This window comes from Ammospiza caudacuta, chromosome 6 (assembly GCF_027887145.1).
Source record: "Ammospiza caudacuta isolate bAmmCau1 chromosome 6, bAmmCau1.pri, whole genome shotgun sequence".
Taxonomy (NCBI): domain Eukaryota; kingdom Metazoa; phylum Chordata; class Aves; order Passeriformes; family Passerellidae; genus Ammospiza; species Ammospiza caudacuta.
In genome coordinates this window covers 45828484-45972662 of record NC_080598.1, presented here as the reverse complement: position 1 = coordinate 45972662, position 144179 = coordinate 45828484, and the positions used below count along the sequence as shown (strand labels likewise).

Sequence of the window (144179 nt, the reverse complement as noted above, 5' to 3'; positions counted from 1 at the left end):
TCCAAATAAAGTGCTTTGTCTGTCAGAGCAATTTCAGCTGAAGTTTTAAGGATGGCTTTTCAGGTGCTGTGTTTAACAAAAGGACTGAGAGAGGCGCTGACAGATTACAATCATACACTCATCATTCTTTCTCTACAGGCACTGAGCACCTCACAGTGTGCAGTTATGCAGGGAGGAGGGGTGGGCTTTGGTTCTGTGTCTGACACAACAGCTGTCAGCCTGTGCAATAAGGAGGCAGATCTGCCTTACAGCTCCTCATCCTCAGGGATGACTCCTTGGAAGGCACTCAGAGTCAGTAGCTTCACAGCTGTACACTTATAAAAATACCACTGCCTGCTTACCTGAGGCTATCAGTGCAGATATACAAAATAAATTCACACTTCTCAAGAGGCAAGGCAGAGAGCACTGTTTGAATGTTCTGTCTATGCCCATATCAAGGTTTCCATAATGTGGAATAATGTCCCATCACATCACTTGGATGGAGAGAGAGAAATCTTCTTTAACTAAATTTGTCATTTTTTTCCAAAGTATCTGTCATCACAGTAAGAGTTGCTTGTTTATTACATACTGAGAAGAGAATCTCTGTGTCAGTAGTTGTTCACTGTAACTGCAAGATTTGAGGAGCATCAAGATCTTTCTTGGTTTAATAGCTAAATACAGATGTACCAATTTAGAAAATAGTTACTAAGCTGATATTAAATTAGAACAAGTCTCTACCTGTACACTTTTCCTTAGTTCAGGAAGACTTTATTACCATAACTTTCTTTTTTATTAATATTATTTCCTCACTAGAGCTGCCCATTGTTGCTAGCATTCAAGTGCTGATGTGGGCAAAGAGCATGCAATACAAACAGTACAGAATACAAACTCATAGCAGTGGATGTGTGTGATTGTGTTCCGAGCTCTGGGTGATGGTTAGGCAGGTCTGAACTGTTTGACATGCAAGTCTGGCAAATGAGAACAGGATTTTTGGTCTACACTGAGCAAAAATGTTATGTAGTATATTCAGACTGGGGCTCTACATTCTGCATGTTCACAAACAAAAGTTATTCCTCGTGCACATTAGTTTCAGGTCAATTTCAGGTAATTTTTATACTCCCCCTCCATGCAGAGCGTTCCTGAGATGATGACTGCATTTGAGTGGGTGTTACAGATAGGGAATGCTTAATTAAATTAAATAAAACCACTTAAAAAAAAACTGTGGTGCTGTAAAAACTCCACAGAGTTGCACAACAAACATATTCAGGTCTTGTCAGCAGTGTCAGAAACGTGAAATCTTGTTCTGAAAAGTCACAGCTTCTCCAGTACTTGAGCAACAGGAAAGCATATGGCTGCCTGCAGCATGGAATCTAAGGCAGACAGCTGAGTAGTGCTGGAGGTGACAGTGCCAGGCACTAGCTAAGTTGTTCTGCATTTGTTACAAAATAACTGTGTTGCTGTGCATGTTGGAATTTGTATTTACAGAGCCCCAGTACGCTGATATAGCATGCCTTTGGAATAGTTGTGATCTCTGGGTAGACTGCCCTGCATGTCTCTAACCAATACCTGTTTTTTGCGACCAGTGTCTGCTTCAAAAGCACCCAGCTGGACTTCTCCCTCTTCCAACTCTTCTGAGAGGCAGGCCCGTGCCTCAGAGAGCAGCTGGACAACCAACTCGGAGGACACCAGCAGCCCAAGCATTGCTCCCTCCTACACAGATCTGCAGTCGCTGAATACCGAGGACTTGACCAGTGGTAGAACATCTGCAGCAGATTCAGCTGGTAAGAGGGAAGCCTTCAAGCTTCCATCTCAATCTTTTTGATGCTGCTCAAACTCACTGTTCAGAATTTAGCCACAGGGAATGGATCCAAAGCAGAATAAACTCAAGGATTAGGCAGACTAGCATTTTGTTCTACTCTAATTCAAAAAAAATCACACTTGGACTTTACACAGCACTGACATGTGCAGGCTCCTGAAGTTAGAGCCAAATGCAACTGTGTACCTGTTGATAGACTTGGAGCATTTCTGCTTTTGACATGCCACATCAGCTTAAGCTGATCTAGGAACTAATATATTGTGGGAGAGGCTAGATGCCTTTCCTTAATTTTCATGCAGAAGTTTTCTCAGCAGTGTATTCAGCTGAGGCAGGCCCAGTTCTGCTTGCTCCTCTCTTCCAGTGAGTGCCAAGACACAGATCCAGTTTGCTGGAGGCATTCTTTGCATAGTGGTTTGCACTGTTACTGAACAGTAAATGCAGAGAGAGTGTAAAACATGACATAAGATGGTTCAGGAGCAGATTTTAACCATTTAAGGATCTTGCATCTGACCTTGTAGGGCTCTATTCAGAAACAATCCTGATTATGGAAAAATGTGCTACATGGCATTGTAGCTCTTTGCTCCTCAGTTGTACTCTGGGTAATCTGAAGTGAGAGAAATAGAGCAGAATAGTGCCAGTCATGTCATGGAGGATGGGAACTGCTGAATGACAAAGCTTTCACCGCACATAAAAAAGCTGACATGTCAGGACACAGAAAAAAATACACAGCTCCAGGAGGAAGCACCTGCACATTGTTGAAAGCTGTTCAACCCAAGCTGAGGAAGGTCAGTAGCTACACAGTTTGGTGATGAAAATCAATTCCCTGGTGTCATGATAGCTCAGACGTGGGAGATATTTAATGTGTTTTCTCTCAGGTGGTGAATGTAAAAATATGTGGGAAATAAGATCTGTTTTGTCAGAATGGGCTTCCCAAGCCTCACTGAGGTCATATATCCCTTCCATAAGAAACATATGCATACATCACTTACAAAGAGTATTATTTGGTGGTTCAGTGAAGCTGGGTTAGACTTCTAGCAGATTTATAAACAGCAGCATGGTAGGTCCTGGCTCAGCACTTTAGACAAAGGATTTGTGGAGTAGTAGTAGTTACTTTGGATAAGTAGAGCTGTTTCTTTTTTCAAATAATTGAGTTACCACAAATCTGTCTGACCATTTTTATTTCAGAATACTCTGCTTTCCTGTTTGGAAACCACTTTTTGGTAGAAAGGTAGAATAGGCAAGTTGGAGTATGTGCTGGATATCGCTATATTGTGATTTGGTATAGGCTGCTGTCACTGGGGCTGTCTCCATCTGAGCAAAGGGAATGAGAGATGCCCAGTGCATATATAACTTCACATTATATAGGCAAGTCATAAACAAAGGGCTGTTGTATATGCATGTCATACTCATGGGATTATATCCTACATATGGCCCAAAGTGAAGCTGATACTTCAGTAAAAGCTTTGTGTGCAACTTTCTTATCTCAGTCAGTCACAAACTGACATATTTATTAGCAAGATGAGTACAAAAGCTCACTTCAGTCACCTAAAAATTTTGCAAGTAAAAAAGGAGGTAATACAAGCAAAGCTGTGCTGTTAGTTAAAACATAAGGTACACTAATCATAAACATAAAATACATAAAACATAAGATACACTTACACTTCCAGTACCTTAGTGATACTGGAACTTGAAGTGTGAAATACAGGGAGCCTTTGTGTCACCAGGTGTAGAGTTTGCAAAAGAGCAGCATGAACAAAGTGATCTGTTTGTGCTGTTCCTGGGATGCCTCACAGTCCACTCCCTGAGGTGGCTGCTGGCATCAGGAAGGTTTGTGGAAGTGGAGAAGCTGAGGACCTAGTTGCCATGGAATTGTTGTACAGTTGTGGCTGCTCTTCTGTTGTTCAGCCCACTGTCATCCCATCATAACAGTGCATAAGTGGACAAAAAATGTATGATCATTTTCTTCTCTCCATCCTCTCTGCCCCTCTCCAGAAATTCAGTTCTTTAAACTGACTTGAATCATGCATTTGATTTGCATTTCTCCCCTCAAAGGACTGGCTGCCTCAGTCTGTAGTAAAGTTTGAAGGCTCCACCAAGACAATGAAATGGCATGTATTTTGCCGTGAAGGCAAAGAGAGGAATCCTCATGCTCTGTGTGATGATGAAGTTACGTTGACTGCTAACCAAGATGTTGATTCCAAGGTCAAGCTTGCTGGAGGGAAAAAAAAATCAGACTAATTTCACTGCTAAAAGCCTTGTGAAAATAATAAATCAATGTTTGATCTACTTAGTGATGGTAAAGAATCAGGTCTATGAAATAATCTGGGTTTAATACTATTTCAAGTGAGAAAAACCTGGTGATGAGAAAAGCATGAAAAATTCTACTCTGTGGTCAGATGCTAAGTAAAATAACTATTTTAGCCATGGTGAATTTTTATTGCCTGAACAGGATAAAAGGACACTCTATTCCATAATTTCACCACTTGTCTTGAATTAATCCTGCATGCAAAATGCTTAAACACCAGCTGCCTGTGGTAGTTCAGGGCACAGGGCTTTGTGTGGGAGCAGATGAAAGCCTGAGGTAGGTCTGACTGCAGGCATACACAGAGACAAGTCCCAGCCATAAAAATGTGCATCTTGGTGTCCAGGGCTGGTGGGCTCTAAGCAGGTAGAATTGGCTGGGAATTAACTTTCTCACAACTGACACAAAATGTGAGTGTAAAACTTAAGGGGTTGAGCTTATATAATGCATGTGTTTATGCAAGATATAGCCTAGGAAGATATCTGAAGGAGGAAGATGGTAGAGACCTGAGTGATGCAACCTGAAAATTCACCCTTGCTACAGGGGACAGCAGAAAACCTCCTGACTGATGGAGTTGGGATAAGCAGACTGATGTCCTGTAAAGGCAGCAGTGTTGCAGGAGCAGAGCTGAAAAATATGTGCTTTTCTATCAAAGTGCAGCTAAAAGATGCTGCACTTCATTGCCTATGCTTGTTTGAAATCTGGCACCAAGAAGCCTTTTATATTATCGTCAGCTTTGCCAGCACAAGGGACTCTTTAGCCTGCAGCAGCTAGCCAAGAAATGTGGGTCAGGTGATAGCAGACTGCCCATTTACCAGGGGCATGTTTATGTGGTTCTAACAGCAAGCACTTTGCAACAGCTGGGCTTTCACAGTGTGTGTGAAGCTGTGTTTGGTGCTGCTGAAGTGCCCTTGCCTCAGAGTTCTTACCATGCCTCGCCACATCGCCCAGCTTGGATCAATGAGCATGAAAAGAAGTAGGAACTTTTGGCCTTTGTGCTGTGCTCTGCAAGATAAGTAACACAGGACATCTCTGTTACTGATACAATACAAGTATTTGTTCCTTCTGTAGCAGATGCCTGTCTCAGCTTTCAAAAAAGGCCAAATATCTGCGAGACAGAGGAGCAACGGAGAGGACTTCTTGTAACTGTGGTTATGGATCTGTTCTGAGGTTGTGCCCAAATACCTCACAGCTTGATTTAGATTTCTGCATTTCACCATTCTTCTTTAAAATAATTTTATCTATATAAATTAAAATTATATTGTACACAAAATATAGTTATATATGGTCAGTATGCATGTAATAAAGAAGATATATATATATTTACATAGCTCATAAACTATATTCTATTATAAACTTCATAGACTATATAATAGAGTCTCTCTGTATCAGATAATAAAGCTGTGTATGTCTGTGTGTAGGCATAATTTTCTTCATAGCAATTTTAGGTGCCTTGTTGGTAGTTGTGTTGCTTCTGTTGTGATTTGTATCTTAGCAAAGCTGCAGCTATGCCATGTTTGATGTTAACGGTTCAATCTGCTGACCAGTTGTTCTCTTTGGCACTTTCTTGTATCTCTGGGACTACTGGGATACTGAGGAAATTGTTGTGTTATTATTTTCTGAGAACATCTGCATGTTTGGAGATAGAAGGTTGCATGTGCGACCCCTAACTTCCAAAAATCCAGACAGTTCATAAATAGCACAAGGAATTAACTCTGAGAATGTTGTTGTTTTCAACATCATTTAATGGGGCTCTGGTGCTTCTCTTCCAAAACTTGGAAATGGCAATTCTGACAAGCTCAGCTCCAGCTATCTCTTGACGGTAACAGAGGGCAAGTAATAACTTTTCAAACCTTTTCCTAATGCTTTTCTGCAGTGTTTCTGTTACACTTCTTCTGTAACTGTAGCCAGCTAGATACTGAATCCTGATACGATGACTGCAAGAATGGTGTTCAGTGAGTTTCAAACAAGCAGCTTTGAACAGATTATATGGCTGTGCATTGTGGTTGCACTGAATGCCATGAACAGGGTACAAGCTCTGAAATTATTCCATGTTAATTACCACGGCAAGAGGGAGAATAGTACATGCTGATGATTACCACCTTCCATCCAGAGCTGCATTTCAGTTGTGCTGTGTAACTATTAACTAGCTTGTGCTGGGTCCCAGTCCCAGACACATGAAAACTTGTGCATGAGAGCCTGCCAAAGCCAGCTGGAGAGGCTGCAGAGAGGAACAAGCAACCTTTGCTTCAAGGAGGAGGGGACTCCAGAATACCATGAACAAATAGCACCTAAAATATACTCCTAAACAACTCCAAACTGTAAGGGCTAGATTCAGCACCAGAGGCAGGGTTCTTTATTTTTCATGTCAATACCAACCACCAATTCAGGAGTTTTATATCCTTCTTGTCATCCCAGATTTTTCTCATGTATTTTTAGCTTCTTGGAGAGTAATGAATTAATGGGGCAGATCTGAGAAGCTAGGTCTAGATAATTCTTGGCAGTAGAAGTGCTGTGATCCCAAGATAGACCTGTGTACTGGAAATTAGCTCATCTTCAAGGCTTCCTGGCTGCAGTGTCCCAATGACCTCTGCAGCAGAGTTCAGTCCTCTTCCCTGTGTTGCAGTGAGGAAGCCTGCAGCTTGGTTGTGCAAACTGGACCTAGGTGAAGTAGAAATAGCTTTTGCCATATAGACTGACAACCTTGCTCTTTGATGAAGAGTGCAGGTAAAAGTAGTGGGCCAGAGTCACTGTCTCAGTCCTGCCTTGTGGCAGGAAGGAAGGCTCAGAAAATCTGCCAGGAGGATGGGGGAACTATTAGAATGAGGAAAGAATAGGCACAACAATAAACAAATGTTTATTTCCACTATTCAGTAGAGAGAAATAGAAAATAATCTTGGTGTGCAGGCATCTGGTTCATAGGCTTTAAGGCCAGAAAGGAGGGCTGTGTTGTCATTATTATTGTCCAGTCTGGCCTCCTGCATGTCTCAGGCCAAAGAACCTCACCTGGTCATTTCTGCACCAAACCCTTCAGTTTGAAATAACAGCACAGCTGCAGGCTGCACAGGGAATGCACTGGGAACAGCCCTGAGGAAAAAGGCGTGGGGCTGTTGGTGGACGAAAAGCTCAACATGAGCTGGCAATGTGGAAGAAACTCTTTACTGTGAGGTGGTGAGGCACTGGAAGAGATTGCCCAGAGAAGTTGTGGATGCCTCATCCCTAGAAGTGTTCAGTGCCAGGCTGGATGGGGCTTGGAGCAAGCTGGTCTAGTGGAAGGTGTCCCTGCTCAAGGCAGGGTGGTTGAAACAAGATGATTTTTAAGGTTGCTTCCAACCTAAGCCATTCTATAACACTACCATATCCTGAGCAAATATTTGCATAATATCTTTCTGATTAACATCAGCTGCAGCAAAGTTAGTCCCTGATCAGCCATTTCCATCCCTTCAAAACTTAATTTTTAAAAAGGACTGTCCTAGTGATAACATTTAAAGCAAGCTGAGATGTCAATGAGCTCAGCTCTGCCAGCTCTTGTGGGCCTAAATGTAGTCTGCTAACTTCCAAAGGTCCAATACCTGCCTCCCCTACACACCAGAAAATAACACTGGTTATTTATCTTCTCTGTTACCTTGCCTCACAAGGAAGAGTGGTTGCTGCTACTGTAGGACTATCAGATTCTTGCTTTTTCTTCAGGAACAATGAGAAATATCAGGGTGTAGGAGGACAAGATTTAACATTGCTCTTATAGTAAGAAAGGAGTTAGAAGAAAGCTCAGAAGTGTCTGCTCCTACTAATGCCTACAAGGCTGAGTCTTATGGTGCTTACTCCTGTGAATTAATTAGGATTTCCCTGCTCCTCCGCATTGTAAGAAAACCAAGTCTAAGACAAGGAGGAGGCAAAGTGAGTGAAGAGAAAGTGACAGCATTTCACTGAGTCTAATTTTCATTATTGCTCGGAAATGTATATATATATAAAATATATATATATATATATAAATAACTTTGTTGTAATTTAGAGGATTTTTGTCTGCTTGCTAGCATAGAATCAGTTCTGATCTTGTGCCGTGTCATTGGCCCTGTGCTGCAAACAGCTAAATGAGCATCTCCTAGTTCAGGTGCTGAGTTTTCTTCTCATGACTATTCAGAAGTGGAAGGTACAGTAACTGTGGATTTGTAGCTGAATTATCTTTATTATAGAAGAGCTAAATGCTGAGCCTACATGTATACTTGATGTAGTTCACTCTTTTCACACCTATTTACCAATGTTTTTACATAGATCAGCTCAAAGGACAGCAGAGAGAAGTCCAGGGCAAGTCACAGGACTGACCTTCTCATCTGCCTTTATATAGGCAATATCTCAAGAAAACAGATACGAGTAGGTGCTTTGTAGTTTGTCTCAGTGAGGCAGACTAGGTGGTATGAAGCCCTTTATTTCTGTTTGTAAGACTGTGATTCCTCAGCCACAGTGTTTATGTTGGCCCCAGTTGGTCCCTAATGCAGAACACCACATGCTGATATGATAAGCCTGAGGAGTTCAGCAGGAGATTTTGCAGCTGGACAGGACATTTCAGTGTAAAGCTTGATTGGAGATGGGATGCTTGAGTGCAGCAGCTGTCTGTGATTGCTGTGTTCACAGAGGAACAGCTTGGTTTATTTGGATCAATTCTGCAGGATGCTAAGCGGCTTCCAAGCTTAAAGCTGCTGGGAGAGAAGAACACCAAGATATCTCCCCTATCTCTTTCTAAGTAGAAAACATCGCTGGCAGTTTTCAGCGACATCATCTCGCCTGTTGCATTCAGTTCGTGGCAGCATGCTGCTGTAGTGCTGACAGGAGGCAGGAATGGCACTGTAGCCATGGAGTAGCTCTGGAGAAGCACTGTCCCAGCTTCATGCTGCTGCCCTACAGCACTGGCTGCTCCCCAGGGAACACAGTTCTGCCGCTCCAGAACCACAGCGGGATTCACCGCAGGAAGGAGTCACCCACCTGAGAAGTGGCATTTCCACCCCTGATTCTGTGTGGCAGAGAAGCAAGCAAGGCTTCACCAATTAACAAGAGTTGTAAATCATTGCATGTGCTCTTGATTAGAGATCCCAGTTCTGTGTGGAATTTCCTGTCTGATTATGAAGGGGCTGAATGAATGGAGCTGGCAGAGTAAAACAGCCAGTGAAAAAGCTGGCAGCAGCAGACAGCAAGTAAGAAGGAGAAATTTCACAATACCCAAATGCATGGATTTGCTTGTTTGTCTCTTGCTGTGACATCATCCAAAACCTAGAAAGGCAGACTACGCATCACAGGAATTGGAAAAGTGATGATGAACACCTATAGGGGATCAGTTATAGAGTCATCTCCTCAAAGAACAGTGTGGGATAAAATGGGAAGCGGATTTGTCAAAAACATGAATAGTGAACAGAATAATTTAAGCAAAACCTTCAGCTTCTATGTTCACAACTTATTTTCTTGTGCCCACTTAGAAACTTGTGATAAATGTCCATTTTTATCAGGACTTCTGCCTCCGTTTTTTCTTTTATTCCACCCCAGTGTTAGGGACAAAATGTAACACTTTCTGTTATTCCAAGGCAGAAATGAGCAGAGTTGGATGACAGTACCCTAGGGAAACTGCTGATTTATGGCTTTGCTTCGATATCTCTGGTTTTCACCTCATGTAGCCTTGATCAAACCATATAATACTGGAGCACAGATATGACATGAATCTTAATAACCATGTTCATCTGTTATTAGAAGCAATTTGGTCTTAATTGTCCTCATGTTTGACAGATGAAACCAAAATTGTCTGCCTATATAAACTAGTATTTGCATTGTGACTGTGAGTGTTACATGAGGGGAAGAGGAGACTTCATGCTATTTCTTCATTCTGATCTTGCTTAGCAAGAATGAGAATTGTGATTCTGGGTTTTGTCACATGGATGCCAGTCCAATTTACTTGTCAGTACCCTTGTGGTACTGCAGTATATTTCATGGACACTGATTTGAACTAATCACTTAGGACTCAGTTTTAAAAATTATTAAGAGTGCTCAGTACTTTTTGTGAAGAAGTCCAGATCTGGGTTTTGCATCTAAAACTTTCCAAGATTCTCCTGTCCCAGCTATTCTTGTTACAGTTGAACAAAATTTTCAGTGTGCTCCTCTCCACATCTAGCCATTTAATTTAGTGTCTAAAAGGAGATTAGAGATCCTGCCAACATATGTCCTGCAGCTCTGTGTTCTCAAGCCCATTACAGGCTTTGTAGAAATTATTTCATTTAAGTGGATACTTTAGTCAACAGTTTACTGAAGCTGCTGCATTTTCATGCGTAGACATTTTATTTAAACATGATTCACTTAAGATCATAGGAATGGAATCTGTTTCCCAGGACTCTGATGTAAATGTATTCATGACCATTTCCTATCCATGTGTTCCTGTGCCAATATTGTCTTTCAAATAGCTTTTTGCCCTCTCCAGTGTAAGCAGTTTAATATATTTATACAGGGTAATTATCTCTCTTTCTGTGTTCATTTGCTGAACTGAATGAGACAAGCTCTTTAGTATTCTGGTTCTCCATTCTCCTCTTCTTCCTAGAAAGCTTTTCTCAGCTCATGTCGCTGTTTGAATTAATCTTTCGGGTATGTGGTGTTCAAAACTGTGCAAGACTGAGGTCTCACCACAGCCTGATATCAAGATATTCATTTTCCCATCTTCAGGAATTGTCTCCTTGATACATCCCAGGATATTTCCTTTTGAGCCAGTGCATCAGGCAAGTACCCTTGCAGTATATTCAAACTGATAGTGTATATGTGCTTGCTGTGTCCTGCCTCTGCTACACGTGCACTTGTATGCTTGGTGGTGGGCATGAGTCTTCAGAGGGGCTGGGTGGAAAGGGAGCACATGGCACACAGAGGGAACAGAGAGGCACATGGTGCTCCTGGCAGAGCACACAACTGGAGGGTGTTAGTGCATTTGTCACACCAGCCACAGCACCAGTGTCATCTCTCCCCGTGCCTCGGGGCTGCACAGGGCTGCCTCCAGCACAGGCAGCTGGCTCCAGAGTGGGACACAATTCACTGCACTGCCTCTGCAGCAGGCCCTTCACCAGCCAGCCAACATTAGGATCTGGGTGGGAAAGTTTACATAAAAGGAGTTAGGGGGGCTTTCCTGGTGGCTTTGCTTTCATGAACCCACCACTCCTCCTCCCCTAGACTGATCTGTTTGTTCAGGCTTGGTTGCCTCCAGCAACACATTATTAGTGCAAACTATGGTGTATCCTGGGAGACCTGCAGGATTCCTCGCAAATCTTTTGAGTTTTTCGTCTCCAAGGAGGAAGAGACACAAAGGCATTTCACTCTGTTGATGCAGTTGCATGTGCATTGTTCCCCTTCTTTGAGTGTTGGTGTGTCTCTTGAGCAAATGCTGTAATTGGCCTGCTGCACAGTCTTCATCTTGCATCTTCGTCTCAGTGAGTAGATTATGCTTTTCTTGGTAAAGCCACCAAGCTGCACTGCTTTGAAGGCTGTATTTGAAAACATGCTTAGCTGAAGAGCAGAGTTGTGTGCTTACTGTTGCACACACAGATCTCTCCTTGCTGATGGTAGACATCAGGCTTTCAGGGTAAATCTGGCCTTAATATAAATACAGATTGTATTACACATGAGCAATTTTCCTTGATTTAGCCTGGCTGCAAAGGCAGTGAAGACACAGTGGCAATGGATTAACAACATGGGCATGTTCTCAGGGTGCTGCTAAGACCATACATCTCTGCTAAAATCAATGCCACTGCAAATTCTTTAGATATAGCAAGTGTAATGAGAGCTTCCCCACAATGTGATCAAACTCTGCAGGTATGCTTTTGATCTCTGCTTGGTTTGAAATTACAGGACTCAGCTTCAGCTCCTTTGGCTGTTCTGTGTCCCAGGCTTGCAGGAACCAGTCTGTGTGTCACAGCACAATTCAAACATCATGAAGAGCACTTGATTTCCTGATTAGTCACATATGTGTCCAGAGATGGACAGCATCAGATGAACTGATCTCCCATAAAGGTCAAGGCAGCTTAGCTAACAGAGGTCGGTGCTGCAGTAGAACAGATGGCATCTCAGTAACAGAGCAGTCTGAGGCAATGGACATGAGGGTTCTCATAAGGGTGATACTGTCAGTAATGGGGGCTATTAGAGGGCAAAGGAGTTAGGGAAATGCAGAGAAGGTGTTTTGAATGCAATCTGCTTTCATCAGGGGATTCAGTTGCCAAGAGACTTAGATGTTAAAAAGTCGTGACTGGAGCTTCAGCCCTGTCTTCTGTCCTTCTGCCAAGGTGATCCAGGTCTGCCAGAGGGTGGAGGACTGCTGGGGCAAAAGAGTGAGCTGTGCTCTGCTGAGATTGACAGTCCAGCTGCATCCACAGAATAAAACCAGTTTGTCTCACGCTTCTGAACAACCTAAACCTGAACTAATGGAACAAACTGGGGTGAAAGGAGAAGGGTTTTGCCAGACCCAGTAGCTCCTTGTCTACTGGATAAAATGAGAAACAGGTTCAGTAGAAATCAACTCATCCCTCACCATATGGCAGGGAGAAGAGTCACTCTTCAATGAGCAAAGGCATTTGAGAATAACCTGATAATTCCTGGATCATTCTCAAGGCAAACAGCATGGGACCAGGACCCAGGAGGCTTCTCCTGCTACACCTGGAAATCCAGCTCATGTGCCTCTTGATATCTTTCTCCAGGGAAAAAGTAAGGGGGAAGAAAATACAACAATGGATGACTAGGCTGTACTTTTTCTGCATTTCAGTTATTTCTCAGTGAACAGCTTTAAACAGCTTCAACCCATCTCCTGCTTTACAGAAAAGTTTCAAGGTGTCGCTTGAGCCATTGCTCTAAGAAATGCTCTTTAACCCACACGGTTCCTTTTCCCTTTCTTCACCATGGGATCTTCTCTCTTCCTGCCCAATTTTTCTCTTCTGGGTGCAGTTCTACTTCTATTTCTTTCCAATTCAAAATAACTTAAATGCTTAAAAGCTTTGATGCCAATGGCATCACCTTGTTTCTAGTGGGTGATCTGCTGCATCCTGCATTCCCTTCTGGCAGAGAAGAGAAAATGAGTAAAGGGACTGTCATTCCCCTTTACTTGGCAGAAGACCCTTCTGCATGCAAAAGAATTTCTTCATAATCTAGTTCCGAACATAAATTTCTCTTTGTTGACTGGATAATTGATGTAGCACTGTTGCAAAGTAGTGAAGTAATAATAGTCCTTGAGAAAATACATACCAATTCTAGCAGTAGCTAATGCTTTACTGGAGTGCCCTGAAGTGTCATTTAAATTCCATCAGTGACTATAATTTCTGCACCTTACAGGAATCTGAAGATGCAGTATTTCCCTAGACATCTTCTATTTTGTATGGTGCTGTAGGATTTCTTATACCTAGATTTCTACCATCAAATTAAAAACAAATGTATGTTATCTTTAAAACTCAATTTTATGGATGAAAATTTTGTGGATATTTTCATTTTTCTAACTTGATTCATTAAATCATTCTCCCACCTCTCAAAAAAAAGATTTATTTTCTATACTCAAACACTATGAGTAGTGTTTGAGTATAGAAGTCTTTGCTTAAATTAGCATAAATTGGGAAAATGCTGCTCAAGCTGATTAAGTTTTGGAGGCAAGTGGTCTCTATGCTTAACATCACAACCACACAGAGTCCCCATGCAGTAGTCTAGACAGACATGTAACACAGCCAAGTTGCTACAGTCACACCGAGCCTGTCGCCTACGTGAAATGAAAGTGTAAAATATGTTCTTGTGCTGTTTTTAATCTAATTGCCTAGTAATCATCGGGAGGTAGATATTCCTCACTATCTTTCCTGAAAAGTTTCACAACTTAACACTCCCTATATATTTATTTACTTTTTTTTGTTTCAAAGGCCTTCAATCCCAGTTCGCTTTGGCAAATGCAATGTTTTGTATTTTTTCCATGTAAGTGGAGCTGGCTTTGCAATGTATTTAATAAAGTTAGTTTCCACATTGACCATGTGCAACCAAAAGGGAAGATGTTTAAAAAGAGGAAAACACTATGATGAATATACAGTAATGGTCTCCAAATTGTATGCTGCATCTGCCAGTACAGTTTACTTTAAAAGTTACTTTAAAAATTTTAAAATTACTTTAAAGTAATTTTCAAGTCAACACTTGTAAAAACAGTGAACAAATGGTAAAAATGGTGAAAATACAACTTCTGTTAAAAAATAGCTGCTAGACTCACTAAGGCAATGAACTATGGCCATGGCATGTTTTTTGATATCTCTGTCTTCTGTTATGAATGGCAGGACTGTTGAGCACTATAAGCATAAAGTAATTTTTAATTCCTGTGATGAGGTAAGATAGTGGGAAGAGTGAAGATCCTCCAAGATAATTTTTTACTCTATGTTTTCTCCCACAGAAATTTGAATACAAAGGCTGCCTTTATCAACTGCATGGGGGTTTTTTCCCCTCAGTTTCTCATACTTTATAATTTGGCTATGAATTTTAAAGAATGGAGCAGAGATTAGAAATTAGCACCCTTTGTGTCCTTTTGAAGGCATATCAACCCCTCCTCCTTAGACACTGCAAAATTCCTTGCTAATAAGGCTGACTGAACAAGTCTTCATTAAACTGCATGTTGCTGGCCTGGAGAATTTGTCTCCATCAGCCATTCAGACCATGACCTGGACAAATCAACCGTGATGCCTCAGATGTGAAAAGCCTTTGTTTGGCTTCTCACATTCTGAACACAATTAGTAGCTCTGCAACTCATCCCCTTGGCCAAGGTAGAGTCACTCTGTCCCTTGCTGTAACTACTGGTCTTGAGGAAAGTCCTCTGAGCATTCCTCAAGTGATTCAGTAGAATGTGATTTTAACCATGTAACTCCCAGTCCATGGAAATGAGTGGCAGGTGAGAATAAAGCTGGTTACACCCAGTTAGCATAGTCATTCTGTACCGTCTGTGCTGGCAGTGTAATAGGAAATGCAATTGGACAAAATTTCCACTAAACTGAGGTAAAGAAACTGACTTATGCAATATATCTGTCGTTAAGGTGACTGAGGCTTCTCTCAGCTTCCAGACACTGTGGTCCAGATGTTTACCACCTCTTCTTTCAACCAGGAGTTAGTACAATAGATGTGACTTTTGTGTAACATGGCAGAATACACAAGTCTTTCATTAAAAAGCATCTTCCACTTGAAGATAAAGTTTTTATAAATTATACAAATAAAGGAGGCAGCTTTTTGTAATAGTCATTTAAAGGCTTAGGAGCTGTTTCACAAATATGTAATTCCTTGAGCATGTCAGAGTTTGCTTTGCTCCAGAAGAATGAAAGGCCAGAGTTTTAAGCTTTATTTCCTCCTCATAAATCCTGAGGATCGTGCATTTACTTTAGCACTGGTTTTGCTGCTTCTTCTGATTATGTCTCTGTTACCTTCAGTGTTACTGCACTGGAGAAGTGGTACACCTTCTACTCATTATGGTCAGGAGTTAAGATTTCAGATTTTTTTGCCTCAGGCAGTGTTTGAAGCCTTTCTCTGTTACGTGCCTGCATGTCACAAGGCAGCAGAAGCATGCAGCAGGTGAGCCAGGGTACTCTCTCTTTCTGTCTATGCATATAATTATCTGTATTTCTATATATGGGGGGGGTGCATGGACACATACTCTCATTTGTAAATTCTTGAAAGACTTCAAACGAAAATCTCATTTTTTGCATTTTTTGTTGGAAGGGATGGCTGAACATCAACCTAACCCAGTGGCTCTTCAATCAGACAGGTCTTAACAGTGCCTTGTGTTCCCCCTCGCTTCTCACCCACCCATCCCTCTCTATGCACACAGGTCCTGGTCTCCTCAGCCACAGCACAGACTGCTTCACAGCAGCAGGAGAAATGTTTTCTGTCAGCTGGAATCCAACCAGGATGTGAGGAAAATAGCATTCTCAGACACTTCTGAACCACCCTTGTCATTGGGGCAGAGAGCTCCTGCCTACAGCTCAGAGGCCAGGAAGGGCTTGGTCACTTGTGATAGGAGGTGCATCTGAAGGGATCCATTTCAAATGGATTTAAATGGCAGGCATGGTTAGGACACTCTTAGGGTTGAAGGAGGCATCTCTCAGGGTTCTCAGCATGAGAACTGGACCAGCTGGACAGTGATCTGTCACCTGTGAACTTCTCTACACACTTTTCTTCTCACAGACCTTAAACGCTTATTGGCAAAAGGCTGCTTCAGGCATGTGGATTTATGTAACAAGCAGAAGCTTGTCAGAGACTATGTCTCATAGATTTCCCACGTATCAGAGGGTTTGGGTATACATATTTTCAGTCATGACAAGTTGTATTTAGCTCTGACTAGAGCCTGGATTATGCCATGTGTTATATAGCTGAGGAGTATCTGGCTTTCAGTTAACCTTTTCTCCTAATGTATTTTGATGCCTTTCATTTTCTATGTTTGTTTCTCTTTTTTTTTTTTTTTTTTTTTTTGCTTTAATTGTATCCTGGCCTAAACCATCTTGTCCTGCTAGGATGATACTACAGAAACCCATTCTGTACTACTGAGCTTTAATTTTGCCAAATTTTCCTCCCAGGGAAAGGATCCTGGAAAAGCAACTGTTCAGAATTCAGTGGTTGCAAAATAATTGATAAACACAAGCCAAATGCTGCTGACTGAGGATTATGTTCAGCCTGGGCTTGGTTTATTCTCTCTTTCTCAACTGCTGCAGGATGAATACAGGCCAGCAGTGACAAGATACTACTCAACAGCAAGTCCTTATCTGTTATCTATGCTTCAAATGCCTCAGGCAACAGAGTTAAAAAAGACTTTCATACAGCTTTCATATTTTGTAAGGATGAATAGAAATAAAAAAATATGAATGTGAGGTGTGATGAAAATTACACCTTCTCAGGGGTAGCTGGGAGAATTTAGAGACTCAGTGATTTGCTCTGCAGTGAGATCCATTAGGCTGACAAGCAGGCCCCAGCAGTAGAAGCTTTATTGGTTTGCTATCTACAACACTACCTGCCAGAGAGGTGTCAAACATCCACAGGACAATCTTACAAGTGCTGAACTGGACACACTGTATTTATCAGCTGGCTTTAGTTTTCTGTAGGGGTTGTTGGAAAGGCATTGTGGCCACACTGGATTGTGACTGAGCTTCCATCAAAGTCCAAGGTGGGGTTTTGACTGACTGGACCCAAACTGGCAATATCAGGGTGGGGAGGATCCTTCTGTAGGATGAGAAACGTGAAGTTCAGGTTGAGCTCTTGTGTGAGGAAAAATAGAGTTGAATTTAGGTTTCCCACAGCCAAGCACAGGCTGAGTTACCAGCTTAACAGGCATTTTGGAGTGAAGTTATCCTTTACATTTTTTACAAAAGCTGTTGACAGTTTTTGAGACATTGTGGTTAGAGATAATAACAGCTCTATGATGCATGTATTTTTTGGAAGGCAGATTTTATTTCTTTCCCCACAAATCTGATTATGTCTGTAATCTGAGTTAATTAATGTGCACATTTTAAAAGTTTTTTTGTATTAGACAAAAGGTCAAGGGACTGCCACCTTGTGAGGAAAAAACCTGTTTCCTGAGAAACAAGCTTGCTTCAGTATGTCTGTGACATCCCAGCACCCCATGCAGTGCTCTGTCATGGTGGCCAGATTAATTATGGACCCTAATTGGGAACAAGAAACAAAAGAGGGAGTCTAGGGAAAGATGACTTCATCTCCGTGCTCATCTTACATTACTGTTCTGCACAAAAAGATTGAGGCAACAGACAGAACAGCAAACAAAACTATCTACATAGAGTTTTCCCTTGGCTGAGGAGAGAAAGGATAAAATGAGAAAAGGAACACTATTCACCTGGAAAGTCACAAGAGCAGGTCTGAGTTTTCATCTTTTCCAGCCAGAATGTTTGTTTAAGCCCACACCTTTAAAAGTACTTGTTCAAGCAGTTTGTCCTTGGGCTAATTTCTCCATCTCATTCTGCTTTAGCCTCAACTTGCTATAAGCCTGGGAATTTTTAGGCTCTGTGAAAGAAGCTTTTTCTTACACTGACAGAGAACGCCTTGTCTGCTACATGAAGTTGTTACAACAAGGTGTGGGAGGGAAGTGAGGCATGACGGTGTTGCATAAGGGACAGTTTCACGGTTGGCAGACCGGGGGATTACAAAACAAATGTTCCGCTTCTTCCATTAATTGTTTCATTTCAGTGGAGTAGTATAGGCTAAAATTGGCAATGGCCTAGACAGATGGGTTGCCACAAGTAAGGAAGCATGTGGCCATTCCTGATTTACTAGTTGTTTTGGGTTTTTTCTTGGGAAAGGCATCTAACCCCTGATTCTGACTCCTTGCCTATCAACACAAGCGTATCCCTCTAGTAAGGCAGCCCTGTCTCTTCTGCAGGCTGGCAGGCACCAGCTTTGCTGCATGCTGTACAGCACCTTTCCCACAGGAAAGACTCACACAGTTGTCCCTGCAGTCCCTGACCACACTCATTCCATCACCTACCCTCACCCCCTTTCATCATTTGGTTTACAATCACCATTGTACCAACACCCAGAAGTCATAGATTGGCCTCTTGTTTTTGGTTCTGCATGCTGCCACACTCCACCATTCAAACCATAAAGCCATTTACCTTCTGTGAGTAATTTCATGTACTTAAAATTATTTTCATACTGATATAATTTAATGAGTAAATGGCAAATGAAATCTTTTTCTGTATGCTAGGTACTTTTTGGCATTACTTCCCAAGTATCCAGACAACTTTGACTTCATACAATCTGTTTTCCCCAGTGTGTCAAAATATCACATATATTTTTTTTCTACAAAGTAATCAATATGGAGAAATGAGGAAAACCTGAATAACCCAAGGAATGTCACAGAGGAGCAAAAGGATGTTAGCTGTTTCTCAGAGGCACTGACAGATTGTTCCAGTGGTTTTCAGTCTTACACCTGAACTGCTTGTGGCAGAGGTAAGGGCAAGGAAAGAAAAAGTACAGACTAAAACCTGGGTATTTGGGAACATCTAGAAGTGTGTTTGGCAGGTGGAGCACTCTGTGTTGGTGGACCTGGCTGTTTGGTATGTAGGTTGGGTCTCCTTCGCCTTCCTTTTATGGCAAGAGCTGGCAAGAACTTCCTGGATCATTAAGTCTAATTCCTGCTATCAGAAATGGACATATCCTGTTATTGATGTCATAAATTTGTCTTGCTTGGTGTTTAAAAACAGGTGGTTCATTCCTTCCGTTTTCCATCTGTAAGATTGCACTGGAATCTCATATCCTTCCAATGATCAAAAACCACCCTCAAATTTCGGTCTCTTAGTTTGAGAGAGACTCATGTCTATGACTGAAAAACATAGGGAAATGTTTCCAAGGAGATTAGAAATGACTGGCTGACTGAGTTCTTTAAAATGTGATACGTGCTTTGCATTTGAAAGTTATCTCTATCTTTACCCAGCCTGGAGTAAATCCAAAACAGTTTCACCTGAGAGGACAAAAGGAAATCCCAGCTGGTGATGGAAGAGTTAACGGGACACAATGGTTCCGCTGCTGACACGGGGAGCAGCCTGCTGCATTTCTGCAAGGTGATGAGCTGAAATGTTTGGCAGTTTGGTTTAGTTTCGGAAAAAAAGAAAAAAAAAAAAAAAAAAGGCAACTTTATTACTGAAGCAAACCCAAAACTTCGGGGGTTTTGTTGGGCGGAGTTTAACGTGAAGTTTCGATCCCATTTTGCCGGTTGATCGGTTGATCCCCGTCCGTCTCCCACCTCCGGCTTTTCGGGGTGTGCCAGACCTGCCCCCAACCTGCACATTCCCCACCTCCCCGCCCTGCCCAGCGGGCGGACCGGCGCGGGGCGCGCTGAGCCGAGCCGAGCCGAGCCGAGCCGAGCCGAGCCGAGCCGAGCCGAGCCGAGCCGGGGCGGGCAGGGCGCGGGCGCCTTCCTCCGCTGCACGGCGGGTACCGCCAGCCTCCGAGCGACCCGAGCCCGCCGAGTGCAGCCACCAGCACCGAGCCCTTCTTCTCGGCCGCCTCGGGTTAGTGCTTTTGCTTCGGTGGGAGCAGGAGGAGGAGCGGCGCATAAACTTCTTTTAGAAGGAAGGTACTGCAGCGGCGCGGCCGGTGCGCGCCTGGGCAGGCGGAGGGATGGCTGATACTGCAGAGAAAAGAGATTGGGGAAACATCTCCAGCCCATGAAGTCCAAGGGAACCTCCAACACGGTGTTATTGACTTGGGAAAGTTTTATTTACAGGCAGAGTTTGGTGCTGTGAGCACTACTGATAGGATGAGGCAGAGAGTTGACGTTTCGTCCCTTATCAACGAGTGATTGAAGACAGAATTGTATGTTTTATGTATGCAGCTAAATCGGCATTTGATTTCCCCCCGTGCTGTATTCACAGCGCGCACTGCGCTGGTAGGAGCGCACCGTGTTGTAGAGCCGAGGAGGATGTGGGGGAGGAGGGTGTTTGGTTCGTGAACTTTCGTGGGATGTTATTTCTCTTCTGATCAGACGGAGGAAAAGTTGGCTGTTTCTCTGTAGTAGAAGATAAAATGAAACATACGAAAAGAGCTATATTTTCTCCAAATATTGTTGAAGTTATCATGGAAATTTGTGTCTGTGCCCACTGAGATGTTCCAGAAAGGGAAGGTTTGGAAGCAGGTTTTGCTGTGAGCTTAACAGCTCTGGGTTGTTCTGTATAGAATTTCAGTGGGTGAGTGAGCAATTCAGATTCGTCAAGGCTGCATTGTTAGGGGATTTCAGTGCCTCGGTATTTGTTGAAAGCACAAGCAGCGCATTGCCCTCATGCATGCAGGAGTAAGCAGCTGGATTTACACAAAAGTGTACATCAGGAACCGAGTTTTGAAGTGCAAAAAAGCAAATTTCAGCTAAGTTGTACTCTATAAGAAAGGACAGTCACATGTAAACCATTTTATTTCATCTGTTATTTTCAACATCATTTAGTACTACAGTATCATGTGTAGGATCATGTATGTCTTGAGCACTTTAGAAGCAGGTTGTGTCAGGACATCCTCACAGATGTTTCTATTTGGCCTTCTGAATATTGGTCTGGCTTTCTTTGTACTTGAATTTTTCACTCTTCACTGCCAGTTCCAAGCTCAATTTGACACCAGCTCTCCACATCTAATTTAGTTTTATTAATATTTTTCTGTGAGGAAGCAGCACTAAAATTCATTCAGCTGGTTTGAAATTGATCACACAACAGGGGAGTGAGATGGAGGTGCTTAAATAACCATTGCTATATTTTTTCCCATGCAGATTAAAAGGTCAAGAAGCTTTAAAGTGATCATCTAGCTGGAGCTTTTGCATATCAGAAACCATAGCACATCCCTGACTTAGTTCCTGTGAGAACTAGAATAATCTCACTTGCCTAAAGCACTCCTGTGACTTCACTGAAGAGGCTTTTTTGTAAATCAGTTCCGTGGTTAATTGCCTCTGCATGGTTTTTAATTTCAGTTTCTCCATGTTGCCTACCAACTACCACATATCACTTATTAGATCACAGCAGTTTTTCTTTTATCATTTTCTGTGTAGGTGCTTACAGACTGATTGTTCCTGAATCTCCTGTAGAGCCAATTAAATAGGTTGAGCTTTTGTCTTTTGGTGTGTGGTAGGGTTTTTATTCCTTTATATTGTTGTGAATCTTTTCTGAACAGTTCTCAATTTTTCTGTTTTTTGAATTCTAGACAAAAGATCAGGTTCCACCAGGAATCATACAAGTGAAATTATTTCCCATCCCCTTCATGTTTTTCTCTTCCTAAATCCTATTATATTGGTTCTTTTAGTCTCAAGATCACATCAGAGATGATAATCATCCACATCTTCTCCAGAATCACTGCTTCCAAAGGTGCCATCCATCCCATGATGTTGCCTACTTCTCTCTGACCCTCTTTACCTGAGGGAAACCCACGCACATTACCCCTAAGTACATACTACTGAACACACCATTTATGGTAAAACACCTTTACAGTCAGCATTAAATGAGGTGTACAAAATTACTTCCATCTAAAAGTGTCTCCTACTGGCTCAGTGTAGCAAGAAAGGCTCCCTTTTGCCATTTCAGCAGAATTGCTGCTTGCAGAATATAGGAGGTCTGCTTTACATATCTTTTATCTGCTGCATCGTGCAAGTGCAGACATCTGAGGAATATATTCACTCAGCAGTGTAATCTGTTGGCATCTGGCCATCCATGGGCAGACAGGGCAATACCCCTTTCCAGGTGGTCCCTTGTTAGGAAATGAATGAAGGAATGTAAATGAAAAGAACCAACCTGAACTTTCTCCTTCCCAAATTTAAGCTGAACTCCAGAGCTCTACTGAAGCTGGAAGCTGTTCAGTTGAGCTTATTGTCTGTCTTGCAGCTGCCTCAGCATGTACAGGTTCCAGCTGGGACCAAGAGAGAATCACTGAAATGCTGTCAGGAATGCTGATCCAGGAGACTCTGTCCTGACCTGAAGTGCATACACTCTTGTGAGAGCTCCTGTTCTCAAGAGATTTTCAGCCCGCTTTGCAGGTCAAAAAGACAATGAAGAAACACTCAGACTTTTGTGTACTTACATAAAACTTATAGTTTACCAACTGCTGGAGTGGATAGCTGCCGCAGGCAGGATCCTTGTTCTTCCAACCAAATCAAAAGTAAAGCTGGTCTTGGCTGAAAAGGGAATTGCGCTGTCTGCTTGACGTTGTTTCCTCAATGTCTGTACCCAAGCATGACAGTAAATAAGAAGGGAAATAAGAAGGTAAGAAAGGAAATAGGATAACAATAGATCTTTTTTTCTTTTTTATTTCCCCATCAAAGATCATTGAGAAAAGGGTCTTACCTATCACAAAAGCAACCAGAACTTTTCAGTTTGGACAGTGAGACTCAGGTGTGGATTATAAAAATCTGCGTACTCTAGAGCTACATGTACATACAGAGACTCAATGCTGAGAGCCAAAAGTTGGGGAAAGCATATAGAATTCCAGTAGCTGCTGTCTTGTTCAACTATACCCTACCTTTACAGAGGATAATGTGACCAATGCTATCTGTATTTATTCTTTGTGTTGGGAAAGTGTTGCCACTTCCATTTAATGACTTTCTAATGGTTCCCACTGTTGCCTGCTTTGCTGGAGAAGCAGATAAAATATGTAAAATTGGTTGAAATTGCAAACCGTCCACTCAACATCCTTGATCAGCCAGGGCTGATTTTGATCTAGTTCAAATTCTGTAATTAGCGCCCAGGCTTGTCTGTACAAGCCGGTCCTGTGGAGCAGCCTGTGGCGAAGACCAGCCCGCAGTGAGCGCCGCGCACCCCGGTACTGCCCAGCCCTGCCCTCTGCGGGACCCGGCAAGGACACCCAGCCCCGGCCTTGCCCTGCCCTCAGCGGGACCCGCACGGACACCCAGCCCCGGGCTCCAGCCCTGCGCTCCGCGGGCCCGGCACGAACACCCGGGCCCGGCACGAACACCCAGCCCCGGGCTCCAGCCCTGCCCTCCGTGGGCCCGGCACGAACACCCAGCCCCGGGCTCCCCGCAGGCCGGCGGGGAGGGCAGGCCGCTCGCCCCGCTGCTATGGCAACAGGCCGGGAATGCCTCTGGCTCAGGCGCCCCGCTCTCCGCTCCGAAGCGCCTGCTCTGCAGACAGCTCCATTGTCTGCCGGACAGTGGTCTTTCCATCGGCTTCCAGCGAAATAGCCTCTCCCCGAAGACAAAAGGCTCGGCACTAAGAGATTGAGCAGGGCTGAAAGTTTAAAGGGAAAAAAGAAAATCCCCTTAATTTGTGTTTTAACTGTAGGGGAGAGAGGAGAAAAATAATTCTGGCTTCTCTAAGTGATAGTTGGTGATGAAGGAAAGGGGTCATAAGTAGGTTTTGTTGGGATTTGGTAATTGCTTCCTGATGCATCCTGAAACTATTCACAAGGAGACTGGCTCACCCACGGGACTGTGGCATGGTTTTTACCCCTGCACAGTCAGGCTGCTGCCAGCTGACAACTGTTCACATCATCTAATGAGAGATCTGGGTTTCAGTTTGCTTTATGGGTGAACCACTTTTCATATCCAAAATTATGAGAGTTAATCCCAATAAATAGTTTTGTTTAGATCCAGCTCAGAGAACTCAAGTGCAGATTTGCCAAGTGTCAATAGATACCTTGTTTTCTAGAGTTTCCCCCTTATGTTGTGATGTGGTGTTGATGGAGAAATTTAGGGGGGAGGATACTGCTGAGTTAGTAAATACAGGATTTAATCTTGCAAGTTGTCAGCATTTCTAGAGCATTAAAATTGTGGTTCAAATAAACACACTCCCAGTACATTCTCTTTTCTTGTCTCAAGCAGAAACATGCTTTCCTGAAGCCAGTGGGAAGGCAGAATTCTCCTTCATGACTTCAAGTACTCATATGTGTGTTTCTGAACAAAGCTTACAAGAAATGCCATTCCATGTGAGAAGTTAAATTCAAACCTTTCCATGGGCTGCCTGTCCTTGTCCACATGACTGGCCTTTTTGTTTCTGCCATTTGACCTTGATGTGACCTAGATGAGTGGTACAAATCTGCAAACTGAAGAGATGCAGTGCAAAAGATCAGAATACATTACATTCCTAAATGAATTTAGATATTTCTTCCAGACTTGTTAACCTAGTGGAAGTCTGCTGGTGATACTTTCTCATCGGACAGCTATTTCTGACATTTTATAGAAGTCCTTTATCCAGATAGACCAGTGGATGAAAAAAATTTCTCTCACCCCCATTTTCATAACATACTGAAACAATTTTGCAGCATTATCTCATGACGAAAAAAAATCTCTTCTCCTACAACATGATTAGTTCTTGAAATGGTAGAATAGAATGCTCATCAGTGAACCGAGCAGTCATTCTTGTCCACAGCAATAATGTTCTTCTTAGATAGCTCCTGTCAATTTCCTCCATGAGTCAGTGCCACTGTGTAAGATACTGCTTTTGGGTATTTTGGTTACACATTAAGTGTTGCCCGTTTATTTCTTGAATGTTCATTTGATCTTTTTGTAGGAGTACATTAAAATACATGTTTTGTAACCTGAGTACCTTTTGTTTAAGCTAAGTGAAGTCCTCATCTTATTATCCCATGTTCCTCGTTTCTCTAATCCCTGTTGTTTCCTTTGGGCAGACCTCAGTTTTTTCAGGACTCTTCTGCAAAATCTCACATGGCCCTTCAGAAAGCTGAGCTTTGTTTACAGGGCACAGCAGCTGTGGGGGCCCTGTTGTTTTCCTTCACATTGGTCACATTCTGTGCTCAGCTCTTGTCTCTCCAGCGCTGCCACCAAACCAGCCACGCAGTTTGGTGATAGAGGCAGTGAGGCTTCCTGTCACACTGTCCGTACCTTTTTTTTTTCCCCTCCCTAATCTTGTCCTGTACCCTGTAGAGATCTGTTAGGTCCCTTCCACATTTCCAGAATGTAGAAGTCTATTTCCATTTAGCTTTCTGTGGTGTATTTTGTACAGGGATTGTCCTGACACCGAGAGCTCCACCCTATCCAGTCCTAGTACCCTGCCTAATTCCTGCTTCTGGTGCCTCAGGACAAAAATTTTCAGGATTCTCTGTTCCTTTCCTCCCCTCTCTGCATTCCCAACAAATGAATGGTGAGCATCATTTGGGGATGAAATAGGGCGCATAGCTAAGACTAGGTAGTGATGAGTGTTGCTAAAACTTAAAAATTATAAAATAAATCAGTTGTCTGAGAAGTTATGTGGGACTAGCATTTAGAAATTTGCACCTTGTGTTTTGCCTCCAGCCAGAATTATAGCTTGGATTGAAGATGCCTTTTAAAGATGGAAAGATGGGAATTTAAAATCAGCACAGAGGACTGAAATATAGGTTTCTTCTTCACTTCTCCCCACAGTGCTGTGATAACATAATGAGTTACATCTTTCCATTCTTCTTGTGTGGGTCATTTTTGCTCAAACTTTTACACTTAACAGAGTCCCATGCCTTTCTGTTCTCTGTAATCACACCAACATGGTCCAAGGGAGGGAGGAAGAAATTGCTTGTTGGATCATTTCTGTTTGGCTGCCTCTGTGGAGTGACCCTGAATAATCCTGTGTACCGTGGCAGCTACACACATACATACAAAAAGGAAAAACAAAACTCCAAATGACATAAGATAGGCAACAGCCCAGTATTTGGTTCTGTTGATTTCCTGCAATTGTGAATAGCTCCACAACAGCTGGGGTTTTATGGTGGGAGCCTGGACTGGTTGTGCTAAGGGAGTCTCAGGCCTGGAGCAGATGAGTGTAGGAAAGGGGGAATGGCCTCATCAATCACAGCAATATATCGTAAAACAAGCCAGTCTGTCATAGCAGCCTCCCAGGCTGGTGGACAGCTGCCTGAGGAGATGACATGCTGATAACACCAGAGCATGATAACAAGACTCTCAGACTTGGGTAGAGGGCTGTGTAGCAGGACAATTAATTAAAATGTATTTGGATGAACAAGCTAGAAAGTTTTCTGTCTTCTACCCTCTTTGGGAGTCCTTTTGTTATATGTATACAATGGGTGAGCTGGGTCAACTCTGTTATTTTCCAGAGTTGGCTGAAGTTGTTGTGCTCATCAGACTGGCAGGGCAAGCACAAACTGTGACAGCGCAGCTGTGCTTTTCATAACACTCTCCAAGACAACCCCTGCAGCATCACTTTTTTTTGAATGGGCAAAAACTGAAATCAGTGTCACTATAAAGGAGGCTGGAGTTAGGTTACCACCAGTGGGAATATTTCTTCCTACTGTGTTCTGTCTCTGAATTGTCGTGCTCAACATATATCCAAAACACATCTTTAAAAGGCCTCAAGAGGTGAAAACCGGCAGTGCAGCATCCTGACTCAACCCTGTAACCACCTTAGCAACAGCCCAGTATGAATTTTGAAGACAATAACAGAGCAATAACCAAATAAAGTAGTGCCTATCTCACTGTAAGAAGCATGTTTCACAATCTATTACTGCAAGCATTTTCTTTCCAAGGTCTTGATAACCCTTTTTCACTTGCCTCCAGTATTTTTTGGTAGAATCCTCCTTACCTCTTAATAGTGTGGACAGTACCTTGTTTCTTAGCCTGTGGGAGGGGCAAACAGGATGAAGCAAAAGCCCAGCTTTTCTCCTTGCAGTTCACAGCCAGTCCAGTATGTAAGCATTGAGCCTTAGCTGTTTACTCCAGTCTCTCCACCTTTCTCTTTGTTTTCATCCAGATACACTTGCTTGCAATGGCCAGTGCACAAAGAGCTTGAACACACATAACTTTTGCTCAGCCAAAGGCCACATCTTCTACTCTCTAAAATTGTTTTATTCCCTGCAGGAGCTTCCTTGCTTGTTCTCTTTATCCTTTATGGTTTCTAGAAAACCCACAGGCTTTCACATGACTTATGATAGCCTATTTATCAAACACACATGACAAAAACCATTAACACTTCCCGTTACATCAGTATTTTTGTTTTGCTACAGAGAGAAAACTTGTGGAGCAGAGGCTGTAAATTGCTAGCTGATGGTCACTTAGACAGTCACATGGTTCAGATTAGCACCTAAGACTTTTGCTGCCCATTCCCGTGTCATATTCTTTGTATCATCCTGCTTCTCAGGCACCTTTAATTACTGTTTTTTATTGAGGGTGTGGATGGGTGTTGAACTGGCAGGTTCATCTTCAGTGATATCTATGTGGGTCAGGCATTGCATGTAGATCATGTCCTTTTTGTTTTATCACACAATTTCTTGCCAGTTACCTTCAGTCCTTTGTGTTATGTGTCAAAAATCCCTCCAAAAAATAAAAAAAAACCCAACAAATTAAGACACACGTGGCTTTGTTACAGCTTTTCTCACCTTTTCACTGAGCACCTCACCTGTTAGCTCATAAAACTTCCCTGTAGCCTGGAGCTCACATCTGCCTTGAGGCAAGAAGAACTGGCCAAACTGTCTACTCTCATGCAGTTACATGGCCTTGTCTGCATTTTAAACAGAAAATGTTTGCATAACAAGCTACAGGCATGAAAAGTATTTGCATTAGGCAAAAGATGAGCACTGCTATCTTCTGTAATTTATAGCTATATGTCACCTGTGTTGTCTATGAAACACATTTTTCTCCACAGTTCACCAGGCAACTGAATTATTAAAATACCTGACTGAAATTGAAGTTTCCACAGAATCTTCCATTAGAAATTTCTAAATGGGTCTTTGGGTTTGTTTTAAATATCAGAAGTGACAAACTTGTAAATCATTTTGATAGTGCTCTGGGTGAAGGTAGTGTATAAATATGAGATTACCTCTTGACCACATGACCTGAGATATGCAGACAAATCTGGCAGACAGGATGTGAGCTGCTGACTTGATATGATATAAAACTTGATCCTGGGAAATGCCTTGGGCATAGGCATGAGGAAGTTATTGCTACTATTTTTAAATGTTGTGAGGAGCCAGTAGTGTTTGCAGTAGTGTTTTTGAAGATGTAAAATATCTTGTCTCTTTCTAAATGATGTGCAATGTTTATTTTTGTGAGCAGTGGTACAGGCTTATTCAACATCCCTGTGTATTGACTTGTCTTTTTATGCTAAAGAATCAGCACAAGACTGAGCAGATAGCTGGGGTGACACTGGTTTCAGCCATGCATGAAGTGTCCACCTAGGAATCAGAGAACCAGTTATTTTGCATTGACTACCAAGTTGTCATCAGCTGATGTTACCATTTGTGGTCACTGCCAGTACAGTTTCTGCACTGACGGACTGGCAATAGCAAACCCAGAGTGCTTCAGCCACTTAACACACACGATGGTCTCCTGCCTTGGATTTTCCTATAGCTATGGGAACATTTCTCACATTTATTCAGCAGGGCCAGACCCCACACCTGTGCAGTACTGCAGCAGCCATTTGAATCCATAACTCAAGGCACGAGGCCATAGTGTGTTGCTTTGCTGTCAAAGGTTATGCTGATCAGTGGGACCCCAGATTCTGAGGAGATGCAGTAGCTGGCACGTTTCCACCTGCAGTCTGGCACTGCAAATGAGAGACTTGTTCCCTGTGGTATTACCTCAGGTACCCAAGGCAAAACTAACAAGGTCTGCAAACCTTTGTATTTTGTTACTGGTTCACCATATATTGCTTGAAAAGTTATGGCATAATGAAGTAATGTTTTGTCTGTGTGTGAGAGGTTTAAGTGATTGCCTTTTGCAAAATAGAGCTTGTTCAATGGAGCTCTTCCAAGATGGAGTGGGATTATCTTTGCATCTATAGGGCTGGCTGCAGATTTATCCTTCTTGCCAGATACCAATTTCATGAAGCATCCTGGGATTGCAGACACATTTCTGTTTCCTTATTCACTCTAATTTCTTCATGAGGTCAATAGTCTCATCTCAGTGGCAGCTCCACTATTGAAGGATATGTTGTATGTACTGTGGATTAAAATCAGAGAGGGAGGCAGACATCTGTGGAGAGAAGCAAAGTCCAAAGTACATTGAGGAAAACTGCCTTCATTTGTCTTTGCCAAAGTACCTTTAAAGGAACCGCTTTTGAAAAATGTTGTGCATGTCTTCTTCTTCTTTGCTCCTTGAAAGATGAAGTAGTGTGATTCATTCTTCTGCAGAATTCTCTTATTGATCTCTCTGCTGAAACAGGTTCATTTGGTGTTTTCCAGCTCTGCTCTGCCCCTTCACACACAGGCTTTGCCTTGCCTACCCAGACTGGGAGTGTAAGTATTCCCGTGGCAGTAGCAATGACTAAGTCTAGGGTGTAGTCACTGTCTTGGTAATCTCTGGGCTGAGCACACCTTGCTGAGAGCTCAGTTAGATGACATAGTGGGAAAAATATGTCAGTCATATCTGTGCCATGTCTTCAGGGGTAGAAATGAAGGTGCTTTGTGATGAATCATGGAGGCATGCTTACTTGCTAAGACAATTACTTTATGAATATACCTGTTTGTTTAATAGAAATAAGTTCTCAGGTAGAAGGAGGTTTGATCTTTTCTCCACCACTTAGGTGAGATCTGTTCACAACTTGGATTTAATTATAAGCAAATAGTATGATGTCACATGGAGCGTGTGAATTCTTTGAACAGGAATAGTGTTGTCTAAATCTTGTAAAAATCTTGAACACTTCTTACAATTATATTAGTGTTAATGTACCACCTTCTGGCCAGCTAATGGAAACACATGAACTGATCTTCAGGAGCTTTCCTGATCTGTGGCTCTCAAATGGGCTAAATCAAACAACCTCTTTTTCTATAGTAGCTCTGGGACCCATTCACTACCATTGTGTTATATGAGAGAAGAAGTCCACTCTTTCAATATGTAAAGAGAACAAAAAGTGTTTACCTCAATTTCTTTTTAGAGTAGCCATACTTACTGGAAAAAAAAAACAACAAAGAAATCTATGTTTAAGTGATGAGCAGTGCTTTTACTTGGAGTATGAAATGTTTCTAGCTATGAGTAGGAGAATTTTATTCCCTTTAAAAGTAACTGCCTCTTACATGTAATTACTGCTTGATGTAAAGATGTAACAGTTTATTCAAGACACTAACAACGTTGTCCATTATTTTCATGAGCTGCTGGAGTACACTTACATGAATTTGGAGTCTACTGTTCAAATGATAAATTGGTATGAGTTGGAGACACAGGCACTTACATTTCAAAGCTGTATATCTCTCTTTGCTGGTGATTTTTGGATAGGCTGTGTGCTTGTTCTTGACTGTAATTCTGTCTAAGAATATTAGTACACTAACTTCTAAGTGTTTGCAGGCTAAAAAGCAAGCAGTGATCCATATTCAGAAAAGCATTTTCTGAATATGGATATTTTCTGCACAAATCTAATTTATCAGTTTTGTACACAATATGTTACAGATTCTTGGGGTTTTTTAAGACTAGCCAGACACATTCTGATTTCTTAGGGCACTGCATAATACACACTGCAGAACACATAAGGAACTTCTATAAAACTATAGTTGCAGCCAAGATCTGTACAAGAGAAAGGGGAGTTCACTGTACACAGACTATGAATTGTTGAAATATTTTTTCAGTTATTCTATACCATATCTGACGCACTGATGGTACTGAATTTTTTTTATGAACCAGAGTTCTAACTACTCAATAAACATAGCACAATAAAAATACTGAGTGTTTTAAATTAAATCACTCAAGAAAGTTCCTTACAAACTAATTTTGTTCTCTTGAACATTTTCTTTATTCAAGGAAGAGTGAAAAGGCTCTGATTTAATTAATTAGTTTCTCCAGTTGAATAAAGATAAACAGAGAAGACGAAAATGATTGATAGCTTCCTGCATAGTGCAGTGAGGCTCACAACTGCAACTACTGCTGTTCTGGTGCTATGAAACCAGTGTCTTAATGGTTAGTTCAGTCTTGTTTGTTGGGAAGATGCTCTTTTCCTTCTCCAAGCAGCAAGGGGTGGTGTGACTGGAGGGGACACCAGGTGAATAATTCTGGGCAGTGAAGCACTGTAAGCACAAACGCCTGAAATGCAGTAGTCCTTCTTTCCCATAAACACAGACTTCTGTGTAGAAAGATAATTGATAGAAAAAGTCAAAACATCAATGGAAAAAGTCAACAAAAGCTTCTAGGGTCCTTAAAGGTAGTATGTCGAAGACTGTCCTTTTCAACAGTTTTGCAATGCATGGGTAGTCTTTAAAAGCTGTCTGTTCTTGTTATTGCTTTGTATTGCTGTGGCTTGAAAAATAAATTGGTATCATTCACCTTCGTATATAATTTTCAATTGTAATAACCCTTAGAACTTGGTTGATGTGTTTTGTCCTTAGATCAGAAGGTTGGGTAAACTTACTGGAATGAGAGGACTAGAATATCAAGTTAGCCAAGAGATTATAATGAGCTCATGGCAGCACTTCAGCTAGCATGATTATTCCCTATTTCATATTCTAAATTGTAGCTGAAATAAAAATTCAGATTGTCTGTTATGGTTGAGGCAGAATGGAAATCAAGCTCACCTTTTTTGGGAACTGGTGGCAATTTAAATAATTACTTAAAATAGTTTGGTGGTGTTGTTGCTGTAAATTACACTCAAATCACAGGTGTACAGCTATACCACAGTGCTACATTTTGCATTTACTTCTTGCTTGTACTGAAGAACAGTGACTTGTGTAAAACATGGGATTTATGGGAAGCAAAAAGCACAAATGCCAGCACTGCTGTGTCATGTAGAACAAACATGGTGCAGTTACAGATTTAATTTCATGCTGGCAGCTCATTTTTTAGAGCATTCTGATTCATTAGCTCAGTAGGAAAAAAATGGGAAGAAGATCATTACATTTCTTAACACTGAGAATTTGTGCTCATTTTGGAAAACACCTTATTACCACTACAACAATCCTGGAAAGAGCTGGAATTGAAATAGCGCACTGTGGTACAGTTTTCTAGGAAGTGTATTGGCAGAGCCTGAGACTAAGAAAATAGCACTCAAAGGTGCCCTGTCCTGAGAGAGGATGAGGACAGCTTCCACAACACAAGTTAAAACCATGTTTTTCCTTATCCTAACATATATCCCTAGATCACAGCTTCACCAAGAGCTGTTTCAGAGGCATCCAAGGACTGTCAGAGTCTTGCACACTGGGTACAACAAAGAGTCTGTTTGCTGAACACATCCTGGGGAAAATCACACATGGGCACCTTTTGTAGTTCCATCACCATACCCCATGTGCTTTTGTGGTAATGGCAAATGCACAGACAAGTATGTGGGGACAGATTGCAGATGTGCTCTTCCTCAATGTTCATTCCTCTTCCTACTGGATTATTCTCTGGAGCAAAGGGTATGGGAGAGAAAAGGGAGTAAAATTGTAACAAGACTGAGGGAACATTCCAGGCAAATAACAGAAGATAACAGTAGAAAAGAAATTCATCCTGAAAGTTTAGAGAGGGAAGTTGTAAAAAATCACTGTGACATGTGGTTTCTCCTTTAGGTCATTATGTTGGGATGAGATCAGTCATTCCTTTAATATGTCTTTCTGGATTCCTTTTCTGTGTTCAACTGTGTATCTTTTAATTAATTCTTGTCAGACTCCTCAGCATTTTAGTCAAGTCTTTTGACTATCTTATTCTTGCCCAACATATGAATAGGCCTTCCTTGAGTGAGCAGACTCTGAGGGTTTTTTTGAGGATTGAACTAGGTAATTCCAGAATAATTAGCTGAAATTTCCTCCCCTCCCCTCTTTTTTTAAAGACAACTCCTCGTCTCTCCAGGAAGATGAAGAGATAGATATGGAGGCTGTCAACTGGCAGCTGAACAACACCTCCATGAATGGCCATTCATCTACCCCAACCACAGTTCGCTTTCCCAGCTGGGTGACTTTTGATGACAATGAAGTCAGTTTTGCACCACAGAGCCTTTCTCCCTTGAAAACAGATACCCCACCTGCAGAAACACAGGCTCCAGATGTTAACTTTAATCTCACTACGTCTTTAAAGAAAAGAGAGCGTCCTAAAAGTACATTGGGAGACCTCTCCAAAATTCAAAAACTAGATCTCTCTTCTTTAACCAAGTTGCCTTCTGTCGAAACACCACCATGGAGTGCTACTAATCCCTTTCTGGATGAATCTCTTCGAGATGTCCAACCCTCACCCATCAATCCATTCAGCTCATTCTTTGAGGAGCAAGAGAGGCGTTCCAAAAGCTCTTCTGTCTCCAGTGCTCCAGGCAAAAGCCAAAGAGACTCTCTCATTATTCTCCATCAACAGCCTGATACCGTCAGTTTCCATGAGGCAAACAAGACTGTATCGCACACAGATGCTGTAGAGCAGCTCAAACAGCTCCAGATTGGAGACCCAGATGGTGTGAGCAGTCCTACCTTGCCTGATGATGACCCCATGATGCCATATGATCTGGATGCAGCTTTATTTAACCTGGCACCAGCTCAGCCAAAGGATGGATGGCCAATGATGCTGAGGATCCCAGAGAAGAAGAACATTATGTCATCGAGGCACTGGGGACCCATATATGTCAAGCTGACTAACAGTGGATGTATACAGCTTTTTTATGAGAAGGGACTCGAGAAGCCTTTTCGGGAGCTCAAACTTGAAATCAATCATGAGATTTCAGAGCGCAAGCTGCAGAACTACGATGAGAATGGAAGGATACACAGCGTGCGGTTGGATCGCACAACATACAAGGAGAAAAAGAAGTATCAGCCTAAGCCAGCCATTGCACACACTGCAGAGAGAGAGCAAATTATCAAGCTTGGGACTACAGATTATGAAGACTTCCTTAGCTTCATCACTGCTGTGCAAGACACACTGATGAACTTGCCAGCTTCATCAACAGATCTGAGCACAGTGGGACTGAATTATCAAGAAGAAGAAATCACTGTGGATGTCAGGGATGAGTTTCATGGCATCTTGGCCAAGGGGGATAGTGTGATTCTCCAGCACAGTGTGCTGACTCATATCTATGTTCTCAGCTTCCTTTCTGGCCTGGCAGAATGCAGACTGGGCCTTAATGATATCCTGATCAAAGGGAATGAAATAGTTGCAAGGCAGGATATTATGCCCATTACTACCACTAAGTGGATTAAATTATACAGCTGCCGCTTCCATTCATGTGTGGATGAGGATGTGTTTAATAACTCCCGTACTATCCTGTTCAACCCCTTGGATGCCTGTCGGTTTGAACTGATGAGATTCAGGACTGTCTTTGCTGAGAAAACTTTGCCTTTTACTCTGAGGACAGCTGCCAGCATCAATGGTGCTGAGGTGGAGGTGCAGAGCTGGCTGATGATGTCCACGGGGTTCTCTTCCAACCATGACCCTTTAACTCAGGTCCCTTGTGAAAACGTGATGATCCGCTACCCCGTGCCAAGTGAGTGGGTGAAGAACTTCCGCAGGGAGAGTGTCCTGGGGGAGAAATCTTTGAAAGCCAAGGTGAACAAGGGAGCCACTTTTGGATCAACCAGTCTGTCTGGTTCTGAGCCAGTAATGAGAGTAACTTTGGGAACTGCCAAATACGAGCATGCCTTTAATTCCATCGTATGGAGGATAAACCGACTGCCTGACAAAAACTCAGGTGAGTGCCATATACCATCTCTGCAGGAATAAACTAAAACAAATTACGTATTTTGAAAGATAAGAAATACTGAGTTTAAATGGTGAGAGATATATCATCCTCTGTAGTGTACCAAAGGCATAAATTAGTTGCATGAAGTATTTGTCTGACCCTTCATTGTAATAGTTTTACGTATACTACAAATACAGCTAATGATAAAATCAGTTTTAGGTTTTCTAGATGCAAAAATATGTGTTCTGTCTCTTCTTGGAGGTATTTAAAAGAAGTAGTACTTAGGGAGATGGTTTAGTGGTAGACTAGATTTGTGCTAGGTTAATGGTTGGACTTGATAATCCGCAAGATATTTTCCAGTAAATGGTTCTATGATTCTCTGATTGTGAAACCTAGGCATCCAACATCTGTGTGCTCAGTACTATGATTGGAAGCAAGGCTTTTTCATGTAACTTGCAGAAGCAAGATTCTATACTGTGGGGCTGAATGACAGGATGAGATATATTGCTGTAGCTCCAGCACTATGTGTTATCTTTTCCAAGCATACTGGGACAGTGCTACGTATTTCAATGCATATGCCACAGTTAATGCCTCTGAATTGTCTGATGTGGGGACTGTAGGAGAACAGAAGACATTGCTCAGCCATTAAAAAAAAAAACCAAAAGCGTTTCCAAACACCATTTTGTGGCTATGTTTGTGTCATCAGTACAGACAGGGAATTACAGCTTAAACCTGAAGAGAGAATACCAGCATGAAACCCGTTTTGTATTTCTATCCCAAGTCTTTGTATTTCTAGTAGCATGGTCATAATTAAACATGAAAATGATGTAGGCAAGCTACTGTTCCCTTTGGCCATTTCTGGTAGTCGTTCTATTTGCTGTCTGGCATCCATAGTGCACAATAAAGCTGGACAAGTCAGGCTTATTCTTAGGTGTAGTGAATTCTACTTCTTGACCTATCTGATCTAGAATTTTACAAATGATACAGACTTTTCAGTATTAATGCTGTAGTAATGCATCTGAGTCACTGGGAGGGTTTCAGTGTTCCCTGAAGGAAAACTCATTGTTGTACCACATTTGGCACTCTCTATGTTTTTCCTGAGTTTGAGTTATAGTGTCAGCAAAACAGTGATCCAGATATCCTAGTCTTTTGGGTCACGTTTCAGCCCAAGGACACCAGTTTACACCACGTGTTACCAATTTGGAGGGGTATCACTGGCAAAAGGGAATGCTCCAGGTTTGCTGTAGACTGAGGTGGAGGAAGACAGAGCTTGGAAGCTTGAGAGAAATACAGCAATGAAAAATTCACCCCAGGCTGTTTATGAGCAATAACATGCTTATGAAGAAAATCTCAATATGCCATCTGCACAGGCTCTGGGAATGGTATGCTGTGAAATTGGGCCTTCTGTGGTATGTTCTCTGCAAAGATCTCAGTGTGCCATACAGACATCACAGCCGAGGAAATGAAAGCCCTCATACTGTAACACAATGACAGAATATGCCAGTAGCAAACCAGGAGAAGAGGCAAACCCCTGTCTCTGCTGCCTCCTGCAAGGTGATGCTGCCTTACTCATTGCTACTCTGAGGGAGATACTGATCTGTGCCTCTTGTTTCCTTCTCTCCCATCGTGACTCTTTATTGTATATACACTGTGACAGGGGGAAGGAAATACATTACAGAGTTGTTGCTGCTGTTGGACCCCTGCCACAGAGCATCTATCCATCAGTGTCATCATGCAAACGCAGGGCACTTGGTATTTGTTTACATCCTGAAAGGAAGAGAGTGTCCTCACCCCTCCGGTCAGATCAGATGTTATTTCAGGGAAAGGAAGAGCCTTGGAAGCACTGTCTTGGCCAAGACACATGAGGTATGTGAGAGGGAGGGAATCCCAAAGTGATGACAGGGCAGGCCAAGTAGTTTAAATCTGACCTTGCCCTTCAGGAACTATTTCTGTTTATTGGTGGTACTTCATCCCATGGTTCTCCTTTCTTAAAGCAAATGGCAAACAAAGGTATATTAAGTGGTACTCAGAGGGATTCATTCCCACTCCCTCTTAGATTTGCCTGATGGACAACATATGCTTTTGTCCAGGTGATAGTCATGTGGGATCTAACTACCAGCCTTGTGCACATTTGGCTGTATTCAGCCCCCTCCACAAGTCATGTAATAACTCCATGTATTTGCAAAGTTGTCATAAATGATGCAGTTCTCAAGCACTAAACACAAAACTATGAGTCCACTGACTCACACTTTATGCTGTCTTACTGTGATATCTGTTACTCACCCCTAAGAGCGCTCTGGGTCTTCCATAAATATCTGGCCTGGTAATGACCTGCTTTGATGCCTGGGACTCCAGAGCAGGGGAGGAGTTGTGGCATCACATTGGAACTGAGGGAAGTGCTGCAGGTGGTCACAGCCTGCAGCTCCACCTGCCTCCAGAGGCCACACAACAGGCCCACACCACTTGGGGCATATGCATTGCATGTGTGCTCCAGCACATGTGCCTGCCTGCCAGACTTGCTCACAGGAGTACGTATGTAGGCACATGTTTTGGGACTTCCTGTTCATCCACAGTGTGTGCTCTGACACACAGTCCCTTGCAAACACAATCCCAGAACTCCAGAGGTCTCCAGATAGCCAGCTGGGCCTCCTGTGCTTCACTCCATTCCCTGAATGTGGACTGGTGCAGTCTCTGTGTAGTGTGAGGAGCATGACCCCCAAACCTGCCATCCACAGGAGAGCGTGTCCTGCCATAACTCACTGCTTGTATGCAGGTTGTAGCATCCTAAGCTCCCAGATTGTTAAGAATTTATTTCAGCAGCTTTGCACTCTTACCTAAATTTTTTCTTTCTGTGCTTTCTAATGGGATGGGGCCCTTTGCACTCTCACTCTAGGAGACAGTGTTATCAGCACTGTCTGTATTATTTTGTAGCCAAAGTATCTGCTTATGACTGAACATTGAAAAGCATGTGACAAGTGAAGGACAGTGCATACTCTGACTGTGATTTGACCTAAAGAAAAAAATTGGGACTGGATTCTACTGAGCACATTGCTGAAATCCACATAGCAGATATTTGCCCATTTTTACAGTTTGGTAAACTTTATTGTGTGTGACATATTTAGAATTATTATGAACAAAAGAGCTGAGGAAGGATACCTATTTGCAGGCTATTTACAGATCCAGTTGCTGCTGGCTGGGCTTCACATGTTCTTTTTTTTTTTTTATAATCCACCAGTAGAATACTAGGGAAACATCCAAACAGTCTTTGATCATGGGAAAAGGCTCTTTCTGTGAAGCAGGGATGTAACATGTATGCAGAGCCTTGGATCTGGATTTGAACTTTCTCTAGTTTGGCTGTGGATCCCAGGCATGCTGCCTGAAATACTTTCTGAAGTAGATTATATCTTTTAATCCAAACATGTTGGGACATTTGGAGTGTCATGAGTCATTTGGAGCACATTCTCTCCAATCACAGTTACACTTGCATATATATTAATTATCAGATCCTTGATTGTCAGAACAAACTGGTAGTAGCTCAAGGAAACAAGAGGTGCAAAACAAAAGCAGTGTGTTGATTCCTACTGATTTTACTGAGAAGGGTACCTCTTTCTAGAGAAAGAGCTCTGAATGAGCCTGTTGAGCAGTCTATAGAGGTAGTGCCCTGTAAGTCTCATTCCCAGAACAGTAATGAACACTGATGGGCTAGGTAATTTTGCAGTAGATTCAGTGGATCAGTTGCTTTCTTAATCTGTTCACCTTGTTATCTACCACAACGAGCTGGTTTAAATTAATAACATTCATAATTTTTATGCAGTTGGTGGGGGGGGGGAGATGTTACCAAGTATCCAGTTGAAATTATGAAAATTATGAAGAGTTGAAAAGCTCAGCTCTCCAAAGCACCTGGCCTGCAGTGTGCTCAAGCCCAGTTGAACACTTCCCAGTGATACCTTCACACACATCCCCCCAAAAGCAGCTGAGCACGTGCCAGCTCAGGAATGTCACAACACAATCTGAATGTTCTGCAGCTGTGGATGTGGCCCGTACCAGGGAACAGAGCCACTCCTCCTGGGTTGCTGGCATTCTCCAGCTGGAGGAGGGAGCAACCCAGAGCAAACTAGAGAGGAAAAGCATATTAGAGCAGATGAGCAGGAAGAATTACAATGAGGAGTCTGCTGAAAGTGGTACAGTGTGAGGAAAGAGCCATGAAAGGATGGGGGAGCCTGAGACTGGGGGTTGGTTGCCAGTACTGGGTGCTGAACACAGATTTTTGGAGCCAGTTTTAGGCATCTTCATAATGCAGTACCAGAGAGCAGTGCTGTGTCACCCAGGGGCCCCGTGTCAGATCCTGAACTGCGTTGCCACCATGGCTGTGCTCACCACAGCCACGCTCAAGAACTGGCCAGGAGCAAAAGCACTGCAGTGCTGGAGGGCACAGTGACCTCCCTGAGAGCTCCTGAGAGCTCCTGGGGCTGCTGCTCTCCTGTGGTGGGCAGGACCAGCAGGAAGGCCTGCTGTGTACCACAACTCCTGATCCAGAAAAAGAATGTCCATCTATGAAAAGCCAGGCAGGGCTGTCAAACAGAGATCCTGGCTCGCTCTAGAACCAGGGCAAATGAGTCAGTACTCTGCTTGGGATAATTAATCCTGATAAAAGGCAGATGTATTTTTAATGCTTGCAAGAACTTGGGCTTCTATATCTGCTTGATAACTGCAACCATTCATTCATAACTTGTCTGCAGCTATGGTGCTGCATATCCTTGGTCTCTGCTGAACTGCACAGCCTCTCACTGCATTTGCTGCACACACATTATTTTACAAACCTTCCAGTAGTGCGGGAACTTTGGCTAGACCATTTTGAAATATGAGGCTGACTCTAGATGAAATTCTTACCCAGACTTACGCCGAGTAGAGTTTTTTTTCCCAGTTCTATTTCAGAAGTCAGGTGGGATGCTGCAATGCCTAAGCCCTCTAAAGACTGCCTAATTTCATCCTTTTGAGACAAGTCATACTTCAAAAATCCTACATCTTGCTTTTCAGGCTTCAGTTTAACAAGGCTGACTTTGGGCTAAGCAGGTGTATTCCAGCTTTTCCCAGTGGGAGCTTCTGGGCTTTCCCCACCCAGTTCTCTTTACTTTGCGTTCCTCCTTCCTTTTCTCTGTCCTGTACACCTTGCTGACCTGCATAGAGAAGAATTTTCCTAGTGAACAAGTGTTCAGGAATCCTAAAGCCTATAATAAAGGCAGGCAAAGATTCCATTCATTTACTTATACATTCATTTACACATACATAGATTATGGGATCCTTTCAATCAGAAAGCCCTGTGTTGCTGTGAAGGCTTTCATCCTCATTTTGCAAACAGAGAAACTGAGGCAGAGACATTAAATTACTTGCTCAAGAGCTTAAGTAGTTGGCAGCAGTCAGAGAAAAAGCAACTTAGTTTGACTAGAAGTCCCTGCTTTAATTTTTAAACATCACTGCTGTCCAGGAAAACAAAGAAGAAAGGTTATTTACATATGACAGAGCTAAACATTACCTCCTCTCCTTGCCATCCTTAATGACTAGCCACCTTGTCATGGGTTCCAGTGAGGAATAAATTGTTGTTTTGAAGCTTTGCAGAAATCTGCTTTTTGAACACAAGAAAGTTATTTAACCTTATCCAGTACATTTTCTTCTGTTAAAAAGGGGGAAAACAATTTCAAATAAACATCAAATATTTCCAAATTCTGTCTTTCCTTACTGTCGTTTCACAGCATTTCAGAAGGATGTGCCACAATGTACTTAGCATGTGACAGACACTGAGGGAATCAAGAGGACAAATACTTTCACCCTACTGTGCTTGATTTACTTCTTGTATTTTCACCCACTAAAAGCAAACTAGAGTGATTAGCAATCCTTTTGCATTTTGTTTAATTCCTTTGTTAACTTCAGCCACAGTGAAGCAGGTAAGACACTTGCTATGAACTAATTCACCTAGGGAGATTCTCGGTTTCCTGCAGCTTCATGATGCTGCTTTCTCCTGGGCATTGTGTTTTGATTCATCTGACACAACTCTCATGACTGTTTACTCTCTTTTTCCAGCTTCTGGCCATCCTCACTGCTTTTTCTGTCACCTAGAGCTTGGCTCTGACCGGGAAGTGCCTTCCAGTTTTGTCCGCTATGTAGATGTGGAGTTTGACATGCCCACCACTTCTGCGTCCAAAGCCGCTGTCCGCTCCATCTCTGTCGAGGACAAGACCGATGTCAGGAAGTGGGTCAACTATTCAGCACACTACAGCTACAAGGTAAAACTGAGCAGTGCTGATCACCATGGTTACTTTGCATGCTTCATTGTCTTGAAAGTATGGGCAGACAGGGAAAATACCATGGACAATAGAGGTGGGAATTTGGTTCATGCCAGGCTGTGTGCAGTAGCTACCCATGTGCAGCTATTGATTCATGACAAATAAGCAGTGGATTATCTCAGCAAAGATGGAATAAATTTGCTTGCAGTTGTCTGTGGAAGAGCGTGCACACAGCCAGCTCCTGGAGATTAGCTGATAGGGAGAGTTAGACAGGAGTTCTGCTGCTCTTCCCTAGTGGGAGTGCTACCGTGGGAGTCCTACTGCAGACAAAAGAATCACAGTATTTCTCTGCCTAAATACTTCTTTCTTCTGCCTGCCCTAAGGAGAGGAGCAGATAGGGAAGAGCACTATGTATGTACCTGCCAAAATATCTCAGTAAATTTGCATGTTAGCTGAATACTCAGCAGAGAATTTGGCATTCTACATTGCCTTCTTTGTGAGCAATGATAAAGAGATTCTGAAAAGATTCTCATGGCAAATATTTTTACTGGTAATTGTAATTATATTTTTAGTAGTTTCTCAAATTCACTGGAGATAATATTTCCTAAGTATCTCTTTTAAGAATTAAAACATTGGATTATTCCCAAGTTTTTGGAGATGTGGAAATTTAGAACCCAAACATAGATCCCCTTGGCCCTATCCCAATCCAAACTGGTATTTGTAGGCCAAAGCACCTCTGAGCCTGAGGACAGCAGGGAATGTGCTGAGATTTGGGGTAATGTTAGGTACTGCTTCAAGAAGCAGGGAGTTGATGATCCTTATGGGTCTCTTCAAACTCAAGATCATTTAAAAACTTTCTTTGCTTTATACATCAGCCTTCTCAGAATTTATAATTAAGGCTGATTTTCTGCTGTCACGTAGAAAGCCACCTATCGTCTGCAGATTTGGTTCTGAGCTTGAATTCAGAGTACAACTGGGAATGGTAATGAATATAAAGTCATGTGAGTTCTCTGCATGACATTTTCTCTTTTGGAAATTATTTCATGACACTGCTGAATTGTAGAACTGCTTAGATTAGGCTGAAAATCCTTATAGTAAATAAAATCCAATTTTCCCTGATCCTCAGTCTATTTTTCCTCGCAGCCCTCTCAGGTCACCAAGAGTTTCTTCGCCTGAGCACAAGAACACCACAGAGAAAGATTTGTGAACCTTTTGTTTTCCTTTCTCATTACAAATATTCTTCCTCTTTTTCTTCTACCAGGTCGAAATAGAGCAGAAAAAAAGCTTGAATGAGGATCTGAAGGGAGAAAGGACTGCAGATGTCAATGAATGTGCTACACAGTAAAGGAAGATCAGTCTGCAAGTCCCAAGAGGGTTGGTCAAATTAAAGACCTGGAAGAAAGGACTTGCAGGGCTTGGGTATTTTTCTTTTAAAAAATTAGGGACTACTACTTTTAAAATAATGCTCTGAAGAGTATAATTTTTTATAATTCCATACTTTGAGAAGAATGTGGTCAGGGTTTGTTTGGAGGGGATCCACGGGCTTTTGCTGGAACCAGTACAGTTGTACAGTCAAGCCTGCCTTTTCTGCCTTTTCACCATTTAGGTTCTGCACTCAAGTATGGTCTGGCAACCATCTCAGCCACACCAGAAAACAGCCTTTATCTCACAATCTTGCCCTCCCACATTAAGCATTTTGTTTCAATGCCTTTTGGTTTGGCCTTTGACTGAATTGCTTCCTTCTGAACTGCCAAATAAAATTCAGGGAGGATCGAGTGGAAAATTATATAAAATCTCCTTTCTGAAATGGTCCACAGAGTGAAAACCCTGAGCATCATTCTGAAGAATCAACATGCTCTGCATCTTAAACAAAGAGAATTGTCTCTGTGTTGAAGGAGATGAACTACGGACAGGACAGCTGATCACAGAGCTGTCCCTCTCTTCAGCCCTTCCTGTCATCCCTGGAGTGACATGTCACTGTGCACATTTTCACAGGGTTTGCACAAGTTGCAAGAAAGCCTCTGCGATTTCTTAAAATTTTTACTTTGTAGTCTGAGCTGTTCTGGTACCTTGACTGAGCATGGTCGTGGCTGCTAGTAATAGGGAATGTAGTGGAGGTACCAGAGGGACTTTGCTAAGATTAGATCATTCCTGCCTAGAAAGATATTTAAGGGAAAAACATGGGGGTTTAGTTTTGGGCTTGGGGGTTTTTTGTATGTTTTCTTGGATGGGTAAAATGGGTGGTTATTGAAAATGTCAGAACACAATTACTTTAACAGAAAATATTTGTTTTCCTGAAAATCCTTGGAAGTCTGTCCAGCACAATATTATTTTCATGTTCTATCTTGAACCAACAATATGAGTAACTTGTATCTTTATAATACTCCCATTAACTGGGCTCCAAAATCTCTTTCCAAAAATTAACAAGCTTCTGTCATGGAGATTTTTTATCCCCGCTTACCTGGAAGTAATAGCAAGTCTTAAAGCTTCTTTCTAAATAAAAATGCAGAAGATAAAAATCACTCATTCACACATCTTTTCAGAGAAAACAGTGTTAAAAGTACCCATTTTTAGTTGTTTCTATGGCTTGTGTAATATTTTGTCTCGTAATGTTAAATGTAAAGTAAGTAATTTATTAAATCATTTATCTTTTGAAAGGTTACTACTGACTATAAAATACACATTTGGAAAACTTTGGCAATGTAATTTAAAATCATAATGAATTAAAATGAAAGCTTTTTTATAAATTTATTTCATTTTACATTTAATATAAAAAAATTAATACACTCTTGATTTACCACTTTCACTGTGACTCCTATAAAAATTACTACAATGTTAAAATTGCAAATAAATAATGAAATTAATTTAATTGAGCCTGAAACTGGTAGTCGTAGAATTTAAAATAAATTGTAGGGAACTTTAAATGCCTTTTTTATATGCACCTACATTTCAAGCCTGCATCACCCTAGTGACACATACTTGGACAAGTACACCACTGTAAATGGTGTACATGTAAATGGTGTAAATATGTAAAGTCTCAATTCTTGTAGGACTTACTGACAAGCCTGTAATACTCCACTGCAGGTAGCCCCCTGGGCCCAGGATGTTCCTTGGAGCACACCAGGTAACACTAAGCATTTGCAACATCTCTCTGTAAATGTAAGAATGCTATTAACTTTTATTAAGGATTTTGAGATCAATGGATTAAAATTTCTGGTATTATTCATGATAACTTGTATAGGTTGTGAAATACTTGGGAGCACAGGGCTGAATTTGTGACTGATTCTCAGCTCTGGCACAGGCTGGCTGTGATAAGTTGCATGGCAACTCCTCTTCAAAATTCACTCCTGTTCAAAGGCAGTCGAAGAATTTCTGGGTGGTCTTCTTGCTTTTCACTGCAGCTCCTAATGTACAGTTTCTGAAATCTCACCATCAAGAAATAAAAAAATATTTAAAAAAACAAACAAAAACCAAGCTGAAGCAGTGCTGAGATGTTACTGAGGAAACATGAGAATGTTTTGTGAAAGAAATGGAGATATTTCTACTCTGACCTGCAGGCTCAGTGTCTGATTTTTTTGCCTATTGCCCCATAGCTCATGGAAACACAAATAAGTAAGACAAGTTAGCAAAGTTATGTTGTACACCTTAAGAAGGGAGAAAATAAAAGGAATATAATTTTCCATCACTGTTGAATTGTTAAACTACTCAGCCTCTGTCATACTTGTGCCACAGAATATTCTGTGTTCCAGTAACTGAAAGATAAAAATACCGGACCTTTATGGATTTACTTAATTTCTCCACCACTTCATCACTGGTTTTTTGTTTTTTTTAAATTCAGAATCAATGGATGAAAAACCTGACTCTCATCTTTCTTGTGTAGTTGTACACAGAAGTATTTCTTCCAGTCATCATGAATTTATGCAGGCAAAACTGGATAAGTGTTGTGATTTATATGAAAGTTATTTTAATCCATTCTTATCTCTGGAGAGATTTTTAGATGTACCTGCCACTGAGTTCTCAAGTGTTAAGGATGAATAACCCAGCCAGAATCTCAAAAGATCTTAATTTCCTTATTTCCTAAGGACTGGACTAAATAGTTTGATTTTTCAAAAGAGTGCTAATAACCAAAATTTTTAAGAAGTCTATTGTTGGTGTCACCAGGTGTCTCAACTGAATTATTTTTTGAGTCCAGCACCATTACAAGCATTGAGAATTTGAACACTGGGATCCTAAGTGCCCTTACTGAGGTCTCCACTGTTTTTCATTGATTAAACAGTGCCAATTTTTCACTGTTACATACTGTCATATATGTACTTTATGTACATATACTCTTCACCCATGGGAGTACAGTAGTAATTTGAACAGACTTGATTGGAGTGAAGGGAAAAGATCTGAGAAGAGTTTGAAAATAGCAGAAGTTCTTTAGATACAAGCAGTGCCTGTAGTGGGGGATTTTTATTTGTTTTTTAATCATGCAGAAAAATCTCTCTGACTAGTTTCATATTACTGCTTCTTTTGAGAAAGATGCAGTCACTGTCCTTTGGTATATTTGAAAGCTTTGTAGTACTCAAACACTCCATGCAGGAAATGTGCCTTCAAGGTAAGCATGCCTTTACTCCCTGAAGTGATTACCACTTTCAGTCCTCTTTCTATTTCTCATTAGGGTTTTAATATTTGTACTGTGGTAAGACGAGGTATTGTATGGAATTTTGCCTAGAAACATGAAGTGTCTTTGATCACAAGGGGTAAAGATGAACAATATCTCCAGGCAGCTGAGGTTATTTTAGTTAATATCTCTTTCATTTATTAACTATGGACACTCTGCTAGAAAAGGAAAATGGGTGAATTCATCTGAGAAATACTAAAACTGACTGATGTTATTTTGGTTCTTTTATTTAGATCTAAATTTAGTCATCCTATGAAGGAGTCAGATAGAGCAGTAACATTATAAACACTACAGAAATAATCTTCCTGCTCTGGTGGGTTGCTGCCTGACAGTTACTTGATAGGATGTCCAGCATCTGTCCACATTATTTGGTAGCTGCTAAAACTCCCTCTTGAACTGTCACCTCCCAGGATAGACAGCAATTGCACGAGAAAGGGCATGAAAGCAACTGGAAAAGGTGAATGAAGTTCAGCCTGGAGGTGCTTGCTCTTTTGCTTGCACAAAATTCTCAGTCATTTCTTTGGCCCTTCAGTGCACTGATCAAGTCCTTGATAGGTCACCTTTGTTCCAGTTGGTGAAAAATTTCTTTCAGTTACTCTTAGCAGCTCATGTGCATAGCTGTATTAATCTATAGAACTGACCAGCACAAGAATTTACAGCACACAGAGATCACCTAGTGGATGAAGTACTTACCCTCTTCTGCCACTAAAGTTAAATCTACATCATGACAAGTCTAAGATACAAAATTCTATGTGACAACCTGCATAGCTCTTCCTAATGTTCCTGTTTTGTTCAGTCAGCCAGCCACCCATCACACATTCAGCCATCCATCCTCCCATCCGTCCTACCCTCCTTCCCTGTCTCTCTCATACTTGCAATTTATTCTTTGCACTATTGACATTGATTGGTTTGATTGTTATTTTGTAACATGTTCCTACCTTCTTATTTTGTAAAATAAGTAAGTCTATACACTGGCTAACTTCATAGAAATGGTTTATTTTATTTCTTTATATCAGTTGAAACGGGATGTCATGTTTTTGTTTAAACTACAGGAAAATTTAAATAAATGTTAAGATGAAACAGCATATCCACACTTTCACTGTGAAATTGAAGTCGTATGTGCTGTATATTCTGACAAATCAGAGATCTTGAATTCAGAAGAGGAAAAGGAATATTTTGAATGGTATAAAGGACAACATAAATTAGAAGTTTAGGGACTACATACAGAAAAGAGAGAACATCATTTGATCCAGCAGTTTGAACAATAGACTGCAAGGGAAATGGAGCAGCCTAGAGCCTGAGCCACGTAACAGTTTGAAGTAGTACCAACATAATATGGAAGATGGTCCAGCATTTGGAAACAAAGTAATTGAGGATTATAGCCTCTGCTCAGTGGTCTCTTCTTTGACCACTAAAACCAGGAGTACATGAAAGAGTGAGCAGAACGTGTTTGCAAAACAAGTATCAGGTCTAAAGTCCGTAGAGTCCTCTGATATGATTCTCTGAGTTCTTTCAAAGTTCAGTAAGCCATGTGCCATTTCATACATCTTTCCACTTCACTCAGAGTCACTGAGACCCACTTCAGTCTATTGTTTTTCTCAAAAAGCATTCCTTGTATCAGACTGAAGAGCTGGGCGCTTCTCTTGGCCAAATAAAATCAGATACTCATCATAAGTGCTGTTCAGAGTATTGCTCTGAGCTCAGTACAACTGACAGTAAGTCAACCATTTTACAGTATCAGAAAATGGAGGTACACAAGGTACAATGCCTCATATTTGTTATTCAAGAGTAAATCAGGTCAGCCAGAAGAAACAAAGTTAGGATTCAGCAGCTGTTAGTGCTAAGAGTTTTTTACTACAATTCAGATACTCAGTGACATTTGGAAATGAACATATAAAATTGGGAGGGCAGGATTTTATTAACCCTGATAGCTTGCTAATATGCATAATGTTTTTAAAAAGAAAAACTTAGAGAAACCCAGGACATTTTAAAACCAAGGAGCTCCAAGTTCCTTGGCAACAGTGTAGTCTTTAGAGATAAGCCAAAATAACACCCTACAAGAGATGGGGAGGTCAGAGTGCCAGTGCAATGTGTACCCAAACAAAAGACATCACTAGAGGGAGATAGCACAATTTGGAGAGGAAAAAAACCCACAATTTTCTTTCAGTACTCTTAGTTGCCATGATTGCCCATCCTGACTAGTCCAGATATATTGTAAATGTTTAAGACAAAAAGTGCTGAAAGTCAGCTGGATATGAAGCAAAAGATGGAGGAGCAGCCCACTGTTTCAGCTTAGGTGCAGGTGTGGGTCACAGCAGATATGTCTGAAAAGTGAAGTGCACCAGTTCCAGAAAAAACTCTTGTCCTCTTGCTCACAGTATCAGAAGCCTAACAGCAACTGCTGTATATAAAATAGTAATTGGAATAGTATTTTATACACTAGCTATGAAAGGTGTCTTTCTCAGCTCTGAACAATGAGACAGCAAAGCCTGATGGACAGGGGTGACTGTAGTACTGCCTTCAGTAGCACTGGGGTAATTCAGCAAGTGCCAGACACATGCTGGGGTTCAGGAGGTCTGGGCAGACTGGTCCTTCCCCACTGGGGGCCTTCTGCAGCCTCCCAGTTGTTACTACCCCAGGGGCTGTAGATAAACTGGGAGCAGTCAGCTCAGCCTAAACAGCTTTTGAAGGAAAAGGTTAAATACAGGCTGAATACAGCTGAAAGTAACTTCTTAAATTGGGAGGCTCTTTTGTAAAGGTTTTCCTGATGCAGGACTGAAAAGGAGAGCTCACCTCTGTGGAAGCAAACAAATTTGTTAGGGCATGGTCAGTTCAGTAATTGTACTAATACAGAGAGTCCTCAGATTGAAAGGGAATGAAGTGGGAAAACCTCGTGTCAGTGCACAGATGCAGGCAGAACAGCAGAATTCTGACTTCAGGCTAGCCAAAACAAAAGCAAAACTGCAGACAGTTTTCAACTGAGATTAGGAGTTGAACTGCTACGGCATCTCCTGTGCCCATCTCCCTGTTATCCAAACCTTGTTTCTCACTGCAGCAGGCAGCAGGTTTGGTTGTTTTTTTTTCTCCATACTCTTATCAGGTATCCTTTGCTATGGCTCTCAGGAAGTGACGGTGCAAGGGGAACACCCAGGGAGAGCTGGTGGCAAAATGGGATTTGCTGAAGTTACAATCTCAGCAAAGAAAAATGTGTACTAATACCTCATGAAGTCCTGTGACAAGTCAGGAACTATGCAAAAAAAATGTGACTTGGGGAGTCCCAGTCTACAAATACTGATCTTGGGAAAAAAGGAAAAAATGCTGTAAAAAATAATATGAATATTGCAGAAGACTGGAAGGATTTTGAACAAATAGAATTAGATTTGGATATGAACCACATTGTCAAAATCAGCTCTCAAATTGTTCAGGGCCAGCAGACATAGCATGATGAAGCTGTGAGTTGACTGACAGTTCTGCTTGGTGAGTTGGGGTCCGTGGCATGGGTGTTCCCTGGAGAAGGGAAGCACAGATGGGAACAACAGGTACCTAGCTGCGTGCTCACACTCCATGGGCTCTCCGAAGGGAAGGGACTGTTGCTCTCTAGCGGTCACTGCCAGGTTCTTGCCTGGACTGCTGGCCTGCTGCACTCCAAGCAGCCTCAAGGAATCACAAGCCTCACCGGTTTGCAGGACTATGAACTCCATGCAGAATTTGGCCCGTTGTAAATCAGTTGGATCTCAAAACTGGGTGTAAGAGTTGACTACCTCAGCTGATTCCATGCTTAGCTGAGAAAAGGACAACAGACAAATTAATTTTTCAGTGATGTTGACTAGCCTTTTCATCCAAATATCCTTACCTGGCTGCACAGTCTTGCACATACCCAGTTTAAATTTACATCCATAAAGCACTTCAAATACCTCCAACAAAAAAATGCTGTAATAGGATAATGTTTAACTCTTTTCTATAAAAACCAAAAGCATTTGTGTGTGTTGTATAGGCATGCTAGGATATGTACAATTATGCATTGATGGAAAGAACAATTTGACAAAAAAGTTTGACCTTTTTATTTTCTGGACACTCTTAAAAGAGACAGCCACTCCCCACCACCCAAGGTAAGCTGCTGTGGCTCAGTCCAAGTCTGGGCAGCCAAGCCCACTAATCCTGTCTCATCCACCCCCATGCAGCTGCTGCCTCATTCTGGAAGTACATAATTCCCAGAAGCTCTCATAAATTTGCATGAAAGATGTCTGCAAACCCCAACTGTTCCTGTATGTGACCCAAACTACCACAGTTCTATACAGCCAAGTCCAGCTTGGGTTTTCAAGCAAGGTATTCACCTACTCTCCCTCTCTTGATTCCAACCTGCTGCTGTGCTCACAAGGAGCACTGTGTACTATAACGCTGTGCACTTGTCAGAACACTGCACTGCTGGGAAATGAAGGTGTTTGGGATCCCTTTCTTCTCCTTGTTTGAGGCTACCTAGAGGGTGAGTACAGAGGTGGAGACAATGAAAGACTGAAAAGAAGGACTGAAGACTTTGAGGGTTTAGAGTATTGACCAGGTTTGTCAATCCTTGAGTGCAGTTTATGAAATTCTGTTGAGTATATTATATCCTTGGAGCAGAAATTAGACACCAGACCTACCCTCTCCCTCCATCCAAATTGCTTTCTGTTGAGCTCACCGAATCTAGAAGGCCTGTTACCCAGTGAAAATACTTAATAGGATAAATAATAGCACCACTTGAGGCTAGTTCCTTATCTGTTTGCTGAGGTGCTATGGAAATGGAACTGTTTAAATACATCCTTACAATGTATTTGCTAAGAAGCAAATTGCTATAAAAAGTATTCTTCCAGAAACAAAATTATCTTTCTGTATTAGAGCCTGGCACACATACAGCTGTATGCCTTTGAATAATGGGGGCAGTCTTAGTTCCCATCTACAAAAAAGCACATGACAATCAGTTTCAATCTCTCCTGAAGTAGTTTCTGACTTAAATTTTAGGTTTAGGAAAATGATTTATTAGTTACTAATTTTCAGCTTACATTAACCATTTAGGATTTACCATGCATTGAGGCTACATTCATAGGAGTTACAGCCAACAATTATTGTTCTCAATGCAAGGGCTACTGCACAGTTTTAGCTCAAAGAAGGAAAATTTGAAAGTGTATTTCTGATTTGATTTTTGCTAGAGTTACTATACTGCCATAGGAGTTCTGCCTCCCTCTTGTGGCTACCTCTTTTGCTTTCAGCTTAGAAAAGAAACATTCACAGTGCAGCCATGATCAGAGTTTCTTACAGTTGCCTTCCTGATATCACTCTCCTCCTTAAGTTTAGTAGAAAAAGCCCCATTTTCCTATACAAAAAGAAAATAAAATTTTAAAAAATCTACCTAAGAGAAAGATTCTTTTTCACATTTATGTCACAACAACTGAACATCTTTGATAAAATCAGTGGTAATTCAGGCTGGTTATGTTTTCTAATTGGGTCTGAATATTTGGATTCAAGCCACATGTAGAAGCTCCACTTAGGAGCTACTAAGATATACTTCAGGGGACATGATATTTTCAAGTCATCCAAAAACCCATGGCCTATGTATTTTAGGATATTGCTTTGTTCTTTCCTATTAACTTCTATTTAAATTTTACACAGTCCTTTTAAAACACTAAGAAATCAAGCTATCTGAAGAGTTAAATAAAGAACTGTACCTCTAAGATGATAGGAAAACCAAGACAACATTAAATGGCTGCCTTGGAATGGTGGAGCCCCAGCTGAATGCAGATCTAATGTCCCTCCATTGCTTCCACAACCCAGAACACCTTCTCCCTTCAAAGTCCTTAGCAGACTTACAGCATTTGCAGGGTGACAGACCTTGAGTGTGCCTGCCCTGTGCCCTTCATTCTTTTGCAATTTACACTGATATCAATATAGCACTTTATATCCTGGCACACCATTCAGAAAGAGATGTGAATTTTATCTTGAAAGCCATAGCTAGAAAGTGGGCAGGAGGGACACGAACTTTTGCAGAAGTCTACAGTAATGGAAAGAGAATAAGCTGCACAGTTCAAACACTACTGCTGGTCATCTTGCTTTGTCAGGTCTAAAACAAAGTCTCTTGCTAGTTCTACACCACTTGGTTGCATCCTCCAGCTTCATCCCCAACTTCATCTGGCTTTGGCAGCAGGGCAAGGGACTTGCTTTGACCACTCATATATTTACATAACTGGTCAGGTGATGTGGATAGAGACCTTATCACTTTGGCTTTGAAGGTACTCTCATTTGCTTCACATTAGATGTTACCCATCAGCACCTCCTTGACAGCTGGCCAAGGAAAACATTCATGGGAGCTGAGCCCAGCTGAGCTCAAAGTACACACTACCAGGGGCTGGCTGCAGTGACAGCTAGAACTCCTTGGGAAAAATCATCCCTTGTGCCTACAGACCTCAGCCAATAAAGGCAGCATTGTGTCCTCACCTATAACTTTAAAACTTGTCTGCATCTGAACAGATGGGTCAGAGCATGGGTCAGTCTCTCCACCAAAAATCCAGCTGTGTAAAAACTCTATAAACTGGAAGTTCTCTTTTCTGTTCAGCAGGTGTTCTGCTCATACCATAAAATAGTGCAAGTATTGCAGATGTGATGGGATGCCTCACTAGAAATATTTTCTGTCAACAGAGACACAGCCACACTGATCACTAATTTGCCCAGAGTCTCAGTGGGAGAAATGAGATGGCTGATGTCAGTAGGCCATATTGCAAATCTAGGGGACCTGTAGTGGAAGATGATGTTTAAATGGAAGAACTCCCTTTCATCCAAAGCAGCAAGGCAGGGAGCAGGAAGCAGTTAAGCAAAAATTTGAGTTCCAGTCTATAAGTGCAGCTTCCCATTTTTTAACATGTTGGCAGCTGTCAAAATCTTGGTATGCCAAAGATTCCCAGGTTATATATCAATTGCCATGAAGACTGGAGCAGAGAGGAGCTCTAGAAATGGGTCACAGGTTAATTTCATTTATTATATAACCCATTTCATTTATTAATTAATAAATGCCTTGGGTCCTAAAGCTCCACTACAGAATGAACTGGGCTGGCTCATTCTTGCTGTTTTCCTTTCTCTTAAAGCCAGGTACTCCAGCTGCCCAGCAGTTCTCACACTAATGCAGCTTTGCAGTTAGATAATTTGCCTCAGAATGAGAACTCCACATTAACTACTCATAAGCTATAGGCTGGTTCCAGCTAGTTTATGTTCACTGTTTCACACTAGGAAAACTAAATTCAGCCAAAATTGAACTGCAGTTGTTTTCTGCAAATTTCACTCAGTCCTGTGAAAACCAACCACGGGACTCATTAAGGGAAGGGGACAAAAAAAAAAAAAATTCTGCTTGTCTGTCTGATGTCTCATGCTGGGTCCCAGAGAGGATGTGGGATCACCTCTGAACAGGCTGCAAAGTGTAGGGTACACCTATGGTTTTTCCATGAAAGCTGTCAATTCCTTGCCCTTAAATCAGCTCTATGAAATTCTCAGCAACCCAGAAGCTGGTGTGGATTGCAAGGCCTCTCCCCTGGGCACAAAGGAACAGAAGTATTAAGTGGGAGGCAGTGAGCATCTGAAGTGGAACAAACCTGCCTCACACAACAGCATTTTTAGCAGATGTGTGAACATGTGGCTGAAGGAAAAACCACAGAGTAGAATCCATCAGAGCACAGAGCACATCTCTGCTTGGTGGCAGCAGCCTGTGTGCTGTCTCCCACTCTGCAAGCTGTGCCAGGGAATCTGAGGCTACACAAACACACACACTCCCAAAGGAGTCACAGAGTTATCGCTCACACAGAGCAGCACCAGGCCACAGTTACACACTGCATATCTGCATTCTGGTGTACCCCAGGTGAATCACTCTATCTTAGGTCACCACATGGAGCCTGAGGTACATAAGGCTTCCAAAGGCACACTATATAGGTCACTCTGCAAATTTTTCTCTATGGATATTTCATCCTCTGATGCTTGTATACTCCAGGAATAACTTTGCTAAAGTTAATTCAGTTCTGCTGTGGACCTTTGCACATCATAGCTGCTGGATGGAATATATGGCAGTAATCAGTAAAAACATTTATCAGCATGCTATGTACAGCTCTGCTTTGGATGAGTAAAGTAGGACATTGTATATGAGAAGACTAATTGGTATTTTAAGTCTAGCTTTTTTTTATCTGACTTCCTTGTTATTTGGTTTCACAATCAGAGCCAGCAATATTTTGGCTGTTGCTGAAACATCATCACAGCTGAGTAGCTGTGATTCATAACAGTTACAGTCTGAGTGAACAGCGCTACTACTTCAGCAAGGTACTAATGCAGAATGTGGTACCCATAGGCACTTCTTCACCTCACACCCTTTCAGAGAAGCTCTAACCTTCAGAATTTTAGGGACTTTTTTTTTGCTATTTAAGCATTGGTACTCTGTATTCAAACTGTGAATCATTCAGTTTGTGGAGACTTCAGCGTTATGTCAAGCATGCACACGTGAAAAATGAAGGGGTGGTCTGTGCTCTAAGATCAGTAATCTTCCTGCTACAAGCATGAGAGTTTGATTACAGCAAGCAGGGTATGCATTTTAGTAATGGCCAATTCTTCTTCGATAAAAGGAAGCCTGGAGACTTTTCTACATGACAAAGCATTTGGCAACAATGTTGTTTTGAAGCACTTCCTCGTCACTTATTTCTACTCCTGTCAGCTCTTTTCAGTTGCATTAACACATCTTTTGTAAGGCTGCCCTATGAACCAGATCAGGAAACTGAACCAGGTTAAAAATTAGCCAACACAGGAGTGGTAAAAAAAAAAAAAAGCACAGCAAGGAACTGGCAAAAGCAGAACATGGTGGCACAGAGACAGAATGAGCACACAGTGGTATAGGAAGGAAGTACAAATGCCTGAAATTCTCATTATTTCTGAATACTTGGGGGTCATGAGAAAACTGAGTCAGTGTCTCAATTAAGTTTTGCCTTGACAAATTCAGTGTAGTTTTGTCAACCAGAAACATGAAAAAAAACCCTCAGTCTCTGGTCCACAAAATCCACGATGGCAAAAACCTCTGCTAAGGTGTAAAATAAATGCAGCATATGGCAAAAGCCTGGAAAACCTATTTATTTCCTCCAGCTACAGCTGATCATTTACTAGAAACAGATGTTATAAAGACCATGGTGCACAGGTGTGAAATGATTCCTCGAGGAAAGTCAATTTCCTAAGCAGAGGAGGCACGAGTGGTCCTAGGAAAGGAATGGTTTTGCAAAATCTGACATGGAGTTTGGGTATAAGTCAGGTAGGGAACTATGATTCTGCTAGAAGAGAAACCCTGGCATTGACAGGAGAGGGTTGAGTAGTTGTTAGTGGCAGCCTTAGAAGAAAATCTCTGATCGGCCCACTGGCTTTTGTGGCTGTTCTTCAGTCTTTGAAGAGGTGAGAGATTGTTGAAAACTGATGGGGACAGAAGGAGCTACAGTAATAAGTAGCACCTGGTCACCCGCTCATGTAAGTCTTCTGTGAAAGTTGCAATTTAGGTGTTTTGCCTGGGGCAGGGAAGATTGATTTCTTATGTTGGTAACTATTTGGCTCTGAGTGGATAATTAAGCACATAATTTTATTGTCCAGTTTAGACATGCCCTAATAAGAAAGGGGTATATATGAGTTGTTATCAAAAAACTATATGTATTCTGACAGTAAACAGACTATATTAAAGAAAAAATATTTGTATTTCCTACTTTGCTTCAGTAAGAGCAGAGCAGGCCTGAGACTCTACAAAACTAATATTGAAATAAAAGCTTAATTTGTAACTCAGAGGCACTCCTTTAACTCACAGCCTTTCAGAGAAGCTCTAACCTTCAGAATTTTAGGGACTTTTTTTCAACTTTCTTGAAGGCCTTGCCTGCTCTAGCACTTCAAAGATGAGACTTCACTGAAACATTGTCTGCCCTCCGCAAGATCATGATTCAAAATACATTCCTGTAGGATGAGAAGGTTTAGCTCTCGTGGGCTGTGAGGAGGGCTGTTGAATTGTACATATACTAGACCCTTAAAACTGGTGTTAGTTGCTTTGGTAAATTATATTGCTGTGCTTCAAATTCTAGACATGAGAGTAATCCAAGTAGAAGAACAGAGGTACCTTGCAACAAGGGTGATGTGAGCTATTTCATTCCATTTCTGCCTTGCTAAAAAAACCCTTCAGGAAAACCTGTTGCTGAAGACAAGAGGGACATGTTTATTGGTTTTAGCTTCCAGCTCCTAGATCAGGCTGAGCAGGCTGTTAGGAGAATGTAAATTAATATATGTATTTTATACCATTTAATTAGGGAATTTTTATTCAATAACTGAAAACTGTCTGAAAGACATATCATGTAAGTTTTGTTATGTGTCAGCCTTCCTTCTGACTCCTGAGGGCTTGTTGCACCCAGAAAAGATTCATTATGATGTGTCTGCCTTTAACTTCTGCCTGTGCCCAGCATTTTGGATTGTGGCTGGGGCACTTATTTTTTGATTTTAGCTCTGTATGGACACCTAAAAACTCAAAAGAATCAAAAAGAACAAAAAAATCCACCCCTCACAAACAAACAAAATTTCTAAAATTTCATTTAAAGTTGTATTCCCTGGTACAGTGAATGGAAGCAGTAAGAGAAACTTAGAGGAGAAAATAATATGTAATCTCACAATGTGTGAACATAACTTCTAAAGAAGCATTTTCCCTTAAGAACATTTTTTTAGACTGCCTTAGTTCTGTGTATGTTCCTGTTTTATCCTTCAACACATGCTTTTGCAATCTGAAGTTTAAATGTCTATCTCGTTCTTCTGGAAACATGCCATTTCAGAGACTGGGTGAGAAGGTTTACTTTTTGACTAATAGTACAATGTGTTGCCAAAGCCTTCTGAAAAGTGTTCAACGGCTTAGCTTGTTTTTAAGTTAAGAGTGTAATAAAGATACTGGGTGAAAATTTGATGCTGTCTTCATGCCTGAAGCAGGAGACTTCACCAGTACAAGAGCAGATTGGTAATGTGGACAAGACAATGATGACACCTCTAGAAGGCATGCTGAGGGTGAGCATCATTCTGTCATCCTGTAATATAGCTAAGACCAATTTTTTTTTTTTTGTTTCACCACCCCCCTCAGAGGGAAGGGGAACTAGTAGACATAATCACAAGTCATCAATAAAACAAGTTTTGTTTTGTTTCAAGAACTAGGAAATTAAAAACCAGTGTTGTCAGCAACACCTCATACTACATACTCTATTCTTCACTCTATGATCAAAAATTATTTCAATTATTTCAAAGAAAAATGAGATCAGGCATGGTCTACCCTTGGCAGAAAAATAGTTTCAGGTTTTAATTTTCTTTTACAATTTTCTGATGAACCACAAAAAACTCAATTAAAAAAACAACTAAACAACAGAGAAAAATAGAAATTAAGATTGCAGCTTACATTGAATATGCTTTAACTTAGCATCAAGATTTTGTGGTTCTTTCTTCCAGATCAGTTGCTAGCTGGTGGTTTTCTGTGGCAATTACAGACATTTTGCATCTTTGACTTTCTAGATTCAAGTGTGTCCCATCCCTCCCTCATTAGCAAATACTTATACATCAGTTATCCCTTTGCAAATGTCTTCTTGAAAGATATACTGTGTAGAAGAACCAATTAGTACTTGCCAAGAACCTTAAAATGGAAGGGTGGTCAACCCAAAAATCATACTGAAGAAAATTTATTTCTTCCTTCCCCACGCCTGCAGCTTCCTATTCCCAAGTTCAAAAATCTCTATTCTAAAAGAAGTAATTCCATGATGAACTACAAAGAAAATGAACTATAGATATCCCCCTGTCCTAGACCCTTTGTATTAATTTAGCTATTGTGGCAGTGGTAAGTAATTTGCCCTGCTGAGAAGCCAGGGATGCTTCTGAACAGGCCAGGAATCATTCAGGTACTCAATGTAGACTGTGTGTCTGAGAGCAAAATGTTTGCTGTAAAAGATGGTTTGTCTTTGTCTCAAACACTTGGTAGAGAAAGAGATACGATTGTGTCTAGGATTGAGTGGGAACTTTTCTATATTATTTCCTTCTCTAACACATCAAGGATCAGCTTTTGATCTTGTGCACAAATTGGGTTTTCCCAACACTATCCCATATTTGGAATGATTTTTGCATTGAAGGAGAAAGTTTACCCAAATGTCATCATTTTTGCTCTCGATGTAATGCCCATCTTCACTATGGGGCTCAAGTCTAGCCAGCCCAATAGCTACAACAGAAGTGCCTACCCAGCAGTAGAGCTGACATTATTGCTAAACCTGGTGAAGCCACCCTGAGTTGTCAGTGGCGGAAACCTCAGGGAGAAAGATGACAGGCAGGGTAACACACAAACTTAGGAAGATTCATGCTTGCCCAGCAAAAAAAGGAGAATGCTGATAAATACAGATAACTATAAAAGCAATGCTGTTTTGTAGCTTATGCCTTCTGATGCTTCCCAGACTATCAGCATTGCTCCTGCACTATACACAAGCATGTGTGTTATTCCAGTTGAACAAAATGCTAAATGAAGTAGAATCCCCTGACATCCACAGAGTAGGCAGCCAGGGTGAACAGACTTCAGGAAGTGGCCAACTCGCTTGGCTCCCCAAGCAGCAGCTGAATTGCTGGGAATTAAATGGACCATTAGTCTTACTCAATGGGGCATTTCTCATGAGAGCTTGATTTTGTTCACAGCAATATTCTTCAGAGGCACTCAAGGGTTTGCAGTGCTCTGCTACAACTGGGTATTAGTGCCTGAGAAACTGTGAGGGGGCTGTGCACACAAGTCTTATCTTCTGCAAAGGCAGTCTGATGAAATATGGAAAGGAGCATGACACCAGTCTGAGGCAGTACTGCTAACATGCCCAAATGATAATTTTTTAACTATTTAGTAAGCCACTCTGGAAAACTGGGAGGTGGTTCCAGGGTAGGAAACTGTAGCCATGCAATGCCTTGTTTTGAGGAGAAAAGGGGTATGAGTGATTCCTCCTGATTCTTCCCTGTTAACATGACAGTCATTTTGGCAGTTTTGTTTCACAGTGAAGTACAGACTTTTTGCAAGAGACTACGATATTCCTATCAGAGGTATCAGAAGTCAAGTAACACCAACATCTCAATCAGTCCCTGTAATTCATTCATCAGACCATGAATTAGGCCAGAGTGGGCAGATCCTCCTCAGTCCTGTTGGCTGTGCTATGCAGGTGGAAAACTCCAGCAAAAAGGTGAGGTTGGACAGGTGAGAATGGTAGAACTTTGTAAATTATGCTATTATTTTGGCCAGGGCTCCAGCAATGTGCACAGTGAATACTGACTTAATTAGTGGACCCACTCTAAACTAACCAGTCATGTCCCTATATAAAGTCTGCACTCCAGCAGGGAAGGTAGTGTGTGTTACTGCAGAAATGAAAGATTTTGAGGAACTGGAGAGGAAGGCCTCCTGTACCCACTATACCCACTAACAAACTCCTCCCCATCAAAAGATACCAGACAGGAGCTCTTGAACTTGTTACTAGGGCTAATGAATACAGAGGACTTCAGGCCGAAGGTTACATAACAAATGTAATTTACACCACCACAATTGTTGAAGAGATGTAACCTACTATGCCTTGTGTACACCAAGTCAGAATTCAACTTTATTTTTCATTTATGATTGAGTGGACTTCAGACAAGTGAGTTATTAGTGGAGATCTGAGTGGAGTTCAGAAGTTGTGCTAAGGACTGAGTGAAGGTGGGAGTGGTCAACATCGATGGAACAATACTCAGAATTGAGAAGATTTTCCCATATTACATGCCTCTCATAGGTTACCATAGAGAAAGAGGATAAAGAGGGAATGGAAGAAAAGACAATAAAGAATGGAAAATGGAAGTTAAGCCAGCTGGCAGAGCTCTGACAACCTTTTGCACAAATGGGAGATCCTGTTGCCACTGACTCAATGAAGAACTGTTAAAAGCAGCAACATTGCAGATCAGTAAGCACCTGTGGGCCTTGACAAGACCCTGAGGAAGGACAGCTGTAAATTCTTAGGTTGTGCTCTGTCCCTTTTCCCGGCCACCTCCAGCCTCAGCTACCAGCCCGGGTGGTGGCATACTGCCTACAACAGCAGCACCTGGGCCTGGGCAGCCTTTAACAACTGCTTGTGAGGGACAGCACCAGCACTCACAATGCCGAGCAGGGCTCAGAACCCCTTCCTTGTGGTCCCAGAAGAGCCATCTCTGCCTTGTAGTGATTACTTGTGGTTTTTAATTGCCTTGGAGCAACCTCCCAGGGACTGAGGTGTTCATTTTTGCAGCACCTGCCATGGTTGTGACCCTCAGCATGGACAGCAGGGCCTGAGCCACCTCCTCTGTGAGGGCTGCCAGCCCTTCTCCCAGCACCCTGCCCTGGCATGGCCACCACAGCCCAGCCCTGGTCAGCAGCAGCACAACGTGAGCTGGGATGTGCCCAGGTGGCCAAGAAGGCTGATGCCATCTTGGCCTGTATTAGCAGTAGTGTGGCCAGCAGGACCAGGGTGTTTATCTTCTCCCTCTGCTTGGCACTGGCAAGGCTGCACCTTGAATTCTGTGCTCAGTTCTGGACCTCTCACTTCAGGGACGACACTGAGGGGCTGGACCATGTCCAGAGAAGGGGAATGAAGCTGGGGAAGGGTCTGGAGCAGGAGTCTGATGAGGAGCAGCCGAGGGAGCTGGGGGTGTTGAGCCTGGAGAAAAGGAGGTTCAGGTTTTCGCTCTCTACCACCACCTGAAAGAAGGCTGCAGCCAAGTGGGGACTGGCCTCTTCTGACAGGCAACCAGTGACAGGGCAGGAGGACAGGGGAGGTTGAGGTTGGCCATCAGGGTGAATTTCTTCGCATAAAAGGTAATTAGAATTGGAATGGGCCGCCTAGAGAGGTGGTGGAATCATTATCCGTGGAGGTTTTAGGAGATGACACTCAGTGCCCTGGTCTAGCTGACAGGGTGGTGCTCCGTCATTGACGGGACTCTATGGTCTCACAGATCTTTTCCAAACCAAACGATTCCGTTTTCCCGTCCCGCGCGCGACTACGGAACGCCCCACCGCCGCCTGCCGCGCGCGCCCCGTGACATCACCCGCCGGGCGGGGACGGCGCTCCGGAGAGAGGCGAAGCCACTTCCGCCTCGATAGGGCCCGAACGCCCCGCTTCGCGCAGCCACTTCCGCCTCGGTAGATGTCATGGCGGCGGGGGCGGGGCGCCCCACGTGATGCCTCCGGTCCCGGCGCGGTCTCGCGACAACTCTCGCGGTGCCTCGCGCTCCCCCGCCCGCGTCCCCCGCTCGCCGGCCGCTCGCGCAGCGCTCGACTCGCGCTATATAAAGGGGCGAGGCGGCAGCGCGGCGGCTGCAGCCCCGGGGCCGCGAGCGAGCCCGGCACAGGCCGCGGGGCCGCCCGTCAGCCGGGGCGGAACGCGCGGGCGCTGGGGGGACGCAGCCGGGCAGGTTTATTGTTTTAGGGGCGACTCCCCCCCGCGGTTGGGGGCGTCCCGGGGGGCTCGGGACATGGCGAGCTCGACTAACACAAACCCCGTGGTAAGGACCGGGTCGGGGGGCGAGGGGGGCCCCGGGGGCAGCGCGGGCGGAGGTGGCCGGCGGGGCCCGCCGCCCCCTCCCCCGCACTCCCTTCCCTCCCGCCGCCCGCCTCGGGCGGTCCCGGCCCCCCGGCGGGCAGGGGCGGCGGGGGGCGCGGGGCAGCCTCGCCCCCGCGGCGGCAGCCAACTTTTGGCGCCCGGCGGCGGGGAGAGAGGCGGCGGGAGCGGAGCGGTGGGGGCGCGGGGCGGCGGCCCGGGGGCGGCCCCGCGGGGAGGCCGGGGGTCCGGCGGGGAAGGGAAGGAAGGGCCGTCGGGCGGGGGGCGCCGCCGCTGCCGCCCGCGGGAGGCGCCCGGGGAAGGGGCGAGAGCTGGAGGAGCGCGGGCGCTAACGCCCGCCCCGAGACGAGGGGAAGGGGCGCCCGAGCCAGGTTTCGGTTTTGCGGTGTCGGGGAAGCCCGCCTGGGCTCCGCTGGAGCCATTTTATGTTGCTTTGTAAGAAGGAGACGATGGTTGAAAAGCACTTATCCCACTCCGGCCGGATCGGCTAAGCCGAGTGAAAGCCTTCAACTCTGGCGAGCGAGGCAGTATTTATTTTAAAAACAGAGAACGAAAGAAAAAAAAAAAAAAAGAAAAAAAAAAAGAAAAAAATCCCCAAACCTCTCCCCCGTTCCCTTCTCGTGCTTTCTGCACCTTGGCGGGTGGCTCGCTGCTGCACTTGTACTCACAGAGGTTTGCAACAAGCAGTCACACAGATCTGCGCTGCCACCGAGCCCCCCCGGCCGCCGCTCCGCTCCCCGGCGCGCCCCCGACCGCGACCCCCGCCCCGAAGCGCTGGAGGAGACAAACCCGGCGTCCCGGCGGCGGGCTCGGCCCCCTTGTTTGTGGCTCTCAGATCCATCATGGCTTCCCCCTGCCTTTCTGCCTCCCTGCTCCTTGTGTTCCTCCTCCCTGTGGCTGCCCTGTTTATATAGCGCTATTGCCGCTCTCTAATATAGACTCTGCTCGGATGGGAAGGTGCTTTCCAGCCCCACGTCACCGCCTCTCCATTTAAACACCACATCAGCCTTTAAATAGGGAGCGAGCCGCGGAGCGCGGGCTGGGAGGTGCATGCGGCGGAGGCTGGGAGGCAGACGGGCGGCTGGTCCTGCATCCCGGCCGGCCTTGCCCACCGCTCGCTCTCGCCGCCGGGCTGCGGAGCGGCGGTGCTCTGCGGGTGCGAGGCTGTCTCCTAGCCCGTGCAAATGGGCTTTCTTCTGCTTCTACGCATTGCACAAAGACAGTTTTCATCTGCTCGTGTGTTTGAATTTGTTCTGCCCTTTTTACCTTTTTTTAAATTTTTTTTTTTTTTAATTTATTTTGCTTGGTTGGTTTTGGGTTTTGCTGTGGGATTTTTTGTTTGCTCAGGGTTTGGGGTTTTTGTCCTTGGCGTACAGCTCGCAACACGTTCCTGTGCTCCTGTAAAGTCTTCAAAGTAGCTTTTCTGCTGCGTGGGGAAAGCAGTGTTTAAACGGTTCTTAGCCAGTGTATCAAGGAGAGTTGTGGTATTTATTTTATGGCGCATTGCCAAGGTCTGACTACAGCTGTCTCCCCAAAAGTGAAGTTAATATTCAAGTTTTATTCGTGGGTCATGGGCTGCAGATGCTGCTCAATAATTTATGTGTGTTTCTGATGCCTAAAGCGTACAAATATTTTATTGCATTGCAGGCAGAAGCAGTGGTTTTGGCATATTCACTACTTAGTTTCATTACAGTGTTTGGTATACTATCAAATATACAATAGAAAACGCAAAGTGTCTTAGTTTTCTTTTCCTAATCTGAAAGCATAGAGACATGCTTGTGAGTTAGGTTTATGCAATTGCAAGGAAACATCTTTGATTTGATATTTTGTCAGCTTTTGTATCAGAAAACTAGGAAAGTAGTCAGCTGTTACACGGAGGGCAGTTACTCAGGAGGATGCATATTGAATGTGTGTGATTTGAATCTTCGTTGTCCTTCTGTTTATGAACTTACCGATTTGTGGTTTTATTGTAAGACAAGGTTTTATTTCTGTGTACTAAATTAGAGGTTTTTCTTCTCTTTCTTGACTGAGGTAGTACTGAATTGCAAAAAAAATACATATGTTGAATAATCTCCAGAGGACTTGTAAATATTTTTGACTCAACAATTTATTAAGACTTCTTTTCTTTCGCTGTAATTCTGTACTGGAAGTTCTTTTGAAAGGTGTCAATGTTTGGAATAGTAAAAGCCAAGCTTAAAATGAGCCTGCTTCAGATAGGTATGCTTTAGGTTAATTTTCAGTTAAGTAGTAAAATCATACAATTTTACCAAGTTGGAGCTCATTCAGTAGCAGGAAATACATTACTTAGCCAAGGGTTGCCAAAGATGAGTAGGAACGTTTTGAAGTGCTGCAACCATGTGACTTTAGGAGCTGGACTAGGAGCCTAATGTGTCAATGGCATCACATCAGCATCTGATCAAATCTGAATTGCTAGAAATCTGTTCTCTGTAATAAAGGACAAATAATAGATGTTAACAGCTATATATAGTATCAGATTTTATGGGTGATAAAGGTAATACATTTGTAAAAGTCCAGAACAACATAAAAACTCAAATCTTAATGCTTACAGTGTAGCTTATATATGTTACTTTTTTATGCACATCTTTGGTGTAATTGTGACTAGAAGTAGTTACCTTTACAGTGTTCTCTGCTGGCTGCCTTTGGCCAGCTTACAGTGGCAACTGCACAGCTGGGAGAAAGATTAGCATGTTTAGAGAGCTGCAGAAGCAAAAGGAATGGCAACAGCCATTGTCAAATGTACAGAGCATGCTGTGGTCTGTGTCTCCATAACATCTTGGTTATTGGAAATCCACATTGCTGAAATCCCAAGTGTTGTGATAATAATTACAGAGGATTGCAGTTTTTGTAGCCTTGAAGCGGAAGGAATGTAAGAAGTGTAAGCCCCCAAAGGCATGTGGTATTTCTTAAAATAGCTTGCTGGTTGCTCCTGGATTTGGAGTTGCATGTAGCAGTGTCACCATACTCAAGAGTTTTCTTTTCAAGATACACAGAGAAAGTAAAATATAATCATTCCCTTATGTTCTGGAGGGGGAAATAGTAAGATTACAGATTTCTTCTATGTGTTTGTGGTTGTATCTAATAAATCAGGCATTTTAATTGTTGTCTTTAATCTGTAGTAAGTGCTCGGAATAGTGTTTATTGAAGAGTGATTTGAGTATTTTGCTCTTAAAAGAGCTTGACATTTACAGCAATGTACTCTTTATGAGGGAGGCACTTTAATATAAACCAGATGAAAGCACAATTATTTTAATAGCAATATTTAAGTTTCCATTTGTTCACATTGCTTTCTCTGACTGAATGCAGAAGCTTACTGGAAAGCACACCTACTATGCCATCTTTAGACTTACTCAGTAATTGTATTGCCATGTTTATTTTTTGAGTAAGCAGTGTGTGCAAATAGTTTTGTCATTCAACTTCAGACTCTTAGATGGCTTATATAAACAGCTTCAGCATCATATAAATATTGCTTAAACCTAACACTTAGTGTATGTTAAAAACAGTACAGTGTGCTTTCTTTTAAAGTCTGGAACTTAAGACTGTTTTGTAGTTTTACTGGATATGCCTCTTTTGAGGTAGGAAAAGAGCATTCTGTGACTCTCTGCAGAATTCCACTGTGAATGTCTCTTGAAGGCATTGCTGCCCCCAGTATGGGAGATGTTCCACCTTGGCTGGATGTTCAGTAGGAGTGTACAAAAGAGAATTTCAAGTGAACAGGGTATTTCTCAGTATTATATAAATGTGTACAGGTAAAATCAGACAGACACTGTTTCATTATAAGCATGCACATGTTTTGTTTTCTCTTTTCCTCCTCCTGATCACAGAGCCATGAGTGTATCTTGTCTATTACTGTGTGATTAGAACCAGTGTGAAAATCCTGACCCATTTTGAGATCCAGTGCACTGTGAGGCTCCTGCAGAAGGGCAGGTGTATGTACAGGCTGCTGCTGGGCTGGGTAACCCACATGTCACTCAGCTCACTCCAGCCCTGCAGGACTGTCCCCTTTGGGGCACTTTCCTGCTTGCTTGGGCTGTTGGAAGCAGTGCAGAGGGATCCTGTGTCAGCAATGGCAGAGTGAACATCTGTGCTCTTAACCTGCCTTACTGAGCTCTTGCTAAGCTAATGCTGGACACTAGACACCAATAACTGCTTGAATTTTGTTTTTTTCGCTTACTTCCCTAGGGAAAAAAGGAAATTCCCATTGGGCTGTGGAGTCAGTTTGTTGTACCTGAATGTTGGTGTCTTTCTTCTAGGGCTTTATAGACTCAGAAGGCTCTGTGACTAAACCTTACAAAAATACCTGACTGGAGATAGGAGGAAGTAGTTACTGGTGGAAATTACTAGGGCTTGTTTGTGTAAAATCTATTTTATTAGAAAAGTAGACCTAATAGGTAATTTAGGGAGATGAGGATTAAAGGAGAAAATGCACCCTCCATCCTGCAGGAATTTTGATTGTAATTTTAGGCATACAGGTAGTTCTCTTGACTTAAATAAAGTAACTCACATGCTTGAGGTTAAGCTTATTTATTTGCAGAATGTGGTTTGGCATTAAGGAACAGATGCTTTTAATGTAATAAGGAACAATATATGGAATAGGCTAAGTAGTATTTCCGTGCTAGTTAAATTGTATAAGCTTTATGCAATTTGTTTAATTATAGAAATAATAGAACTTAATAACATTAAGTAGAATGTCTTTTTGCACGTTATGAATTAAATGGAAACATAATCCTGTTAATGGTGCTTGGTATTTCTGAGTTATTACATAGATTTAAAATACGAGCACTCAAGAGAAGTCTGGCTTTGAAAGTCTCTTTCAGTGTTTATAAACTCAGTTAATGCAGTATTTCAAACCTGGATAAGAGAGTATGCACTATGGTATGTATTGGTTTTTTTTGAAGAAATTAAGTTGCGCACATAGCTGCTGTAAATGTAGTTGTCAAGGATGGTAAATTCCTCTGTTATTTGAAGCCAGAAATTTTTAGTAGGTTTTTTTTTTTTTTTGAAAACCAGTAATAAAAGGATGAATGATAACATTTCAGCTACTTGATTTGCAGCAGCATGTTTTAAAGCTAAAATGTGATTAATAACATGGAGTGGTATGTTGGGTTTTGTTGAGACTTTTTTGGTTTATTTTTGTACTTTTTGGGAGAAGGGGCTGGGGCAGGGGTTGTAACAAAAAAAATAACTTGAGCATGCCCCAGTGCGGAGCTTTTTTAAGCAGTAAGGGCATAATGCACTAGGCAGCCATCAGACTGCTTATATCCAGGTTCCAGATATGTTCTTTTATTCCCTTGTAATCTTTATGCATTTTCTCAAGTTTTCTTTTCCCTTTTTGCCCTTCTACATCTAAAAGTAAAGATACTCAGTTTCTTTTTTGTGCTTATTGACACCACTCAAATTTTCCCTGGATTAGTAAATCATGGGCTACTAGTCTACTTACATTTTTCCATAATTTAGGTATAACAATTCCATAACATGTGAAATACAATTTTTAGCATGTCTGCAACAAATTCAGCACTTCTGGAATACATGAAGAAAATGTGTATAAAAGAAATGCTTCAGTGCATTTAAGTACATTTGTGTAGTTCTTGCACCTCTGGACTATCTGCTTGTGTTTGGTGCAGATTTCCTCTGTGTGCATTGGAGGCTCAGCCTTCCTGGAGTACAAACCCACTGCACTGGTACAGGATAGTTGTTTTCCATATATACAACATATCTGATGTGTGTGGCATCACTCAGGATTTATTGCTTAAGGGAGCTGGGCACTGAGGCTGAGGAGAATGATGGTTTAGAGAAAGTTGTGGCTGCTTTCTTTCTCAGTTTAAAATTGGTGTGCTCACAGGCCAAGCAGCAACCTTGGGCAGTGAAGTATATGTGGTTTGCAGTCTGCAAGATTATCAACCATAATTTACAGCTTATAGGGCTGCCTTGCAGTTAGATAGCACAGATATTTAAGCCTAGCCAAAATCCCATTGGGGTTCATACATACAATGAAAGGTCTCAGCTGTACTATTTAAAAGGTACAGCATGTGCATAGTGCAGTTCCCATGTGGTTTTATGAATTAAGTGTTTTGTTTTAATTGATAATGTTAAATGTTTGCATTCTCTCTTTTAAATTGTACCTTCATTTTAAAATTCACAAAATGGTTGATGTTGGAAGGGACCTCTAGAGGTCTTTTTGCAACCCCCTTGCATGAGCAGGGCCAGCTAGAGCCCAGGATGATGTCCAGATGGCTTTTGAGTGTCTGCAGGAATGGAGGCTCCAGAACTTCTTTTGGCAACCTAAAATGAACTGACAGTTTACTTTTTTTCATAGTTTAGGTGTGAAAGCAGTATAATAATAACAGCATATTTTTAGTATTTCCCCATGAAAAGTGCAGAATGTAAAAGCATGAGTAGTGATTGAAAACAGAAGTCTGTCTAACCTAGTATCTTAAGGAGTTTCTGAAAACAAGTATGTAAGGAAGAACAGGATGTTCACAGGAATCCTTCCCATTTTTTTGAGCCTTCAGTGGTTTTCCACTCAAGATCATTGTAAGCCATCCTTGGTGCAAGTACTAACAAGTTTCTTTTCCTGTCTTTAATTTACTTTCAAACTTCAAATGTTCTTTAATGCATTTTGCACTCATCTCAGCATTTTTGCGTGTTTGGCATCTACATTTTCAAGCAGAAAACAAATTAACTGAATGGAAAACAATCTCCTTGTCTCTTTTAAATTATACTCTTTATGGCTTGATAACTCTTGTGCTGTAGTTGTCACAGAATATCGTGAGCAGTCCCTTCCCATTTCACCTTGTTTGAACTGCTCTTCCTGATTTATACCTTCCTGGATATTTCAGTCACTTGGAAACGTGGTGTATTCTGAAATGCAGTTTTTTGTGGGGGGAAATCTTATCTTAATATTAAAGTGACAGATTCTTTTCAAAACAGTGCTGACTAGTTGCTGGTTTTTTTAAAGCCTAAATTGTACAGGTCTGTAATTGAAGATGTCATTAATGATGTCAGAGAAGTTTTTCTGGATGAAGGAGTGGATGAACAAGTTCTCATGGAACTCAAAACAGTAAGTTGAACTTAAAGTTTTTGTTAATAGACCAATACAGCAGTTAATTTCCAAATCTGGCTACTGTTGTTCACAGTATAAGTACTAATATTTAGTTAATTAAACACTGCAATCTGCATATCTGTATCCCCATGTAATTTGAATTGCACTGTTGTATAGGTAGATCTGCTCACCCTGTTATTTTCCCTAATCTGACAGCAGTCATCTGAATGCAGTGTTACTTTGATCCCCAAAACATTACATTTTTAAAAAAGGGAAAAATATGTTTTAGAGACACATAGTTCTTTGTTTCTCTGCAGGAAAAATAAAATGCCTGCCCTGTTTGATGTTTTCTTGATGTTTTTGTCTTTCTGAAGAAGAGATGCATTGTTAGATACATGGTCAGATTTTTGCATGTATGGTTTGTAGTTTCAAAGGTATTGTCATTTGAGGGGTTGGTGTGTAATAAATCACACTGTATGCATCATGCTTGCCTGAAGCTCTGATTCAGAACTGTTTTACATGGAGTGGGTTTGAATCAAAGGTCCATAATAAAGGCAGGATGTTAACCTGAATTTTAGTGGCTCTCCTGTAGTTTTCTTCAAATTCTTCAGGAGTAAAAAAAAAAGCCCTTTATAGGTGAAAGGAAAAAATGGCAAAACAAAACAGCAAAAAGAAAGGAAACTGGGAAAGTAGATGACTTTTTGTATCATGTTCTTCATGAGCATGGTATCCCACATTCACAGTATTTTTGAAGTATTAAAAAATGGATGGAGTGGGAAACAAATTTTGAATTTGTCTAGACAGAAACAGGTGAAGACGTTACCCATGAGACCATGACCTGTCTTGGTGGAAACACAGTGAGAGCTATAAAAAAGTGCTGTGGTATTTGTGTCTCAGATGTGTTCTGCAAGTGATGTCAGAAAAAATTAATGAGGAAAGAGACAAGAAGGAAAATGAAGTATTGAAGAGGAACCCTAAGCAGATTTTGAAATCATGAATCCTGAGTGCCTGTAGTCTTCTAGACTCTAATGTATTACAGAATACTCTTTGTTGCTCTTTTTACAAGAGCTGCTTTTTTGCATCTATGTCTGTCCTTTGATGACATGTCAGCTGACATAAAGAACTGTAGAGCTGGAGAAACTAAATTGATATTGATATTGTGGTAGAAACTGTATAAATGATGGTAGAGAGGCATTATCTTAGGTATGCTGGTAGCTTCTGTTGTAGGAGGCAGTAGTCTTTTAGCAAATGTTATTGAGGAGTTCCAAGGAGAAATGGCTTGAGGAAAGCTGTAATAAAGAATTATTTTTGTGATTAAAGAGGTAAGAAAGAAGGAATATAGGAAAATGGAAAACTTAAAGTCTTACTTAAAGTTACCAGTTTATCTCAATTCATGCTTCTGTTAGGGTTGTTGTGAATCTTTCACACTTGGAAGAAAGAAAGAATGTTAAAGTTTAATCTTGGACTGGAGAGCGATATTTAATTCCTTTTCTTAACTCTGTGAAGTTATCTTTTGTCTGTATCTGCCTGAAGGTTTTCTGGGCTTTTTGCACAAAATAAACAGTGAAACTCAGTTTTAGAGTACTGTCAGTCATTTATGTTGTTACAAATCCTGTAGAGTAAAAGTTATACACAGATATTTTTGTTTCCTTTTCCAAACTAGCTGTGGGAGAACAAGCTGATGCAGTCTAAGGCTGTAGATGGCTTCCATTCAGAAGAGCAGCAGCTTTTATTGCAGGTGCAACAACAGCAACAGCAGCAGCAGCAACAGCAGCATCATCACCACCACCATCACACACCTCAGCCGCAGCAGACTGTGCAGCAGCAGTCTCAGCCACAGCAAGTCCTTATTCCAGCATCTCAGCAAGGTCAGACTTCATCTCTAAACACTCTGAAGTTAGTCCAGCTCCTTAGCATGTTCTAAATCTAGGGCTGGATGCTTCTCTGGTGGTTAACTTTCTGTCTTTCTACTTGGCCTCTATTCAATGGGTCAGGAAAGCTGAGGGAAATGTGTTTTGGTATTTAAGTCATATTCTTTAGAAGATTTTGAAAAAGCTGGATTCTTCTCTTGGTCATCTGTAACATAACATGCTTTCAGAATTGCAAAACTTTCAAAACTCCATTAGCAGCTCTAATTTCAAGCCCATATAAGCAATTGAGAGTTTAGTCATGAGGCAGTAATGTCATTGGGAGGAAATTATTTCAAAAAATGATTACTGGTTGGCTTCACCCAATGCTAGGACACGAAAAATACTTCTGTAGTAGTCTGAGTATATGTAGATTTTTTTTGTGTACATGTGGATGTACAGGGTGTATTTTAGCTAGGCGTAACAGTATTGTTTCTTGTAGTAACTATCTTATGTGTTCATTAATAATTTAATGAAAATTTTTTTCAGCTGTTATAATTTCAGCTGAAAACTGAAATAACTACTACTGGATTTTACTGCATATATGCTGAGTAAGCATATCTGCCACATATGAAAGGCTTGATTGAGTTTTCAGTGTATTAAATTTGTGACATAAAATACTTATCTGTGGTAGTCGCAGACTTCAGTCTTCTTGTCAGATTTCATGGATCAGAAAACCTATGTTGTCATAGGCACGAAAGATAGATACGATTTGATATCCTTCACTGTCTCCCCCCAAAACCCAACCACCACGTATTCAACACAGTATAGAACTGATGTGATCAGTTTTTCCATGATGTCGTTTTGGTTGGTTTTTTGTGGTTGGTTTGTGGCACTTTTCTCACAGGGAGGGAAACATGGGTGTTGGTTACTTGTTTTCTTCTTATAGTACTTTTTATTTTGGCTAGACATAAATAGTTTTGTGCGTTGGGATAAAATTAATTTTGAGATGAAGGCCTCTCAATAAACACGGCTGCCTCAGAGGCTCGGGGTCCCCGCGGGGGCGGCCGCTCACGGCGCCCTCTGGCGGCCCCTGGGCGGAGCGGCCGCGGCTCGGCTGGCCCGCGTTGCCTGCGCGGGAACATGGAGGGGTTCCCTGTGCTCCCGGGGCAGCCGCATCCTCCCCTGGTAACGCGCTGCAGCCTGATTTACTGTTGCCCACTGTGGCGGCTTACAGCTAAATGACAGCGCAGAGACTAAATAAAATGAGGTTATCAAAGCACTTCCATGACAGAGATGCAGCTTTCTGAATTACTTGGCTTCCCTGTTCCATGGTGGAGATGGTATAGTAGCTCTTCACATGACCTGGTGCAGTCCCAGGCAGGGATCAGGATGATCAATATGGTGATTCCTGCTGTCCTTTCTGTGGTCCTGCCACAGGTTCATGAGATTTCCTTCATCTTTTTCCCTCCTTCATTTCCCTGAAAATTGAAGATGCCCTCAGATCTCTGTACAGGTTTTGAGGCTTCCTACCCTAGAATCTTTCCTAGAAACTCTTATTCCTAATATTCTTAAGTGTCATTTGTTTAAAGGATTGGGTAGAGAACAGTTTGTCAATGACAAATTAATTCAAATTGCTGTCATTTTGAAGTTTACTGTCACTGATAATAGCCGTGGCAAGCTGCTTGTTTCATAAACTTGGCCATATGCACTTCCAGATGATCAACAGGTTGTTGGTATAGTTTAGCTAGCCTTTCCTTTAGTGCACCAAGGCTGCTTTGTTGTGTGGGAGAGGTGGTTTATCACATTTCAGCTGCTTCTGCTGCATTCGGAAGACAGTGAAGATGATGAGCTTAAAGCTGTGCTGACTGTGCATAGCTCAGGCTAACTGCAGCATCCTGCTACTCTTCATCTTGGAATAATTCTTGCTTAAGTCTGTTTTAAGAGTTAGCTTTTTGTTTTTGTGGAACTCTGGTATTGAACATCGTAAATTTTATCAACATCTCAGTAATACCTCTAATTTCAGAAATACATTTTTTATCTTGCTTTTACCTAGATACAGAATAGGTAACTGAAGCCCTTGAAGTAAGATCTGTACTGTAAAGGCAAAGTAGTCATAACACCCCTCCAAGCTGCTGTTGAATATTGTCTTGAAAGTAAAACTTACTAAGACCAGAGACTGCTTAGTATTTGGTTTTGTGGTGAAGCTCAGCTGACATTTAGGTGATAATATTTCTAAGTTGCTCTGGCTTGGAAGTTATTTGGGCAGATTGTGTATTTTTCATTAAACTCTGTTTTTATTTGTTTCTAGCACCTCAACAGCAGGTTATTGTGCCAGATTCCAAGCTGATACCACATATGAATGCATCAGGCATGGTAAGAGAAGAAGTTTATACAGGCTTACACTGTCATTATGTAAATTGTTTTGATTAAATAATAAATACAAATTTCTATTAGTCATCAGATGCTTAAAAGTAATTTAGGGCTCACTGGCAAACCTGTCTGCCACCTTTCTGAGTTCTGCTGCTGCACTTACAGTCTAGGAGCAGAGATGTATGACTTCTGCTGACAAATCTAGGGCTTACTTTGATCCTCTGCTTGAATATATTTAACCAAAACTTTTTTAAAATCAGAAATTGGAATACTGCTGGTATGAATCTCCATGATGATATATACCAATATGCCAATATTGATGTATTGGTATATACCAATATACTCATATACCAATAGACCACCAATAACTGATGCAAACATAATGTATTTACTAGATGCAGAAAAAAGCATTAAATATGCTGAAACATTAGTTTATGTTAAATGAGAAATGATTTAGCATTTCACATAGATCTCTGCTGGTCACATTAATTCCATTCACTAATCATGTAACAGTGTATAGAACTGACTCTCATCATGCACAGTATTCTTATGCTCTATATCTCTAGAGGTTAATATTGCTTATCTTATCTTGCTTAATTTAAAGAGAAATGACCCTGGCTTAATTTAAAGAGAAATAAGTTGTTTGCAAAGCTTTGAAGATAACCCCTAGTATAAGTTTAATTATGTGTATTATGACCAGAATTCATTACATTCCTACCACTTCTATGGTAGAAGCCCATGAAGCAAAGTTTCATGATGCAACAAGTTTTGAAGCGGAACAGCCTTCTCTAACTTTTCTGTTTTCTGCTGATCTTGCTACAGAAAAGAGCCTGAACTTTGTTACTTGAATAGCATGATTTACCTACAAGCTAAGAGCACATAAACATTTCACCTTTTTCTTACATTCGATAACCATTTCAGAGGGATTTGTAACTTTACAAATCCAACAATTAAATGTGTTTTTATCCTGTGTCAGTTATCTCGGGGTATAGAAAAAATGACTATGCCAAGCTTTTTAAACTCTACTGCTGTCAAAATGTTGATGCTTTGTCTACCACAGAGAACTACTGCTCAGCAAAGAGTTACAATCAGTTTTGAAATATTGTTCATTAGAAACATTTGAGTTGATATGAAAGAGTGGATCTGACAGACTTTGAATATTTTGGAAGGCAGAGAGTAATCAGAGTTCATTCATCTGTGTTTGTCTGGGATGTGAGGATGCATAAAGCATATTTTAGTTTTGTGTGATGATCTCTAATCTTGGGAGATGTAGCTGTTATATTGACAGTATGGGAAGATCCTGTTTCTTCTAAACAGGAAATGTGCATTTTACCCAGCAATGAAGTTTAAATCCTTTCAGTAACAAAGAATAATTGGCCATGGTTCCCTTACAGTAGGGGAAGGTAGCCTTTTCCATGGCAGCTGAAGTGGGACCCTTGAAATGGAGAGGCCTCTAGACAAGTCCATCATCCTCTGCAAGTTAAGGACTTAATACAGATTTTTGTGTTTGGAGCTCCCCTAACTGTGTTGAAACTGTTTCCTTGCAGGTTCAAATCAGTACTCATTGATAGTTCCACTTTATCTTTGAACCAGCTGTCTTGAGAGAAAAAAAGTCAGTCTTTCTGTGAACAGTCAGTACACAGTATGTGTAGGTTCACTCAGAGGAGCTGTGTGGTGTGGGACTTGAAGAAGAGTGCAAACCTGATTACTGTGCCTTGTGAAAACAAGGCAGGCCAACACAGTTGTTGCTTCAGTCAGTACCTTATGTTCCTTCAGATTTGTAGGCCTTAGCCTTAGCTGCTTTGAAAAAGTGTAACTGAACTTGCCACATGAGGAATGCAGTGTTGTGCTGTTTTAGTAGATCAGCAGAGAAAGGCAGAGGTTTATCTGCTGAGCTTGCAGATAAAGCAAGAAACCAAGTTGCGTTAGGGTGTGACATTTAGTGATTCTGCTTCAGTCTTCTTACTATTAGAGAAGGAAAATAAAATAATTTTTATATGTAGTATAATGTACAGTTGAAATGTCTTCATTTTAATAGCTGCAGGAACTTGTGTGCAAACACCGTAAATGGCAATAAAAAGTTCAGTATGTTCAGGCAGCATGTTGTGGGATGAAACACTGTCGATATTACGTTGGTGGTTAAAACGCCTTTCCTGTATTTCAGAGTGCTGCAGCCACTGCAGCTACGTTGGCTCTCCCCGCTGGTGTTACTCCAGTTCAGCAGATACTTACAAATTCAGGTAACTGTCTTAATATTGAGAACAAGCTATAGTTTTAAGAGGGAAGCATTCTGTGGCTTACTTCCTGTTATTTACTGCTAAAAAGCAGGATCTGGCCATCCACCCTAACAAGGTAGTGCAGTGTCTTTACTTGATTCCTGCGCTTTTTGCTCACTGACTTTCTTAGGAATCTTGTGGTCCTGCCCTAATGGTGTTATAGGTTAGAATCTGTCTAGGTTTTTCCCACTTAGAGAAATTCTAGATGCACAGGGATTGATGTTGCTGTCTTTCCCCTTTGTGTATTTCTGAGCTTTGTGATGCATGATCCAAGCTCAGGTACTGAGCTACTGTGAAGTAGGATCACTGCTTCTGTGACTTCAGAAGAGTAATGTCTTAAGGTTTTTCATGCCTGCTAAGCATGCAAAGTGGAATTTCTAACTTAGCTAGCAATGCTAGCTTTATTTCATATTTATAGTTTCTAAATATTGTTATGCCAAGCATTTAGAATATAATTAAATGTTACTTTGATGAACAGCATATCTGATATTTCATGTACTTTCATGTTATGTTGATTTTGTGAACCTAATTATAGCTCTGTACTGCACAGGAAGTAAAGAAAGGCCTAAGAAATCTCATGTTCTAGATCTAGTTGCTGCTTTTGCTGGAATAATTCACCTATGCTCACCAGAATCACCTGGGACTTTACCCTCCTGTTTTAAACACTATAATGTTTAATGGTATATAGGTGGAGTAAGTTTAAACGTGCAGCTGTTCTAAGAATCAAAATTTTCCCGGTTTTAAGGAAGTGCATCTATGTTTGTTATGGCACAAAATAATCTGCAGCCTACATTTGTTACTTTTGTAGTAATAATTCAATTTTGAGCATTTATAGTAATTTCTTAGACTAGGGCTGGGGAAGTCCCTTTCAGGTACATTTAACTATTTTGGTAAATAGGACTTTGCATTTTGCTGTGAAGGGAGAGCAGAAGATCCATCTGAGGGAAATGTATAAAGTTCAGGATTATCTAATTTCTTCTCTCTTCTTACTTTACCTTTCTAATAAGAAATGTAAAAAACAAATGACGATATTTAGGTGGTAAACAACCCTATTCTTTGTTTCTGGCACAGCTGGAATTGCATACTGTCTTTTCACTTATGAATTGTTTTAGCATTTTTCTCTTTTAATTGCCATTGGTATTCATCCAGGAAATGAGCTTCTAAACTAACACAATTTAAAAAGTGAACTTGTACATTTGATTAATTTGATACTTATTTTACTACAGGCCAGATCCTCCAAGTAGTTAGAACTGCAAATGGAGCTCAGTATATTATTCAACCACAGCAGCCAGTGGTTCTACAGCAGCAGGTTATACCCCAAATGCAGCCTGGTGGAGTACAAGCACCTGTTATTCAGCAGGTAAAGGAGATTTTTTTAAATAGGTACACTTGGAAGAAAAAAACATTATAGTAATTACTAATTACTATATTTTTGTGAACAAGTTGAACTAGAACACAAATTCAGAAACAGTACAATTTTAAAAAAGAGAAGGTTGTGTCAAGTGTGACATGGATTTTTTGGTTGTTTTTTTGTGGGGCTTTTTTTTTTTTCTATAAAGAACAATCTTGAAATGTTGTTTTTAATGTCACTTTTATTCTTGCCAGATGTTGATTGGCTGCAGTTTAAAATTCCTTGTGTGCATCCCTGATGAGTTATATTATGTGCATAATCGTAGTCTACGTACTTTTAAATTAATTTAAATGATTGAGTCACCTCACACACAGAATAAAATACCTAAAACTGACACTCCTTGGTTATTTCAGTAGTAAATACAATGTTTTAGGAAGATTATTGTTCATTGACAAGGTCAGCTGTGTGTTGAAACTGCGTTAGCACAAAGTCACATTGGCACAGTTGAACAATTTAAGAATGACTAACAATTTGTGAAGACTTGAATTTTTTTATAAAGAACATTTCTTAAAATAATCTTTTGCTTGAATTAAAACATTCCAGTGCTGTGTTTGGAACTCAGGTGTGGTGGTAGTGCTCATGTTTTAGAATGGACAGACTTTTAAATTTTTTTCTTAAATTTAGTAATGCAGAATGCAGAAAATTTACCAACAAGTAGTGCAAGAATGTATGGGATTAAAATTGAAATTATGTGCCTGATATAACTGGAATATTTGTAACTCTTCTGTAATTAGTTCAAGTCAGATTGATATGCTCTAATTGTTTCCTTTGAGTCTGTGATGTGGTGCTCTGTCACGTTAGCAGCCACAGTACTTACAGTGATATTCCATCAGGTTTTGGCTCCTCTCCCTGGAGGGCTTTCCCAGCAGACAGGAGTGATTATTCAGCCTCAACAGATCCTGTTTACAGGAAATAAAACTCAAGTTATACCTACAACAGTGGCTGCCCCTACACCAGCTCAAGCACAGATTCCTGCAGCTGGTCAGCAGCAGCCACAGCAGCAACAGGCACAACCACAAGCACCACTTGTTCTCCAAGTTGATGGAACAGGGGACACATCGTCTGAAGAAGAGGATGATGAGGAAGAAGAGTACGATGATGATGAAGAGGAAGAGAAAGAAAAAGATGGGGGTGAAGATGGCCAAGTTGAAGAGGTAAACGTAATATTATGGGGTTTTTTGTTGGTATTTTCAGGAAAACTGTCTATATAAAATAATACAATTACTTCAGTAATTTTGAAAATATAACTTTTACCCCAATTGAGTTGTGGAAATTGTGTATATTAGCAACACAGTGCAGCTGGGGAGGGTGTGGGGGACACAGCAAAAATTAGCTGTGACCAGCACCATTTAAACACTTCAATAGCAATATTTTTGGTTTTATAGAGAGGTCAGTTATGAAGTCATATAACCTTCATGAGCAAACAGGAATGGTCAGCTCTGCTTGGGACCAAGTGTGTACAAAAGCAGAGTGCTAAGATAGACAAAAAGGAGAGCAGCATTTGGTTCAGGGATGGGACCAACAGATGTGGTCTACCTGTATCTCATTGGCTATTCCATTACTTTTTGTTACACAGGAGCAAGTTTGATAACTCAAATTTTGTTATAAAGCATCTTCTAGAAACACATCTTACCTTGATTTAATAAAATAAGGAGACAGGAACAGGCATAGTATTCTTAATTTTGGCTTTGAGTTGGCTTGGTTTTGGACTTCTGCCAGTGGTTCTTACCACTTAGATGCTTTACAAAAATGGAAATCTCATACTTTTGCATGAACATTTACAATGAAGGAGCAAGAATGGAGTAGATGTGTGTTAAAAGGCTGCAGTGCTTAGAATCTGGCCTGGACATTGAAGTTCCAGACTAAAATTCATAAGGGTATCTTCTCAGGAGGGAGGGTAGGAGGCATCAGCACTCTGTTGGAAAGTCTAATATTGCATTTTGGGTCCTGCAGTTCATAGACAACACTGTAGCCTCATGCTAATAATTGAAGTAACAGCTCTAATCTTGCCAGCCATCACAACTTTTTGCATGTGTTTCTTTCAGGAGCCTCTGAACAGTGAAGATGATGTGAGTGATGAGGAAGGACAAGAACTCTTTGATACAGAAAATGTTGTTGTGTGCCAGTATGATAAGGTAAATCTGTACAGAAAACAATCAGAGTTTTACTCTGTTCTTAGTATCAAGTTAAAATTTTTAAGTAGTATCTTGGTAACTATTAAGTACAGACTATAATGTGAGTGGAAATGTAAGAATTACCTATTGTTTTTAAAACAGGTTTGTGTACCATGTTTGTACTAAACTTGGTAATAGGTAAAACTTAGAAAAAATTGGCTGCATTTTATTTTTCTTTGTAGTGTCTTTTTATGCCCTTTAATAAAAGGGCAGTCTTCTGGGACCAGGAGAGGTGAACTGTTAAGTTTGTACATTTGTTGTGGCTATAAACAGAAAAAGTAGTCCTCAGGATTTAGACTTGTGGAAAACTGTTCCTTGATCACTAAAAGTATCTCTTCTGGATGATGGGATGGTTACCAGAGAATACTCTTTCTGTGCTATGCATTGTGCTATATCAAATGGCAGGGTGGAATGCTTGTGCTTTTTTTGCTTTAAATTCTGCTGAACTCTCTTGCAAGAATTTAGTCATTACACGGGATCAGATTTTTCCCTGGATTCATCTGTGCTGGAAACTTTAAATTTGTCTAGATGATATCAGAATCTTTTGGCTGAGGTAGGACACAGATTATTTGATGTGGATTTTTTTTTTTCTTGTCCTTCTACTGTACTTGATTAATGGGGCTACAACAAATAGGGATCCCTTTTAAAGCAGGGGTTAAAAAACCTGTAAGCTCCTGTGCTGCAAAGAATGACTGGGTTAGCAAGTCTTCAGTTATGCCAAGACTCTACTTAGACTTGCCATCAGATTCAACACAGAATTTAAGACCTGCAACCCAGCCATCTGTCTTCTCTAGACTGTAATCCAAAACTGTTTTGAGGCAATTTGTAAGGAATAATGAGGGACCTCAGAACAGCAGGTAGAAAAGCTTACTGGGAGCTGCTGAAACTGAGCAACAGGAACTACTCTGAAATCCTCACCTCTTAGAAGTTAGGAACTTGGTAGGGAGCATTGTCCCTTGTTAGCTTCCAGTGCCACATACTCTGAAAGGACTTCATCTCTTTTCAAGAAATCATTATTCAGTTTGTCTCTAAAATGTATAGGATCAGCTTAGATCTGAGCAGTTCCCTCCTGCCCAGTGCCCTGCATCAGCTGATGGTGGGTGCTTCTGGAACTATGAGACAAGAACAAACATGTAGCAATGCTCATGTAGAGCTTTTTACAAACATCCCTCTGTGAACTGTCTCTTGAGGAGCAGAAAGTGCCTTCTTTTCAAATGGCCAACAGAGAATTTTTTTTCCTCTACTTGTTAGAAACCAAGTTGATTATTTTTGAACCCTTGAAAATTTTGCCTTGCAACAAGAAGTTTTAGAAATGTATTATGTGGAGGATCATCTCGTTTTTAAAGTCACCAGTTTGATATGATACCTTCTAGTTCTAAAGAGTCTTTTCTTTTTTGCTTTCTTGGTGCTGTTTATGATACTGCAGATGATCATAACCCTCCTCAGTCATGTCTGAAATCAGAGCTGCACTTTATTTGTACCTGATTCAAATGTTTGGTTGCTGTTCAAATATTTGATTGCTCTTACTTTCATTCTGCAGATCTGTTTAATTTTTCTGTATCTTACTTGTAAGGGTAGATAAGGTTTAGGGAGAAGCACAGGTAACACTTCCATTTATTTTCTGGTGTGGCAATGTTTTGCATTAGTTTATGTTTTTGGCCCCACTGGACACAGAGCTGATATTCTCATGAGAAAGTCTTAGAGCATTGGAATCTCATTCTTGACTTGAAATTGTTAGTTCAAACCCACGACTTTTATTGTCTGTGTAAATTGAAATTGATTTTTTTTCCCATTGTTACTGTCTTCATGTGCCTTGAATGCCACCATTGTTTTCTTAAACAATGAGTTAGGGCAGTGACATTGTTCTGCAGCTCTTCAGTAACTGGTTGTACCATCAGTACATTTTGTCATTTTTCAGATCCTTAGTAAGATCTTAAACTGTATGGACTCCAACCAGCACAAACCTTAACTGAATGAACTCTATTTTGCTGTAGAAACTGTGATCTTACCTGTGTTTTCTCATCTTTATTCAGTTATTCATCTGAGGACCTTCCTTCTAACCTCATGGCAGCTCAAATGCTTCTGATGAGGGATTTTTCTGGAATGCCATTCAGTAGGGCAAGTAGTGTATATAGGCCAGACTTTCCTTGTTCATTTACTTGCTGACTAACTTTTGCCACTGACTGTCTCTTTTTCAGCTTAAAGTGAGAACAGATCAAGCAGTACTAGAAATAATGAGTAGAGTGATATGGTCATAGCTGTTTGGTGCCACGTTGCTGTTTCTACAGCACTAATGGTACATGGTGAGACTTCCCATGCTTGATAAAACTGGAAAAATTGCAGCAGGCTTACATAAATTGTTTTTATGGCTTACATAAAATTTTAACTTCTTCTAGAACCATCTTTGGTCTAGAATTACATCTTTGTTCTGTCTGCAGAAGTTTATGATAACCTTTCCTTTTGGACAGTATTTCAGCTTTCTGAAAAGTCTTTGCTTTCTTTGAGTATCTGGTCATCTGGTGGTCTTTTGGTCTTTCAGATGCAGTTTTTGATAGATAGCAAATATTTGCTCTGTGCTTAAAGTGTGTGGTGGGGGGGGGTTGTTGGTTTGGTTTTTTTTTAATTTTGCCAAATTTAACCTTTAGGCTGAATTTTGTTCAGTTTTCTTTAGTTTTAAATTAAACATGTAGGCTGGACATCAGGAGGAATGTCTTCACAGAAAGGGTTGTTTAAACATTGGAATGGGTTGCCCAGGGAGGTGGTGGAATTGTTGCCCCTGGGGGAGTTTAAGGAAAGACTGGATGTGGCACTCAGTATTTTTAATAATTCAGTAATGTATGTCTAATAGTTATTTTTATTTTTCTTACCATTATAATTTACTTATGCATTATTACCTATTTCTGATGCAGAGTAATAGGTTAATGTTTTTGCCTTGTTCTTAGATTCACAGAAGTAAAAACAAATGGAAATTTCATCTCAAAGATGGCATCATGAATCTTAATGGAAGAGATTATGTATTTTCCAAAGCCATTGGGGACGCAGAATGGTGAAGTTTTAAAAGACAAAACAAAAGAACTCCCTGTAAAAGGAAAAAAACAAAACAAAAGCAGGAAAAGTTGAGACTTGGATATATACTCCAATCAAAATGTGTATCTGCACATCAGAAATAAACAAAAGTATTGGAACAAAGGTAAAATGTGGCAACAAAGACACTACTTCAGATGAGCAAGCCATGGACTGTAGCAGCTATAGCATTGTCTGGGAGCTGGTTTTGTGTGTTAGGAATACCTTAATTATCAATTCTACATACAGGTACCTACAGCTGGTATTTAGCATGTAAGGCTTTGTCCCCCCTGCCCTTGATTTAAGATTTTAAAATACTTCTTCCACTGATTGAAGGAACTATTCCCTTTGATAGATTATTAATCTGAAAATGCTTATTGTGTGTACAAATCTTTGCTTTGAACACTTCCTTTTGGTAGTGAGGATGGTCAGAATCTTACTTAAACTGCGTGCAAGCTTTGTACAGAAGGGTAAGAATTAAGGTGTTAAATTTTAAATAACTCATATAAGGAAAATATTTTTAATTCTGATATGCTCATTAATTATTATATCTATTTGTTTTTTTCAATGCCATTCCCCATAAACAGGTTGTTGTTCCTAGCAGTTACAAAATGGTAAAATGACTTATGTTTCAAAATTATTTTAATTTAATGTGATAGGTTTTATCTAGGGCTGCATTTTTCAAATTTGAAGCACCTCATCCCCCATAAAAGTCTGATTGTTTAACTTGTTAATTATATTCTTGCTGTTTTGTGGTGGTTCAGCATCACTGAATTAAAAAAAAGTTTCCCTTGATTTTTTTAACAAAAACATTTTTTAAAGGGTTTGGAGACCTTTTGAATCCAATATCTAGTTAATGCCATAATAGATGCATTCCTTTACCTGCTTACTATGTTTGTAGTCCAGACACCCATAAATAATTCAACAGACCCACAGGAATGACTAAATTTTTAATACAGAAAATCACATAAAAATTCTAACATCATGGCTGCAACTCTTAATCAAAGATCTGCTTTACTAAAAAGTACAGCCAGAAATTACCTGCAGCAGTTAATCTCTCTAAAGTTTCCAGATGGCATATAATTTCATGAAGAGAGCTGCACAGCTTTTAAGAACACAAATTTTGTTAGAGTATCTTTAGACTGTCTTGGTTACAGCAAATTGAGCAGTCAGATGCACTAAACCTTGTGTAGTCACTTTTTCACTTGCCTTTTTTATTGTTTGTTTGTTTGGGGTTTTTTTGTGTTCAGTTTGTGAAAAGCAACAAAGTTATTCCCCCCTCCTTCCCTTTCTCTTTTCAGAAGTTGAAGAGCTTTTCTTCCTGCATAGGGCCATGCTTGCAAACCCTGCTTTTGGAAATGCAGTTACTTCTGAATGAGGAGAGGGAATGGGCATTATACTTCAGAAACTGTTGAGGAAGGAATGTTCATGTGGCTCACCATTTCAAAAAAATTTTGCATTTTGTTGGGTGCTTGAAAAGTTGATGAAAAAAGGACACAACAAAGATAATTTTTACTGAATTAGCTAAGACCATGAGAAGCAGACATGATTTCTGACTTTATTTTTGGCTTGAGAATGAGATATTGTAAACATTATTTAACAAAGTCACAAGTGTATTTCAGCAGGATGTAACAACTGCTTTAATTTTCATTCTCTGATTCATTTGCCTCCAAGTGCATTTGTAGTCTCAGTAGTATGTAGAAAAATCACAACAAATTGTAAAGAAGATTTTATTGCTGTGATTTTGTACACTTGCTCTCTCATTGATAGTGACTGAAACTGCCTGTGGGCTATGTCTACAGCCATATGGTTGTTTGAAAGCCATCAGCATTCATAAGCTTTATGAAAAGTTAATTGATGATTCTTGTAATTGATTCTTCAGTAATGGAATCATCATTTAGACTCCATTTTTACCTGGGGGCTTTCAAGGTATCTCAAACTGATTGGTGTTTGCTTTCTTCTGAACAATGCAGATATTTTATTTTTTTACTGCTGTTGACACTTCTATGTACAAATGCAAGGAAATAGATAATATACCAACTAATTCCTTCCCTCACCTTTTCCATGTCTGTTACCAATAAGTCTTAAGTAGTAGACTTCAGAAAAATTCCCATAATGCTGCACAACCAAACCAATAAAAGGATAAAAACATCCCTTTAGCTATAGATTCCTTTTTATACTCTTGGAAGCCAGTTTACTTATACAACACTTTGTTTTCATACAAGTTAGTGATATTTCTCACCCACATACATATACTAGAAGCTGCATAGCCTCTCTATTTTAAAGGGTAGCTGAACTTTAAAAGTAATTAAGCTTAGACTGTTCTGAAGGATGTTAGAAGCTTTCTGAACTTGCACAGCCTCTTGCAAGCTAATTGTATGGTATGCTTTTCAGATAGGTTTTGTCTTCAAATACAAATATCTGTGAAGTTTTGGGAAAGCCAGTCAAACCATGCACATACCAAACTGTGCTCTTATTGCTACATCAAGTGTTCCTTTTTTTAAGTCAAAAAGCATGTTTTAATTTCATTTTATTGTAGCAGCTTGCTGTAAGAATGTAGTTTGCTTAATTTTATTATTATACTTGAATTTTTAATCATGGTTTTAATTATATAACTGAACAGACCATTTCATTAGGTTCAAAAGAAACCATTCCTTTCAGAGGGCAAGGGATTCCCATGTTCATAAGTGATTTTTTCCCCCTTAGAAATAGCGCTTTTTTTTTTTCCAATTTAAATAGTTCAGTATTATGGAAACAATTAATGGTTTCAAGAGGGCTTATGTTAAAATTTGCACAGATAATGGAGCACCTTTTTTATGATGGAAAAAAATGGGGAAGATAACTTCAGAATTATAACCATGATGGCTGATGGAAACTTGTAGAGCAACTGGGCAAAATTGAGTCTTGTGCCTTTTCAGTTTGCAGAATACTTGTTTTGCCAGTATGACAATGATTCCTGAGAGAGTAAATTTCCTGCAGTGCTTCAATCAGAAAAGCAACTTTTTTGTGCTATTCTGTTAGGTTTTAGTGTGTGCAATCATTTAAAACCATCTAAGTGGAAAACAAAATGAAATATTTTCTTTTAAGGAGATAATAGAGAATTTAGTCACATAAGGAACTTTATTGGACTATTTAAATAAAATATGTTTTTATTCCCCCTCAATTGCTGGTTAGCAACAAGATTTCTTTGAGATTTCATCATCCTTGTTCCTGCATTGTACTCACAACTTGCTTTTAAACATCATTCAATTTCCTCAACGCTATTTAAAGTGACAGCTGTGGTCCGAGTTTATTTCCAGGATTGATATGTGATTCTGAAGCACATTTTCTAGAAGAGAGCAAAAAACATGTTGTGTCATGTAACTGATTTTTTTAAAATAAATATTTTCTTATCTTTTTGCTGCACAATTAGGAGTGTTAAAGTAAACTTCATTGAGTCTGTGAAAGTAATTTCACCTCTTGACAGTTAGTAGTAATTATGTTACCAGATAACACTACCAGAGTAAAATTTCTTAATTTCAGTGAAGGAGTAAAGAGACCTTGTTAACTGAAGTTCATATTGATTTAATCTGTTCAATTTGTAAAAGCTCCTTTCAAAACAATAAACCCCCCCAGAATTTCCCCCAAAGCAAAAGCTTCCTGATAGAATGCAATAAGATGTCCAGGAAATGAACAGTGGTTTTAGGGCATCGCACACTGGATTGATACTGGGCTGCCTTACACAGCACTGTGGGATTTACTGTGTGCCATCCCACACCACCCATGCACCACTATCTGATACTATAGAGTTCTTCTGAGACTTGGAGATGAGTGACTATACAAGATGAAGAAACTTGCATATTGTTCTGTATTGGTGTCTGGCATTTAAAGTCTCGTTTTCCCATTGCTGTGATTGGTTGGGAAATGTGTAAAAACCAGTACATTGGTTTCCATGTCGTCTACTTTTTTCAGGCAGTTCATGCAGTGTGTTTTTTAATTATTATTTGGTGGATTAGATGTTGTGGAACAAAAGGAGCTTTTTGAAACAGGAAAAACTACCTTGGGTTAGCTATATGTACAGTCATCCAATGAGACATGTTCCAGAGTGCATAGGGTACCAATAGATTATGGAGTGGGGGACTATCCTTTTTTGCTGTTCTGAGCTACTATTGTCAACTGCTGTTGTACATATACTGTTATGTGTAAGGGGGTAAATATATTTATTATGTTTGTAAAATTCATTCTGTACAATTGCAGATCAAGGTTGCTCCTCTGTGATATACAGGATATTATGTTTCAAAGGCCATGCTTGGAATACGATTAGAGAACTTAGTATTTTGATGTACTAAGACCTATTTTAAGTTTAATATTTTGCCTTTGCAAAAACTTTAATTAAAGATGTTATTTAAAAATGTTTGCCACTTCATTTACTATCTTGCATGTGCATTTGTTTCATATATGAGGCTTATTACTAACCCATAGTAATGTTGAGGATTCTGCATTGGTTTTTATCACATAGAGATAATTTCACTTGTTCAGTTTGCCGTGCAGATTTTCTGTTTCATACCATCACAATGTTATAAAAAAATTCACAGCTTAATCATGGGGCCAGACTTGCATATTTTTTTAAGGGTTTTGCCCTGTGGTAACCTAAGGTTTAGGTGTTGAGATAAGATTGGTTAAACAACTTGGTATTAAGGCCAGTGGTATCCTGAGGTGCCTTGGAACAATGGCCTGTGGGTTGAGGGAGGTGATCCTCCCCCTCTGCTCAGCCCTGGTGAGGCCAGTCTGGAGTGCCATGTCCAGTTGTGGGCTCCCCAGTACAAGAAGGACAAGGAGCTACTGGAGAAGGTCCAGCAAAGGGCCACAAAGATGGCCAAGGGATTGGTGTATCTTTCTTAGGAGAGACTGAGAGCTGGGCACGTTTAGTCTGGAGAAGACTCAGAGGAGATGGCATTCCTGCATATTGTAAATACCATATAAATGGGTGTCAAGATGGTGCCAGACTCTTTCTGTGACGCCCAGCGACAGGAAAAGGAGCAATGGGCCAAGCCAAGAAACTCCACCTCAATGTGAGGAAGAACTTCTTTACAATGAGGGTGGCAGAGCAGTGGCACAGGCTGCCCAGGGAGGTTGTGGAGTCTCCCTGTCTGGAGACATTCAAAACCCACCTGGATTAGTTCCTGTGTCACCTGCTCCAGGTGACACTGCCTGCCAGGGGGGATGGACTGGATGCTTTCCAGAGGTGCCTTCCAACCCTGTTGATTCTATGATTCTGTGTGACATCTTGATGTTAGTTCTGTATGTGGAAATGCGAGAAGTAAAATGCAGAGTTCTTGGATGATAAGTGGCCAGTGAATAAGGTTTTGTTTTCATCAGTTAATCTAATCTGACAGAATTGCTTTCAAGCAAGTGACATCCTTTTAGTTCCTATCTAAAAGCAGTATCTTGAGACATGACTTGTGATTTATTTTTAAATCTAGATCATGAACGTGAAACTCTAAAATAATTAGGAAGAAAATAAATGTAGGTTATACTGCCTGTATGGGGGGTGTATTTTGGAATGTGATGATTATGAAGTAATTTTTTATCCACAGTGCTGTCAAGATATAGCAAACCAAGCCTTATGAGGAGTGGTGGTGTTTTGTTTTTTCCCTAGTATTCAAGGATGAACCCCCCTCCTCTGCCCCCCCCAATACTCCTCTTTACTCTCCAGCCCTCAACACTTTAGGAAATCTTAAAAAAATGCAATACTGCTTTTTCTATAAAATTTGCCTTACTTGAAATGGAGTTGGAGTTGATTCTGGATAAATAACTACTTATTATTTAAAAATCCAGTATTTTTCCAGAAGAGATCATTGGTGTTGTAAGAAACAAACAGGTCAGAAAAATGGCCTGTTGTTTTGGACAAAAGATTTTCAAAAGTACCCTGATAAAAGAGGAGAAAAAGCAGAATGTTGACAAATTAGTAGCAAATTTAAGTTAAAACACCAAAAAAGCTAGATTTCATTCCTGTGAGAAAATGCGAGAGTATTACAATTGAATGTTAATTGTGTTCTCTCAGCTGTGGCTGAGCAAAGTATTTCAGCAATTTTTTAATTTTTGCACAATCAAGTATATTTAAAAATGCATTATTTTTTTATCTGATTTTTATATGGCTTAGTTACTGTCATTGCAGAGGTAGAAGAGGATAAGAATCTTGGGATATTAGCACAGCTTTCAGTATATCCCCATTTATTTTCAACTCTACGCTATTCTGTACAACTTGTCGTAAGCTGCATCAGCTTTTGAGTGTGTATTGTGTTTTTAATGCAGACTCCTGTTTGTAAAATACTCTCTTAAAGACTTGCCCCTTGTTTTCAGAGCAGATTTCAGCACTGTACCACTAATGGGATTATGCCAAAATCTAATCCTTTCAGAGGTAAGGACATCTGTAATACTCTCAGATGAACTGCAGTTGAACCACGTTTGACCTTCAGTGTGGATATATAACATTTAGGAAATTTGGTTTAGGAAAATGTTTTTCTTTAGAGTGAAGACTTTCCCAGTTATTTTTGTGCAAAGTGGCTATGTAAATACATTTTTTTACACAGTATAAAATGTGTATGCCCTTGTGTGACCTGAAAGAGGGTTATCTGAAATAGATAATATGGAGAGAGAATAAATGCAAATAGTGCTTTACGTTACAAATTATTCTGAATTGCCCATTCACTTCCATAGGTCAAAACTGCACTCTGAAGATGGGTATTCATAAACTGCTGTTTTAATATGCTTTTTAATGATAACTGTTTAAAAATACTTCCAGTTTTTGTTTTACTTTTTAATTCAGTTTGGTGAATAAAAATTTACTGAAATTGAAAGCATGGTGTTTAATTTGGATAAGTATATTTCAGTAGCAAATTCAAAACAAGGACTATCATTATATTGCAAAAATAATAAATAATCTCATAACAGCAAAAAATATTATGTATGGATGTGATTCTGTCAAGGTAGAAATGTTTTTCCTTTGCTAGAGGAACCATGAAGGGGAACAGTGTTGTGGAAAAATCCCTGTAAATGTCTGGAACATAAGACAGTTGGAATCCCAAGAGAGTCTGGACGTTGCTTTACGAGTACTGGAGCTGCTGGATTTAATGTCAAGGTAAAGAACAGCCTTCCTTGCTTGTGATGGGGAAAACCATTTTGGCCACCAAAATAAGGAAGGCAGTCCTCTCTGCTGAGGCTGTTAGCTGCCTGATTTTTCCATTTCTCCTAGGAATCCTGCTGTGAGCCCCCTGCAGACTGAACTCCTCATGTGTCCTGCTGTACCAGCATCTGAGTATTTCATACACACTTTTCCCCTCAGAGGAACAGGCTGACTCTAGGTGGGCTGTCTGGTTCCACCAGGTAATATATTCTGGGAAACAAAGTGTTGTGGGAAGTAAAGCATTTCTAAAAAGAATTTATTGAAGAATTCATTTGCTGGGAATACTGCTTGTAGGTTTGTTTTGGCACAGATTGCCTTTTGTTTCAGAAAATTCAAATTGTTGTAGGATGGAAACCCTTTCCTCCTGAGCTCACTTTGTTCATGCTTTTAATGAAGAAAAAGCCCTAATGCTGGGAATAATATTTCTGATGGCCTAGTTTTTGTGAGGTGAATTTGTCTGTCTGATTTTAATAAGTAGTTTCAGTCTTAAAACATTAAATCAGCATCTGGTGAAATTCCCTGTATGTTTAAAGAGTTGACAAAGGGCTTGGTAAGTGGGATGATGATACTGGTGTTAAAAATCAGGCAGCTAAAGGTGAAGTATATTCATATCACAGACACTTTTGCATGTATCATTCAAGTTGGTTTTGGGAGGGGGCAGAGAGAAAGTAATTTGATCTGGTAAATTTAAGAACCACTCTACTGTTAATCTTTGTTCAGAGTATCTTTTAGCTTTCATTTTCTGTCCTAAATGTTTTCATGTCCTTAAGCTACTTTGTTATTTCTCTCAGAGGTTCCTGTGTTGCCAGGTAGCCTAAATCACTTCAGATAGCAGGTGGGAAACATAAAGTAATTCTTAAAATTGAGTGTGGGGTTTTGCAATAGCAGAGGAAGGAGATGTAAAGAGAAACTGGAATGAGGAAACAGTACAGAGGAAAAGATAAAACAATGCAGCCAGCCCTTAAAAAAAAATCAAGGAGAGACTGCAAGCTTACTTTCATGTCAAAGGAGAAGTGTATGTAAAAATTGAAAAACACCTTTTTTTTCCCTTCTGGACTTTTCATGGGGAAAGTGTACGTGCCAATGTGTCAGACGCTTTCCTAACTGCTTCTTAATGAAAATACTGTTCTTGCTGCTTTATACTGACCATTGCAGGGTTTAGTCACAAATCTGTAGTTGGCCAAAAAAGAATTAATTTGCTGTTTCCACAGCTCCCTCTAGGCAGCAGCAGTAATCCACATATAACTTAGGGAATTCTTACTACGGTCAGACTGAAACCAGCACAAACACAGCTTTAGTGCTGCTTGGTATTTCACTGCTATCCTGTATGTGTCAGCAGCAGGCCGTGGGGCAGACAGACATTCAGGTAACACCTCAGAGCCTGCAGTGAGAAGGTTTTTGTTAAAACTCATGTTACCGCTCCAGTTAATTTGTTGCAGCTTTGCCTTCATAAAACACGAGTACTGCAGTTTTTCTTCGCTTTTCAAAGAAAAGCCACTGTCATTTCAGCTGAAGTTGTAAGACAAGCAGCATGGGCTTGGCAGTCCAGTCAGTATTCAGTCTCAATGTTTGAAACAGAAGCTCCTCCACACAGACAGCAAAGTAGGTCTTATGAAAACTATCACAGTATATATGTGAGTAACAATCCAATAGTTTCAGTCACTTTCTAATGACTGTTAAGTGAGCTCTTAGATACAGGTTGTTAATGAAGTTGATGTTGACAACATATTTCTTTCCTTAAGAGAGAAGATAAACAAAAGGATACTCCTCATCACAGCTGCATATTGAATAACTGAGAACCAAAATTACTGGGTTCTTTCTCCTTGAACTCATTATCAAAGCTTCATGAGCTTCAGTGGAATTCAGCAGAACTCCACAGGTGTGTAGCAGTAAGGATATGACTTGAGATGGCCACAAGTGCAAGCCCTGGCGTTGCATATAATTGGGACAGCACAGAGAAGTCCTCTCAAAAAGGTGGGGTAAGATTCAAGTTGATTATATTAATCCCATGGAAGTTAAACCCTTTGAAGGAGTAAGTTCAGGATGGCCCAAATGAGATCCAAGTCCAGTGCATGCAGTTCACTTTTCTATGTTTTGGAATAGTTACCCAATTTATTCAGGGTGGAAAGAGGCCAGGCATTACAAAACTACACAGGATTAGTATCATGTCTGAGAACCTAGAAATTTGGGATAATGAGGTAATTCAAACCAATGTGTGTATATGAGGGCACAAGGGGGGCAGGTCTGGAATGGGAATAGGAAGTTAAGAGCTGATGGGTTCTGATAAATACTCTGTGTATTGACCTCATAGAGCATTTGTTTACTTTCACATCATGATTTCCAGTCAGATGGAAGAGACTAAATAGATGAAAAGTATTTCAGCTTTATGGAGAAGTGTTGAATTCCAGGTTGATGATGTTGTCAGAATCTCCCAGTGTGCGTCACTAAGACCTGTTCACCATTTTCTGTTCCAGGGCATGATGAGGGCCCTTCAGCAGCTCCTGCCTTAGTCCACAAAGCCTACATGTAAGTGCAGTGTAATGTCATGTTTTCAGAATCCCTACAAAGGAGGAGGAGGGTGCCTAAGAGAAAGGCATAATGCCCAACTAATTTTGTGCCTCACTGTCCAATTTTAACAGCAATCCAGAAACCATTTGATTACCAAGTGGTTTTAGAGTGCAGACGCCTGGCATCTGTTAGAAAAACAATACAGATTATGCTGCTATTACTCATCAGCCTTCCCAAACAGCCTGGGAGGGAGAGTTTGGTTCATATTAACACATAAGCATAGGACTTCTATTCAAACCAAGCTTCTCTTTTTAAGGAGATTTTTAGTACAGATTTTTTTGTAAGGTGAGCATGAATACTTTATTTATCCCACAAGAAAGGAAGCAACAGGGCATTTGTGTTAATAGACCAAAATGCTATGCTAGGGATGTGAAATTTATCTTTGGTTGCTTGTGCTGTTTTCAGAATCCAAACACCAACAGCAAGGCAGGGTGTGCTTTCTTTTGACTATAGCTGACCTGTTGCAGATGACGTCGTCTAGAACCAATACCTACTCTATAAAAAATTCACATCTCTCTCTGTTGGAGAGAGAGGAGACTACAAAAGGTCACCTAAAGCCATTGAATCGCTCAGAGAAAGTTCCAGGTGTTCATAACTAAGGCCCCATCTCCACTTTACAGCTTTTGTTTCTTTCAGATTATCTTGGATGTAATGAATGATGGTTGTGGAGCCCCTGAGCTGAGCAGTACTACTGCTGTTGCATTCCATCCCTACTGCACTGTCTGAGATGGCCATTTAGGACATCCCTCTCACAGCTAGTGATGGAGCTAAAACCCTCCAAACCTGCATCAGACAGTGTGTCATGGGATAGGTCAGCCAAGGAGAACAATGAAGTTAAAAGCAAAAGAAATGGTATTAACTTCTTTTGTAGGAGGAAAATTTAAAATTTCCCAAAAAATACTTGTTGAGCCTCTTCCAATTTCAAACAAAACATTTTATTCCCATGCTTTGCATTATTTCTGAAGTATTCTAGAGAACATACATACTAAATGCCAGAAATAATACAACTTGCTGAGACAGATTTAAAATAGCAAGTACTACATAAAGGTGTGTACAAACCCAAAAATGGCTCAAGGAATTGATCAGAGCAGGAATGGAAGAGAATACCTATAGGATACAAACATTTACAAGAAAAAGTCTGGCAAATAAATTAATTTAAATTGTATTTGCCTGGACCTTTCCAAGAGCTTCTAAAATGTTTTTTACCAAGTTAAACACAAGAAGGATTATGCAACACAAACTGGAAATATCAAACTTCATTGATAAAGGCAGTATCTCAGAATTCTTTCAACAGGCATAATGTATATGCAATAATGAGAGACAGAAAAGTTCAATAATGTGTAAATATATCTGTTGTCCATTAGTCACAGCAAACAGCTGCATTAGTTTACAAACAACCTATACCTGTCCAACATACCACATCTTTCCAAAGTCCTACTAGTTTCTGTGAAAAGAAATATTCATGTTACTTTTAAAAGCACTTTTAACATAATTTTTGATTTAGTCTTTCTTTCTGAAAAAGAATGTGATTTAAGCTTGGGTTTTCTTTTTCACTGGTACACTATTGTCTGTGAAGTCTGTAGGATAAATGTCCATTAGAGCTTGATTGTCTTTGCTGCTGCTGAGGTACTAAATAAAGGCACTCACTCACTGTTTCTCCCTTTAAGGGTTGTTCCAGTATCAGGAGGGTGGCAGAACCTGGTAGGGAGGCTGTTGCATCTGGAAACTCCCATGTTTATATGGGATTCTCGGACATGGCCTGAGCATTACAAATGCAGCTGTTTCAAGAGTAAGGAATTTTGCTGATCTGCACACTTAAGAAGCTTTAGAAGTCTTTCTGTTGTAACACTGGGGAACTCCAGATTACAGAAGAGCAGGTAATAAATTATTATTTGTATGGATTTCAGCAGTTTTGCTTTCAGAGTTTGTTGAGAATCAGCATAAAATGGAAATATGCCTCTCCCCCAAATAAACAGCTAAATTAGTCTATAATACAATACTGTAGATTTTTTAATGGCATTAACAGTGAATGATTATTTATTTTCTGTAAGACCATCTCATGGAATTGATTAATCTAGGCCCTTGCTTCTGCTCATTGAAGCAGCCTTCATTTATAATCAGAAATACAGAATCAAACTGAGTTTTAAATACTTGGAAATATAGAATCAAATAGTGATTGCAAATGCCATGTACATACTCTGTTTCCAGCTGCAGTAGCCAGCAGTTCAGACTGCTTTACCATTATGTTTTTTGGATACTAGTAGCCCATATTATATAATCCCTGACTATTGTCTGATCAATTTAATTTAGTTCCTCAAAGACTATAATTCCATGAAAACCAGCATAGATATTACAAAATTAATTTAAAAATACCTACCTGCAGGCAAATATTCACACAGTATTTTCCATTCTTATGCCAAGGCTTTCAAATAGCTGAGTGAAATGATCCATGGTAACCTTGGTAGCAGTTCTGCAGAGCCAGTCTGTGGAGCTGGCTGGGACCAGGTGTGATCCTGCCAGCAAAGCCAGGCACTCAGGCCACTCTGGTGTTAACAATGCAGCTGGTGCAGAGCAGCTCCTGCCCTGAGTCCTGGTGTCTGCAGGAGGTGGAGGGCCAGGCCTCTGTTTGTTTGTTTGTGGTGTAAGAATGAGCCAAGCGCAGCCAAGCTTACCCTTGGTCTGGCCCCATCTAGCAGCAGGTAGGGCAAAAGGATGCTCTAATGCTGTAGACTGGGGGTTTTTCCTTGGGTCTGAGCATGGATTTCCTTAACACGCTGTGGAGAGCATATGTCCCAGCTACAGCAGGCTGTGGTCAGCCAGAGGATAACTATGGGATTCTCATAGTTTACAGATCTCACTACAAGATAGATGTTCTCAAAACATGCTGAGGAGCTAGAAGTCAGCCTTCAATGCAGTAAACTGTATGGCAAGAAGGAACCTAAAGGTGTGATCCACTCCCTTGGTCTAAGTTGAGGTTTGAGGTGGCTCAACATAGAAAAGGCTCTAAGGAAAGTTCTGCCCTGTGAGGGAGAGGTAAGTAGGGACAGCAGAAGTGGTAAGAAAGCAGGGTGTTCAGGGCAATAAACATGCTCAGATAAAACAGCACTGAAATATGGTAACAAACTGGATCAGTCATCCGAAAAAACCTAAACAACCATCATTAACTTGACTGGATAGCCTGGTCTTCAAAACAAATTCAAATAAACCAGCTCCTAAATAGATTTATCCAAAAGTGAGAGAGTGATAGTAATGAACGCAAATGCCCTAATTTTTCTTACCTGTCACCTTATGAGCAGCTGCAAAATCAGCCATAATTTGCCTTTTACCACTATAAAGGCAGTATGAAGAAGAAGCTTGTTTTCCCACCACACCAAACTAAACAGCAAACAAAAGACTAGATTTATTTCAGGTCAGGATGACAGAATGAGAAGAAACCTCTTCCATTTTAGGCCTGGTGGAAGTTTTAGAAATTTGCTGTTAGAAAAAAAACCCAACCTTTTGACATATAGGTGTTTTAAGAGTTTTAACCTTTAATTTTTTTTTAAATATGATTTTAATTATCCAACTTCATCCAATTTTTTTCAGTCATATAAGTTATGTAAGTTACCCCCAAGTCTTACTGTTGGGCTTCTTTCTTTTTTTTTTTTTTAAGATGGGGGTATATTTTATATTTTATATATATATATATATATAAAATTTTCCTATTTGAGTAGAGCATTCACATCTACTTCTAGAATTATCATCAGGACCATGTGCTTTGCCCTGCACTGATAAGAGTTTCAAATTAGTGGTTTGTCTGAAAGAAGACCACTCCAGAGGTACTTTCAGCTATAGCAAAGCATAACCTAGGGGAAAAGGATATGGACAATATTATCTTTTCACTTGATTCACATATGCACAATCACCTCTTGCCCAGGTTTTGGCTGTGATACTTTGAGATGTTAGAGCTCAGTTTGCTTGCATTCTTCTATGAGAATTTGGTTCTGCATCGTCACAGCGGGAAGGTAATCATTCACTGGGTCTTGAATGCTTGTAAGAGCCTGACCTATCCCTCGGCTGATTCTCTGCCCATAAGACCCACTGCTGTTTTTGGCTGAGACTGTCTGACCTCTGTAGACTTGAGCCTGATGCTCACATATGCCAAACTTGCTTAGCAGGATGAACACATCTCTGCGGAAAGCTTTGGTGAAAATAGCGTAAAGGAAGGGGTTGGCACAAGAATTGAGCGGGTAGAAAAGTACCAGCAAAATCTTGGAATTGGAGACAGTTATCAGTGGTTTGTTCATAATGGCAGATAAAGCATGGAAAGAGATGGGAGCCATGCACAGAAAGTCTGTGAAAATCAACACAGCCATCCTCTTGGCAATTTTGGTGTCTTTGTCCCCTGACTTGTACTGGGGGTTTCGCACAGTTACGTAGATTTTTATGTAGCAGGCACAAATGATGATGAAAGCAATAATGTTACATATTAAAACAAACACAATGTAGGCTTCAGCCACTGGCGTTTCCGTGTCCATGGGCAAGCAGATGCTGACTTTGCTGTAGCTGCTGACTCCGAGCAGTGGCAGGAGGGCGAGCAGGATGCAGGAGAGCCACCCTGCCAGCATGACGAGCACGGCGTGCCGCAGGCGGATCTTGCGGTCGGGCCGCATGGCGAAGGTGATGGCGTACCAGCGCTCCAGGGTGATCATGGTCAGGGTGTACACAGACAGCTCGCTGGCAAAGACCGTGAAGAACCCGGCTGTGTTGCAGCCAGGCCCCGTCTGCCACTCTATGGCGTGGTTGTAGTACTCTGACCTGGTGTAGAGATCCACTGAAGCGATCAGGAGGAGGTATAGCCCCATGCAAAAGTCAGCAAAGGCCAAGTTACACATCAAAAAGCGAGGTACAGTCAGTTTATAATGACTGGTGAGAAGGATGAAAAGAACAAAAATGTTGCCTAGGATGGCAAGCAGGTTCACAAACCACACCACAATCCTCAGAAACTGATATCCCATTATATCCTCACAGGGATTAAACTCATCAGGCTCTGGCGTGCATATTACGTCTTCATTGCCTCCACAGACAGGATAGTCATAATGACTGTCAAAGGTCTGCACATCTTCCATTTGAGGGTTCTTGAGCTCTTTGCCAAAGCCAAGATTTCCATCTCCATGCTCCTCCAAAAAAATATAATAATGGGGATTTTCATGAAAACTTGTGAACTTGGTGTTTGTGTCATACACAGCGTTGGTGTGGTCTGTGTATTCTTCTGCATAATCTTTGTAAAATGGGTCTCTGAGAGTCTTGACTGATCTCTTCTGAAAGCTGTGGCTGCTCTGGTTACACGTCAGGTACTCCAGGATCCTGAAAGAGTAGAGGGGGAAATCACTGCTGGCATTTACAGTCTGACTGGTGTACAGATTGTGAACAAAGGGAATGCTTCAAAAGCAGATCATCCTGGATGAAAATGTAGCTATAAAAATGTGATTGAATATATTTTTGTTAACTGACCCTAAAACACTATAGCTTTTCTGGGCTATTTTTATTTAACTGTATTTTTAATTTTATCCCCAGCACTAATTTTACTTGTTTGATGTCCATAATCCATCTTCTTTTTTGAGATCTACATTCTTAGTAAGTAAGAAGACATTTATTTACTCTTTATAACTTCATGTATAATACATACAATATTACTTTCTTTTCCACTGTTGCTTCTCCCAGAAATTCCATCAGTCTAATTTCTGTTCACTATCTTCTTTACAGCTAACTAGCAGTGCTGGAATTTGGAATTCTGTACCTCATGATGTGTTGCAGCAGTATTTGCAGTCAAAAAATTTTCAGTAGTTAACAGCTTTCCAGTTAGAAAACATGAGACTTGAGACTATAACCTATCCAACACTTTTTTCCCAGGCCTTGCTGTAGAACATTACCCTTTTCTTTTTTGTTTCACCTTAATTCTGGGCTCAACCAGAGGAGGAACTGCTACAAAAGGACTTATAAAAAAATTGTTCTGCACTTCGCAATTGTAACCTTTTTCAAAGAACATTGTCTATACCTAGAAGAAATTGTTACAAAAGTGCCCGTAGATGTATTTTTATAAACATTGTTTTTACTGATATATTTTAGAAAATAAATGCCAGTTAGTGAAACTCACCCACTTTTTTTTTTCCAGCTCTTGAAAGCACAGCAGTGACTTGGGTATGATAGGTCAGCTCGCATTAGCTGAAGAAATACCTTTACAGCTGGTAATTTCTTTAAAGTCCACGTATTTTTGGCCATTAGTTCTTTCAGGCTTTCCAATCCTTTGGCTGGAAGGTTGGCAACAGCTGTTCTGGAGACGTCCCTAAGAAAGAAAAAAATTACTAGATCAGTTTTTTTTTTTCTCATATCGTTACTGTTCTTCAGGAGTTTCACAGAATTCTACAGTAAAAATCAAATCCTAAGGAGGTGGGGGGTTTATATTGCCTTGCTAAGTTCTGATACCATTCAAATTCAAGAAGGCTGTTCACTTCTCTATGATTTTCACTGTCTTTTAAAGCTCTTGTCTTTAAGACACATTCTGTGTCTTTTAGCACAGAATATGTATTATAAAGAAATATCATGACTTTTAAAATTACACCTTTAAAGCCAACCAGATACAAATACATATGCAACCACACAGTTTTAAAAATTCCTAAAAGAAATCACATCTTCCATTAGAAGAGTTATATTCTCTTAGACTTCATTAGATCAATTTTAACCTATTGGCACACTTTAATAGAAAGCATTGCAATTCCTACAAGAATATTCTCTATATACCGAAATTCAAATCTTCTATTGTCATCCATCCTGAATCTCTCAGAAAACTGAGAGATTCAGCAACGTTTGTTGCTTTCTACTTGTCTGCTGAGGTGGACTATGAGAGAGATGATGCACAGTTGATGGGGAGGTGGCTTTCCTTTCTGACTGCCCGGTGAGTTTCACCTCATCCTGCTAGTGTTTCCTACTCAGTTTTTGCTTTGTCCCAAAACCTCTTCTAGTGACACTTGAAGTTAAGATGTTTTTAGAATTACAGTCTGTGAAGAAGTAAATCTGTAAGAAGAGTTCTAGGGTGGGAGCATCGTTTGAGCATTGTTTTGTCACGAACACTCTCATAATAAATCTAGTTTTTCTACACTTTCTTATCCCTCTAGAAGTCTTGCTCACTGTCTGGTTTCTTGAACCCAAAAGGAAATTGGAACCAATTTTATGCTTTAAACAACTTTTAAATGTCTACAACATTTGGGTTTGCTCTGTTTTTTCTTTTTTCCTTTTGGTTTGTTTGTATTTGTTTTTAAATTGAGTTAGAAAATGCTGCTCCTTTTAGTAGGAGGACTTTTTCATTTCTAAAAGCTCCCTAACTATCATATGTTCTTTAATATGTCACAACTAATTAATTTCAACGACATGAAATTCTTTTTTGTTCTTCTGGAGTCCTTTTTCATAGGTATTTCTACCGACAGCCTGAAATGGCTCTTAGAGAAGTCTGAATATTGTCTGCTATCATTTTACATTCTAAAGGATCACAGAGTAGTTGAGCTTCCAAATCATCCAATTTGACCTCCTGGATCAAACCAGGGTCACCTGGAGCAGGTTGCTCTGAGCTGTCCCCCATTGACTTCTCAGCATCTCCAGGTCAGGAGACTCCACAGCCTCCTTAGCATTGTGTTATGGCATTTGAGCACTCTCACAACAAAGAAATTTTTTCAGATGTATGATGAGGTCCCCTCTCAGTCATTTCTTCTCAAGGCTGAACAGGCCCAGCTCCCTGAGCCTTTCCTCCTGAGAGAGATGCTCCAGAGCCTTAATCATCTTTGTTGCTCTCCACTGGACCTGTGTCAGCAGCTCCAAGTCTCTTGGCCTGAGGAGCCAGAGCTGGACACAGCACTCCAGCTGTGGCCTCACCAGGGCTGAGCAGAGGGGCAGGATCACCTGCCCTGACCTGCTGGCAATGCTTTTCCTTCTTCTGCAGCAAAACATCTTGGTAAATTAGATCTTGGGGTAGATCTTACCAAGACAAGGCTGGCTTTTCAGCGACCCTCATGGGTCTCCATCAAGTTCTTATGGCTGTGGCAGCTATCTGCAGGTAGGTTAAACAGTGATGGGAGAGGCTAAGACTCTTTGAAAGGGAAATTACAACTCACAAACTCTTGAGTGTTTTTTGAAGATGTGCTGGCACAAGCTTATAGAGAAAGATGATCTTGTTTGTGCAGTGAGTTGGGAATTCTGACAAGCCTTGACAAAATCAGATATCAAGGGCTGTTGAGGTAACTAATCTGTTATGTGACAAGGGGAATGTCTCTCCTGGATTAAATGAAAAATAAAGAGAGTGGGGTAAAAGCCAAAAGCCTGAGAACAGATGACAAGACTTCATGTGAGAGGAAGAATGGAGGATTAATTGGTATCTGAGTATACAGGTCACTGCAGCAGGGCCCACACAGGTGAGGCTGGCTCTGGTACTACTGAAATACTCATAAACAGTCTGGGAAGGAAGTGAGAGGAGCTGCAACAAAGCTTGTTTTTGGTACAAAGTAATACAAGGTAGTGAAAGCTAAACCTGATTGTCTAAAGAAGCAGAAGGCTTCTGCAATAGTACATGACTGAGCAGAGAAATAATATGCTTCAAAATTAATGAATGTAAAGTACATTTAGGAAAAAAGGCAATTTCAACCTTACATGGATGACAGTGGGGTTTAATTTAGCTAGCACTCTGGAAAGTTCTTGGAGTCCTCTGCAAATGTCAGATCAGTGTTTTTAGTAATGTTGAAGGAAAATGGAATGCTGAGAATTCTTGGGAAAGAAATAGAAGATGGAGCAAGAAAACTTCACTTTGTAAATCTAGTCTGACTGTAACTTAAATATTACCTGCAGTTCTAAAAATAGTATATGCAGTTGTAATAAGAGCATAGAAAGCTGCAACTAGGATGATAAAAGTTTCAAGTTGTTTATATATGAAGTAATAAGGTGCAGATGAGGACTTTTCTCTTGGGAACAGCTATGTCTGGAAGCAGCAGTAGTAGACTATAGTGCTATGCAGATTGTGAAGGGGATTGATAATGATTATTCACTCTTGTGAGATGAGTTTTGGAACTCAGTGGAGTTCTAAAGAATGGAGTTCCAAACACACTTAAGAATGTGAGGCAAGAGACTTAAAAATAAGAGAAGGCATAATTTTTTACACAGCTGCATAATTGTGAAAATCAGTGCCGTGGTTCATCACGTAGGCCAAAAAGCTAAGTAACAAGAACAATGTACCTTTTTGGTTTGGTTTTATTCACATTCCCATCAGAAACATTCCCATCAGAAATGGGAACATTCCCATGAGAATTGTCTGGGTCACCAAGAACACCCTGGGGGACAAGGGCTCATGGTTTGGAAACAGCTGCCGAGAGGAGTTTCTCTGCATGCACAGGGAATGGAGCTGCAGCTCCTGGAGGGCTGTGAACAGAAGGGAGTAGCAGGGCTCCAGTTGTGGAAGCAATTTCCCAGGGAGCAGAGGTGAACATGCAAAGTCTGTGGCAACTCAACAGTGTTACCAAGTGATGTTATAAGTGTGAAAGAAACATTTATTCAGTGAAAAGAAGGGCTTGGAAGAATTAGTTGTAAAACTGTAATTTCTGTTCTATCTTACCAAATTCTGTGAATTCTTTTGTGTATGTGCCTATGGGTTTATATATAAGCAGACAGGTATTGTAGGTTTTGTTTTTAAACAATCTGTTGTATACTGAGGACCTTGGGGAAAAGTTACAGGAAGAGATGCCTTGAAGTTCTTGTTGGTTTAGGATTAATTTTGGTGCAGGGCTAGCAATAGATTCTTTGTCCCATCCATAGGCCATATTTAACACAATGGCTCAGAAGTTTGGAAGTTTCCAAAATCCCAGTTTGGGAAGTCCCTAAACTGCTGGTATGTGATGTCTGCCAGCAAAAAGCCTTGTGACCTCTCTGTACCACTGCTATCACAAATCAAAGAGCTTCCTGTGGGTCTGGTGACAATCTGTCTCCCAATGGAAGATAATTCTTTAGTTATTCTACCTAGGCCCACACTTTGTTGTGTGTGTGTCAGCTGGCCAAGAGGAAAGTGTGGGATTCTCAGGGATTTTTTTACCTTACAAATCTAGTCTTGATGATGATCTAATCAGATTCACAATCTACTTCAAGCCTCATAGCAGCTGTCTTCAAACTAGATTGAAAATATTTATAAATAATTACTAATCCTCTGAGCCATGTGAATCCAAGTAGTTGGAGTTGTCCAGACTATAGTATCTGTGCCTACATTCATAGAGAAGACACATTATCCTGAATGATCTTTGTGTGCCAGTGTATAAAATCATTAAGGTTGGAAAAGACCTTTAAGATCATTAGTTCAACCATCAATCCAGCCATCAATCTAGCACTGTTCCAATGCTTTACAAGCCCTTCTGTAAAAAATCTTTCTCTAATATCCAATCTAAACCTCCCCCAGCACAACTTGAGGTGATTTCCTCTTGTCCTGGCTTCTTACCAAGCCCTAATCAGCTGGGTATGATCAGTCCCAGTCAGTCAAGGATGATCAGTTCTGATTTTGGTCTGCTGAGAAAAATGGAAACTGACTGCAGTTATGTCTGTCTCATTAACATCCAATCATATTGATAACTAAGATGATGTTTAAACACAACAGTGCTTACATTGCATGTAGGAGTGTCTTGCTGGCACTGCCTAGCTACAGCTTACACCCTTAAAGAAACACAAGAGAATGGGCAAGAGGTTTGATAGACTTGTCAAGAGGATCTGTCTCAAACTGAAGTGACCATAAAGCAAGCTAGGCAGGAAACTGATAAAATGATTGATAGCAAGTCACAAGGACTGGATGGTTTTCACCAGAATAGTTCTGAAGCTGGAGGAGGAAGTAGTTGAATTGGTAAAACAATTGTGGAACCTTCAGCTTTGCTCTTCTGCAGAAAGGCAGCAAAGAAGCCACACTGAATATGATATACCTGGGCAAACTCAGCATGTAAGGGGCTTTTGTAAAAATAAGTCCTGCCTTGCAAACTTCTCTGAGCATTGTACTTACGATCTGCTCAAAGTCTCCTGGAACTTCTACAAGGCCTTTGACAAATGCCCACAAGGTTGAGACAGAAACCAGGCAGACACACTCTTGTGGGAGGTGTCAAATGCTCAGGATTATGGAACAGGTGAGCAACATTCTCAGCTTGCCTAAAGCCAAACCAGACCTGAGCTTTTAAGTAGCCACGGTCTGCAGCCCACTCAGGTACTGCAAGTGCTTGTGTAGAGTTCTACACTGTGAGGTGGAACAGCAACCAAAGTGCTCTCAACCAGTCTCAACACTTTGGCTTGGCAGTGGTTTTGTTTCGTCCTCTCATATTTTCTTGTATTTCTAGGCTGTTGCTTATCTCAGCTGAAATTTACACATTATATTGAATGTTAAGGACACATTGGAGAGGTTCAGATAAATGTGGGAATAAAACAAAGCTTATGAATTCACAGATGTTGTTTTCTGAATCAACTGTATATTATAGAAGTGTTAAACAGATACTCAGTTGCTCAGATTTTTTTTTTTTTTCTTTTTCCTGGGTTGTTATATTTCAGTCTAATTCTTTGTTGGTTTTATGAAGTCACTATTTCAGAACTAGATCTAAGTGATATTAGCTTTTGTCAATAATCCTTTTCATTGCTGGAAGCATGCTATTGTAGTTTGAAATCCAGTAATAGCAATAATTTAAAAGACAGTTAAGAAAATGAGATTGAATGCATCATAGTACAATTGAGACTTTTTACCTAATAATATACAAAGTTCTGACAACTGGAATAGCTAAAGCATGGAATATATAATAGATGGGCTTAAACTACACATACTATTTTAACTTTAGTGAAAGATTTTTTAAATCTAAAAATAGGCATTGTTTGATTAGCAAAATACAGAGTGGTCCTCTTGCTCAAAGACTTGCTTATGTCCCATGGGAGGAACCATTCCTAGATTGGGAAATGATGCTTTAAAGCGCAATTCTTCATTCTACAGATAATTAACTGCTCACATGTACCTTGGGTGATTGTAATATTTTGAATTTGGACTCTGTTCAAAAGCTAATTGAATAATGAGCCTGATTGTATTTTTGTTGTACTCTGTTGAACTTTTGCTCTCGGCAGCAGCTCTTGTTGCATTTAGCAAATCAGGTCCACCGAGTTGCTGAATACTTGCCAAGGTTTCATTTTGAGGTGAAGAGCAATGTGCTGTCATCATTGTCTTAAAATAGTCTTCTAAAGGGAGCAATCAGTGTATGCATCCACATACATCTGAGTATACATCAGTGACAAAGGAACCAGAATTATTGACATCTGTTTTCCCCTATTCAGTGAACACAATTCCTGCTTCCTCTGCTGTTGTAAACTGCAAATTTGAAAAAAAATTACCCAGCTTTTCAATACTTGAGTATGTTTAATTAGGTGGTCTGAGAGCATGGCCAAACTCACACAACATACATATATAGTCAGGCACAATTCTTTGTAGTTAAATCTTTCTCATTAAAGTTTCTTTAAAGCCAAGATGGAACATTACCCCATTAGGGTGGATCCATGGTCTGTATTTCAGCGTTTAAGTTGCTGTTGCTGCTGAAATCCTGATCAGAAAAAAAGCATGATCTCTGAGGCACACATTCCAACTACCATAAATTCCTATCTCACCTGAAGAGTGCATATAGGGAACTCCAGACAATAACTTCTGCCAGCTTGATAGGGAGGCAAGGAGGCAAGACAGAATTTCTCTTTAGAGTGCTGTAAATGTTCCCTTTTTAATTTTTTTTTTTTTTTTTTGGTGAATATTGCTGCCACTAGAAGCAATGTCATTCATTGTCCCAGAAAAAAAAAACAATATTCTCACAATAATTTTCCATAGAGTTAATTTTCAAGATGAAACAGTTTGGAAGTAAAGCAGCAGGGTGCCTGAACAAAAAATTATTTAACAAACGATTCCTTAGAACAAGCTAAGTTGTTTTCACTGCCTAAGGGAATATGAAAGGGCTGTATTGGTCAGACTTTTCAGACTGTTACCCTAGTTAACAAATGTGTGGTCTCTCTGTAAGTAACTCATTGGTCATGATGGCATAGTGGGGGTGTGTACTAAGGCACCAATTGCAAGGACATTTTTGTTGCCTGTGGGAGATGTTAATGGCCATTGACATGACACAACCACAAATACTAGGTTTTCACTCAGTTTTCATCTTTTGACTTCAGCCCTCATAAGGTAATGCATATGTGGGAGTGTCACAAACTCTTTTGTTCCTGTTAAAGTAATTCTAGTTCCTGAAAATCAGCTAAGAGATCTGTCCAGGTGGAAGGATTTCACTTTAAATTGTTGCTCATTTTATGGCAAACCTTTTCCACATCATACATGCAGAATAATTCCTGGTTATCTGTGGGTAACACAAGCCCCTAAGCTGCTATTAAAATTACAATAAAATATAATTAAAAGCCAATAATATGAATTATTAATTCTGTACTGGTTTTGGTTGGCATAGAGTTAAGTTTCTTTGCAGTAGCTAGTATGGGGCTATGTTTTTGATTTGGAAGTGAAAATAGTGTTGATAATACAAGGGTGTTTTAGCTCTCCCTGGGCAGTACTTACACACTTGTTTTTCCCAGTATCTGACCAGTGAGGAGGTTAAGGGTGCACAAGCATTTGGGAGAGGATAGCCAGGACTGGTGACCCCAGCTGACCAAGAGATATTCCAGACCTTACCAAATCATGCTCAGCACTACAGACTGGGTGGACATTTGCCAAGACTGCCATTGCCAGGGGACTGGCTGGGAATCAGTGGGCTGGTGGTAAGCAATTTTGTTACATCACTTGTTGTTCTTGGGTTTGGTTTGTTTTCTTGACCCTCTGATTTTTTTTTTTCAACATCCCTTTTTTAATTATTAAAACATTATCTCAACCCATGATTTTTCTCATTTTTATCCTTCCAGTTGTTTCCCTCATCCCATTGGGTGCAGGGGCAAATACATGGCTGTGTGGAGCTGAGGTGCAGGCCAGTGTTAAACTGTGACACCATCCTAGGAGCTCTGTCTTAGGACTTACATAACAAGGTATCGGGTTGTGAAATACTCTGGCTTTTTCAATCCACTGTTGATTTACTGTGCTGACATGCCATTTCTGGCCTTCTGCCTTTGAGAAGCAATACCTCTCTCTGTAATGACACTATAGTAAGTACCACATCTCTCTTTAGTTGTAAGTACTGCTAGGACTCCTATTAGCCATGAAAGTGTATCATTCTAAGAGGAGATGGATAGCTGGCTGTTGAGACTGCAAGTATAAAACATGTCCTGAGATCAAGGATCAGTGGTAGCTGGGATAGCACAGTAGTTATGGAGGACTAGAAAAAATTCAAGTCATTTGAGATATCTAACTTGAAAACAGGGTAAAAAGGAAGTTCTTTAGTTTTTAGGAGTTGTTTTTTTTTTTAGATAGGCACATCCTGGGAAAGCATCTCTAGCCCCTAAACCAAGAGGTTTTGTGTAACTGTTACATCTCCAAGCTAGCCTTTGCTCAGGAAGCTTATCTGGCTCTTACAGCATACAATTAACCACCCACAACCTTTTGCAGCATATTATTACTTGTTCACCTGTCTAGCATAACAACTACAACAACACTGATGCTTTAAATATCCACAATAATCAAGAGTCAAAAATCTGTGCTTCTGCAGGCTCTCACCTGTAAAAAGAGTCCTTCTTTTGTATTACAATTGTACAACCACAAGACAAGATGTAATATAGATGTAATATAGAATCTTGCATAAGAGTATTTGGTAGGAACAGTATATGGAATGTAGGATGCAAGCATTTCATAAATCAGTTCCCTAAAGCGCAGGCTTTGTTGCTGGTGTTATTTTTGTAAACATGACATTCCTGTCCCTGCTGCTCTGATGCTAATGGTTGTGAAGAAATTGTAAGCTAAAACAGTATTATTTTTAAAGCTTTCTCTAGTTCATTTTCACCTACTTACAGTAGAGTTGGTCCACTGTACACTCCAAGAAATGCATCATCATTGATAACTTTGAGGTATTTGTTCTTGTGCAGATAGCTGCAGAAACAAACAAAATACAGTGATTTGGAAGTAGTTATCCATAGGTTACTGAAGATCTTGAGTTTACTTGCCTGCACAGATGTATAAAGGCAAAATGTATAAAGGCCATCCTTTCCCAACCACACACTGAAACATAATCAGTTACTTCATTTTCTGAGTACACAAGAAACAAAATACAGGTTTTCCATTTTGAAAAGCAATTAAATTCCTCAACAAATACTTTATTTTTGCTGATTTATTTATTATCTTTGTTCCAAATTTTTTCTCTCACTGTCATACACATAAGGGCACGTGCCTATACACTATCTCCAAGTACATATGTGTGAGGATGAGGTCAAATAGTTTTGGTTTTGTTCATCAGAATGGGGTATGGGGAATTACAGATGGAGCACATCATGAGCAAACAGGAAAACAATTTCCTCCATGTTGTGAGATCAATAAAATTTTTAAATGCTTTAAAATCTCCATAGTCAAGTGGAAGTTTCTATATACAAGCCAAAAGTTAAGACTGAAGTTTTGTTATAAGAACAGTAAGGAAAGAATGGGATGTTTGGTACCCCATTATAAACATTCACAAGTTAGCTTGGGATGTAGCTAGTAAGATAAAAAGTGCAACAGGAAGGTGGTCACAACACATGTCAGAGGGTGTCTGTGAAGTTCACTGAGTCACAGAACATTCTGAGTTGGAAGGCACCCACAAGGATCATCAAAATCCAACTTCTGGCCCTGCAAAGAACAGCCCCAAGAGTCACACCATGCGCCTGTTGTCTAAACACTTCTGGAACTCCATCAGGCTTGGTGCTGTGACTACTTCCCTGAGGAGCCTGTTCCAGTGCCCAGCCACCCTTGGATGAGGTACCTTTTTCTAATATCCAACCTAAACTCATATGACAAAACTTCAGGCCATTCCTTCCTGTCCTGTCACTGGGTACCACAGAGAAGAATTCAGTGTCTTTCTCTTCTCTTTCCCTCACGAGGAAGTTGTGACTGGAATGAGGTCTCCCCTCGGTCTCCTCCAGGCTGAACACACCAAGTGACCTCAGCTGCTCCTCATACATCCCTTCAAGGTCCTTCACCATCCAGCCCTCCTTTGGACACTCTCTAATAGTTTAATATCTTATGTTGTGACCAAAACTGCTCACAGTGAGGCTGCACCAGAGCAGAGCAGGACAATCCCTTCCCTTGCCCAGCTGGCTAGCTGTGGTGTGGAAAAAATTAAGTTAATATTCTAATCCTGTCCTGGTTGAAGTCATTGGCAAATTTTTCATAACATTCACTGGATATAAGTTTATATTGATCACCATAGTAAGAAATGAGAAGTAAATGCACTTCATCTGGGTTACACAACAGAAAGTCTTAGGGAGCCAAATAATGCTTCTGGCATGCTATTCATTGGACATTACTCATGCCATAAACCTTGTTTCTGACAGAGGAAAATAGTTTACATCACCTTCTTAGCTGTTGCTGTTTTAAATAAGCTTTCATTCTTTATTAATATATGGCATTCTAGCATCACCCGGTGTTTGTGTTTTCTGAGAACTGATTTTCATATTCTCTAAATGGCACATTATTGTTCTGATCATTTCCATTAGTGTGCAAATTTCCTTGTGATTTTGTCTGTAAAACTAATACAAAAATTAATACCAGAGCAACAGTTAAGATTTAATCCAAGATTTCAACATCTAGGTTGTAGTGTTGAAGGACACAAAAACCTGCTTAACCTAATAAAACCTGTCTGCTTTAGTAACTAGACACTATTATACAACCACTTAATTACTTGTCCAATTTTGAAATATTTTCCCCTGATGTTTGAGTACCATAGTGACTAATAAACCTGAAATATAATAGCTGATATGTCTGATAAAAATCTTCAAAGTTACAAATAGAAACAGCTAGAGACTTTGGGAAGTACAGAGCCATGTGTTACTAAGGAGGGGCTGCAGTGTTAGCTGCCAGTTTTCACATCAATGAGTCAAGCCCATCAGAATGTACAATTTCCTGATGCTAATTGGTTTCAGTTGCTTAGGCCCTTTTATTTTGATAGGTACTGCTTTTAGATGGAAAGAATAAGACCTTGGTAAATAATAATTTGACGAAAAAAAGCTCATGTAGAGTCAGTTCCTTCTGAAAGTGCCATTAATCCTGCTGTTACTGCTAGTTAAATGGTACTGAATGTCATTTAAATTCCCTGCAGAAGAGAAAACTACAACAATGGTATCAACATGTCTAAACAAATCTTAGAAGTTTTACAAATCACATAGTTATGTGTAATATCTAGCCTCAGTGGGGACACTAGAATAATTGTAATTTTGGAGAGTTGGTAGATGGCAATCAGATAGACATGAATACCTCAGTGCAAACTACAGGAAATCTGTAGCAGTAGTGCAGAATCTGGAGTAAGAGATTCTGATGTTTTTGTAGTGCTCTAAGTAAATGAAGGCCCTTTTTCATGTTTTTCAATCCAGTCAGAGCAGTAAAGCACCTATACTTGTGTCCAACAGTCTCTATGGGGGTCAGGGGTAAGTAGGAAGAATGTTGCTTTAAGCCTCGACCACACCAGAAAACTCCATGGCTGCAGGATGCTGAGCAGGACCTTCTGAGGGCACAAAACACCAACAGGACATTTCAAATGCTATGTAAAATATATACATCCAGCTGGGTTATAAAATGAAGGTTAAAGAAAAGGAGAACAGGTAAGAAAGATGCAAGTGAGCAGTACTAAGGATTCATCATATGATTTTTCCACACAATTGTTTATCTTAACTCTGAGCTGTGCCAAGCATTATAAGTGAACCCTGAAAGTGTATATTAAAGTAAATATATTCTTTTGGGGTTTATTTTTGTGATTAGATTTTGAGATTGCACACTTTCCACTTCAGTAATTTAGATAGTTCTGTAAAAGCTCATCACAAATATATTTTGCCATTCACTGAAAATATCTTTTAAAAACTCTTCTTTCCTCACCAATTAACTTACAGAAATAAACATTGGTGCAGCAGCACTACTTTGCAGGAGTGATGCAGTTTGGGACTTAATGATGGGTGAAGATGAGAGATTCGAGTGTCAGATGAATGCTTTCAGTAAAAGTATCCCTCAGCCCTTCATTCCTCGTTCCTGCTTTCCCTGCCCTTATGAAACCTACACAGCAGTACTGTGGATCCTTGCTGGATGACAAGATCACCTAGGTAGTGCTATTATTCAGTATGATAATGGAAACCCTTTATCCGTGATTTTTCACTTATACCTCTATATTAATTTTTTGGCTCCCTTTAATTAATAGGCATTTTAATACAGCAAGAGTAGCAGAAAGGCATAATGCATAGTAGAAGATAGCCTCCAAGATTCCCAAAATGTCTTCTGATTTATGGATGGAACACTAAGTCTTTGAATAATTTGCAAAAGTTTATTATTGTTTTTGATTGTTTTGCTTTGTTACTTACTTTTGTCCTTGAGATACTCATTCAAAACACATTCAAATTTCCCTCACCCTTTTCCTATTAGTTTATTTTTGCTCCTATTTTTGTTAAATTCAAATGCTCTTGGATCAGACCCAGAGAAAAACAGGCACTTCATTCACTATACAGTGGTAGATAAACAGGAGTTCAAATTAGAAATGTCAGAATAGAAAAAATTAAATATTTGCCTCTTACATTAACTTAATGCTGCTGCTAGAAACAACAAATCTCCAAGCTTGCACTTAGCAAAATTATACTCTATCCTGTTGTAAGGTAACCAAACTACTTCAGAAAATTAGTTTAGAAATTTCAGTGTAGTTTATCAAACAGATTAAGTCTTTACCACTCATGTTCAGCTCCCTTGTTTGCCTTGTATATCTAGAGTAGTGCTCTGCTCCAAGTAGATGTCATATGATTTAATTAGGAGAAAAGTGTTTGTTGTAATAAACCATTTTTACTGCTGGTAGATAAACCCATGAACATAAGTCTAGTTTTGGTTATTCTGTTGGTTGTTTGTTGTTTTATTTTCTTTTAAAATTTGATTGACTAGTGCATCATAGTCAGTCTGTGGTAGGATTCACTTAGGGTCATAAATCACAGAAATTACCAGGTTGGAAGGGACCCATAAGCATGATGGGGTCCAACTCCCTAGTCCTTGCAGGATGATGAAAAACAAAATTGTGACCATGACCATCATCCAGATGCAATTTGAACTCTGTCTTGGTGCTGTGACCACTCCCCTGGGGAGCCTGTTCCTGTGACTGACCACCCTCCTGCTGAAGGACCTTCACCTAATGTCAATTGAACTTCCCCTGATGCCGGTTCATTCTGCTCTCTTGTCTCCTATCACTGGTCACCAGAGAGAGATCAGCATCCCCCACTGCCCCCCTTGAGGAAGCTGTGGGCTGCCACCAGATCTCCCCCTCATGTTCCCCTTCTCCAGGCTGAATAAGCCAAGTTACCACAGCCACTCCTCATAAGTCTTGCCCTCAAGGCCTTTCACCATCTTGGCTTCTCTTCTTTGGACACACTTAAAGAGTTTGATATCTTGCTCATATTGTGGCACCCAAATCTGCCCCCAGCCCTGGAGGTGAGGCTGCCCCAATGCAGAGCAGAGCAGGACAATCCCCGGCCTTGCTGGCTGCTGATGCTGTGCCTGATGCACCCCAGGGCAGGGCTGGCCCTCCTGGCTGCCAGGGCACTGCTGGCTCAGGTTCAACTTGCCATCAACCAGGGCCCCTAGTTCTACTTCTGTGGGGCTGCTCTCCAGCCTCCCACTTTGTATGTATAACCAGGATTACACCGTGCCAGATGGAGAATCCAGCAATTGTTCTTGTTAAATTCAATATAGATGGTGATGGCCCAGCTCTCAAGTTTGTCCAGATCTCTCTGTAAAGCCCTCTACTCTCCGCCTTTAAAAATACTTACGTATCTTTAAAGAACACTAAATAATTTTTTTTTTTCTAAAAATAAGCAAACAGCATAGGGGGATAGAACATAAGTAAATAAAGGAAATATAGAATGTAATCTTAAAGAGTTGCAGCTGAGCCAATTATTAAGGATTAGGAGCAGGCCTGATGTTAACAGGCCACAGCTGTAGCCAATCAGAAGAGTGTTATAAAAGAGAGGATTGGTGGGAGCCTGGAGTCAGCTGGCTGCTGGGAGAAGAAGGATGAGTTAGTGCCCAGAGGAGCTGCCTACAAGAAACATCAAGGAGGTATGAAAGTATAGCAATATGGAACCCTTGTAATATGATGACAACAAACAGTATCTACAGAGGCTAGTATGTGCTGTCTGCTTTTCTCCTTCCCAGTTCAATAAAGCAGATTTTTAGGACTCCAGAGCTTCTCAAACTACATTTTATTTTGATTTTTTTAATAATAAGGAGAATTCCAAAGAAGACAGAAGCAACAGTACCTGCATACTATGAGAGAAGCATCAAGAAAAATTGCTACAAAATAGTGCCCAACCTGTGTTTTGTCAAAATGTAAGAAGTGGAAGAGCCAACACAGTTAATATAATGGCCAAGGCTTGGAAAGTTTCTGAGTATTGCTGCATGCAGTTTTAGAGGGATTCAGTCAAGACACTGGCTTTATTTTTGTCATATTTTACATCTTGCAATTTCTGTGGGCACTAGTACAAGCACTATGTCATCATGGAAAACTTCCTTTTTCATGTGGAACTTCAAAGTAACTGAACTAGTGTGAATAAAATCAGATCTATTCCAGGTCTTTGGTTTAACTCAAACCTTTCAGACTTAGGAAGTCTAGCTAGCTGCTAAGATAAAATAGGCAGTTTGGAAAGATTAGGACTATGTGAAGGATGCTCTTATGGAATTCTTATAGAATTTAAGCCTAATTTAAAATAAAGCACTAAAAAGAATCATATCTATCCTCATGTCTCTCTGGTTAATTTAAGAGCTCATGATGAAGAAACCTCTTTATTCATAAGAGTGACAGAGTTTTTGGTCAAACCTCTGTAGGACAACAGTAAGCTCTGCCAAAGTGAATGGGGTCACTAGAATTGAGATTTATTCTCTCTTAATGATTGAAGCAGATGATTTTGGGTATGGTTTAAAAAGGATGTTCACTCACTAAAGATTATTTTTTCAGGAAATACAGTAAGAAGTTGGGAAATAGGAAAAGGTTGATTCATGCTTTTGAGATGTACATCTCATTTCCAGTGTAAGTGACTGGTTCCTCTGACTTGCTCCCAGCACCTTACACCACTCTCTTTCTTGCTGGTAAGAGACACCTGTGAAAGAACTGCTACCATTATCAGTGCTACACTTACGAACACAAACACTCTTGTAAAAAAAAAGCATAATTATCTTCCAAATTGTCTTAGAAAAGGTACTGATCAAACAAAGTTTTACTGTACCTTCAAACCAGGACAAAACTCACAATGGAATTACTTGCCATGATTTTATTTCTGAGCTATAGATATACATACTAAATGAAAGCACACTGCAAAAGACATTAAGCAATGATACTGTTATTGCTGGCAGAAATTAACATCCTCTCTTTGCTCCTTTAAAGTAATTAAAATAAGACAGATATTTCAGAGCCTTAAATAAGCAGAGAAGTTTCGGTTTTTCTTCTGAAAGAAAAGAATTACCTGCTACTTACATAGCATCCAGATTTGTCCCATTAAAAGCATGGCCTTGAATACTGGTAAAACCATTATTGTAGAGTTTTCTGCAAGCAAAGAAGAAATCACATCAGTGTGTTCTGGGCTGCTTCAATACATGAATACCTAACATCCTATGCATCATTTTTCTTTGCAACAGCACATTCATGGATGGATGAAGTTTAATCTCTTGAAGAAGCAGCAGTTACTGTGCAAGGTCAAACAGATGCCCAGAAGTGCACCTGAATCAAGGTTGCCATGTGGCAGGTGTGCCATCCACCTCTATTTACAGCAATGATAGACTAAACCACTTTGCTATAATTTTCCCAATCTTAAACTAAAAGCAAGGAAACAAAATCCTGTTAGGATTGCTTAAGGAAGGCTACAGGAACTAACTAGCAAAAAAGGTCTGATTTTACTACCAGGCACGCTTTAAATTTTTAGAATTCATTCTTTTACTCCCTTAGAGCAAAAGGATTTTTTTTAGGATTTCTTTAGAATTCATCTGTTCGCATTTTAATGCTCTTCCTTCCAGTTCAGTTCATAACTCATTACAGTAATTTCACTCCCATCAGCTCTTTCTTTTGTCTCACATTGACTGACTTGCATTACTGAACTTTATTTAAGAATCTTCTTTCAAATATAACTCTTCTGATATTTGCCATCCATTAGTTTCCATGGTATGTACCACTGAGGTTGCAAATAAAGTTAGACACAGTTATAACCCTGATGAATCTTTACAGGGAGAGAACTTTGCACACTTTCTCCTTTGATTTTTTTTTCAAATATAAGCATTCACTGGCACTAGGGTCATAGAAAAACTACTGTAGTCAAGCCAGTTTAAAGAAAAGAGCAGGACTGATTCAAATAGCTGTCAAAGTACAGAATTTATGCAAACTAGAATATAGATACTGTCTGTGATGTTTCTCTGTTGCAAACTACTAGAGAGTAGGACAGGAATAGTTTTATTTTTAAACATTTTGCCATAGTCAACTACCAGAAAGGTGATTGCCTTGTGACTTAAACTGGAAGAACTTACAGGGTTAGAGATTCATTACAAAGCCCATGGAAAGCATTTGCAGGCACTGAAGTCATATAAGGATTATCTGCAATTTCACTGGAAAAGGAGACAAAATATCACAATCAAACATCTGCCCAACAGAGCATCTGGAGAACAGCTTTGTTACTAATTATCTGCCTTGATAATAAATAGAAGCTTAAAACGTAATTATTTAAATTAATGAATTTAATGTATTTTAATATTAACATATTATAAAATAAATTACATTGCCATATTTATGATATTATAAATTTATTTATTTATTCAAATAAATAAGTTTAAAATAATAACCTGTTAAATTATATCTAAGGCCAGAAGATACATGTAGGATGAAGAACTGAGCATATTCCAGCACCCAGGAATCTAGCTCATGAGGTGACTGGGTTTTGTAGTTCTGGTGAGGTGAGCCAGCCTGTGTGATGATGGTGGCCAATGGCACAGACAGGGCCCTGTCTCATGAGCCAGAGGATGAGCAGAGTGAGTAAGCATTAGCTGCAGTGTCAATTGAACAACCCATTTAGAGCTGAAATCCTGCTCTCTAAATTCAGATAAGATATCAGATAATGCCTTATTCAGGACAGAGGCATTTTACTTTACAGCTTTACAGAAGTGCATCTAGCACATCTCTTTCACTAGTAAGTGAAATAACTTACTGATTCTTCTCACGTCTTGTCCAAAGGAGTGTTTCACTACTCATTTCTTAAATACTTTTTTTTTCTCCTACTTTGCCTTCTTAATAAGTACATTGTATCTTCAGACCAAAATTCTGTTGTAACAAAAGGGAGAAAGGAAAACTAAAGAGATTTACTATTACTAAACTGGAGAAAGGAGAGAGGAAAAGCCTAGCAGAAACAGAGGGAAGAACAAAGTATTTGTTTGCCCTTTTTCTGATTTTTCCTGAATTATACTATAGTCTAGAAATGAAATTATTGTGCAAAGGTTTCTTTTTCTTCAGCTTGTGCATTGGGTACAGCCTAATAAAGCCCATGTATAAAGTCCATGGGCTGAGAAGTCAACAATTACCCATGTGCCAGAAATAACTTCATTCCTTTTCTGTGCTACATTTGTGCATATATATGTGCTGACAGTGAGCAGTACTACAACCATTTTCATTTCAGGTAGTTTTCCCTGATAGGTGGTTTCCACCGCAAGTTATTTGGGTTTGAAATTTTGCAGATTGGTTCATTTTTTTCTAAATAAATGTTTACTTGCAAATTGCTTGACCTCAAAGGCAAATAGTCATATAATGAATGGGTTTCACCCAAGCTATACCTTATTCATTATTTAGAAGCCTATTATTTTTTGAGAGCATTTTTTTTCTTGATGGAAGAAACAAAAAGTCTTTCATTGAATAGCAATATTTAGAAATATATATCATAGAACTATCTTCCTTGAAAGTACAGTTCTATTCTTGAAAAACTGTGTAGCATATAAGACCTATATTTATCTTTTGTTACTTATTGCTATAAAAATATCAAGGCAGAAGTAAAACAATGTTTGTCTTTCTGCCACTTAGAAAGGCACTGAGTTAGGTAAAGGAAGAACACAGATGGTTGTATAAACTGCTTTGCTTCATCTGGCCTGTTCAATTCTTGGTTCTCTCTACTATGTAGAAGTAGGTCTAGCAGAGATTTCAATCTAAGCTGAAGCCTTTCTTGTCTTTGAGAAACTCCCTAATAGTTTTTAGTATGTAGTTACATCTCACTCAGAGCTCTGACTGGCTCAGGTTTCAGTCTTGGAGGCCTACAGCCAAGGTGAATGTGTGTTAGAACAAAGCTTATTTCTGGTCTCAGAACATCCTTGGAAGGGAAGATCTCCTTGCAGAACAAGCAGCATTCCTCTGCTGCTCTGAGGTTCATCTTGCCCGTGGCAGACCATGAATGCAGTGGAACTGACCCTTCTCAACTAAAACCACCTTTAGCAGCACTGAAACATGGCCTGTGCTGGATCATCAGTCACATCTTTGCAAGTCACCTTTAACATAACAACCTCATTTTTAATTGCCTTTTGTCTAGCCCATCCAGCATTCTCTTCCAGCGGAAAACTGCTACAATATAAGATTTCTATCTCCTCTCTGGGACCAAGAAGTGACCAAGATACTTTTACCTTGTTTCAGCCTGCAAGTCTTCATCTGCAGCACTCTTCCTCCTCAGCTTGATTACAAAATTCTGACTTAGTTTAAAACAGGTGGATATTGTCTGTGCTTTTTAAATACCAAGAAATTCCTGCTTATTTTAAAGTTCAAAGCAGAACTCTTTGTTTCTATAATACCTTTAAGAATAATAGTGGGAGACCTCCTTGTCCCCATTTACATTCCTATTCTTTTTCTACTAGAAATTATTCTGCAGTTTGCTTCACCATGCCAGCAAAATTTGTTAGAAGAATTTTGATAGGATGACTTGATGTTAGAAGGATGTATGCCAGCTCAGGTCCCATGTGTCACACTATTCTCACTTCATATTCATTCAGCCATTGCAAAACCAAAACAAAAGCAAAGGGCCTGTAGAAGTTGTGTGTTATAAATGTGCTGTGTGTCCATGTCTCTAGTTCAGGTCAAATGTGTAGTGCTAGGGGAGCTGGCATTTTCCAGATTTGGTGCTAATGATCATTGAAATATTGCTTGAGGAAAACCACTTTGTCAAACTTAAATTATATTTTTCTCAAAACCAGAAATGTTCATTATAAATTTTCATGTGGTCTGAGGATGGCAATATTCTAACCAGCTGTGAGGACAGATACTTACAGCAAAAAATTCACATCAAATGAATAGATTTTGTTGAGGTCTGGAAATACTTTGAGTCCAGTATTAAAAATACCACTGAAAGAGAAGAGAAACAGAAAAATTTACTGCATCACTGAACAACAACGAACAACATATTTAAAATGTTCAACAGAGCAGGATGGTTCTTGCATCCTCTCTACTGTCAATCCATTCATAATCAACTATACAAAACAGAAGGCTGCAAGAACAATATAAAAAATTCAAAATGCCAGACTTATGATAAATTATAGAATCTAAAAAATGAGAACACATATTAATAAGACAGCCAGGTGAATCTGTAGAGGGAAGCTTCTTGTGAGGTTGATAGGAAGAAAATTATTAAAACTCTGCTTTAAGCGTTGTTCATATAGCTCTAAAAAGGCAAACTGTCTAAAATGTGAAATGCTTAAAGCCCCTTCTTTCTGAACTCCTGTAGAGTGAAAACAACTGTAGTTCTCAATTTTTAAAACTATTATCCTGAAATGGAATATTTTTACTACTTTCTTTTTTTATCACTTTCACATCTGTAGGAAAAACCTGGACAAATCTTTCCTCCTTGCCACTGCCCCCACCACATACACATGGAGGCCTTTCTTCCAAATATTACTCAAAATCACAGAAGTTTCTTTAGAAAATCATGAATAATTTTCAGGATTTCTTTCTGCCATAGAGGTCATATGAAATCAGGTGTCCATAGGTAAGCTTTTCACATTTGGCTGACAGGTATGCTTTAAAACCCTGTGTAAATGTGTAGTAAATACTAAAGACGTGTATATATCTGTTGTGTCCCTTCTTCCCACTGTTTCCTACAAAAATGGAATAAGTCAGCACTTATCATAAGGAAAGAGCTAGCTGTGGAATTTTGCTAAGGAATATTAGTGTATTCTAGATATTTAATGGATAAGACTAATGGGAAAACTACTGATGAATTTGTGGACATGTTTTCCTTTCTCACCAAAGTAGTAAGAGTTCCAGCCCCTACTCTTGCTGGCTTTCTGTTATTAGAATAAAGCAACAGGGAAAAACATGGCAGTCAGCTCCAAAATCAAATGCAAACTAACAAAACTGCTAAAATGTAAAGAGTCATCTGTGAGATTTAAATACCAATTTGTTGCAGGTACTAAATACTTACAGGTATTTCAAAAGTGGGAGGTTTTTAAAGGCATCTGGATCTATGTAATCCAAGTTCCTAAGATTTCGAATTTCACTGTAAAAAGGGAGGAACATTGATAATTAATATTTAATAATGTATCACAACAGAAATCAGCAATGTTAAAATGAAATCTCAGGGACCTAATTCCTGCAATAAGCTTTTTGTACTGGACAGCACTAGCTCAAGACCTGAGCAATCTTACAATGATGCATTATCATCTGGATAGGTGCCATCCTGAGGACTGGCCTTTTGAAGCAAGGGGATAAGAAGTACCTAAGATTTGATTATGGATCCTTTGTCTGCATGGTCCTAAAATCAAAACAAATACCCTGTGGTAATGGCTGTTACTTTGAACATGGCGGGGGTTTTGTTTCTGCAACATTGAGTAAAAAGAAGAAAAGTAAAACCTTTGTTATTTGTATATAATAATCTTATCAAATTACAACCATCTCTGCACCTTATAATTTTATGTGCAATTTTTCTGCTTACTTTCTTTATGGCTCTGACAGTATTTTATATTATTTTTTCCTGTCTTTTACAGAGCTCATCAAGTGGTGGCTCAGTCACTTAAATCAACTTTGTTCTGAGACTTGGAATGGCCACAACGTTGACTACATAACCATGCCCAGCAGTATAGAGGATGGCATATCTGTTTGCTATATAACAAGGCAAGATGTAACATAGACTTCATTCCTTATATCTTCTGTCCACAGTAAAGTCTTTAAATACTTCCACCCAAGAGAAAGCTTGGTCTGCAAATGGCTTTTTAGTCTGCACATGTTGAAAACCCATCCTGACACTAATCACAGCTATGGCCATGATGGTGCTTTCTGCAGGTGTGTTGCTGGGGCTGCTGCCCCTCCAGCCACCACCATCATTTCCTGGAGTCATGACTCTTCCTCATTTTTCTAAAATGTTTGTCTCTTCCCTTAGTACAATTTCCCTGAATACTTCTAATTCTTCTATTTTCTAGCAGATTTCTTTCTTTTCTCACTATAACAACAGTCAGCAGTCTGGCTGCACCAAGCAGACTCTGCTGAAATTCTCAGTATTGAGGTAGATTCAATTGACCTACCAATTTTCATCTTTTATTAAAAAAGCCCTCCCCCATCATATGCAGACTTTTAGTTTCTTGGACTCTTTACTGATTCCAGCAGTTTTGCATGGATGGTTTTACATGTTTTCTTCTATTTGTTTACCTTAAATCAGCACTGGACACTGGTCTCATAACACTGCTGAAACAACTTTCAGCCTTTCTAAAATAGAAACCATGTAGAAAAATTGTGCCAGGTTTCCTTCTGGTACTAGCAGTGGAGCAATGGGTCTGAAGAAAACATTTCTAGCTACTTATACAGAGAAATTTGATAAAGATGACAGATTTAGAGGGCATGATGGTGCAGGTTATGTGAGTGATCTTCCAGCCTTAAGTCAGTCAAAGAAGTGCTGCTGCTGGACAGACACCCAATGGGCAGAAACCAGTAGTGTTCAATTTGCCCTGGTCTAACTGTGCCAAATAACCTATATAATATAAGAAACAGAAAATTGGGATTTAAGACTACCTCTGGCTCTGGAATTGTTTTAATAGGATAAAATCAACCCAGACAATTTGTCTAAGAAATAGAAGTGGGAAAAAAGACAGACGTTAGTAGATAAATCACTATGTAGACACTGGTACAAAGATTTCAACCTCTCCATGTATTGTACTGACAAAACAGTTCTGCTTCACCTTTCTGCACCAGTTTTCTCTCTGTTTACTAAAACACTGCAGGGAAATGAGGATTGTCCTTTTACTTGAGTGTAAAATTGATGTAATTTATTGCTCTAGTACTGCTACTGTAGTGCTGCATTCAACAGTTCTTCACATCTCTTAGCTACTTTGAACTGTAGCTCTGTTTCTGTACTTAAAACAAATCCTCTCAGTGTCAGTTTCTTGCTTCTCTCCAATTATTTTAATAATTATGTAGCTATCACATTCCCAACAGTGGAATTTGCTTCATAAACATTAACCGACATGTTTTTTCCATCACTGACTGCTTTCAAAATGTTGGACTTGCGAGCTTCCTGGCCTGATAATCCTCTGTGGACCAAGCATATTCCAGGGAAAGACAATCTTCAGTTCAGCCTTTAGCCTGGAAATGGATAATGCACTGGAGTATCAAAGAGTCATCAGGTTTTGGTTTGTTGCTATTCATAGCATTCTCCCTAAATTATTTGGATGAGGGTACTGGAAATAAGAATTCAAAATCAGCAGATGGTACTAAAATTAAAAGAACAAAAAGAACAAAATAATGTAATGAGATACAATTTTGATTTATTAAGTAATTGTACCATGAGAGGACATTTGCTAATTAAACAATGCAAATTAAAAGCTAATTAATCTGGGAATAAAATATTTTAAACATCCAGATGAGACAGCACAGTAATGAGAGAAAATCTTAAATAATGTGAGTGAGGGAATCCCAACTAAACATTGGGAAAAGGTTTATATCCCTGCTTTCAATTTTCTTGAACTGATAATTTTTGGATTCAAAAAGAAGTAGGCTTTAATATCTACTGTATTTATACTTGCAATTCATCCTACTCTTTGTATTGCAGAGGTGCCTTAAAGCCCAGAAGGAAGAAAAGGGCCATTGTGGAACAGACAGCCAGGCTCAGAAGTGTCTAGTCAAAACAGATTAGAGAGATAGAAAAATAAAAGGTGATTTGACAGAAGTGGGTGTTACACTTAAGAAAAAATCAAATTTTTCTTGAGGACAGAAATCAAATTTTCCCTATTTCCCTGAATATGTTGCCTCTAATTTTGTCTGGGTGAAAAGGAGAAAGACCTTGTGTGCTGTGGATAAATGTAGGCAACACCAAGGCAACCATGACACAGAGCTGAAGTGCAGAGAGTAGATTTATTCCATCATCTTGCTGGCTGGAGGATTCAAAAAAAATCAAGTAGAGACACATAGACTGCTAGGCTCATATTGGCAGGGGCAAAACACAGTGAGGCCTGAGTGCTGCCTTACATATCAAAGGGGGCCTGGAACACGTGCAAACCTTCACCGGGCTGTGGTGTACAATCTCTGCACTTGTTATCTCCTTTCCCTGCTCACACAGAGGCCCAAGTCTATAAGAAGAATGCTTTTAAGTCTTTCACAGTTTTCTGTTATCTTGTAAGAAAATGTCACTTCTTCAGTAGACAAAAAATAACCAAAACAAACACAGATACATGAGTTCTCTGACACTGTTTTCTAACATCTTCTCAGTGCAAGATTGGTCTCTGAATGAAAACAATTCTAATTCCAATTTAGTTTTCTCTCTTGCCAATCTTCTCTTTTCCAACCCTTTCCTCGCCACAGATCTTCATTTCCATTAATGAACTGTGCTGCTGTCCTTGTTTTAAATACTCAAACATGATAAGTCTTAGAGTACTGGAAGGAATTTCTCTCTGAAATCACAGACTTAAAGAATATCTACTGCTCCATTAATATTGGAACCTATGAAGTTAAGCCCATAAGGAGAAAGGATATTTGAACAATTCTGATCTCATCAATTAGCAGGACAAACTGCATTTCACAATTTCTTTTACAGTAATCAGGCATAAGTACTATGCTTAAAGACACATAAATGTATGATCCTAATTTCAAGCCGTAATCAACAGACCACTTTGGTGTAAAGATTAATCCCAAAAGGTCCATAAAGATAGAAGACCAAATTGATTATCGGTAAATTCATTAACCAGGGTTTCCACTTTTATAATTTATCTTCTATGAATTGGTGAGTTGAAAATATTGAAACTTGTGAGCTTAAAAAGTTATGGTTTTTGAAAAGCAGCTCTAGGAAAACTGTTAGTAGTTTAAGCTGCCTAAAATGCAGATAAAGCCAAAGAGTATACTTCAAATGCCTAATAAGCTAGTTCTCAGATATCTAAGTGTCTGTGAGAGCTGATTTTAAATTACTTTTGAAATGCAGCTTCAGAAAATAGAAAAATAATGGCATACAGCAGTGTTACAATTCTGAGTCCTTCTGGGCATTAAGTGCTTTTAAGGTATAAGAAAACCTGAGACGGTTAGAAGGCATTTTTGTTAACCATTGATGCAAAAAGGCAAAAGGTGTCCTGAACAAGCATTTTACTTTGCAGTCCTAACTGAAATTACTTAGAGATGCTAATTAAAAAAGAAAAAAGAGGATTCTGCTACTTACCCACAATCTAATAGAATTATTAGTGGAGTATTTACAAAAGTATTCAAAGTTGCTTTACAAACTCTATTCTTGGAAATAAAAAAACCATTTAAATAACTGTCTTATTTGTACTTTAAAGACATTTGATGTTTGACATTTTAGTTCTGGCACTCAGACTAGGAATTTAAAATGTACTAGGTTTACAATCAAATCACCACCTGACTGTCCAAGAACAGCAATTCACTTTTCATTTTTAATGAAAATACACAAAAAGTTTATCTCATCAAGAATGGGTGTGCAGAGAAAGTCACTTGATTTTATAAAGATATGTGTCAAGACTTACAGATAAATATGAACTTATGTTTAGTTGCAAAACTATAACTACTTTCAAATCCAAATGTATCTAAAAATGAAACTAATAGTAAGAACTATTCAAATATTAGGCTAATTAATTAAATGAGACACATGTTTGCCAGCTAACTTTCAGAAGGGTTAATATGCTACTTAAAATTGCTTAAATTTGGTAACATTAAAAGAAGCACAAACATTTACATATTGAAGTGGAATCTAAATTTCATTCACCAGACATGTTTTTCATACCTGCCTTGCAATATTGATACATTCTTGAGTCTGTTTAAACCCAGAATTCAGAAATTGCAAATCTGCTTTTAGAGTAGGAATACAATCATGTTATGTTGTGATACCTGCAAAGACTAAGGATATCCAGGTCAGCAATTGTGAAATGTTTTAAATAAGCTTTTTTTTTTCATTGTACTGTGTAGGGGGATAGAACATAGAATGTAATCTTACCCCCTAAAGAGTTGCAGCTGAGCCAATTATTGAGGATTAGGAGCAGGCCTGATGTTAACAGGCCACACCTGTAGCCAATCAAAAGAGTGTTATAAAAGAGTGGGTTGGTTGGCTGAGGGATCTGGAGTCAGCTGGCTGCTGTGGGGACAAGGATGAGTCAGTGCTTAGAGGAGCTGTCTGTAAGAAACATCGAGGAGGTACAAAACTCTAGCAATATGGAACCCTTGCAATGTACTGATAATAGAACTTCTGCAATATAATGACAGCGTATTGTAGTAACCTGGGCCCCCTCTCTCTACCTTCTGTGATTTCACAGCTACCTTAGCTTCTCTCACTTGTTCATCTACTTCCATGTTTTATCCTCCCCCTGCAGCCAAACCATCCATGTTGTCCCATCTGCATGCACCTATTTAAGCCTTTGCAGCACTGGCACCAGAAAGCTGGCTTAGGCTTCCAACGGTCTACTCCCCAACTCCAGACTGCAGATTTTAACAGGATTGTTTTGCTCAGCTCTATCCCAGCTCTGAAATTCACTGCAGGTACCCAGCATTCCCCCATCAGTCTCTTCAGTATTCCTCTCCCTCTCTCCAGATGCTTCTCCCTTCTTCCTGCAGTGCTGGATCCCCTGGCCTGGCATGATGAGCTGTCCAAGAGAAGGGCAGCCCTTGCCCAGAGGATGGAGGGGCTGCTCTGCCCCTGGCTCCATCTCCCTGCAGGGCTGCAAGTGCTCCCCCAGCAGCTCTTCAAATAACGTCACATATATGAGGGCAAGCCACTTGAACCATAACCTTTGGCGTTGTTCCCAAATGTGAGAGGGCTTTTAATGTGGTTGTCTAAGAGGAGAATGCTTTATGAGCAAGGAGAAGAGAGTAGGGAGAGACCAGGGGAGGGTGAGCCAAGACACAGAGAAAGGAGGAAAAGAAAGAATGAGGTTCTGAGGTTCTGTTTGCAGGAATGTTTCCCTGAGAAACAGAGACCTAATTACAACAGGTTTTTATTTAGTGTAATGTAAGCTTCAGTTCTACTAGTAAGGCAGCTACAGAGAGACACTGATTGCTAATCAGACCCTTTCACAACTACACTTACAAAAAATACATACTTATGTAATTGTATGAGCAAGACAGATCTGAATTCGTAAACAGACATGCTTAAAAATGGTAAATACAAAGAGAAGAAACAAGAAACCATTGTGAGACCAATTTAACACAACTGAGGAGGAAAAAAACAGCAGAATTGTTTTCCTTATTTACATCTTCATAGACTGGAAATTTTGCCATTAATTACCAGCAAAATGAGATGTGGCTCATTAAAATACAGCAGGTGATCAGTTTCCTTACTTTGCAGAAGTTGCTCAGTACTTGAAAGGCATGGATGCATAACAACACGTGACCCTTATAAAATATGGGTCATAAAAATATGCTTAAAGAGCTGAGGTCTGGAAGGAACAGAAAGTCAGGACACAGGTACAGGAGCCAAATAAGCCCTGAGAAAATGGGTTGCTGAAGATCAAGGCTGAAGTGCACTAACTAAGCTTGGCAGACAGATCATGATGAACACAGGATGCCTATTCCCATAACACATGGCTGAAAGCAAAGCATTAGTTTCTTCCTTCCACAAACACTGAATTTTCTCTTTAAAAGTTTTTATGTCTAAACACAAATGTTTTCAGAATGAAACTGTGTGTATAAGTTTCAGTTAGGGTGAAAAGATTATTTATATAAAGCTGCACTTTATGAAAGTTCAAAGAAAAACAAGCTGTAAAAATAAAACTCTGTGAAATGACTTTTAAAAACTGTTAATCTCAACCTCCTTTAAAATACTTTGTGATAATCTTAACCTACTATTATTTTAGCAATAATACTTAAAAAATACTATGTAAATGCATTAAATTAATGCATAGCACAAGATGCAAATTTATCCCTGTATTATCCCACTGTTTGGAAGGTAAATCAAACTCAACAGTGATAGGTTTTAACAAATCAGGAGTTATAGAAACAATTCATAAAAACTGTCAAATCTATAAATTGCTTTTTTTCACAGCATATATGCAACTGTCTAACTTGCCAGATGCTAGGATATCCCCTGATTAAATTATACACGTGCCTTACTTCCAAACAGATTTTATAAACCTGGTAAGTTCTTTTAAGTGGTAGAGGTGGCCCTTCTTTGTGGGCTATCTGCAAATTCTTGGGGTTTTCCTATAACTTTTGTGAGCAGAGTTCTGATGTCTTGTTCTGGGTAATATTGTTGGCTCTCGTGCAGGAAAAAAAAATCTTGTATGCTGTCTACAGTTTCTCTTGGCAATGCTTTGTGAGAAATAGAAGGGGTCCCACGTTACCATACCCTTGTATAGTGGAGCAGGAAGCATTCCCTCCATGGCCTCCCCACAAGGCTGTGCCAGGGGTGACATGAGCCTGGGAACTCTGCTGACTCCTGCACAGACCTGCAGCTTTCAGTCGTGGACAACACATCCAGGCCTGGGGGCTGCAGTGGGTGTGATTTTGGAGCTTTCTGGAGCATTTTATCTTTAATTTCTAATAAGGTGAGCCACAAAAGAAGTGCCATATGAGGAATTTGTATCACAGTGGCAGATACTTTATTCATTGCTGATAAAATGTGCTGCCAGTCAATGTTTCACTAAGTGTTCATTTGCATTAAACAAGAAATTTTACAGACACAACAACTATGAAAGAGGAAGAGAGAACATGGACGTGACAGGCTCAGGTAAAAACATCAACATAATAGGAAATGGTGTTATAACCACAGGTAAGTACTGATATCACACCAAACCCTTGCTGTGAAGCTCAGGAATACTACTGGAGCATGTTGTTGGCCTGAAGTAGATCTCAGGATCCTTGCACTCTGCTTCTAGATATGCCAGTCAGGCTCATGTTCTCTTAAAGGAGTCACTTACACTTTCCAGCATTAGTTTCTCTCTTTATCTTCATTGACAATAATTATATTTTTCTCTTGTTACTTTGTTAGTCTTTCTGATTCACACTGTGTAAAGTAGAAGGAAAAAGAATCATAGAAAATACAGCAGTGTTAAATCATCTAATTCAGTCTCTTTCTCTGAGTGAAGATTAAATAGATCTATGGAATTTCAGATCATACAGCCTTAAAGGCCTGCAGTGGTAGAGACAATGTCTCCAGGAAAACAATTCTAGTGTTTATTACCATAGGAATAAATACCAGCCATAGGATTACATTTCCTAGAGGCTGCCATGTGTCTTGTCTAATCTACTTTAACATTATAAATACATTTTCAAACATTAGTGTGAAAATGGGTGGTAGTTTTCACCTCTTGCAACAACCTTAAAAAAAATCAGTCTGCCTCTGGCATGTTTTCTTTCTGGACACAAAAGACCTTTCTCAATTACTGTGTTTTCTGGATCCATGGTGACCAACAGTGCTCTCCCATGGAACCTCTGCAAACAAAGATCTCTGAAATATGCCAAATTCAGCTGAGCCTTACAACAGTGGCACACTTTCCAGTCCCCCTTTTGGATCAGTAATGGAAACATGGAAGAGTACCAGATACAGGAGGGGTCCTTTGGAGCTCTCTCTTCAATACATTACATTCTCATTTTGACAGGGTGCAGATGGATGACAAGAATTGTCTGGATGCATCCCAGCAGTTCTGTAACTGCCCTTAGTGTGTCACTTGGTGTGGATTGGTCAGAACAGAAGAACAAAAAGGTACAGAAACACTTCCCAGAAGCCTTTTTCCATATTATTCTTGTTCCACTTAATAACCATATAAACACTCTTCATTTTACTAGTGCACTTTCAGAATGATTACTTATTCTTCATGTCTCCAGGTAGTGCCATTTTGCTCTGTGCTTTGCTCCTTCTGATTTTATTTCTTATGCTTATATTACTGTTTTACACTTACCTGCAGTAAATTGACAGAAATAATTCTTAGTTACCATTTTATTTCAACTTGACATCAAGTTCATTATGCACTCCCACTAGTTTCTCAGTACATTTATCTACATTTCTATGGGAAGATACAGAAGGGAACCAAAAAGATGTATGGAAAACAAGCACAATGAAATAAGCTCAAAAAAGAGACTGACTCACTCCACATTATGGAGAAAGGAAATGAAAAACGGAATATTTAGCTACATAGGAGACAGGAATGATGAACATCATCATGTGTGTTATATTCCAAATTTATCTCATGACTGTATTCATTTATTTAATTACAGTACTTACATGTGAGTGACTTTGCTTAAACTGTTGAAGGAATGGGCCTCCAGACTCTGAAGTGTTTCATCTATAGAGATGTAACTAAACACCAGCAAACAGAAAAATAAACAGGTCTCAGACACTGGGAAGCCACAGCTAGTGCCATCATGCCACTTCATTTGTCATGTCATTTTTCTCATCCAGCTATGATGGCACTCAGAGAGCAGGATTTAAATCAGATCAACACTTGGCAGCAGCCACAAGGCTGCTTATTTTCCCAGCCCTTATTTTCTTCCTTCTCCCTCTCTCCACCTTTATTTGCTTTTTTCCAACCTCAGCATCCCCCAGATTGCTGCCCCTGTTGTCCTCTGCTGCTGATGGAGAGCAGCTTGGTGACCCGTGGGGCACTTCAGGAGAGGACAGCCAGGAGCAGGTAAGGCCCTGAGGCTGAGCTGAGGCTGGGCTGTGTCAGCTGGCACCGGGGGCACAGGAGGTGCAGACACATGTGGGCTGTGGGGAGCTGTGTGCTGGCATTGGCTGTGGGCCAGCAGAGTGCCCAGGGTGGCAAAGGCACGGTGCTGCACAGGGGAATTGTGCTTTACATGGGGCTGCTGGCAGAGAGCGCTCTGGGATGCTCCTTTGTGGGGAGAAACTGCGGAGAAAACACTTTGAGGAGCCACAGACCGGGTGTTTGTGAGGTACTCGTGAATGTGACCCCAAAGCATCATCCTAAACCCAGAAAAAATGTTCCTTGACATTAAAAAATCCCTGACCTTAAAAATACTGAATGTTCAATATGTTCTTAAGTTGGCAGAAAGTACCAGGTGAATCCCTTGTACCAAGATTTAGTGTATTTGCCTTATTAACAGTGTAAACCAGAAATTGCAATTACATTTGAATATCCTATAAAACCTTTATTCAGTGATGCCTTTCTGACAGGAATTAGCTTTGTAATTAAGCAGGTAATTTAAATGTTTTTTCTTTCATTCATGTGGAAAAGCAGCACAGAGGGAAAAAAATCTCTACTTCTGGCTATCAAGAGTACATAGCCATGCATTCATTTAAGAGAAATTGTAGCTCTAAAATTTTTGTTTAAACAAGGTTCATAAAGAGGAGAACTAAATCTTCTATTCAGTACAGATAAAAACATGTTTATTTGTGGAAATCATATAGTAGACACCATATAGCAAAATGAGCTGCTGTATTTTGAATAATAAACACAGTATATAATCCCCTGTTGAAACTTCAGAACATTTTCTAGATGAATTTGCAAATCCAGGAAAGATCTGGTAATTTTCATTGCACAGAAATTATGGGCTGGGAGAGGCAAATGAGACATGTGGTACATTAGAGGCCAAGACATATACATAAAAGTTGTATTTAAAACACAGGTACTGATTCCCTAACCTGAAGTTTATATCAAGAGGGTGGGAGTTCACATTTTGTGGTAGTAGTAATGCTACGAGAAATATCCAGATGGACATTGACACTATTAAAATTTAAATTGCAGTGGAGCTTTTGGAGCCAAAGAAGGGCTGACACCCTTTTATATTGAATCAAACTCTGTTCTAAACTAAGTTTATCCTTTTTATATATAATATTATACATCATGTGAGGGATATCCCTCCCTCTCCAAAAAAAACCTAAACAATACCCTATCTGATTAAACTGAGATGGTAAATGAAGCTGCAGATATCAAAGAACAATTACTTTAAAGGATTTTAGGAAGTCTTTATTTCAATATATCTGGATGAAATATGACATATAATAGGTGAGGGGGACACTTAGAGACACAGCAGGAGTTAAGGACCACGGACACTGGGGCACTTGAATTGTGAGGGTGTAAAATCCCAGGGATTCCTTTGTTCAGGACCCTCCTTGGAGAAACCAAACCCTAATATTTTCATTTCATAAATTTTTATATACAAAGACAAAATTTTGGAGAAGGAGAGTAATTTTTAAAAATTTGAAAGAATAGTATCAGAAACTGAACAGAACTTACATCCTAGAGATGTTGGGGAGATTGGAAAAAGCATCACTTGGAATTTTTCTTAGATGAGTCTCCAAAAATCTCCTAGAGAAACAAAAAATTGGCAGTTAATATCCTCTGATAACTACAATTTAACATTAACAAGTCCTACACAGCTTCAGCTCTGCTCCAATGTTTTTGTTCTTATCTTGCCATGTCTCTGAGTTGCCATCTTTGCCTAATTTCTATTCCTGTTTCATTATGTGGCTTTTTTTCTTTGCTGTGCTCCATCAATCTAAATTGCAGCTTTCTGCATCATCCCTCCCAAGAACTCAGTGGTGACACTCCAGAGCATGGCCAGCAGAACATATTTGCCCATTGAAGTTAATGAAGTATTAAGAGAATTCTTTTAATAATTTCAGTCTCCACAACAATATCCCATCCCTCATTCTGAGCAAGAAGTTCAGGCATGTCAGCCAAAATTGAATTAGAGCAATTGCAACTACCTTCCCAGAATTCTTCATTTTTTTTGTAATAAATAGTACATTCTTCCTCCTCTAACATCTGATGCGGGGGTGGCATGCACCTTACCCATCTGCAGGAGATTTCAGAAAAACCCACAATATTTAAGGGAGATACTTATCAATAGCTAAGCTTTTAAAAAAATGACTCTCTAGCAGACTTACTCCTCTAAATAAGAAAGGAGGAAATGCTTTTGAAATTCAGCCTATGATAGCTGTTAAACTCAGAGTTACAACATGTTGCTGTTAATCTTTGGTTTTCCAATACAGTTTGGGAATACACTTACAGAGCATCTGTTGAATAATAATCAAGAACAAATGATAAACTTTCCCCCTAGCTGCTATTTAACAACAGTTAAAGAAAAAAGAAATAACAAATTAGGATGATTTCCTGATTCTGTTTTGTTTCATAATGCCAAGTATCTCATTACTACAATTATATTTGATTTACATAGCCAAATATATTATCATTTTGAGATTTATCAAGTTTCTGGAATTTGCATACAAGAAATAGACTTTAATAATAACAATATATGCAGAAATTCTCCAAGGTTTTGTCTTGAATAAAGTATAAATTATACTATAATCCCAAGGGAAGAATCTACTTCCCCAGTCTACCTTCTCTACTCCATATATTTGTTACAAGAATGAGTAAAGACTTCTACTTTTCCAACAGTGGGTTGATGTTTCTCCTGACCTCAATACACCTGGCTCCAAACAAGCTCCCAACCATGGGAATGTCAATTAGTCCAGGGGTTATGTCCATATAGATGTTATTTTAACAACCACAGCAGTATCAGTGATATTACTTCAGTAAGATCTATTAGGGAAGTAAATATATATTTTACATAGTTGTCTCTTCATTTTAAAAGCTTTTAAATGCATATCTACAAAACACAATAAGTAAATACATACCACCCAAAGAATTTCAGATTGAAATTATATGATTTATAATTTGAATCATCTCAACAAAAGCTTTATGTATTTTAATGAACTATTTTCCACCAATACAGGGGGGAAAATTTACCATATGTCAATATGAAAGAGTTTGTCAATTTGAAACAAAGTAAAAAATTTTACATTCAAAATTCATTTTTCTGAGAAAATTATAAGAAGCAATGACCTTTAGCTTTTTATATAAGAGAAATAAATATGACAACAAAGTAATGGCTAGGTAAACAGCTATTGACACATTCATTTCTAGTTTTTTATGTCCAATTAAATCCAACACAAACAAAAATGTATTTTAAATTATTCTGAAATAAATGCATTATAGTCTTTCAGTGGTGCAAAAATAGCTATAAAAAGGCATTTCACATAGTGAAATTTGTGCTAAACTTACCAGAAGATGATTACCACCTAGTGTCCAATGCTAGTATTACCAATGTGGTAGGAAGGAGGGAATGATTCACACAGCAAAGGAACTCTGCAAGTAGGGAATAATTTCTGAATATGCAAGACTACACAGCTGCTTTCCTACAACTAGCAGTCCAACAGAATAACATAAAGTATCGCTCAAAACTGGCCCAGCCCTAATTAATTAAAGAAATACTAGATTCCTTCAAAATGAAATTGTCCAGGTCAGGGTTTGGAACAAGTAGGTACTGAAAGTAATCTCTTACTGCTAATGTATCCTCTACCTACAAACTGAGGTACATATGGACACTCTCAGACTGACAGGAGAGAATTTAGGTTGGTTACTTGTGAATTTATAGCAAACAGAAAACCCCAATCCACAATGTTGGAGCTTATCCTTGCTCAGTTTGTGATCACCCAGTGCTTCTGACTGGATTGAAATAAAAAAGACTTCACAGGAAGGAATGATTCTATTCGCAGTCAGTTTTCAGATGACACCAAGATGGGCAGGAATGTTGATCTGCTGGAGGGTAGGAAGGCTCTCTAAAGGGTCCTGCACAGGCTGGAATGATGGGCCAAGGCAACTGTGTGAGGTTCAACAAAGCAAAGTGACAGCTTGCTGTGTGCCCTCCCAGCTCCTTGTGCACCTCCAGCCTCGTGGGGTAGCATGAGAAGCATAAAAGGCTGTGACTTTCTAAGCACTGCTCAACAATAACTAATACATCCCCCGAATAACCAACTTTTTTCCCAGCACAAATCCAAATCCAATCCAATCCACAGCACCATATTTGGTACTATGAAGAAAATTAGCTCTATTCCAGCCAAAATCAGGCCACTTCTCTGCAACTTTTTTTTTTTTCTTTTCATCTGCATCCAGGCCACTTAAGTCCTTTGCCTGTCTGTGCAGCCTGAGGAAATGGAGCATTATTGAAGTAGAGGATAGACCAAAGAAGCACTGAAATGTACTGGACATATATCAATCCATGGGACCTGAGATGTTGCACCTAAGGGCAATGATATCCATGATATCATTCTAAGGCTACCCTATCATCTTTAAAATATCATGGTGATCAAGGGAGGTTATGTCTGAAAAAAAAAAAATCAGCATACACATCTTCCAGTGAGGCAAAAAGGAGGATCTGAGGAAACACAGAGTAGTCGCTGCTATGTAGTTATTTTTTGCGTGCAAGTAATTTCATACATTTGAATGTCCTTTTGCAGATGCGATGTACACGATCAGAGGCAAAAAAAAAAATCCTTTATTTTCATCTATATTTCTATCTTAATAATTCATACATTCAGTTTGACTTTTTGACCTCTGCTGAGCAGCTGGCAGCAATTATAGGCACTTAGAGGTTCTCTGATTAAAAGCAACAGTAGCCAACAATTACAGCCTATTCTTACTCTCTTTCCCTGTAGGATGTGAGCCTCTTCTGACTGCTCTTTTCTGAAATTTCATGATCCTGTTTGAACTTTCTTTGCAGAAATTTATAGGCTTTTAGTTCAATATTTCAGAAACACAGCTCTTCTCTATTGTAGTTAGAGTACATTTTATAGCAGGCCATCATAAAAATTTAAAGTTCAGGGTAAAAGAGGCAGCAGTACCCAGTTTAGGTCAAAATCAAAATTTAGTTCAAAAGTAATTAAATAAGTACGTCTGTGATCACAATGCACGAAAATATGAGGGTGTAGTGTTTTAATATGGCAATCACGTGAAGTTCCAGGCAACCGGAAAGGACAAAGCATTGAACGAAGCATCGAATCTTTTAAAAGGGTGGAGAGGAGGACTGGGGTAACTATTGACCTGTCAGCCTCATCTCTGTTCCTGGGAAGATCCTCCCACAAGCTATGCTAAGGCACATGGAAAACAGAGAGGTGATTTGAGACAGACAGCACAGCTTCACCAAGGGCAAATCTCGTCTGACCAACCCAGTGGCCTGGGAATGACTACATCAGGGGACAAGGGAAGGGCTGCAGATGTCATTTATCCAAGGCTCCAAGTGCACAGGGCAAGGGAGGGGATTCTGCCCCTCTGCTCTTGTGAGACTCCACCTGGAGTACTGTATCCAGCTCTGGAGTACTAAGCACAGGAAAGATGTGGACCTGCTGGTGCGGGTTCAGTGGGGGGCCGTGAAAATGATCAGAGAGCTGGAACCCCTTTCTATGAGGAAAGGTTGAGCTGGAACCCCTCTCTGCAAGGAAAGGTTGAGCTGGAACCCTTCTCTATGAGAAAAGGTTGAGGTTGAGCTGGAATCCCTCTCTGCGAGGAAAGGTTGAGCTTTCTTCTGCTGGGCTTTTTCAGCCTGCAGAAAAGAAGGCTCCAGAGACACTTTATTGCAGCCTTCCAGTACTGAAAGAGGGCTTCTAATGAAGCTGGGGACACACTTTTTCGTAGTGCCTGCTGCAATAAGGCAGGGCATTATGATTTTAAACTAAAAGATGGTCAATTCGGACTAGATGTAAAGAAAACATTTTTACAATGACTGTGGTGAAACCCAGGCACAGATTGCTCATATAGGTGGTAGCTAAATCATCTCTGGAAGCATTCAAGGTCAGGCTGGATGGTACTCTGACCAACCTAATCTAGTTGAAGATGTCCCTGCTCCTTCAAGAGGTGGTTGGACTAGATGGTCTTCAAAGGTGCATTCTAACCCAAACTATTGTATGAGTCTGTGATAAATTACAGTATTAGGTTTCAATTCAATTCAATTATTCAATTCTATATTTATGTATCTACTTATTTGTGAGAAAAAACTAGCTCAATCTTTTCATGTTGTGTGATTCAACCTTTCTTTGTAAAAAGAAAGGTTGACTTTAAATGCCTATTTCTTTGCATTCACAGAGATGACACGCACTAGCTGGAGTTCAAGAGAGAACTAATCTTCTTTTAGTATGTGTCAGCAGCTCATTTAGGCTTAAATTGTAGTGTTTATTATAGCTGATCTCATTGCTTCGTTGCTTGAGTCCATAGCATTGCACTTGGCAAAATCCTGAGTGTTTTCCATTGACTTGGGTAAGGTACCAGGGCACTGAATGGTTTGCACAATCTTGAATAGAATAAAAGGTGTTGACATAAAATGTCCTTTTGCAGATGGCTCACTTCTCATTTTTGAGTAAAACAAGCTACTTTTTCTACTCTCTAAATTTTGGCTACCACATAGTAGCCACCTAAGTGTGGTTAAGAAGCTGCTATGCCATTAGCAGCTTCACAATACATACTGTTAATTTTTTTGAGACTCTTTCTTGTGTAGTCTGTGAACATAAGGATATGTAAGGGCTGAGTCCAGCAGAACACAAAAGCATGTTTAAAGTTGAGTTTTTAAAGAACTGAGACTGTATTTCATTTTCCCTATTCCCGGTTTGGCAGATTAGCATTTCAGAGTAGTCTCTCTGAACTGCATGTGGGAAGGTTCAGTCACACTTGGTGATGAAGGCAGATCATTTAGACATTTTTAAAACACTTCCTGAGACAGTCCAATTTTCAATATATAATTGAAATATAATATCACCTTTTATATATAATATCACCTTTTATAGCTTGTTTGGAGGTTCTGTAAACCCATGTTAAGGAAAACATCAAACATTTCTTGATTTTGCGAATATAAACAGACTGTTTGAGTCAGATTCATGAAAAGTTGCCCTCTCCACTGATATTAGCTATTGCCAAAAAAAATCTGTAAATAATTCCTTAGTAGTCACATAGATTTTTTTTTTTTTGGCAAAATTTAAGTTTTTTCTTTCCTTTTACAGATGTATCAATAAACTCTGTTTCCCAATTCAAGAGAAGGCTGTTGTGTGCTTCTGAAGTGTAATGGGTTGGAAATGTTATGCCAAAAGAAAACACTGTAATGAAAACTGATTATAATAGCAATTCAAGATTCAGTGTAGTGTAACACTTACAAAATCAGTCTGTTAAACCACTGTTGAAATCAACTCCAAAAATAAGAGTTTTTTTAACTCTGGTATAAACAACTCTTTTGGTACTATGATGATCAAAACTCATCATCTTCTCAAACAAGGAAACAATACAAATTAATTTCTACTGCCTTATCACCAGTGTCTTCTGTAAAAATCTGTGATATTCTCATTGAGGTTAATCTCTTCACAGCATTTAAAAAATAACTATTTGCAGTCCTCCTGCTTTCTGTTGAGCAAACTATGTGTGTAGTTCAAAAATGGTGAAGTAGTGCTTGCTTCTGTACGAGTGCTTGTCAGTTCCTAGCGCTTGATTGGTTTCTGTACCATGACACAGGAAATTTAAATGTTTCAAATGTACAAGAAATGTTACTGATCCAATGACTGATAAGGAATGAAAGAAAATATTGTATTCAATGTTCACAAAGTATTATTTTGGTAATATTTCTCTATTCCCTTAGTCCCTCAATCCTGTTCTTCATCTGCTCACTTTGAGTTGGCCTGTGTATATACAGAAAAGCAGTGCACAGTTTGTAAGTTACTTCAAGAACCCTTAGAAGAGTGCTTCAATTTACCATTGGGATTGTGGACAAATCCTTTCACTGTCACATTTCAATTTAACTGAGACAATAATACACACTAATTTTTTGACCTAGTGTTTTGGACCTACTGTATGTCAAATGCAGGATTGTTGTGTGTTAATAGCAGGATTATAGAAGCAAAACGATGCCTTTCTAAGCAAAATATGTAGGTAAGTACAATTACAAGCATCAGAATTGACAAGAAAGTATAATTTTATGCAAAATACAATATTTAGGAAAAATTTCATGTTGCAGCCATGTACATAGAATTATTTCAATCATTATCTGAAAGGCAATTGATAAAACGATTTCATGGACTTGGTAAGTATAATGGTGTTTGGTAAAACAAATTATTAATTATTTTAAGAAGGTTCAAATCTGGCTCTGTCTTCAGAAATAGTCAAATACTTTTACAAATGAAAATAATCACATATTTTTTGGAAAACAAATTAATTGCAACTAAAAAATTATTTCGAAATGTGTAGCCATTCTATATTACCTACAGAATATACAGTATATATGGGCATTAATCAGAAGGCAGTACCCTACCTACGGCAAATTTACAGGAGCAAATGCAGAACTGTAGCTTAGTATCTAATGTAAAGAGCATAGTCTTGAAGACTGTACTGGTTTTGTATCTATTTATATACCAGTTCCCCTGTCCTTGCCTAACATCCTCTTGTTCAATTTCAATCAAATTTGATTATGTTGATATGAAAATAGCACCTGGGTACAGGATAGAAACCTTATTGAGGGAAGGGAAGGGAAGGGAAGGGAAGGGAAGGGAAGGGAAGGGAAGGGAAGGGAAGGGAAGGGAAGGGAAGGGAAGGGAAGGGAAGGGAAGGGAAGGGAAGGGAAGGGAAGGGAAGGGAAGGGAAGGGAAGGGAAGGGAAGGGAAGGGAAGGGAAGGGGAGAGATTAAGTTATTTTTGTAAGTGAATGTAGGAGATGTAATGCACACTGAATAAGAAGCAAAACTTTATTAGTTTTATTGTCAAAGAAAAAGAATTAAAACCAATTAGCAATAGATTTATAAAATGAAAATAATTGAGAAGTGCATTGAGGTGATGCTGGGATCATGAATGTGTCATCAGAATGATGCCAAGAAACATATTACAATAATTCAAGAATTATGATGCAATTATATCTTTAAAAAATGTTCTGTGGGGTTTTGGTGATCTGTATGTGTAAGCAAAAAAAAAAAATCTTATACTGAAAAAAGGTCATATTCAAAATCAATATCTGTGCATTCAGGAATTCTGGATAAGTACCTGCATTAACTATATTTAGATAAATAACAGTTTAAAATGAACACACTTTTCTGGCTTAAGTTCATGCCCCTTTTCTACTAAAAGAGTTAGAAATAAACTTTTATTGGAATTTCTTGTAAGCATTTCTTAAAAAATGGTTTGCTCCATTCTTTTAAAGTAGTAAAAGAGAAATGAGAACAGCTCTGATTGAATAATCAGAATGAAACTTTAATTGGAGTTTCAAGATGCTGTGCATTGAAAAGAGCTCATCATCTCCAAAAGCTGGCAAAGTGTTCCTAGTCTCACCAGTCTCTTAGTCCTACAAACCCTACAAACCTGAATAGCCACACAAAAAAGTTTTTAAATTGGCAATCTAGAGGTTCACTCATTACCACCAAGAAGCAGAATTACTTTGCCTAAAAGTAACAAACTTGCTGCATTTAGGGAAAATTGTAGAGAGTTTAAACACAAACGGTGCAATACATACAGCGACATGTCTCACCTCAAAGAAGAGTTTATTTGTTCTTAAGGTTAACAGAAACTCCAATTATTTTGGAATCTTTTGGCTTTGATTCAGAACTGCTGCCTATTGTACAGAAAAAGATGAAAACATGACAGAATCAGGGGCACACACTTTACAATCTCACAAAATTCTGTGTGGTGTTTTAACTGCCAGTGCAAATAATCCAGCCTGAAGCACCTGAAAGCACTCTGAACAAAAACCACATATAGGTAAATGTTATAACTCCCACTTAACATATGGAAGGAAAGAAATATTAAGACATTTGCAGAGAGCAAGGGACTACAGAGTTGGGTACAGTCCACCAGCAATTCAAATAAGAGAATAGGAGGAAAATAAACACACTTTATCCAGAGAGAAAACTTCAAACTGAAGTAAAAAACTGTGGGTTTTTTTTGTGTTTGATTGGGTTGTGTTTTGTCTGCTTGTTTGTTTGGGAAGGTTGTGTGTAAAAATTCTGTTTTCCTTATTTCTTCAGATAATTCTCCCATTTGCTTTCAAATAAAAGACTATGCAGCACACATTCTACCACTTCTACCATACACTATAAAATCACAATTGTCATTACATGGAATATTTTCTTGACATGGCAGGGAGTACACATCTTGAGAAGTTTGCAATGGTCGCTCCAATAGGTGCACATGATTAAATTTCACCCCAAATAAACAGAAAAATATTTCTCTGTTGTTTTCATTAATTACTTTTCCCATGGAAATAATATCTTCACTGGGTGTTTTTGTCTTTTCAAAACAATGGCTTATTATTTTACATCCCCCATTACTACAGGAGTTTAAAACACTAGAATTCCAGTGGCCAAAGTGCTTTATTTGTGGAGCTGTATGCAGAGAGGTACTTCTCAGCCATCAAACCAGCATATTTCAAGGGAAGTATCAAATTTCATTATGTGATCTCATTGTTTCTATTAACTATTTTAAATGCCTGTACAAAGGTATTTTCTCCCATAAACTGAAACTGCTATATTTTCTAACTTATGGTAGATTTCAAAGAACATACTACTTGGTGCATGCCACAGCATTACTGCAATTTCAACCTAAATAAACTGTGTATATAAAAGTATAATAACAAAAAAGTGTATAATTTAAACTCTTATTAACTGAAATACTGCAGTCTAACCATCCAAAAAATTAAAGGCAAGAAAAAATAATGGAAATAACATCAATATTTTTTCTTTCTTTCTAGGCAAGTGACCAATTTAAGTTTTTACTTTCAGTGTTAAAAAATCTGAGAAGCATTCAAATAAGTGCAAATAATTTAATGGTTCTTATTTATATAAAGTCTCCTGAGAATCATTATCAAGACATAAATGAATCAATCTGTTACTAGTTTACCTTGCAGTTAAATCAACTGAGTTTGAGTTAATTTACTTTATCAGAAAGTAATCTATATTTACAAATGAAAGTTCCATAAAGACTATAAAACTTCCATACACACTATAAAACTTTTGTACCTCAAGAAACAAAGTGAAAGGCAGGAGTGGTTCATCTGCTCAGTTGCAGCTGGCAGGTGCCATTTCAGTCTCATTACAGTATTTGACTCTCAGATATGACACAAGATGCTTATCTGGAGTGGCAGCAGGAACCCGGACAAGATCTCTTACTGTGCCCACAATGTACCAAACACTTAGGCTGAGCTACCTGAATTACTCCATCCCTTTGGCAAGCTCTGAATTTGCTGCTTTATCCCATACTCCACACTTTCATCTGAAGTGCCCTAAGACAGTATACTTGGATTCTCAGTTCTCACGGATTCCTTTTCTCTTCCTTTGACAAAGAAGCTGAAAATGCCCAGAGGGTTTTGTGGAAGTCTTTGTGAGGTGACCCATCCAGTTCCTATTGGTTTTTAATTACAAAATTGTATTTGATCTACCTTTCCTGCCCCTCATCCCCTAAGCACTTGCCACACAGAATCCATCCAGCCTACTGCTCACTTTGCCCACAAACAGCCCAGTTACTTATTTTTTTCCTACATTTTTCACAGAACTCTTAAGATCCAATGAACCATCTCTTCACAGATCTTGAAGGTTTGAGAGTCACTTTTCCTACCTCCTGCCACACGCAGAGTCTGCACACTGCTGTTCCACTCTCCTGTACTGCCCAGGTAATCTGCAGCACCTCTGCCCTCTCACCACCTCCTCATCTCACAGGACATCAGCTCAGAGCATCTCCTGCCTGCAAAGTGTGAACACCCACAGCTGGCTTCCCTAAACCATCCCCATGTACTCACAGGGTCTGGGTGTCCTCCGGGAGGCTGGGAATAACGTAGATGTCCCTGCAAGTGATTTTGTAGTCCTCCCAGTCAGAGCACTCGCAGAAGGCTGAAGGACACCTCTCCGTGCCCCGGCTGCACAGCACCAGCACCAGCAGCAACTGGTGAAGGAAGGCTACCATGAGGCACAGCATCTTCCGCCGTCCCTCGCTTCTCCGAGGAGACGAGGAGATCCCAGAGCTGCACGGGCAGACCGCGCTGTCCCGCCGGGAGAAGCTGCCGGGGGAAGGCGGCACCTGTGCTGGACAACGCCGCCTCCTCACTAAGCGGGGTCAGGAAAGGTCTCAGCGAGCCCTGAGCGCCCTCGCCATCGGGCAGGGTCCTCTCCTCGCCCCAGCCGCGCGCTCATCCGGCCCGCCATCCTGGACCTGGCCCCCCGCTCCTCCGCACCCCTCCTGCGGGGTATCCGGGGCCCGTTCCCCGGCAGCGCCCGCTCCCGGCTCCCAGCGCCCGCTCCCCGGCTCTCACCGCCCGTTCCCCGGCAGTGTCCGCTCCCGGCTCTCACCGCCCGTTCCCCGGCAGCGCCCGCTCCCTGGCCCCCAGCGCCCGCTCCCGGCTCTCACCGCCCGTTCCCCGGCAGTGTCCGCTCCCGGCTCTCACCGCCCGTTCCCCGGCAGTGCCCGCTCCCGGCTCCCAGCGCCCGCTCCCCGGCTCTCACCCCGGCTCTCAGCGCCGCGCCGCTCCCGGACCCCGCCGCTGCCCGCGCTCCCTCCGGGGCCGCCTGCCGCGGGCGGCCGGCACCGCGCGGGGCCAGCGGGCTCTGTCCAGCCCAGCCCTGCCCTGCCCTGTCCAGCCCTGCCCTGCCCAGCCGGGGCGAGAGCCGCGCCGGCAGCGGGACCGGCCCGCCGAGCCGCTTTCAAAGGCAGCGGCGAAACGTCGGACCCCGACCATTCCTCCGGGCATCTTTGCAAAAAGGAATAGGAGGAAGGGGGCTGAGTAAGAACCATACTAACTCACCTGTGAAAGCGGTGAAGTTAAAGAAGACCTTTGCAACAAGCAAATATTCGGTGACTGCAAGTTAGACATGCACTAAATGTATAGCCGTTAAAAAAGCACAGAAAGTTCAAAAGAGTGATTTTGAAAATGACAGGATAGAGCAAAAGAGGTGACAGTAGCATTTCCCACATTATCAGACAAGATAAAATCCATCCACCAAATAAAAAAAAATGGGGGAAAAAAATCTAATCTTGACAGAAATGGAGTGGAATTATTGTTCCCTTAAGTAGGTATACAAGAAGACAAATGCCAACATAAATGTTTGTAGTCTTCAGAGGAGGAAACTCAAAAATGTAACCTATGCACAGTATAAATTAGATTACATTATTCTTGGATAATTAGTTCCTCTCCAGCTACATTAGTTATTCAAACATTTTGAGTACAACACATCAGACACTATTTTGATATAGCTCTTTAGATGTACTTTAAGTCAGTTCACCAGTATGTGTTTCCTAAATATAATTAATCCCCTCAATACATCTTTTTTTAAGGTAAGCAAGTGATACTATGGCCATAAAGAAATTTTAATATAAATCCTGATCTTATGGGCTTATGTTAAATCTTGTGTAAGTGAGGAGTCCCATGAGTTACACTTATCCCATTAGGATGGTGTATTCTTTGGGGGTGACCCAGAGAGAGGTCAAGCTGAAGCACTCACAAGTGTCCTAGAGAATTTCAGACTGCATTGCATGAATTCCCTTAGAAACACTGGCTATCCTCTGCCCTGTTCAGTCATGTCCTTTTGACACACTGCTCACATCTGTAACTCACCTGCAACCCTGAGAGCCACCACTCACCACCACATTTTGGTGTCTGTACCAACCTGACTAAATAACAACAAAGCCACAGGCAGGCACTGAATTTCAAGGTAAATGAACAAGGGAGATACACAGTCCACAGAGGCACAGATGAGACACAATTGTGACTCAGTCTTGCCAAGTCAGACATGGGGCTTGTAACTGTTCACCCTGTGGCCAGTGCTAAGGGACACAAGCCCATCATGGTGTAAGCCAGACTGGCTGGCTCGAGGCTGCTGCCAAGGTGTTCAAGGTTGCCATCTCTCAGCAGCGGGATCATGTTCTTTCCCAGCCAAGAGCTAACGACACATTTCATGAAGAAGAAAGACACAAAGCAGTACAGGTTCTGAGAGTGGAAACACGTCTACTTCTGTGCTGCTACCCCATCTGGTCCTGTCCCACCCATCTTGTCCTCTGTGGAAACTAAACACACATATACTGTTTGGCATAGCTGAAAGTCAGCAAACACAATATTACCACAGTTGCTACAATCTACAAAACCTACACTTGTCCAACACTCAGGGTAATATTGCCTGGTATTCATGAGGCATAGCCTGTCTTCCTGTTTTTGGAACCACAGACAAGATAAAAATTCTCATCCACCAATGATATCAGTTGTGGGACACAATTGTATTATTTCATAATAATTTGAGATCTTATTGATCTCTGAGGGCAAATCACCAGAATGAGACAGCGGGGCAAGCTCAGGGTTCTGTACTGTGTGCTCCATTCAATCCTGCTGATCTTTCCCAGATCTGGAAACACCAACTCAGAGTCCAACTGTACTAAGGGAGGCTTTTGCCAGGATCTGTGGGACTTGCCTTCTTTTTTCTTCTCATGCTGTTGTGGTTCCCACGACCATAATTTTTAAAAATTAAATGCAGATATATCAGAGATCAAACAAACATAAAAGTTTAGTGGATTTAGGCTTGCCTTGGATCCTCTACCCAATGGGAGTAATCAGCCACTTAAATTTCACCTAATGTGTTACATGTTACAAAAATCATGCAGTGCTATACCTGTCTACATTCTCCTCTGGTTTTCTTCTTACTGCCAAAGTAACAGCTTGTCCCAGGGACACTGTATACCTTATTAAAAATGAGAAATTAAACTCTCTGCCCTTTTGGCTTTGGCAAAGAAATATTTTCGTTGTCACAGGCTGACAACAAAGCATACAAAACTATCCAGCAAAACAAATGTATCATCAAAGGAATTTCTGTTGTCTTTTGGACCTCTCTCTGGCTTCTCAGACTATCTTCTCAGACGACATAACAACTAGGAACCCAGACTTGGTATCATGCACGTCTGTGATGTGGCGAAAACTTGTGCGACCTGGGCCACATGAATATGCTTCTGCCTTAGCCATAATGAAGAGGGATGAGGGGTGAGACTGTGCTTGACATGGCAAGGAAGCTCTGAGTTCATGCAGATCCTGTGCATGGCCCAACACATGCCAGAATCGCAGCGGTGGAAACACGTCTGCAGAAATTAGATGATAAGATAGAGGAGAATCACAAGAAGCTCAGAGAGGAGGTTAAAGAAGACCTTCTCCAAACCTCGGCAGTACAGATCAGAGGTTCTGGTACCCAAGGCAGATGTTTCCCAGATGGTGAGAGAAGGTACACCCCACGAGCTGAGCTGTGGTTTTACCTGCATGATTGTGGAAGAAACATGAGGAGCTGGGATGGAAAACCTATTGCTGTTCTGGTACAATGAGTGCGTGAATTGAAGGAAGACAGGGCTGAGAGAGGGAGTTCCACCAGAAGGAAAGCAGCTCCAGTTGCCCGTAGCCGAACTGCCAGCTATGATGATGATGACATGTCCGATCCCCTTGATGGAACATCCAAGGCATATGCCCAGGGAAAGAAGGATAACCAGGCTTAGAGGAGCCCTGCCTCTAGCCAGGTAGAGGCATGGGAAAACTGTGTTTTCTGGACTGTGTGGATTTGTTGGCCTGACACATCTGAACTGCAAGAGTATAAAGCTTTGGTTGACGCTGGTGCTCAATGTACATTAATTCCATCGAGACATGTGGTGACAGAGTCTGTTTCTATTGCTGGTGTGACAGGTGGACCCCAGGATTTCACTTTGGTGGAAGCTGATGTGAGCCTGACAATATTGCCTGGCACTGTCCAGCGACAGTTTGTCAGCTTCAAATATCTTCCAGCTTAATCTCTGTTTTCTCACAACCAATTTTGATGACCTAGTACGACTCGGAGCACAACAGAGTTCTTACTTCTCACAACATGACCTAGTTTGCCAGAAAAGACCAGAGATGTGTATCACGTCTCTAATTACAGTACTGCTGGAGTGATTTGTTGTGGTATCTTCTGTGTTACTCTCTGGCAGCCTGCCTCTCTCCCTCTTTTATTTCGGCTTCAGAGTTACTTTTTATATTTCACTGTGTATGGACAAAGCAGAGGAAAAACAGATTTATTGGTGGGAAGATAAGTAGTCCCAAGATTGGAGTCATTTCAGTAGCCTATCATAAACCAATTACTCACTTGTCTGGTGTACTTACCATTACTAATAGGGTAACCTGAATTAGCTACTTCATCATAATTGTGTTTCAGATTCCTAAACAAGAG

General features: G+C 40.3%; 3 protein-coding genes across 3 annotated transcripts in view; 2 read left to right on the top strand and 1 right to left on the bottom strand.

Annotated features, from left to right (window-relative positions):
• Positions 1–47124, top strand: part of STON2 (stonin 2) — a 53065-nt gene extending 5941 nt beyond the window's left edge. Inside the window, exons 4-7 of the mRNA XM_058807350.1 lie at positions 1563–1760; positions 33266–35101; positions 41171–41373; positions 42635–47124. Coding sequence (XP_058663333.1) covers positions 1563–1760; positions 33266–35101; positions 41171–41373; positions 42635–42718 — 2321 coding nt within the window. The 3' untranslated portion in view covers positions 42719–47124. The remainder of the gene's footprint in view (positions 1–1562; positions 1761–33265; positions 35102–41170; positions 41374–42634) is intronic.
• A 14265-nt stretch (positions 47125–61389) lies between these two features.
• Positions 61390–86257, top strand: GTF2A1 (general transcription factor IIA subunit 1). Its single transcript, XM_058807351.1, has 9 exons — positions 61390–61606; positions 68639–68740; positions 70386–70590; positions 72881–72945; positions 75107–75182; positions 76445–76578; positions 77463–77783; positions 78675–78764; positions 81746–86257. Exons 1-9 carry the CDS (start codon positions 61577–61579, stop codon positions 81851–81853), a joined length of 1131 nt encoding a protein of 376 aa, XP_058663334.1. The 5' UTR covers positions 61390–61576; the 3' UTR covers positions 81854–86257.
• Positions 86258–95540: 9283 nt separating this feature from the next.
• Positions 95541–139932, bottom strand: TSHR (thyroid stimulating hormone receptor). The gene is made up of 10 exons (XM_058807318.1): positions 139757–139932; positions 129404–129475; positions 127429–127503; positions 118213–118287; positions 117063–117137; positions 114299–114376; positions 113259–113327; positions 106595–106672; positions 97736–97924; positions 95541–96945 (listed from the first exon to the last, which is right to left on the bottom strand). The coding sequence occupies exons 1-10, from the start codon at positions 139930–139932 to the stop codon at positions 95541–95543; spliced, it is 2292 nt and encodes a 763-aa protein (XP_058663301.1).
• Between the last annotated feature and the right edge of the window lie 4247 nt (positions 139933–144179).

Excerpts from the sequence above, each read along its gene's own strand:
- GTF2A1 (XM_058807351.1), top strand. The coding sequence starts at position 61,577 with ATGGCGAGCTCGACTAACACAAACCCCGTG. Across the intron at positions 70,591-72,880 it reads TATTCCAGCATCTCAGCAAG|CACCTCAACAGCAGGTTATT; the intron begins GTCAGACTTCAT and ends ATTTGTTTCTAG. Across the intron at positions 76,579-77,462 it reads AAGCACCTGTTATTCAGCAG|GTTTTGGCTCCTCTCCCTGG; the intron begins GTAAAGGAGATT and ends ATATTCCATCAG.
- TSHR (XM_058807318.1), bottom strand. The coding sequence starts at position 139,932 with ATGCTGTGCCTCATGGTAGCCTTCCTTCACCAGTTGCTGCTGGTGCTG. Across the intron at positions 127,504-129,403 it reads CTCCCCAACATCTCTAGGAT|TTACATCTCTATAGATGAAA; the intron begins GTAAGTTCTGTT and ends GCTGGTGTTTAG. Across the intron at positions 97,925-106,594 it reads TACAGTGGACCAACTCTACT|GGACGTCTCCAGAACAGCTG; the intron begins GTAAGTAGGTGA and ends TTTCTTTCTTAG.